At 36.7% G+C, this 144,179-nt stretch overlaps 2 protein-coding genes and 1 non-coding gene across 4 annotated transcripts in view; all 3 read right to left on the bottom strand.

Moving 5' to 3' along the window:
• The window catches only part of LOC149084173 (nose resistant to fluoxetine protein 6-like), a 62,733-nt gene extending 3,754 nt beyond the window's left edge, over positions 1-58,979 (bottom strand). The window contains exons 1-14 of the mRNA XM_089234519.1: positions 58,447-58,979; positions 47,525-47,742; positions 44,538-44,652; positions 41,172-41,259; positions 35,596-35,681; positions 35,184-35,384; positions 31,164-31,257; positions 30,984-31,076; positions 25,912-26,077; positions 25,727-25,806; positions 21,564-21,686; positions 9,190-9,310; positions 6,073-6,259; positions 4,778-4,920 (exon numbers count right to left, since the gene is read on the bottom strand). Coding sequence (XP_089090645.1) covers positions 4,778-4,920; positions 6,073-6,259; positions 9,190-9,310; positions 21,564-21,686; positions 25,727-25,806; positions 25,912-26,077; positions 30,984-31,076; positions 31,164-31,257; positions 35,184-35,384; positions 35,596-35,681; positions 41,172-41,259; positions 44,538-44,652; positions 47,525-47,742; positions 58,447-58,744 — 2,013 coding nt within the window. The 5' untranslated portion in view covers positions 58,745-58,979. The remainder of the gene's footprint in view (positions 1-4,777; positions 4,921-6,072; positions 6,260-9,189; positions 9,311-21,563; positions 21,687-25,726; positions 25,807-25,911; positions 26,078-30,983; positions 31,077-31,163; positions 31,258-35,183; positions 35,385-35,595; positions 35,682-41,171; positions 41,260-44,537; positions 44,653-47,524; positions 47,743-58,446) is intronic.
• Positions 58,980-68,617: 9,638 nt separating this feature from the next.
• Positions 68,618-133,911, bottom strand: LOC149084171 (nose resistant to fluoxetine protein 6-like). Of its 2 annotated transcripts, none has more exons than XM_089234517.1 (15): positions 128,474-129,212; positions 92,744-93,012; positions 92,421-92,535; positions 89,257-89,344; positions 82,837-82,931; positions 82,545-82,730; positions 80,617-80,710; positions 80,182-80,265; positions 79,886-80,051; positions 78,649-78,728; positions 77,126-77,248; positions 76,872-76,995; positions 75,924-76,113; positions 74,704-74,846; positions 68,618-69,622 (listed from the first exon to the last, which is right to left on the bottom strand). In XM_089234517.1, the coding sequence occupies exons 1-15, from the start codon at positions 128,808-128,810 to the stop codon at positions 69,353-69,355; spliced, it is 2,364 nt and encodes a 787-aa protein (XP_089090643.1). In that variant the 5' UTR covers positions 128,811-129,212; the 3' UTR covers positions 68,618-69,352. The 2 variants fall into 2 exon arrangements, with proteins under 2 accessions (XP_089090643.1, XP_089090644.1); XM_089234518.1 differs by lacking the exon at positions 128,474-129,212 and adding an exon at positions 133,827-133,911 and having other exon boundaries at positions 69,218-69,622.
• TRNAA-GGC (transfer RNA alanine (anticodon GGC)) lies at positions 102,338-102,409 on the bottom strand. The gene has a single exon. It is a non-coding gene; the product is annotated as a tRNA-Ala (tRNA).
• Positions 133,912-144,179: the final 10,268 nt, after the last annotated feature.

Genomic DNA, 144,179 nt, shown 5'->3' with positions numbered 1-144,179 from the left:
TCCCCTAAGATGAAGGGTATTTAATATGTGTATTTACTGTACAGGGTGCCCCAAAATGCACCGCTGGCATTTGAAATGGAAGCGAACGGTGGTAATTGTTTTAGTTATTCTGGCAGCAAATTAGTATGTGAGATCAGGATTATTTTTTTTAGTACAATTTAATCGATAATTGCAATGTGACTTGGACAGGGAGCGCGGCAGCACCGTAGTTGATTGAGAAAGTCCTCCCCATTGTTCCAGCAACTCTATCTTTGTTCGTCTTCGTTTATTCGTCTCTGTTATAATCTTGCACAGACGTATACTATATACTGTATATGTCACTGCCAAAGAGCGAAATTGGCTAATTCACGACGGGGCCAGCCAGTTCACGAAGTGGCCGGTGATAGCTGGCCAATATCGATAACAAAAGTCATGATTCGGAATCATCGTCAAGTTTTTTTCGTAGAACCCGGACATATACTTTACGGAACCGATATACTTTACAGGCCCCTAATTAATTTTAAAACAGTCTAAACTATATGAATTTATGCAGGTGAATATTAAAAGACAATATGGAGACATCAATTTTCATGCTTGAGAGGTTAAATAAAAAGTTGAAATCAAAATGTTATTGCATGGATATCAAACTCAAAAGTAGGACAAGCTAAGTATTATTTTATATTTAATTTTCTGGGCTTCGTATCTCTAAGCGAACTCAATGTTTCAGAAATCGAGTATTTAATACAATTTTTTAAATTATTTATGTGGCAGGAAAACCCCACTAAATTTCCGCATTTATACAGTAATCGGCAATTTTAACACTGATTTCTATGGGGATCATCTTTTGCCTGACCCTCAAAGTGATGCTGATGATGATTCTGAAGACTATTGCAAAAGTGGCAAACCATTATAATGGCCTAAACTATTATACATACACTGGCAGTGTAAAAGAAGTGATAAACCATTGTCAAGGCATATACATATCTGAAACGCATAGCTAGGGAACCACGGTAACCAAAGTAAACGTTCTGAAAGTGATTGTTGAGGCAAAGAAACCATTGGTGCCGACAGTTTTTTGCCATTTTCGGGCACTTGCCAATGTCTGACAAACTTTTAAAGTAGCCTATCGTTCAATTCGGGTCCCATTTGATATATGTATGCAAAGTTTGGCGACGATCGATCTAAAATTGTAGATTTATGTAGAGAACATACACGCACAGAAAATTAATTTTATATACATAGACTAGCTATAATACCCGGCGCTGCCCGGGTTTTCTCCAATGAGGCTTTTTGGATATCACGTGATATCTCTTTCTTTCAGGGACATACAAACCGTACCTAAGTTAACCAATATGGCGACTTCCTGCGTGACTCATGAAATAAACAAATCTAGATTTAAAGAAACGTAGAAATGAATATATTTTTTTCCTTTTTTAAGGGGCGCTGGGTATTTCGATTCCCCCCCCCCTTGAACTTCAGGTTATCCATCTGCCTCAGTGATGCTGATGATGATTACGGCGCCTATTCAAAAAGCTCTCATTACTGGGAAGATAAAAAAAGAATGGCAAACCCTTATAAAGGCATAAACTATTATAAATATACTGGCAGCTTTAAAGAAGTGACAAACCATTGTAAAGGCATATACACGTCTAAAACGCATTGCTAAGGGAACCACGGTAACCAAAGTAAACGTTCCGAAAGTGATTGTTGAGGCCCAAAAACCATTGTTGCCCGACAGTTTTTTGTCCATTTGGGGCATTTGTCTTGCTCTGACGAAATTTTAAAGTAACATATCGTTCAAGTCAGGTCCCATTTTGTATATATGCAAAATTTGGTGACGATCGATCTAAAATTGTGGATTTGTATAGAGAACATACACACAGACAAAGAGAGACAGAAAATCAATTTTTATATATAGATTTCTGCACGAGTTACCATCGTGGGAAAAGGCCGTTGTAGCGATGAAGCACCGTTATCCCTGATGTCGATGCCACTTCGACACGTGACGGCAAAGGGTTAATTCGAATCTTTGGTCACGTATTAACCGAGAACAATCGTATCACATTATCGAGTATATATCACATTAACATGTTGCATCTCATTTTCCAATTGAGTTCCCAGTTTTCACGTAGCAAAGATTGCTCCATAAAAATTATAAATATTTATCCTAATGACATTTCAATGCAAATAAGCATCATTATGATACACAAAATTATTTTATATGTTCTTATCTTCATTCGATATCATAGTTATTGTTTCCCGTGGACCAAAATTTGTATTTCATAACATTATTGAATTTTTTTTTACAATCGAATCGTATGTAGTTATTTAAAACAAGATGAGCAGAAACCAATATATAAGAACGAAAAAAAAACTCTTAGCTGGGTTAAAAAACGAGTAAAATATACACTGAAGAGCCAAAAAAACTGGACACCTGCCTAATATCGTGTAGGGTCCCCGCGAGCACGCAGAAGTGCTGCAACACGACGTGGCCTCGACTAATGTCTGAAGTAGTGCTGGAGGTAATTGACACCATGAATCCTGCAGGGCTGTCCATAAATTCATAAGAGTAAGAGGGGGTGGAGATCTCTTCTGAATGGACAGCACGTTGCAAGGCGTCCCAGATATCTATATATATAAAATTGATTTTCTGTGTGTGTGTGTGTGTGTATGTTCTCTATACAAATCTACAATTTTAGATCGATCGTCGCCAAATTATGCATATATACCAAATGGGACCCGACTTGAACGATAGGCTACTTTAAAATTTCGTCAGACCAGGGCAAATGCCCCAAATGGGCAAAAAACTGTCCGGCAACAATGGTTTTTGGGCCTCAACAATCACTTTCCGAACGTTTACTTTGGTTACCGTGGTTCCCTAGCGATTAGTTTCAGACGTGTATATGTCTTTACAACGGTTTGTCACTTCTTTAATCCTGTTAGTATATGTATAATAGTTTATGCCTTTATAATGGTTTGCCACATTTTCAATACTCTCAGTAATGAGGCTTTTTGAATAGGCGTCATAATCATCACCATCATCGCTTTGGGGGTCAGGGAAAGGGTGATCCTCATAAAAATCAGTATTAAAATTGCCGATTTAACTGCATAAATACGGAAATTTAGTGGGGGGGGGGGTTTCCTGCCACATCAATAATTTTAAAAATTAAATTGAATTCTAGAAGATACGAAACCCAGAAAATTAAAAATATGAATAATTTGCCGGATCTACTTTTGAGTTTGATATCCATGTAATAACATTGATTTTAACTTTTTATTTATGTCTTCTCAAGCATGAAAATTAATGTCTCCGTATTGTCTTTTGATATTTATTTGCATAAATTCATATAGTTTAGGATGTTTTTAAAATTAGTTTTGGGCCCCGTAAAGTGCATCGAAAAAATTCCACAGCTTTAATTAAGCATTTTTGGAAGCTGAAACAGGCAGAGAGGGATAACTTGTAGTTCAGGGGGAGGGAATCGAAATACCTAGCACCCATCAAAAAAAAAATGGGGAGGGGACTATTCATTTCTATGTTTCTTTAAATTTAGATTTGTTTATTTCATGAGTCGCGCAGGACGTCGCCATATTGGTTATCTTTAGACACGGTTTGCATGTCCCTCAAAGAAAGAGGGAGATATCACGTGGTTCATAAAGCCTCATTGAAGAAAACCCGGGCAACGCCGGGTATTATAGCTAGTGTTCAATAATGTTCATGTCTGGGGATTTTGGTGGCCAGCGGAAGTGTCTAAAGTCAGAAGAGTGTTCCTGGAGCCACTTTGTAGCAATTCTGGACGTGTGGGGTGTCGCATTGTCCTGCTGAAATTGTCCAAGTCCGTCGGAATGAACAAATGGACATGAATGGGTGCAGGTGATCAGACGGGATGCTTACGTACCTGTCACCTGTCAGAGTCGTATCTAGACGTATCAGGGATCCCATATCACGCCAACTGCACACGCCCCATACCATCACAGAGCCTCCACCAGCTTGAACAGTCCCCTGTTGACATGTAGGGTCCATGGATTCATGAGGTTGTCTCCATACCCGTACACGTCCATCAGCTCGAAGCAATTGGAACCGAGACTCGTCTGACCAGGCAACGTGTTTCCAGTCCTCAACAGTCCAATGTCAGTGTTCTCGGGCCCAGGCGTAAAGCTTTGTGTCGGGCAGTCATCAAGGGTAGTGGGTGGTACACGAGTGGGCCTTCGGTTCCGAAAGCCCATATCGATGATGTTTCGTTGAATGGTTCGCACGCTGACACTTGTTGATGGCCCAGCATTGAAATCTGCAGCAATTTGCGGAAGGGTTGCACGTCTGTCACGTTTAATGATTCTCGTCAGTCCCGTTCTTGCATGATCTTTTTCCGGCCGCAGCGATGTCGTAGATTTTACCGGATTCCCGATATTCACGGTACACTCGTGAAATGGTCGTACGTGAAAATCCAAATTTCATCGCTACCTCGGAGATGCTATGTCCCATATCTCGTGCGCCGACTATAACACCACGTTCAAACTCACTTAAATCTCGATAGCCTGCCATTGTAGCAGCAGTAACCGATCTAACAACTATGCCAGACACTTCTCGTGTTATATAGGCGTTGCCGACCGCAGCGCCGTACTCTGATTGGTTCCATATCTCTTTATTTGCATACGCATGCCTGCACCAGTGTTTTTGGCTCTTCAGTTTAGTACGATTTGAATTTGAGTATATAATATAAACATGTGAATCAGACATCACGTGCATTAGAATTAGAAAATTAGAATCATAATTTTTTAAATGTAGTAAATGAAAATTAACCTGTTCGAAATGTCCCATGAACATCATTTCACGTTGTGTTCCAGCTTGGTAATACATCAGCGGCAAATGAATCAGGTAGGCCAAGTAAGACAAGCGCTCTAATGACATGACGGTTTCGCATGACAGAATTTGTGAGACGATACCTGTGTGCCAAAATAATGAAATAATCATTACACAGACTGAAAATGTCTTCAATGTCCATTTTCGTTTGTGTTGATTTACGTGTATTCAGTAAAAAAATCGGAAAAATTATCGATAGGCTGTTGCTGTTTCTATAGTTTTTGTAATTGCTTTTTTTGTTAATTAGGGTTGTTGTAATTTTGAAATATTTGGCATCCATATTTGTTATGGGCAACGTTTTCTCTGCCACCTCGTTGGGCATTTTGCCTGTTGTGGTGTTGTATTTGTATCTGTATTTTTAGTATAGATGCTGCATTTTCAAATTAAGATTGAGTCTAATGTTGGAATTGATTAGTTAATCTTTACCGGGGTTACGGGAAAACATTGTTTGGGTGTGGGAGATAAGGGTGCAAATTATAGCATGTTAATTGATTTGTACAAACGTTTCTTTTTCGATTACTGATTGTACTTGTTTTCCATTTCGAATGAGGAAAAAATCATTGGCACCCGAAATACTTCGCGGTTTGTTACACTTAGTTCTCGCCGAAATGCAAGAAAATAAAGATGAGTGAACCACATGGCGAGAATACACGGAGTTTTTTTTTTCGCTTTTGGCGAGAACTTCGATGGGAGCAAAGCAGGAACATTGCTGTGAAAACCCTCTTGTTTTCCATTCCCTTATGTCGCGACTTTATCGGGCGTTTTATGCAGATCCTTCAAGTAAGAACTGCAACGATTTCAACGCTCTTGCTGATTTTTCATAGTTAGTTGTACTGATTCCGCGATAAAATATTTGTGCTGCCACCGCATTTTTTTTTTTTTTTTTAACTTTTGTAACCATAATCGTAAATGCTGCGAATTTTAGTGTCGGAATGCCAATTATCTTTACCATATGTTGATGGACATGTATATTCAAACCATCAAATAAACTTTCTGACCACCATCTATATAGAACAGACTCTTATACAGTGGATCCCGATTATAACGTTTTCCAACAAACCATCATGAAAAATCGTTGCAAGCTGGAAAACGCTTTAAAGGGGGAATCATAATGAGAAGTATAGTAGAGTTGGTTAAGCGTACGTTCTAAATAGGAGCGTTATAAGTGGGATCGACTGTAATTACAATTTTAGCATCGTATACACAACACCAAATCAATTTTTATCCGAACTTACCTCCATATCCATTAATGCAAGCGTAAGCGACCCAACCGAGCGCTGCAGCGAAGGCTGGCCTGTGTGTTGCAGCATAAAAAACAGCTAGGCTTCTGTTCATGGGATGCCCATCTCTATATTCGTACAGTCCATAGACGATGGCAAGCACTGTTGCAATCGAAACGCACCAGCACATCACAACCACAGGCTACGGCAGCGGAGAAAAGAAAGTGAAAATATTTTTTGTATATATGACTGATTATACAAAGTACGAACTGGCGAAAGCATTAGAAAAATGTCTTCTGAACAGGGTACATTATCACAATACCTTCAAAATAACTGCGTAGTACCTAGGAGGTATTCATTACTAACGGATATAATTGTATTCAGCTGCATTTACTTTGGTAAATTAACTTGAAACTCACGGCATACATTCTTGGTGCTTCATAAGTCTAGCTGGTGAGGGAGATTCAGAATTTCTTTCATATTAAATAACTATTTAAAATCTGTTTAGCATTCTTTGTTTCATTGATTCAGTACTAAAGGAAATTGTATTAATGCATATTATTGAGAATTGTGTATTTCAGTGCTTAATTCCTCAATATTCATCTAAATCATTTCGGCTACGAGATATTCTTCTGAATCGTTTCAGCTATCCCATACTCCTCTGAATCTTTCTTATCCTCTTTATTCTTCCGAATCCTTTTCCCTCCTCTATACTCATTTTACTCTTTTCCCTCTAATTTCTATTCATCTCAATCTTTTCCTCTCCTCTATACTCATCTCAATCATTCTCTATTCTCTATACTCATCTCAATCATTCTCTATTCTCTATACTCATCTCAATCATTCTATATTCCCTATACTCATCTCAATCATTCTCTATTCTCTATACTCATCTCAATCATTTTCTATTCTTTTTACTCATCTCAATTTTTCCCTTTCTTCTATACTCATCTCAATCTTTTCCTCTCTTCTATACGTATCTCAATCTCTTCTCTTCCTCTATACGTATCTCAATCTCTTCTCTTCCTCTATACTCATTCCAACCTTTTTTTTTCTTCTATACTCGTCTGAATCATTTCAGCTTTTCCGATACTCCTCTGAATCTTTTTCTCTATACTCATCTCAATCTTTTTCTCTATACTCATCTCAATCTTTTCCTCTCCCCTATACTCATCTCAATCTTTTCCTCTCCTCTATACTCATCTCAATCTTTTCCTCTCCTCTATACTCATCTCAATCTTTTCCTCTCCTCTATACTCATCTCAATCTCTTCTGATTTTTTTCTCTCTTCCATATTCATCTCAATTTTTTCCTCTTCTTTATACTCATCTCAATTTTTTCCTCTTCTTTATACTCATCTCAATATTTTCCTCTCCTCTGTACTGATCTCAATCTTTTCCTCTCCTCTATACTCATCTCGATCTCTTCTCTTCCTCTCCTCTGAATCTTTTCCTCTACTCTATATTCATTTCAATCTTTGCCGGCCCTCTATACTTGTCTCAATCTTTTCCTCTTCCCTGTACGAAATATTTTCTTCCCCTCTATACTCATCTCGATCCTCTCCTTTATAATTATTTCTAAATTTCGGTCTTTTATTGCATAAAGAATTGAAATAATTCAAAGGACACACAGATATTCTCTTCCGGCAAACATGTTTTCATAAAAGTGATCGCCATTCAGAACGGCTTCAATAATTCGATTGAAATACTGCATTTATATAGAACGGTAACTGTAATAAATCGGTTATTACACATAATATCCGGTTATTATGCATACTTACTAATCGTCTTGGTAATTTTGATAAATTTATCTCTTTCACCGGAGATTATGCATAATACCCAAGCGTCGTCGGTAAATTTTATAAATGCTTGAAATTTATCCCCCTTATCTGTGATTATGCATAATTCCCTAGTGTAATTCGAGAATTTGATAAATATTAAAAAAATTCCAAATGAGCCAAGTATACGTGATGTATGTAATCGAAAGTTCGTTCGTAAAGGAATTTAGCGATCGAACCCAGATATAACGATACAATACATGTATGAATTATCCTGTATAGTATATGATATAGTACGATTTATCATGTTCACCAACGACGCGACGTTTGGGTATCATGCATAATTAAAGGTAAAATTGATAAATTAAGAGAAATTTATCAAACTTACCAAAACGCTTGCTGAGTATGCATAATAGCCGCATTTATTACATTTATAGTAACATATACAGTTCCTACAGTATTTCAACTTCATTTGATCAAAGTAATCTGATGTTCAACGGAATCGTTCAAATGTCTATTTGAATTGTCCGACCATGCTATTAATTCTGTTCTTTTCATCATTCACATACACTTTAAATCAGTGCGTATGATCAAACAGCGTTTGTTAATTAAACGCTATTTCTGTGCCTATTTCCGATGATTAATTATGACAATTTCGGTGATATCCCTCTCTCGTGTGTATGATTTTGTCATCTGTGACGCAAAACCAACTCATTAATCTTTTTTTTCCATGTTGGTTCGGATAATTGGCCAACAGTCTAAAAATCGGTACGTCTCAGAATTCGCTTGAATTATACCATCCATAATTCTCAGAGATATAATCTGAGTTTATACTCGTAGACAACCAGTATGGTGTTCGTTTCATTTGTATAGTGTTGAGAATAGATATTATTTTCTCTTCTGACGAACAGAATGCTGGGAACCACAATCTTATTACTAGAAGGAACTAATTATAGAATTAGTAATAGTGTACCTGTTGCTCTTGATGGCAGTAGATTTTCAAAATTGGACATATTTATGGAGTAAAAAAAACGAATTTTCTTGAATTTTATACTGGCTTTTTTTCCCGGATAAATTTCAGATTTTTCCTGCCATAAATGTCTTGCAAAGTTTTTTTTGAATAACATTCCTCCATTGCTGGACTTTCCTCAATTTATATCCCGAGTGTAATTCTGAAACAATGAAGACTAAATTTGAAAGAAAAAATCAATAAAATTGGGGAAAACAAGGCAACAATTTTAATTGCCATGACTAATGGGGAATTATTCGATGTTTTTGCGTATTCTTTTGTGCATTTTAGTTCCGTATTTTACTTAATAATAAGAGTACATTTTGTGTTTCTAAAATGTACGTACAGTTTTGATTTTGATTTTATGCCGAGTTGCCGAAAAGATGGCTGCCAATGCCCCGATGCAGTACGATCCGATGTGATTGTACCCTTGGACGTAGAAGAACTTCCACATTATCAAGGATGTCCTGAAATATAGAAAACAACTTACTCACATGGACACGCACATAAAAAAAAAACAATTTCAAATATAGAAGTTCTGATAGCACGTTTCTCTACATTGACTAATCATATACAGCATCAAGGTACTGATTTGGTAGTATATATGGACATCTGAACACTTAGATAATTGCTACTGTGATCGTATTATGTCAACGGCATAAGCTCAGCATTCACTCTTTACTACATTATTCTGGCGATGAGGATGCCAAGACAGATTTCCCATTTCAGAATTTTATCTCACCTTTGAAGATGCACCCAGAGAGGGTGTTAAGACCGAGACCTACAGCTCCTGGAGGTTTCGTTGGGATTTTAAAGAATAGGACATTAAGGGTGAGTAATTATATACAGTGATATCTCCATGTCTTACATTCCCCGTTATCAGATTATCGGTCATCTGTCGCTAACGGACACTTCTGAAGACTGTGGGAACAGGGCCTCAATGTATTTCCTCCATACAGAGTGTTTATATTATAAAAGTTCTCTTACTCTGAGTAGTTTTTACTCATCCGAAATACAGCCAAATTTTTCGGATACCTTAATGAGATCATGAGAGAAATTTATTCAATAAAAAATAATTCAATTTTCATCCATGAGGTTAAAAAATGACACTTTTTTATTGCATTTTCCTCTTTTTCATGATCCATATATTGCATATACCAAGTTTCAATGGAATAAGTCCAGTAGAACAGGAGCTACATAGGACTGATCAGTGTCATTATACTAAATGAGCCCTCGAGTGATACAGTGGTAAGATGCTTGTTTTCCACTATAGATATCACCGTCGGAGTCCACGGGTTCGAATCCGAGGAAAAACATTGAAAACAAGTTCTTTTTTACCTACAGAGCCAGAATGAACGCCGATAGATGGCGCTTTCATTTCCCGTCCAACTGTAATGGTTGGAAATTGCCATATCTGATGTGACCTGGGTGCGATAAAAAGTATATTGACAAACGCTACATATAGGTCTGAACAGCTGGTGGACGTATTTCATTGAGAAACTCGGTATATGGAACATGGGAAATGCAATGAAAAAACGACTTTTTCATCAGATGGTCGAAAGTTGTGAACTTTTTTATTGCACAAATCTCTCCCGTGGTCTCATTAAGATATCCTGTAAATCTGACTGTATTCGGATGAAGTCGGATGATTCTATGGGAAAAACTACTCATAGAGTACGAAATCTTTAATTACAACCACCCTGTTTATTAACGGGCATTCAAATGTAACGGACTGCTACTACTTAACCGAACATGCAGTTCATACACATTCCTGTACGGAATATCTAACGAATCGGCTCATGCCGTAATATGTGCTCTGAGTGTATGCTTGGCTCTAACGTATTTGCGTTGTAGATTTGCGCTTGTTTCGTATTCATGCTGCCATCTGGATTCCATTTTCTGGAGTAAAGATGGAAAATGCTCGAATTTTCATGCTTTGTCAGTATCGTGTTGTAGCCCTGCCTGCTCTCTGCGGAGAGACTTTAAATGTAACGGACTGCAAAAAAATGAGCAGTTAGCGTATTGTGATCTATTTACTGTACTAATATTTAGCAGCCCGATGCGATCACGGGATTTCAAATACTGCAACTGGGCTCAAAATCGAGTAATATGCAGTGAATCCCGCTTAGTACGACTTATTGTCGTGATCGCAACTCTTACTAATAGTCATTGAGATTTCTCGTTTAAAGCGTTTTCTTGCTTACAACGCATCTTCTTGGCGGTTTTTTTTTTTGAAAAACAAAACAAACTCTAAGCGGGATCCACTCTACTGCAACTGAGTTCTTCTGGGAAACGAAAAATTTCACTTCTGGTGAACAGGTATATCCTAATTGATAGAAAAAGAGAAAATACTTCTTGATTTTTATAAAAACGTAAAAAAAATTATATTATTAAATGGCTACATTGTTATATAGTACATAGAGTGTACCAAAGGGATAAAAATTCGGTGATTGATTCTAAAAATTGTATAAATATTGTATAAAAAATTGTATAAAAAATCTGTATAAAATATTTATGCCGCATTTCACTTTTACACAGAAATATTGCAAAAGATATACTTAAAAAAATATGGGCATCTGCTGCCGCCTATCAAATAAAAACTAAACTATCTGTTGCAAGTTTTCAGGTAAAGTTAGTTGTTGATTTCAAACCTGGATACTCATCATGGAAAAGAACAAAATTTAAATACATTTTTTTTCTACGCTGCATACAGGTGTAAATTTTGTGCGCAAAGATAACGATTAATACAATTTTTCTTATGTTTGCTACTGATTTATACTTTTAATTTCTAAAATTATATACTAATCAATAGTTCAATGTTAGACTGTAAAAGTAAGGAACTTAATATAGTTTCATACCACATTTTCATTCTGCACATTAGTTCAAACCAATAAAAATTTTATTTTATGAATTATATTACTCACAGTTTCGATTTTATTCAATGGCTGACAGCATTGGTCCTTCCCCAGCACGACCCAACCCACACGGGTAAAAGGCTTACATACCGGAAGGGACAAAGTCTGGGTCGTGTCTGGTCTGACAGCATTGGTCCTAGCTTAAAGTGGTTTCTCCTATTTAAAATTACAAAGAATAAGTCAGGAAATTAAGAAATTTTCCTCCAGTTTTTTTCTTTCTTCAACGGTTCGAGAAATATTTCACTCAATTTCAACTACGGAAGAGTAGATGACTTTGCCTAATAATACTCAAAAAATCGTCAACGGATAAAGCAAAAATACCAGGAATTACTAAAAAGTTCCTAATGCATTTCGACACGCTATGGGGGTGGTCTTCAGAGGATAATAATATCACGCCGATCAAATTTCCCACTTGGATTGATAACCAAATCTTTAATCTCGGTTGCTCAGCGGAACGAAAAAAGTATATGTCTGTTCAAGTCAAACATCGGAGTAAGAATGTTTGAACATACCTACAGTTTTTTTGGTTCCGCTGAGCAACCGATATTGAAGATTTGGTAATCAATCCAAGTGGGAAACTCGGTCAGCGTGATACTCTTACCCTCTAAAGACGACACCCATAGCGTGTCAAAGTGCATAAGGAATTTTTTCGTATTTTCTGGTATTTGCCTTGTGGTGTCTCACGCAGACGACCCCCCAAGAGTCCTGTCAACGACCTCGAGTGTGTCACGTGATCCCGGGTACTGGAGACCAAGGTTTCTAGAATATATAAGGTTAAGTATTAGCAAGCGCGCGCTTCAGAATGAAACTGGTTTTGACGTCACCCGATTCCTCACATGACCCCCTCAAACGGGAGCATAATGTAAAATTGTTGGTTTTTCATGAATTTTTTTGCATAGTTTTCACGCTCAGAACTTCATCATTTTTTTTTAGCGGATGCCACAAAAACCGCTCATTGTCAAGATAATTTTTTTTTATTTTTAAAAAATTTATTTGATTTTTAATGAATTTTTTTCCCAACTCATGTATGCAATGTTAAGTCAATGGAAGCAGCTTCTCTCATCCACGAGAGGGAAATTCTAGAAACCATGAGAGGGAAATTATCAGGAACGCGTTTTTACGGAGAAAAAAACATACACGGAAAGAAAAATATCAGATACATTTGAAAGTGTTTAATAATTTTGGTTGAATTAAAAAAATTTCTTGATAATAAGTTATTATTAATTATTACTATTTATAACTATTTATTATTAATTATTATTTATTACTAGTTATTATTAATTATTATTTATTACTAGTTATTATTAATTATTATTTATTACTAGTTATTATTAATTATTATTTATTACTAGTTATTATTTATTATTATTTATTACTAGTTATTATTTTGAACTCGCCCACACCTGAACTTGTTTAAACAGTTATAATGTAGTGAAATTGATTCCCAAACAAGATGCCACGGAACCGTGGGTAAGGGGCAATAACAAGAGGAAGGGTTTTCGTTTGTTTTTTAACTGCATTAAAAAAAGTAATCGCGCTCTTTCCTAGTGTAGTCTTAACGCATGGGCCCACCCGGACACGGCCCGGGGGGTCTCACGCATGATTATGAGATATCGTTCGAGATTAAGCATGCAAATTGGTAAGCAATCACGGGGCCGCAAGGAGTGGGGAGCAGTCATGTCTGGTGCCCTGGGCGCTGAACCAGAAGGGGTACAAATTTCAACCTTTAACCTCTCCTTCAATATTAAAAGGAGACACTAAAATTCGTGCTTGCCCCGACTGACCAATCATCTAGTTGTGGCACTGTGTAACCATTTCTAGTTAGGTAGGGAGGTCTTAAAAAAATCAATGTCGTCCAAGATGCTCTTAGGACGACTCTGCTCTTCCCTCCGAGTACGGCAGTGCCGCGAGAATGTTAGGGATTATATTAAAGACAGTGACGGGGCTGTGATTCCCGAATGGTGAGCCACATCATCTTGAGATGCCATTGCTATTTGTACCGCAAATATTCTGATATTCTGCTGATACTTTTATTGAAAATTGTCTTATTACTACATATAGGCGTACGCAAGATTTTCTCAAGGGCTGAGGTCGGGGTTTCATTTTTTTTCTGATGGGGGTGGGAGGCCCGTCGTTTCAATATTTCCTGGGGGGGGGGGAGGAGGGGGGGAACAAAGAACTTATACTCAATATATGTATACACATATATCGCTTCTAGTGCATTTTTTAAAGCCGGGGAAGGGAGCAAGATTCCCCCGGACCCTCCAAATGACGGGCCTGGAGGGGGGGGGGATGAGATGGGTGATCTCCGCCTAGTCAGTTAAAAAATTGTATTATTGGTATATGTGGGAGGGTCCGAGTGCCCTATATCCTCTAATGATGAAAGTATCATCATGAGATCAATATTGAGTGCCGTGACGTACTTTTAAATTGAATTCTAAACAAATTTATTAGAATAGCTCATGGTATTCATAGCCAATCTAATGGCAAACCATTTTGTAATTGGAAGTTCACTACTTTCATAGCCATAGGCAGAGATAGATTTCAAAGGTTGGGTGGGTGGCACGATGATGATGCTGGGGAGGGCAGGATGATGTCAGTTCATATACATGCACATGCATTATAGATCCGTCGGTTCAGTCATTGACGTAGGGAATGCATTGCTCCCCCCCCCCCCCGTATCTCCATCCATGTTTGCGGCAAAACGCGACATGCCGTTTGAGAATCTGAGAATCACATCTTTATAACAGTTGCACCCTGGGGTTTAGGAATCACAGCCCAACTATACTGTAAATATGGCTCATATAATTTTATGCCAAAAATATCTACCCCTCTTCTGTCACTATAGTTATTCAGGATGGTTCACTATGGTTTCGGGTGATCAAAGATAATCTCTTTCGAACATTTCAGTCTTTTACGTACTTGAAACACGTTATACCGTCGGAGTAGGTGCCCGAAAATGTAACACCACTCGTCTAGGCTCCTCGGAAATGTAACACCACCCGTCTAGGCGCCGCAACAATATAACATACATGTGTTAAATGTTTTTTCCGTTCTGGGAATCTATAAGCGAATATTTTTTGTATAGTTTGCCATTTCCAAACGCATACTCTTCTCATTCAAAACGGTTCTTTCTTCCGTCCAGAGAAGTCGATTTCTCTCGAAATAACGTGTGTACGATAGTCATAAGAAATTATTTCGCTATTGATATTTGTCTGTTGTGAATTTACTACAGCAAAATAACCATGCCAAGTTGTGCTGTTGCGTCTTGCACAAACACTTATGCAAATACTAGTGGAAAAGAAATTAAGTTTCACAGGTTTCCCAAGGATGAAACTGTAATCAGGGTCGCAACTAGGGAAGAGCAGGTGGGTCTCGTGCCCCGGGCGCTGGCCCAGAGGGGCGCAAATTTTATTCCCAAACCTCTCCTTCAACATTACAAGGGGGGTGCCAAAATGCGCACTTGCTCTGGGTCAAGGGCGTAGCCAGGGCGGGGGGACTTGGGGGTCTGGTCCCCCCCCCCCCGAAATGTGAGAAAATGACCGAAAAAAGGGAAAAAGATGGCCAAATCCATTGTTCTGCGACTTTGGTCCCCCCCCCCCGAAATGAAAGTGGTTCCCCCCCCCCCGAACGAAATTTCTGGCTACCCCCTGCTCTGGGTGACCAAGCATCTAGTTACGGCCCTGCTTGTAATGTTGATTGAAGGAGAGGTGAAAGGGTGAAATTCGCCCTTCCCCCGGACCAAACCCGCCTGCTCTCCTCTAGTTGCGGCTCTGAATGTAAGGCCGAGTTATAAGAAAAAGATGAAAACTTAACTTATTCCAATTTATACATTCCCACTGAACGTTGAATATCTAAAGGCCATCTTTTATGGGGAAAATGTTTTTCCCCATTCTGATAATTCCCTTTCCGTTTCCCCTTTTGATTTCACAAACGTGAATACTTCCCATTGATTTAACATTGCATACAAGGGTCGAAAAAAAAATCTGTCAAAAATAAAAAAACTTTCAAAAAAATAAAAAATATATATTTTGATAATTAGCGGTATTTGTGGCATCTACTCAGAAAAAATGATAGAGTTTTGTGAATTAGAACTATGCAAAAAAAATTATCAAAAAACAGTAATTTTACTCAGTGTTCCAACGGGAGACGGTCGCGTGAGGAATCGGGTGACGTCACTTGATTTTTCGAAAAGAGTAGCTAGAAAACCGGTTTTACAGCACCCCCTGCTGGAGACGACCGTCTGGAAAACAGCAGAGCAGAGAGTCACTGCACACGAAAGCGTGAGGTTCAAAAATTTCTATGTCTGCCTTCCTTTTTCATTAACCCTGATTATCATGTTTGTGTCGTCGTAATAAATGTTTATTAAGAAGCTGTGGCTCTGTGTGGTGACTCCGCAGTGGTGACCAGCGACGTTTAGGAACATTAACCATCAAAAAAAGTCCATCTTCATTGAAGATTTCATCTCATGCATTTTCGGAAATTTTCTTCTTTCCGAGCCTCCATTATGTCTGTGGTTACGACGACTCGATTCTTCCCTCAAACAGGCCCCTGAAGAACAGACCCCTCTCGCCCACGCATCATCGTCTGCTCTTCTTCTCTTCTGGTGTGACCTCCTCCTCTCTCGTCTTCTCTTCTTTATTTTCTCTCTCCCGTTAGAGCTGAGCGATGGCGGAAGAAAATGCTCAAGTTTCGAGGATTGGACTTCGATTACCTCCGTTTTGGAAATCCAATGTCCAACTATGGATTCAACAGTGCAACAGTGCTTTTCAACTCTGTGGAATCACTAACGATGACACGAAGTATGCAGCCTTGGTCTCTTTCTTGGACGGAGAATGCTTGTCTTTCGTCTCGGATCTGATATTAAATCCTCCGGCAATCAACCGCTATCAAGCCTTGTCGGATCGCCTCATAAAGGAGTTCGCTGCGACGGAACATCAAAAAGTCAAGGAACTTTTGAACGAGCTACAGCTGGGTGATCAAAAGCCAAGTCAACTGCTGCGAAAGATGAAACAACTCTCCGGCAACAAAGTCACTGACGAGTTCTTACGCACCTTGTGGATGCAACGCTTACCGCAAAATATTCAAGCAGTGTTATCGGTTTCCAGTGAGCCATTAGATCAACTTGCTGTCCTAGCCGACAAAGTGGCTGAAATCACTACCCAAAATTATGTGTGCCGAATCCAGCCATCATCATCATCATCATCGCAAATGCAGTCGACTCAAGATCGAACCGATTCGTCATCAGCCATCGAAACGCTCACCAAACAAGTGGCAGAGCTAACGGCTACGGTGAATCGACTCTCCAGAGGGAGATATCGTAATAGCTCCCAACAGCAACTAGCTAGGCGTTCAACATCTCGTTCAAGTCGAGCACGGGATATCTGCTTCTATCACAACAAGTTCGGTGAGAAAGCCCGCTACTGCCGTCAGCCATGTAAATTCCAGAAAAAAAACGACGACCTTCCATCATCGCTGGTATGATGGAATCGGGCAGCAAATCCAGCAGGCTCTTCGTGATTGACAGAGTTACGGGTGATCGTTTCCTTGTTGACTCTGGCAGTGAAGTTTCTGTTATCCCACCTAAAAAAAATTCGTCAGCACTACATCCAAGTTTCCATTTGTTCGCCGCTAACAACAGCAAGATTCTTGCTTATGGTTCCACGATCAAGAAACTGGATTTAGGTCTCCGGAAACCTTTTCCCTGGACATTTCTCGTAGCTGACGTCACTTCACCAATACTTGGAGCTGATTTTCTCAGCAACTTCAACCTAATTGTTGATGTGCGAAACCGACGACTCATCGATTCGCAAACATCATTACGGGTACTCGGATCGATCAAGCCCACAACACAACCTTCCGTCACTACCATTGGAGATTCTGAATACAGTGCTATATTTCAAGAATTCCCAGATATCTTCAACCCTTCACAGATCGGTAAAACAGTGAAACATGTGACGCGACACCATATCATCACTCGAGGACCACCGGTGGCTTCCAAACCTCGCCGTCTAAATCCAAAAATTCAACAACAGGTGAAAACCGAGTTTGAATTCCTTTTGGAACAAGGGATTATCCGGCCCTCCAAAAGCCCTTGGAGCTCACCGTTACATATTGTGCCCAAGGCAGATGGTACTGTACGTCCTGTCGGTGATTATCGTCGTCTAAATAGTGTTACGGAATTTGATTCTTACCCGATACCCCATATTCAAGACTTTTCACAAGAATTGCACGGTAAGTCTATTTTTTCTAGACTAGACATCTTCAAGGCATATCATCAAATTATCATTGCCGAAGAAGATATACCAAAAACCGCAATCACAACCCCTTGGGGTTTATTCGAGTATACAAGATTGAGCTTCGGTCTCGTAAATGACGCTCAAACTTTTATGCGGTTCATGCATGAAGTATTACGAGGTTTACCATTCTGCTATGTATATCTTGATGACATTCTATGCTTTTCTGAAAATGCCGAAGAACACAAAATTCATTTAAAACAAATATTCCAACGTCTTCAACAGTATGGCTTAGTTTTAAATGTGTCAAAATGCATATTTGGTGTTTCTGAGCTTGAATTTCTAGGACATGTGATCAAACCATCGGGTATCACACCTCGTCCAGACAAAGTACAAGCTGTACTCGATTTCAAGCAACCGGAAACCATTGAGCAATTGCGTAAATTTTTAGGTCTCATAAATTTTTATCGCCGTTTCCTACCGCATGCAGCTGAGACACAAGTGCCACTGCATGATCTATTGAAAGGTTCCACGAAAAAAAGAAAAGACAAAACAAAAGTTGTGTGGTCTACATCAACTTTGAAAGCATTTGAAGATTGCAAAAAGCTACTAGCTAATGCCGCATTGCTGGCACATCCATCCCCGTCTGCCCAATTAGCTCTACACGTAGATGCTTCCGACTATGCTATAGGCGGTGCACTGCACCAGGTGACGGACAATGGTCTTCAACCGCTAGGTTTTTTCTCACGTAAACTTTCACCCACCGAAACACGGTATAGCGCATACGATCGAGAACTTCTTGCCGCATATTCGTCCATAAAATTTTTCAGATATATGCTTGAAGCTCGTGAGTTTATACTTTTCAGTGACCATAAACCACTGTGCTATGCGTTTCGACAAAAAAGTGAAAAATGCTCACCTAGACAGCTAAGGCATTTAGATTATATATCGCAGTTCACAACGAACATTTGCCATATTCCTGGATCGCAAAATATTTCCGCTGATATCTTATCACGCGTAACAGCAATTTCAGTTCCTGGACCTCTTGATTTTACTGCCATCGCTGAGCAACAAGAGGGGGATAAAGAACTAGAGGAACTTCTAAAGAGCAAATCAGCTTTGCAACTGAAGAAAGTATTTCTTCCAGACTCAGCTAAAGCGCTCTACTGTGATTTATCAACAGGTGCTGTTCGACCTTATATTCCAGAAAAATTTCGATATGATGTGTTTTGGAATATGCACAAACTCTCACACCCAGGAATTAGACGTACTATTGATTTGGTCAGAAAGCGATTCATTTGGCCATGTCTAGCTAAAGACTGTGCTAAATGGACAAAAGTGTGCATACCATGCCAAAGATCAAAAGTGCACAAGCACACGAGATCCACACTACAATCGTTTGTGGAACCTTCCCAACGATTTCAACATATTCATTTGGATATCATTGGCCCACTGCCCATTTCCGATGGATATTCTTATTGCCTAACAATGATAGACCGGTTTTCACGATGGCCAGAAGCGGTACCTATCCGCGACATCACAGCAACTACGGTAGCTACAGCTTTTCTTTCCACCTGGATTTCTCGAAACGGCACACCTTTGACAGTAACAACTGATCAAGGTCGCCAATTCGAATCGCAGCTATTCCGAGAGCTGTCCAAATTCATCGGAGCAAAACGGGTTAGAACAACTGGATACCATCCACAAGCAAACGGTATGTTGGAAGAGTGGCATCGCCCTCTCAAAGCCGCGTTGAAATGCAATCAAACCCATAAATGGACTGAAGCATTACCTACAGTTCTACTCGGTCTTCGGTGCTCTCTGAAACAAGATTTGGGGTGCACACCTGCAGAACTACTGTACGGAGAAACTTTACGATTACCTGGTGAATTTTTCCAAGCACGAGTTAATTCCAACTCAACTGACGCTTCCGAGTTTCTACAAATGCTGAGAACTCACGTCCAAACTTTCCAACCACGACCAATCAAACGGCATGGAGGACATCCTACATTTGTTCACCATGAGTTGAAAACTACTTCTCACGTTTTCGTAAGAACTGATAGGGTGAAACGTCCTCTGGAACAGCCATTTGAAGGACCATACAGAGTGATCAGCCGGACCGACAAAGTGTTCAACGTGGACATAAGAGGAAAAACTGTGTCAGTGTCAGTCGACCGGCTTAAACCGGCATTTCTTGTGAATCCGACGGTGGAACCGGTACCTGTATCTCCAAACGTACCAACTGCAGTTACGTCTGACAGACTCGCAGCTGATTCTGCTGTGAAACCAGTCAGAACCACTCGTTCTGGGCGTACTGTCCACTTTCCAGATCGTCTACAGTGCTCGTGATCACTGATGCTACTCCATAGTACGCGATCACCTCTTATTACTCGTGATCACTGGGGAGGGAGTGTGTGGTGTCTCACGCAGACGACCCCCCAAGAGTCGGGTCAACGACCTCGAGTGTGTCACGTGATCCCGGGTACTGGAGACGACCGTCTGGAAAACAGCAGAGCAGAGAGTCACTGCACACGAAAGCGTGAGGTTCAAAAATTTCTATGTCTGCCTTCCTTTTTCATTAACCCTGATTATCATGTTTGTGTCGTCGTAATAAATGTTTATTAAGAAGCTGTGGCTCTGTGTGGTGACTCCGCAGCCTTATTCGTTGACGGTTTCTTGAGTCAATTTCAACTGTCTATAGTGAGAAAAGGTTGAAGAAAACTAAACCACTCACACACATACGGTTTTTATCAGCGAACTTGCGTTATGTCCGGGTTTTTATCAAGATTTGTCATGGTTTCTTAGTCGCATGATCTGGCCACCCTATCTCAGGCCCGTGCCTGCTCCCCGGTTCCGTTTTGTAAATCGATTATGATTCCGGTAATCCGGTATGATTCCGGTTCTATAAGTGAGGTGAATAGTATCTTGGTGATTTTTCTGTTCCGACTCCAACAGTGCAGAAAACTATAATTAGCGATTTGATCGATCTGAGATTTTTAATTGGTGACCATTTCATTTGTGTTTTCGTATTTCTTTCAAAATTTCGATTAAAAAAAGATAATTTTTTCACTTTTTTTCGATATTTTTATTCAAATAAATCGATTTGTTTTTACTTTTTTTTAAGCTCCAGTAATAATATTTTTTTCGGCATGTTAAATATTGTATGATTCCTTCATCTATTATTTCAAGTTGCATGCCCGACCGGACACATACTTTTGGAGATTTGCCCAGCCCTGGTGGCCATGCATTTACCCTCTCGCTGAGAGAATTTCGGTATTGAACTTCTCTACCCGCGATTCATTTCCCCGTGCCTTCAGAAATCTCAATATTAAATTCAGTCTTATCAAGTTCAGTTTCAGCCAGCGATGTCTGTAAATAGGAAAAGTTGTCCATGTGAATGACCAATATTATACACATATCACAGCGTTCCTACTCAGATGTCAATCACGAAAAAGGCAAATTATACCATGTATTTGTCTTTTTCGTTGGTGTCTTCTTAGTGTTATTGGACAAAGGTTTATTTACTGTGATATCCGCAATACTCTCCTGCATACAATTTAGTTCCGTACCTGTAATCGTAGAAGTACATCGCGAAAGTCGGCGGGAACTCAGCAACTGCCGTAACGACGGCGACGATAACTGCTGCTGCCACAGCCATCAAAACGTACAGGCAAGTCCCAAAGAAAGGCCACCTTAAAACAAGTCAGGGCATTTATTCAGTAGCAAAGAAATAAAACAAAAAAAACAAGAAAAACACATTAATTTAACATTAAACATTAAAACATTATTATTATCTATCAAACAATGATATAATCGTAAAAATAAAATCAATAGAATAATATAGACATATTATCTGAGATTCATTTTGGTGCCTATAACGTGATTACCGTGACCTTGATGCATTTCACACGAGGAAAAAAATGATGATAATCCCCATCAGAGAAAAATAGTTTCCCAACGCCATTATTATTGTTATTATTACTGTTTTCCCTAGAAATAGAATTTATAGTTGTTCTCCTCAACATTCAAAATACAGATCTGATTGTTAGATAAATAGCCATTGGGTAACAAACTTAGATACAAGTGCTATGATGACACACGCGTAAATCAAAGGAGTGGTAAATTGAAACCTTATTGGTCCTCTGGTCAAGCTCATGCCGTGAAACCATTGTCTGAAGTTAATAAGTCATTTCTTGTTGTCTTCCTATGGTTAACACTATCTATAATTTGAATAGAGATATATATTTTAAAAAGTTTTTATGGTGTAATACTTTTGTGTTAGGTTGTCATTTATAGCCCGATGATACTCCTCTGCGGACTGACCAAAACTGTTTCTGGTATCTAGTGATTATGCAGTAGCTGTGTATTGGCGAGTTCCAACGCACGCATCAATATAGGGATAAAAAAATCATATTTTCACTATCCATGATGGTTGAATGATTACTAATATACATGTTGAATGCCGTGATTGTCAGTAATATAGTTATTGACACATCATTTTTTTATAGGTATTTTCCTCATTTATTTGAGGGATTTCCCCGTAAGGATCTTTATTATTTCACCCTTTCCTTTAAAGTAATGCGCCGTTCTTGTCATCTAAAATTCATCGTACCTTGTGTTTTATTATTTTTACATTATTCTCTATGGCATTTCTTCCTGTACGTCGAACGTGCCGTTGAAGTAATGCTGCATCATTTTTTTGAAAATTTCCTCGATTCGTTTCTAGCTTCCGTGATATGGGTCCTTCATGAATACCGAAGCATCTCCCGGAGGGGGGGGGGGGAATCATGATGTGCCGTGGGCAATCTTGAACGTTCCTTCATTGGAAGTATTTGCCCATGGCCTCCTCAACGGTTTAGCTGACAGGACTCCAGCTCGGGAACCTGAGTCTTAAAATTTTTTTACGCTATAATTTCGCTCGAGAAGGCCCGTGAAAAATCACCACCATAGTTTTCAGCATTAAGTAGTGGTTCTCAACCTTTGGAAGCCCGTGACCTTGTTGATTTATATTTACCGACTCGAAGGCCCGGTCATATACACGACTAAAGAGCAACAAGTGTAGAAAAAAAGTGGAACAGCGAAGCAACTCACGGCCCACCTCAAGCGCTTAAGAAACACAGGTTTAGGGGTTTAGCCACCGTGAGTAATTGTCACGGACTCACATCACTAAGACCCAGGTTCGTACCCCACCAGCGGCACAGTTGGTGGTCGGCCAAGTCTCCAAGTTAAAAAGCTTACCACAGAGAGCTTCAGGCCTACAGCAGTGCAAATATTCAATCATTACACTTCACTCATAGTTTTAGAAATAGATGGCAGCACTCAAAATTTACGCACAACACTAAGTGCACACTAAAACTGTTAGGTAGTATATAAGCAGCACTTCTGGTTCAACTCATACGGTCCAATGGTGATAGACCGGAGCTGTGCTCGGTTTAAAAGAAAGAAACCTCGGGGCCCGGTATCAGGATTTTGATGTCATGCATTCACTTCCATGTATCTTTTGCGCATCCATTTGGGCTTCCAGCCGTTTCCATTTGCTCCGAGTACTTAGAGCATTTCTGAGCAGTCGGACTTCCTGAATGGTTGGAACTTTAATGGTTGTCCGATCATTCAGTTTTCGATCAAGTAATCAGCCCAAATTATATTTGGGCTGATTTCAAACCTGATGCCTGCTCTTACGATAAGAGTTTGCACATCTACCAATATACAAACACGTCCAGACTAATCGTATAGTAATCAGAATTAATAATGGAATTACGTTATCAGTCTGTGTGTGTGATGGAATAAACTGTCAAATATACAGTCGGCCTCGCGTCATCGGCTAACGAATCCTCGCTTAAACGCATGGAATCCTCTAGAACCAAACTTCCTCCCACAGAGACAATGTTTACAAGTTCTCCGCTTAATCGAATAAGTTCAGCAACTTTTCACCCCTCTATATATATAAATAGAATACAGCAGGGCCTTCCAAATCCGGACACGCATATCCGCTCGAATCCATATGAGTAACTTAGCCCGGCCCGGGGAATGCGATTCGCCATACGGGGAATCCCCGGAGGGAGCATTTATTTCTCAATGGGAGAAAAAAATTGAATCCTACCCCAAGGAAGCACCATTAACATCTCGCGAGCATCAGGCCGAATCCATAATCCAGACACTTCGGAAAAAAAAATCGTTTTCTTCAAACCGGACACTTTTATGATGTTTTTTTCTTTACACACAAATTCCGTGTTTCGGCCTTTTCCAATACATTTTCAATTTTTATTCCATTTTCTTCCCACTTATCGTTGGTGTCCACTGTGACCACAGGCTTCTGTCTTCAGGAAAACACTGATGGCAAATTGTGTCTCAATGGATGTCATAGTCGGAAAATCAGCTTTGATCACAGGAACTTTAGTTTATTTGTTTCATTTCTCCGTGCCGTACAGTTAACCTTAGTGTCTTAGAACATGTCCAGCGCTCTATTATTTTCCGTGATTGCCTAAGTGAATTTCCGAACATGCTGAAAACGTCAAGTGATGTGGCAGGTGCAATGTGCAAACGGAAACATGGTGCTTTATTGTATTCGTGGGAAACGTTCCTGAAAAAAAAAGCTAGGAAGCGGAAAATCAGAGTACGAATATTGTGTGGTGAACATGGCAGAGGAATATCTACGGTGCCCAATCTTCAGAAACAAGGTCTTTTTTATTTCGGATCCGAAGATTGACAACAAAAAAATGTTTAAAGAATAAATATTTATTTTTCTATGGATATCTATAGCAACGGTGTGAAAAATTAGAAATCATGGTCTTAATTAAATTATCTGTTTGTATGAGCATATGTTTGGTTTATTAATTTATATTACTGCTTTAAATATGGAAACTTGAAAAATAAACAAAAGTGTATGCATATTCCGGAAGATTCCTTAAACCAAAATCACCTGGATCCCAAGGAGTCCGGATTTGAAAGGTCCTTACGATTCGCACGGAAACTGTTAATACACATCAACTATTATAATATTTTGATTGTATTAAACATTTGGAAGTATATGGTGACATACTTGACATGTCGCCAAGGAAAGACGAAATAACCTATACTGAGAATGGGTATTGTACACCCACGCTGAGTTGGCCTCTGTCTACGTCATGAAACGTCACGATGGCGATTCCATTCATCTTCTTTCGGTCAAAAGATCGCAGGCAAAAGGAGCAGGTTCGTATTTTCCGTTGACGTGTTTTGCGTTATTTTAGCGAGTTTTACCCCCTTTTTTTCACCGTTTCCCCTCCTTGGAAAATTAACCCTCCCTTCACATGCGTCAAGGTCAGAGGCCAACTTAGTATGGGTATACAATAATGGCCTCGAAGAATCTGAGGTGTCTTCAGTACGTACATTTAATTATTTTATTTCTGTTCTCTGTCAAGCACATAGAGGGCGCTTACTCTCGCAATGAAAAGTAAAAATCGTATGTGTGTGTACTATAATCTTTGTAATTCAATACAATTTTCATTTCATTTTTATCTCTGATTTATTCAAGAAACTTAGTATATAAACTTCAAAAATGTGAAAATTGTGATCCTTCCCATCAGTTTTCAAATTATATTAACAGTGCAACACAGCAATCGAAATATTCCCGTATAACCGAATACTCCACTTAAACGGATATTGTATGCTGGAACCGTTTACCTCCGTTTAAGCGGGGCTGACTGGAGCATCAGTTGTTTCAATGAAATTAACAAAAAATTCATGCAATTACCTATCCAGAATCCACATAGCGATAAGAGTGAAGATGATAATCTGCATTATGGTAGCCAGTATCCAGGAATTGGTGATGCACTGCAAACAGAAATATTTTTAAAAACCGTAAGTTACTCATATATTCGCAAGTATACGTATATTTTGTGATTAACTATAATTCTATAATTTTTCTTTTGTACTAACGCTATGAAATGGTCCCTGGAAATTTTGAATGAACAGCAAGTTCCTCCACCATCCAGTTTTGCAATTTTCCAGCGGTTCTTCTACGAATTCTTGCCATAAAGGTCCTGATCCGACCAGCGGAAGAAGAGCAAACAAGCAAACCACCAGAGCTTGTGCAAGAACCATCCTAAAATTAACCTTCCAATAATTTTTACACTCGATAATATGAAAGGGTTTTAAAGTAATACAAGTTTACATATACACGGTGTTTCAAAAAGAATCATCCGATTTAAAAAAAATCATAACTATTGAGCTTTCAATTCGTTTTGATCGAATAATGTATAGGTAGAAAGAGGGAAATTCCTCTCTATATTGATACGGCCAATATGTCGCCCTGCTTTATTGGTGGGTCGAATATAAAGATTGGCGGGCTTTTTTTGCCAGTTAGCAAAAATGACTTGGCGGGCTTTCAAATATCTACTCGAAGCGTTGAAAACACCGGGGCATATAGTCCGGTTATGCAGGTTGCTAATGTGGCTTTCAACCGTTCGACGTAGATGTAAGATTCCAATTTAAAAAATGCTTGAAAGAGGCGTTCAAAAATTACCCTGTTTTGAAAGGGAAAATACAGTGTGTGACGAAATAAGAAATATAAATTTTTGAACGGTCATCCCCCCCCCTCCCCGTCCTCTAACTTCCAGTTGAGAAGTTGTTTCCCTACATCTCCTGAGGCCAAGAAAAAAAATTTCATGTTCCCAAGTGGTGATGTCCCGATTCGTCCTTTCCCGTTTCATCCTTAGGTCAAAATAGTGCCGTTTCATCCGAGGCGATAACGTGTTTTTACCCGCTATTATCCCTTCTTTGTTAACAAATTACACCTTCATGGGGGGGGGGGGGATGTATAACATGTCGAGTACCCGATGTAAAAAAATAGTACCAGAGTGATTGTATTACATTATTACATACAAGTACACAGTGGCTTCATAAGCGAGATACATAGGTGAATCTTGCATAACTCGGAAATAAGGTATTTAATTTCGAAAGTATGAATAACTTAGACTTTATCATAACCAAGACGGGACATTCCTGTATAATATACTATGTGTTTTACTCCTGAATTTAAATATCCTGTAAAAGGTTGAGAAACGGGGTTTTCTAAACGAGGTATTACCAGGAGCTCTATCTATGAGTACGGGGTGTTTATCTAGATTGACAGTAATTCCCTATCGACATGGGGAAGGGGAAGCAAGAGATCAGATGAAACGAGACTATTTTGACGTAAGGATGAATCGGGAAAGGACGAAACGGTAGCCTTCCCAAGTGCAATATGGGTTTAAACATTCGAATTCAAAAATTAGAGAAAAGTTATGAAAGAACAGAAAAAAACCACTAACGGACAATGCTTCTTTCCCTCATTTATGCTGTCCTTTCCTAACTTTTTCTATTTTTAAATTCGAATATCTCAGCGGATTTGCACTTAATCTTGGATTTTTTTCCTTCAGGAGTCACAGCGCAACTTTCTCATTTGAAGAGGGCAGGGGGACTGCACAGAAACTTCCGGTTTTTTTTTATTTGTGACACACTGTATTTTCTCTCTCAGAACCGCACAAGGTAAGTTTTGAACGCCTTTTGAACACTTTTCAAATTGAAACAATACCTCTACGACGGACGGTTAGTTGGTAGGATAAGAGCCGCAGATAAGCACTTTCAGGACATCCTGTATACCTGACAGAGAAGTTCATGACAGACCAGATTCCCGCGATTTCAAGATAAATTTAAACAAACAAATCGGAAATTAATTAACAGGATGTAGCAGCACAGAGTAGATGAATGAACTACAAAATAACTGAATAATTTTACTTAAATTTCATTGACAACAAATAAGCTGAAGTGATCACTCTCTGTCTGAGTCGCTAGTTTTTGTTACGAGATTAGTCATTATTTGATTTAACTGAATTAATTATCATAAAACAATTTAAGTTTTAAACTTTTCAACTGATAACCAGCATTTTCGATTAAATGGAAAAGTGGTTCATGCGTTGAAAATTAAGTTTTTAAAATTTCTTTTTATATCGTAATTTAATATACGTATTTAACGCTGAAAGTGAAGCGTCTATACGATGGAAATTGAATTTGTCGAAATTATATCCACCATTCATTTTGTTTCGTCACAAAATGAATGGTGAATATAATTTCGATATATTCCGAGAGTCCGTTAGATACAGGGTGTCCCATAAATTCGTAAATGCAGTAGTTCTAAAATGCTTAAAAATTGGAGACATCGTATTATTTGAATGCGGTTTGCAAAAAAGTTACTCTCACGCGAAGGGAATAATATATATACATATATATATATATATATATATATATATATTTTTTTTTTACTTTTAACTTTTTTTTTTCATGAAAATAATTACTTCGAATTTTATTCAATAGAGAGCGCTGTGGAAAAGCAAATCACTGAAATTATGCAAATATATATAAATATCTATCTATATATATAAAATTGATTTTCTGTGTGTGTGTATGTTCTCTATACAAATCTACAATTTTAGATCGATCGTCCCCAAATTTTGCATATATACCAAACGGGACCCGACTTGAACGATAGGCTACTTTAAAATTTCTTCAGACCATGGCAAATGCCCCAAATGGGCAAAAAACTGTCCGGCAACAATGGTTTTTGGGCCTCAACAATCACTTTCCGAACGTTTACTTTGGTTACCGTGGTTCCCTAGCAATGCGTTTCAGACGTGTATATGCCTTTACAACGGTTTGTCACTTCTTTAATCTTGTTGGTATATGTATAATAGTTTATGCCTTTATAATGGTTTGCCACTTTTTCAATCCTCCCAGTAATGAGGCTTTTCGAATAGACGTCATAATCATCATCAGCATCAGTTTGAGGGTCAGGCAAAGGATGATTCCCATAGAAATCAGTGTTAAAATTCCGATTTTACTGTAGAAATGCGGAAATTTGGTGGGGTTTCCCGCCCCATCAATAATTTTAAAAGTTGTATTTAATTCTCGATATTTGAAATATTGAGTTCGCTTAGAGATATATGAAGCCCAGGAGTTTAAATATGGAGTAATTAGCCGGACCTATACTTTTTAGTTGGACATTCATGCAATAACACTGATTTCAACATTTTATTTATATCTTGTCAAGCATGAAAATTAATGTCTCGGTATTGTCTTTTGGTATTTAGTTTCATGAATTCATGTAAAATTCATTTTAAAATTAATTATGAGCCCGTAAAAAGTAGATCGAAAAAACTCCACAGCTTTAATTAAGCATTTTTTGGAAGCTGAAATAGGCAGATGGGTAACTTGAAGTTCAGGGGGGGGGGGGTTATCGAAATACCTAGCGCCCCTTAAAAAAGGAAAAATATATATTCATTTCTACGTTTCTGTAAATCTAGATTTAATTATTCCATGAATCGCGAAGTCGCTATATTGGTTGAATTGCACACGGTTTGTATGTCCCCCCAAGAAAAAGAGAGGGAGATATCACGTGATCCAAAAAAGGTTCATTGAAGAAAACCCGGGCAGCGCCGGGTATTATAGCTAGTGACACATATTTGTGATAATGTTGTTAAATTTTAGAACTAAATGATATTAATGAAAGTAAAAAGCATAAGAGTTACGGTGATTTTAATATGCGCAATAATTTTCTGGTTTTTCCATTCCGTGAAATTCTGGAGAAATAATGCGTAAATAGAGGATTTTTAACGAACAGAACTAGTATATCTATAAAAAACAAGGTGTATACGACTGACAGCTCTTTTATGAATTTTCTGGCACTTATATAAGGCATTCCAGCCTTATATATATTGAACCAGGAAAGAGCTGTTATAGTCTTACACACTGCATTTTATACGTTTGTATTATATATGTATACATTCTGTATGCTTGATTTGCATAATTCCAGGAATTTGCTTTTGCGCAGCGTCCTCTACCGACACATATTGGAAGTATTTTTTTCCTGTACCAAAAATGTCCCCCTTCGTGAGAGTAATTTTTTTGCATTCAAATGCAAAAAATTCAATGATTTTTGCTTTGAATTTTAATTAAACTATTTACGAATTCATGGGTTCAATTGTATAATAGTACAGTTTTTAATGGAACTGATTTTGAAATGTGGGGATATAGACTCATTTTGAATTCGTACCTGCGAAGTGTTCGGCCTTGTTGGGATTTCGACTGTCAGGATTATGACCCAGCCGGAAAGTAGAATTGATAATAGGGTATTTTTCCTCAACCTAAGTGACTGAACTAATCTGCCTCTAGCATTATTATGTTTGATTCCGAGCAAAAATGACGCTTAAACATCTTAGACCCGATCATTCATTCTTTGAAATTTTCAAAATGTTTCTTTTTTTGCTTTTTTGATACTCAGAAAACGCATTTAAAATATTATAAATGACAGCAAATTTTTATTTTTTCAATTTTTTTATTCAATTGTTCTTTTTTTGTGTGAAAAAGAATAAATTAATTTCGTTAAAAATTTTGAGCCAAGATAATTCAATGTATATTCATCTTCACACGCAAATTTTTTCCTGAATTTTACTGCCAAATTTTATTTAATAAATCTCACTTTTACCGGAGGCACTTTCTTCTGGAAGCCATCTTAAAAACCCATTGAAAGTTCAACTTTAAACGCTGGGCTCAGAAGAAAGCACCCCCCCCCCTCTCCAAATTGAAATTCACCTTACTTCTAACTCAACTCAAAACCTACGTAATCCTTTAAGTCAGGGCTTAAAACTTAAAAATAATCTATAATAAGAAAAAGTGATCCACACATTTGTGGCACTAGGGCCCGAGTGGCGTCGTAGTAAGATGCTGTCACGGTCTCGGTTTCAAACCCAAGGGAGGATATAGATAAGATATTTTCCCTAACGAACTTGAGGCGACCACCGATAGACAGCGCCTTCATTTCCAACCCATCACATTAATGGCAGTAAATTGCAATATAGCGATACGGCCAGAGTTGGTGTTTGGTGAGGTAGGGTCTGAAAGAGATTATGTAAAGTGAAAGTATATTTCGAAACGCAATCTTCGACACTTGGGGAATAAAAAAAAAAAAGCTTTACCTGAGAAATGCCTGCAAAACAAATCTCAACAAAAAGACTCCAGTGGTTTCTTTATCGCCGCCAATCGACCGCCTGTACAAGCTCATGAAGCCCCTATAATTAAAAGTTTTGCATCATTAGATTGAAATAATTCATGGAAACATGTGATTCACACTGATGCGAATTTATTCACATACTCACGCCAGAAAGAAGAAGATCTCGACACCGACGGATGGATTGGCGATTTGTCCAAACGAGATATCCTCCGAGAACTTCAGCAGGTTGAATGCGCTACCTTAAATGAGGAAACACATGTGAATACAGTCCAACTCTCTCATAATGAACAAACACAGTTGTTATGAATTTTTACATATATATAACGAAGTTTTTTCGAGTACCATGAATTTCGTATTGCTTATGAATGTTATCTTGATTGCTTATAATGAACACAGATTTCAGCAAGGCACGCCTATAATGAATTTTTAAGTGATTTTAAAACATTGAATTGCCAAAATTTCTTCGCAATCTTATCTATATCTGCTTATCTGTAAATTTACCATTCTGTAACTGATAACGACTCCTGTCTTTCCTTGGAAGATATTCGAGTAAGGCTGTTTTAAGTACTATAAAATCTTATTGTGCTACTTTTGTTTCTACTTTTTTTGTTAAATCCTATTTTCTTTGCAGAAAACCTCATCACGTAGAGCCCAGATGTTTTGGTCTTTTTCAGCATTAATGCATATAAATGCATAAAATCAAAGAATTTTTAGAATATAAGTGCATATTTGTGAAGTTTTATTGAAGCTCAATCACTTGTACATAGTTTTTCAAATGGGTAATTCTCAAAATATTTTCATAACATCGGTTTTTTTTTCTAGAAATAGCGTCAAAAGTGTTCAATTCTTCTAGAAATGGCCTCGAAATTCTTTTTTACTGGTATTTCGTTACTGAACACAGCCACGACTAACTAGAAATTAAAAATGCTTAAATAATAAATATTATAAATTATTTGCATATGCAGTATATGCATATGTGGGGATATTTTTTGTACATGAATAACAAACAATGGCACTAACAAATAGAAAATATGCATTATTTAAAAAACATATTTGTATTTTTTTTTTCCTAGGGATTTTTTTCGCGCATATTTTCTCATTTTTGGTCCATATTTTGGAATTTTCAATGTTTTTTCAGGATTTTTCAAATACAAACACAAAAGCCATAACAGGCGAAAATGCCTAACAAAGTGGCTGAAAAAATATACCCATAAAAAATATGAATGTGTGTAAAGATAGTATATATTTTGACATTTTTAAGTGCTTATTTTGACATTTTTAAGTGCATATTTTAGCATTTTTAAGTGCATATTTTAGCATTTTTAAGTGCATATTTTACCATTTTTGAGAACATATTTGCATATTTTCAGATTACACTTTGCCACTTTTCAAGTGCATATAATCTGGGTTCTACTCATTAGGAAGAAAGGATTGAGGTCATTTTCCCACTGGAATCTAACCTCTAAACCACCTTCAGTGCACATTTACCATTCTCAAGCTAAATTCGGATGTTCATTGTGATGGTTTCATCGTTTGTGAAATAATTTTTTATGTCCAAGTGAAAGACACTACTGATCACACTCTAATTGTTGCTGTACAATTTGGATGAAAGCCAATAATCGAAAAAAAACAGGGAGTTATCATAAAAAATTATGAATTTTTACTTGAAGCTTGTAATTCTCTCTCTTTGGATGGTTCAACAAAACGAGACGAAGAAATTTTTCTGTGCCCATGCTCTTACCATGAGTGAAGGCATGAGGCCGGAATTACACTTTAAAAATTTGAGAAAAGTTCATTTATAAAACTAAGAATTCAACCAATAAATGCATTGGTTACATTCACTCAAATATAACCTATACACTTATCGGTTACATTTTTCAAGTTTGATAAATGAACTTTCGTAAAACGTGAAAAATTCAACCAATAAGATTACCGGTGCTCGAATGCAACCGATGCGCCTCTTGGTTGAATTTTTTAATTTTATAAAAGATCTTTTGTAAAACTTTTATAGTGTAATCCAGCCTTATACACATTTTGCATACTTATTTGGCAAAAATTATCTAATGATAGTTGATACTTTTTAACATGGTGAAGAACTAGGCTCTAAAATAGAAATATTATTAAAAATAGTAATTAATTATTGATTTATTTCAAATTTTTCACACATGTTCTTGATTGCATATGCTATCTTGTGCTGGTTTAAAGCCTTACATATCTTGAATACTTGATATTTCACAAATTTTCAAAAAAATGCATTAAAACAACTTGCTCGCATGATTAACTACCATGACATCAATGTAATTGAATAAAAAAATGATTCAAAATAAATGAAACTGTTTAGTTCACGAAATGGAGCAAACGGTTGATATTTCATTGACTCATTCTTATTTAAAATCAAAATTTAAATTTAAAAATTTAATTTTAAATAACATTGAGTGTGAGAAATCTCAACCTTCTGCTTCATTTCCTGAACTGAACAGTTTCCTTTATTTTTGAATCATTTTTAATTCAATTAAATTTATGTCAGTATTTTACCATTCATGCAAGCTGTTTTTAATGTATTTTTATTTAAAAATTTATTAATGGTTAAATAGTATTTTTTTAATAATATTTCTATTAGAACATAGTCCTTCACCATGTTAAAGGTAGAAACACCCCTTGAAACGCAAACCGTTCAAAGCCCACAAAAACATCAAGAAAAAAAACAATGATTTTGGCAAATATTTTTGTTGAGCGATTCGTAAGATTTTAATTAAATTTTTAATTTGTATTAAAATAACTGCATTTTAATCTCTTCATTTTAATAATGTCAGATAAGTGAAAAATGAGTCTCGCGCACGTAAAATGTTCCATTTTGATTAAACGCTTTGTTTTTCAAGCCGGCATGGATATACCGAAGTTCCGTATACAACGAATAGTGTTTTTTCCGACTTCATTATAAGCGGGTGCGACTGAAGCAGAATATAGAGAAACCAGTGGTGTATTTACGGGGATGAGCTTAGAAGGTTATAGGGGGAGGGGGTGGGGGTGGTGGCAAATTTAAGGAATGAGTGGCCGAAAAAAGAGTAGAATGGGATAGATAGATAAATAGAACCGCTCACACTCCCGGACTAATGCAAAGCACCTTACTTCCGTTACCTCAAAAGAGGCAGAGTTGTGTCGGAAAAGTTAGCAAAGATTTATAGTGGTGGCTCCCCTTGCCCCGTGCTCGCAAGTTTCGAATGGAATTGGAGAAAGGCGACAAAATTGGTATATAACCCAAAATGAATTCGCCTCTGCCAAGCAGTGCCGTCCTAACATATGGGTCCCGAGCACGGCCCGAGGGGCTCAAGAGTGGAGGGGGCTCATAAAATAAATGAGATCCGTTTAAAATTATGCAAATTTGTACTTGGTACAGACAAGCATTTCTAGCCAGGTAGTTGTTTTAGAGAAATATCCTCTAAAACATCACTTTGCTCGGGGGTGGGGGGCGTCCGATGCTCTTATGAAAGCCCTGCTGCCGAGACCGTAAGGGGAATAGGTCATTGAGTGCCCAAAAGTGTGACCTAGAGAAATTGCAAGCACAGGAGTAAGCAAATCAGTGACTTGTAGCGTGAGCAAGCATGTAAATAAACAAAAGAGCTAGGGACAAGGTCACTGGGTGACCAAAAGCGTGTGCAAACATGCAAATGACCAAAAGAGTGAGGTAAAGAGTGTGAATGACCAAAAGAGTGAGGTAAAGAGTGTAAATGACCAAAAGAGTGAGCAAGAGAGTGTGAAAGCATATGAATGACCAAAAAAGTGATTTAAGGAATGTGTGAACGTATAAATGATCAAAGAGTGATCTATAAAGCAAAGAACCTTGCCATTGAGCGATTTAGAGTGACCTTGAGAGTGTATGTGAAGTTCAAGTGTATGAGTGAGCAAAGCAATGTGCAAGCATGTGAGTGACCAAAAGAGTGATCAACACAGTATTAGTGTCCCACAAATGTACTTGCAGGGCGGGGGGGGGGGTGCAACGAGTTATAGCACAGGGTGACGAATTCGGGAAAACAGTACAAGGAAATTAGACTGGAATGCAAGAAGGGCGGAAAAATTCATGTAGCCCACGGAAAAAATACCATAAATACGCCTTTGAGAGAAACACGTAAACATGAATTATACATATAAATATGGTTGTACTCACGGTATCTACTCGGATGAGCAGGATGAGGCAACGTGTAAGTGTGAGTGTAGATGGTCATCACCACTGCTAGGAACATGATACCACGGCAGCATCGAGGGAGGCTGGCAGAGTATGGCTCGTCGTTCACCAGATCGGCCGTGTTTTGGCAAATTGAGAAACTCCTCATGAAGTTTATGCAATGTTCAGTGATGTCACCTTTTCCTGTAATGAATCAACTCATGAAGAATCTTTATATACAGCGTGATTCAGAAAAGATGGGGAAAACTTCAAGATGTGAGAACGTGAATACAAACAATTGTTATCAAAGAATGCATCGTCTAACATGAAACGCAAACATTTTCCCCATCTTTTCTGAATCACCCTGTAGATTGTAGTTTCATTATCGGGTGGTTCGAATAAAGAAATGTGTTACCCAGGATCGCTTCCGTATCGGCTGAGAAGAACATGTCGCTCAAACTTCCTATCACAACCATTGCTACGAACATCGCACATAATGTCCTGAAATGAACATTGAAAACACATTAGCTGTACTCAGTATTATCTGACAATTTCATCATGGTGGGATGCCCTGGGCTTTCCATTTCCAAGCTAGAAGTATCAGTGTCCGCTTTTTCTACTTCCCATATTTATACTCTTCTTGGAAATCGGTTTTCGGAAACTTGGCCGATGACGTTTCGCCTCACATTTTTCCCCTGACATTTGCCCTCGAATATTTCTCCCAGGACATTTCACCCTTGAAATTTCACCCCTGACGTTTCGTCCCTGAAATTTCTCTCCCTGACGTTTCGCCTTTGTAATTTCGTGCGGACATTTCACGCCTGACGTGTAACCTCAGACATTACACCCCCGAATATTTCCTCCTCCTGCATTTGGCCCTTGACATTTCACTCCGGAAATTTAACCCCGGATATTTCGCCCCTGATATTTCTGGTCAGTGAACAAGTGACTAAGTGAGTAGGTGAGTGATCGTATGAGCGACCAAATGAAGGGATCAGTGACTTTTATATAAGAATAAATATACACCCCTATACACCCAATAGTATTCGGTAAATGATTGAGCGTGTGTGCGATTGAGTGAGTGGGAGAATTATCGTAGAAATCATAGAGTGCGTACGTATGCTGTGGAGTGACCAAATTATTAAATGAGTTACCAACTGAGTGAGCGATTGAATGAGTGCATGTATGAAAACTACTCTTACACCAGTTCACTAACTTGATAACTCATGTGGTCCCATGATCACCCATCCATTAATTTGGTCACTCATGTAGTCACATACCTACTTACTTGGCCCTCCCCTCCGGGGTGAAACGTCGGGGGTGTAAAATGGGGAGGATAATTTCGGGAGCGACACCAAACAGAAAACTGACGGGGTTCTAGCCAGACCAACGATCCAACCGATAATCGATAACATTCCGGACTCATATTACTACTATTAAGCCAAACACACATGTACCTCGTCCATATTCCTCTGTGGAACTTCTAACGAATTGGTACATGTTGGAATGTGCGTGTCCGTGTTGTGAACCTAACGTGAAGCTTGTTTCTGTGTAATACTTGCTATACAGTACTGCTATCTACCACACATTTTTCGAACTTTGAGTGAAGTGTAATGTGTGCAAATTTTACCGTTGTAGACCTGTTGCTCTCTGCGACGAGACTTTTTAATGGGGAGATCGGCTTGCATTCGCTTCTCGAAGGTGGGAACCACGGAAAACCAACTTCAGCCGACCACCACTGCGGCGACGGTGGGGGTTCGAACCCGGGACCTCGAGATGCGAGTCCGTCGCTATGACCACTCGACCACCGCAGCGGCTCCGGACTCATATTAACAAACCTTACACAGTTACGGGAGAAGTTAATCGTCCTTTGATTGGTCGCAACGTATGACAAAAGAATGCATTACGTTACTTTTGACGAAGTTCAAGGTAGAGTTAGAACTGTTGATAAATTATAATGAATGTATAGTTTGTCAGTATGCTGTCCAGACTGGTCAGTGAGGGAAGATGAAAATTATCTTTAAAATCAGAAATTTTACTACAAGTAGTATTAATTTTACCGCGTACCCACTAAAACATTTCTGAATGGTAAGAATAGATACATGCCGAAAATGGCTCCCACATCCTGCAAAAACATCCTTAAGCAAGGCCGCAACTATGGAGGAGCAGGCGAACCTGGTGCCCCGGACGCTGGCGTCCGGGGCACCAGGACCAGAAGGCACAAAGTTTACTCTCTCTCATTCAACATTACATACAAGGGGGTGCCAAAATGCGTACTTGCCCCGGCTGACCAAAGATCAAGTCACAGCCCTGCCCTTAAGCTAGCAGTTTCCTTGTGGGTACCTGTGGACCAATAGCGCAAGCTAGATGCGTATTTGCAGGGGATGGGGGGTGGAGGCTTAGCTGGCCATAGCCCGAAGCGGCAAGTTCGGAGAGAGAGAGCGGAAAACTTAAGGAATGAGTAGTCAAGAAAATTATTAGGATGTGAGAAGCGTGGCAAAATTTTTTATAGCGCACATGCATGGAACGATAAGTCTACCTATGTCTAGAGAGCGAAGAACTACATCAGTGAGTGACCAAACGCATGACCTACAGGGTTTGCAAGCACGTGAGAAACGAAAGAATATGAAAGCACGTGAGGGATCGAAAGATTGACCAAGAGAGCAAAGAACCTGTCAGTAGTGACCTAGAGAGAGAGAGGGATGAGATCAGTGGCCAACCAAAAGAGTGAGAGTTCACACTAGACAGTGTCTGAGCGTGAGAGTGACCTGAAGATCAAGGATCCGGGTCAGTGAGTGACAGAAACAGTGTATAAGCTAGTGACGTAGAGAGCGAAGGGCCAGTTCAGTAAAAAGTGACTTAGAGAGATCTGAGTGTGGAAGTGACCTAGAGATCAAGGAATCAGGTTAATGAGCGACCAAAACATTGTGTAAGCATATGAATGACTAACAGAGTGATCTAGAGAGCGATCAAGGTAGTGAGTGACAAAAAACAGAGAGTAACCTAAGACGTGTGCAAGGGTGTAAGTGACCAAAACAGTGTGTGAGCATGTGAATGACCATAAAAGTGACCTATAGACAGAGGTGTTTCTACAGCGCAGGGCTGCGAATTCGAGTCAATAAAATTAGGCTTGAATGGGAGAAGAGCTGCAAAATTGGTATTGCCCGCAGGCGGCGAAACCATAAATACGCCTATGGCGTAGGCCACATATTGTTTTGAAAAATAAAAATATCAAACGCAGGAAGTGCTCTTTGAAATACCCTGTATGTTCTGCAGTGTGTATTTGTTACCCCCCCCCCACCCCCGAACTGGAAAAAACATTCTGTATACCCTAAAAATAGAGACAAAAGTGAAAATTTAAAACATATACAGATGATTAATAAAACTTCAAGAATGAGGACATGTCCTAATAAATGCTGACGAATGGTAATCGTATCTGCTGACTACTTGTTGGCAACGTAATTCTAAAAAGTTAGTAAATTTTTCCATTTGATTTAAATTTACCTGTCTTAGGCCGGTATTACACTATAAAAGTTTTCTAAAAGTCCTTTTATAAAACTTGAAAAATTCAGCCAATAAGATTACCGGCAGCATTTGCTCGAATGTAACCTATGAGCTTTATTGGTTGAGTTTTATAAAAGGGATTTTATCAAACTTTTACAGTGTAATACCGGCCTTAAAAAAAATTAAAACTGAATGTGATGCTGCCATCTATGAAAGAAATCATAAGTCAGTGAAAAATAAGTTGTCTATAAGTTTTCCTAGATGGCAGTAAAAACACGTGTAATTTTTCATTTATTGAAGTGTCTAGTAGTGATTAGTCGTCACTGAGGACGACCAGCTAGCCATATTTCCTCGTGAAAAAAATTGAAAAAATTGGGATGTTGCATGGAAAATTGTCAATCAGCTCAAAAATGCCAAAAATAAGCAAAGCTGCCATTCGTTGCTATTGAAACAAATAATCTCCGACGGCAAGACGTGAAAAAAGCAGCACTGCGTGAATATTTTTTTCAAAAAAACGTAAAAATAATGTGAAATGAGGTAGTTTCTCATCATTATCATAATATAACTTATAATGTGGAAAATAATTTTAATCCTTGATTCTAGAAATTAATAATGACATAGCTTCGAGGACAATACGGGGGGAAAAAACTGGACCTTTTTGGAATAAAAGAGGTGCGGCCAAATTGCGTGGAAGTAAAATGTCCTGGGTATTACTGGGCCACGTGCAGTTATGCGAGGGGCTTAGCGGGCTATAGCCCAAAACGGCATGTTGAGAGGGGCGGCAAATTTTGGGAAATTGAGTGGTGAAAATAATTAGTAGAATGGGAGAAGGACGGCAAAAATTTAATGTCAGGCAGCAAGAGGTAAAATTATGAATTTGCCTCTGCCTAGACAGTGAGTGACAAGGTCAGTGAATGACAAAAAGAGTGACCTAGACCCAGTGCCTTCTTAACGCATGGGCCGGCCCAAGGGGCGAAGGGGGCCGCGTGAAAATGAGATATGGTTAACATTTTCGAAAGTAAATATATTTGTCTAGGTGGGGGGCCTTAGAAAAATCACTTTGCCCGGCATCCCAGGATGCTCTTTAGCCAGCCCTGCCTAGACCGTGCGCACGTATGGGAATGACCAAAAGAATTCCAGAGAGAGTGACGGACAACGATAGTGAGTGACCTAGATCATGGGTATCCAACGAAAATCTTCTCGCGGAACCTTTGACGATAATAAGAGGCGGTTCTACGGATCTTAAACTATTTTTTGAATATTTTTCCAAAAAAGTGCCTCCCTCCCTCCGCATCTGTAAACAAAATGGATCCCTCTCGTATACCATAGCATAGTAATTTTCTTTTTCATTTATATTATGCCATCGAAGTATATTTTTTATTCAGCTCAGACGGGTTTTTAAGCAGACTGATGGTTAGTATTTTTTTTATATATTTTGTAGATGGCAGCAGGGAATCAATGTAGCGATATTATTTATTATTTACGTACTGGATATGCGAGTGAAAGCATTGAAGTAAAGTTACGAGATATATTCCTAAACTTTTGGACGTGAGGACACGTGAGCTATCATCTTTTTTTATGTTCCTTGTACATATTTACAACAGAAGGCACCACTGCATCAACAATGAACGACAATAGTTTTTTAACCAAAACAGAACCGCTTTTATTATGCATACATTTTTAAAAAGGTGCTTTCTTACGAAGGCTATTTGTTAATTATCAGACACTGAGTGTTGTTTGTCCCATTTTGTCTGTTTCTGAATTGAAGAAGGGAAAGATTGCAATTGTCTTGACTCGTGGGATGACAAAAGTGCCCTTAAAGAGAGAGAGAGAGCGTGTGTGTGAGCCAAGAAGTGACAAAAAGAGTGACTGGGAGAGCGAAAGACCAGGTCAGTGAGCGAACAAAATAGTGACGTAGAGAGTGTGTGTGTGTGAGCATATGCTTGACCAGGAGAGTGGGTGAGCATGGAGCGACCAAAAGAGGGGCCCCAGTGCGTGTGTGTGAACAAGTGTAGAGTCAGGTCAGTGATCGGCCAAAAGTGTGACCTAGACCGTGTTGGAACATGGACGACATAGAGAGCGAGGTACTAGGTCAGTGAGTGACCAAAAGAGTGACCTAGATTTTGTGCAAGCATGTGTGTTCCTAAAATAGTTAGCAAGCACGTGAATGAGCAAAAGAGTGACTTAGAGAGTTCGCAAGGATAAGAGTGACCAAAACAGTGAATTAGAGACACAGAGGTAGTTATAGGGGGTGAGGAGAATCAAGAGGGTTTTAAGACGCACATTGAGGTGAATTCGAAGAATGAGCGGTCAAAAAAATGAGACTAGAATGAGACAAGGACGACAAAACCACGAATCCTATTCTGGTCATTTAGTTCCCCCAAAACTGAGTAACTGGTACACTAATTATTATCATTTCAGTACGTAATAAATAGTTGTGATTGCTAGCTCTGACGTATGACGACGATAATGTTGATAATGACTTACAGGATGACTATCTGATGAGTTTCAATCTTTGTCTTCTTGCGTCCTTCGCATCTCTTGACCGTCGCTGGTATGTCATAACCGGACAGACCTCCAAAGACAAAAAAAGGATTAAATACATTTGCATAACCTTCATAGAATTTACTGAAACCCTCATAAAATAAGTTATCATTTACTGATGATAAGACACAGGTACGGTCGTCTTTATTGGGGGTTAACATACGTCCTCATTTATGAGGACACTTCCATCGGGGGTGGGGGGGGGGGGAATTTCAATGTGAGTCAAAAATCTGTTCTTCAGTTTGTACTTTTCCCCTTACATATATGCGCACTATTGAAGTAATTTGTTCACAACTGATACATACCCCTAATGAGCATTGCCATCTTAAAGCATGAGCTCACCCGGGCACGGCTCTGGGGTCCCCGTGCTGTCTCAATGGAGAGATAAAAGCAGAGTCGAAAAAAATCTCGAGCATGCCGGGAAATGAGCGTGTATGTGTTGTGAACCTGATGTCAAGTTTGTTTCTGTGAAAATGCTTGTTGCAGTGCTGCCATCCACAAATAATTTCTCATACTATGAGCGAAGTGCAATGATTGAATAATTGTACCGTTGTAGGTCTGTTGATCTCTTTGCTGAGAGTTTTGAACGGGTGAGATCGGCTCGCATTCACGCCCGAAGTTGAGAACCGCAGAAAACCAACTTCCGCCAACCATCACTGTGGTGACGGTTGGGGTTCGAAACCGGTTCCACGTGATGCGAGTCTGCCATTATGACCATTGCATCCACTAGTCAAACTCATTTAAGTCGATTCGGTCTAAAATAGCTTATGGGGGAATGTGATATTTTCACCGAAAAATGGTGATCATAATCAGGACCGTCTTAGTTACGAGCCTCCTGCTCCGAACATTTTGAGACCCCTTCAGTAAAGAACTCTTTTTTTCGTTGGAAAAACACAGAAAATAACTAATTTTCCAATGTCAAAAATAAAATTTGAACGAAGATACACACAGAACGAAAAATGTAATTTAAAGAAATCAGATATAAGACCTAAATTACAGACATGGGTGGAGGGGGTAGTGGGACTGATTCTGATGGCTAGCTCGTTATGACGCCACTGATCCCTGTTATAATTTGAAATATTCATTGTCGATCATTGGTAATCGGCCTCATTCAATTTCATTGATGCCCATGTGTGAATGGTTTACAAAATAATTACCGTATATACTCGTGTATAAGCCGAGTTTTTTTGTGGAAAAATTCGTTCCTAAAGGGGGGGAGTCGGCTTATACTCGGGTCAGTTTTTGATGATAAAATATCGACTCCCGTAAACAGTTGTCATTTTTGTAGCAGTTTTCTAGAAACCGGCATTGTTGGTATGGGATATGTTCAAACATCACAAAACTAACAATGTGAAAGCCGAGGCAAATAAATTGAAAACATCATTGGTTGGTGGTGGCTAACGTCGATTGTACAGCCTTTAGCTGTAAGCATCAACAAGCCTCTCAAAGACTATTTGAGGAATTTGTGGATCGAATGGATGAGTTCCTATGATAAAGAAACTACAAAAAAGTGGTGCCTTGAAGAAACCTGATATTGGCTTAGTGTATCAATGGATACACGAGGCGTGGAATTCTCTTTCCCCCGAAATTATCATCCGATAATTAAAAAAAGTGTTTCATCAGCAATGCGATGGACAGAACTGACGAATATGATATCCTCTTTGAAAGTGACAATGGCGATGACAGCCCAGATGAAGATAAAAACGAAGATGCCGCACCCCCTATGATGATCTGATGTTACTACTATGAGCTTGGAGACTTAAAAGAAACGGATTAAAAAGTCTATTGTAAATTTCCGTAAGCTATTCATTTTGCATGAAAATATAATTTTGTTCCCTTTAATGCACCGATTTTTTTTTTGGGGTCGGCTTATACACGAGATTTCAATTTATTGCGGCTTTGGTGGTCAGCTTATACACGGTACTCTCAAGTGGTGTCCCCCTTTAATCAGTTTCTTTCAGTAAAGGACTACATGCCTCCGGAATGATAAAACGTTACCATTGATTTTTGACTATCAAGCGGCAATTTTCAAGTCCGAGTACTAGACTACTTTGTATCCTGCACACTGCACGGCCAGCTCACGAACCAGCTATGATACTTTACCAAGACCAACAAATGTATGAAATTATTGCTTGTTTTTGATTACATTATTCATTACTTTAAATTTTTATTCATTTCTAGTCAACTGCGTACTTAACTCTTTACAGCTTTCAACTGATAATTTTTTTTACATTTATCACTGTGAAAAATCACATAATGAGGAACATACTCGAAACAATCCCAGTACTTTCGTGAAACAGTAGTATCATATCAAACAGATAGACGGCAGCGCATCACAAAAAAAAAATAACACATGACATCAGTCAATCGAACATTTCTCCGAATTTGATATGGTAATTTCTAAGAATCCCACCAACGTTCGGCGAAGGGGATTTATGTCACGGTAATGAAGGATTTAATTCAAATAATTGTGTTTCGAAATTGAGAAGTATTATACAATAAATTGAGAAGTATTACAACTAATAAAATGTGCAGAATTTTTCAGAAAGGACTCGCCAACTTTGAAATGACAACTTGGAAATACAGTGGAATCCCATCATAACGTACTCCAAGAGACCAGAAAAATCACTTCGTTATAGCGAAATTTCGTTGGAAAGGAATTCCAATTACATCATTCCTATGCAATCACTTATCTCGGAGATTAAAAAAGTGTTCGATAAAAAACAAGATTTTCGCTATAATGGTATTCGTTAAAACGGTAATGATAGACAAAGATGAAAAAGTAGTTCGCTCAATAGGCAGTCCTGGAATTTTAAAAGCGCCTATTTGTGAAATTAGTCACAACTTTGACTTACAGAGGGCACCGCAGTTATTTAAACAGTAGATGACATTGTCTTTGGCACACATTGGTGAAATCACAAAACGGTGAATTCGAAATGGTCACCTTGCTTAACAATGGCGTGACAAAAGTGCAGAGTGGAGTTTGAAGCCACATTTCTGCAATATTTCTGCTGCAATCAATGCGTATGTTGCATAGATGAACTGTGTAATCAAGTACAGCGTTTGAGAACTCTTACTGTAAACATTGAACTTCAAATATTCCCAAAGAAACGAGACTTGAAATGAAATGACTGTGGTGCCATCTATTATTTAAAACTGTAATTAATTCCGCAAAACTGGTTTACTTAAAATTCCCCGTCTGCTTATCGAAATGCTTGCTCTTTCGTTCTGTCTTTAACTATTGCTAAGTTACATGCCACTTCACGTTTTAGAAAGTTCTTTCTGAAACACCCCCGTCTTTTTACTCACCGTTATTGAGTATCTCTTGCACGTCTTCCACAGAACATTTGGAAGGAACGCAGAGCCCGATCCGAGATACGACTTTTTCAGGATCGACCTTGATGTGCCGTAGGAACCCCAGGAACTGAAAATAACAAAGTTCGCATCCTAAAGTTAAAACATCTAAATTTCTTCTTTTAACACTAGAACCGCGGAGTGGGTCAATTTGACCCAAATCAAACTTCGTTTTCATTTATCTCGAAAACTTACCGGCAGATGTTGAAAAAATTTCGTTACTTTTCATGATATCATATGGATATTAATTCACGAAAATTTTATTATCTTCACATTTCATGTTTCAGAGTTATAAGCACTTATATCTAGAACCGCGGTTTGGGTCATTTTGATCCAACGTACTATTCTATAGAAAAAAAGGGGTGTAGAATTTTCTTGGAAGTGGTTACCTTTTCTAAAATCATTTGTAAATGAAGATAGTGAAGAATAAAGGTCTTTCAAGGTCAAGGCCAATCCATTATCAGGGCAGATTATCTTTTTTTTCAATGGAGGAATGACAAATAGAACTAAATCTTTTTTTTCCTTTGTAAACTTGAATACCTGGAATTCTGACGGGACTCAATAAAGATTTTGCGAGAGTAAAAGCTTAACTGTAAAAAAAAAGCGTGTAGTTGAAATTTCTGTAAGCAAACGATGTCACAGAAAAAGAATAAAATGCTGGCCTGCACACCAAATACGTTTTGCACGTATTTTCAAACCTTGGGGAGTATCAGCGTCCAATGAATCTCTGTTTCAGATCACATAGTGATGCAACTGATCGAGCCATTTGAGAACAAGGGCAGAAATGCCTCAACCGACACCTTTTTTTCACTACACTGAAGCTGGCTCAAATGCTAAAAGCCAAAAAATACGAGCTTAGTAGAGACGGTAAGAGGAAATCGAAGAGCAATATTATCTGACGCAATGAAGATAGTGAAACTACAATTCTATTTAAGAATGATGCCACAATTACAATTTATCAAGGAAAGAACGATATAAGTTTTTCATTACTCAGCATGCTTCATTTGGCAGTCGATATTGGTAGTAGAGCCCGCAAAAAGCTTCCACACACACACACACACACAGAAACTGTTTCACACTACAATTCAACAAAGTGTAACGATCGTGGTTGTAGCGATTAAATGCCCAGAAAATATTCGGTGAAGGTGGCATCATAGACGTTTTCTACAATAACCTGGATCTCACTATAAAGATATTCCAGTATTTTGTATAGAGCAGTACAGAACTATTTTTTGAAAGCAGTTTCTCTAAAATCGTATTGAAGAGCTGCGTTCATCATACGCGTTGCCCTTGCGCAAAAGGAATGTGTGCTCTTGATCATGTAATTGTTGGTGAGCGATCAAAAAAAAAATAATAATCGTAATAAATAAAAATAAATGAGTCTGATGCAGGTAACATAAAAATGTGGAAACAAAACTGTTAATTTTTGCATGGGATGTGCAACTTCAACATGCGATGAATGTGCAAGAATAATATAAAAAAAATTGCTCAATGCTCATCATAAATTCCACTTATCAGGAAGAAATTAATACTTATTTGACAGAATCATATTATAGACTTTCTCATACCTAATTTGACGTGCTTATTTTACATCTTTGTCATATTACGAGATTACTAAAAAATGTTTTTGGACTGAATATAGTAAATAATGCATACTAAATCTTTTCTTTTACTGAAGTACATCATTTTTTAGCTAATTTTGAAGCCCATTTACATATTCATAAACAAATATAATATTCCATTATGAATACACAATTAAACAACATTGAATAAGAGTAGGGGAAAACCCAGAAACCTAAAATAGATTACTGTTTTCGCTATAAAACACCGTTCTTTCACAGTCTTGGTCAATTTGACCCAGTCCGCGGTTCTAGGTATACCGAAAGTACCGCGGTTCTAGTGTTAAAGTCAAGTCAGCATGAATGTCGTTAACGCAATGGGTTCTTGACCTTTTTCATCCGCAACCGAAAGTTAACACGATCAGCTTCGTGTGTGGCCCGCGGAACAGTTTCTTTTTCGAAATTAATGAAACTAATGACACAGTAAGTGTATTTATAACCGGACTGTAAGCGAATTTGTACGATCTATCTCGGAAGGCCCCCTGCGAATCAAATTTTGGTCGGGATACATAAACTCTAACTGTAAGGGGTCATTCAAGTATTACGTCAGCATCGAGGGGGGGGAGGGGGGGGGGTTTCGGATTTGCTGACTTTTGATGACAAAGGGGGGAGGGGGTGTTTGAAGGTTACTTACGTCATTTACCATCCCTTTTTGAAGATATGAAATATTCTAAGCTGCTGACGGGGGGGAGGGGGGTCCAGTGTTTTGTTGACTTTTGCTGGCAAGGAGGGGGTCAAAAATGGCTGAAAATCTGCTTATGTAATACTTGAATGGCCCCTAAGTGGATTTGTATGACTGATATCAGAAGCTCCAGTTACCCAAGTTTGCGTAACGACCCTTTTTCTTTCTTTCAAACCGAGCACAACTTCGGTCTATCGTCAAGAGCAATTTACTACAGAGTAAGTTATGCCGGAAGCATGAGTGCGTGAACCTAACAGTGCACAGTCTGAGTGAGTATATAGCGTTGTGTCTGATTTTCACTGCTGTCATCTATATTTCAGAACTGAAGTGTCTGAAGTGTAATGATTGAATATCTGTACCAAGGCCTGTTGCTTTCTGTAGCGAGAATTTTCTTAACTGGGAGATTGGCTCGCATTCACGCCACGAAGTTGGGAAAACCAACTTCAGTCAACCACAACTGTGGTGACGGTGAGATCGAACGCTGGTCCTCGCGTTGCGAGTCCGTCATCATGACCACTCGACTATCAGAGCAGCAAAGGTGTCGTTTTCTCCCCACCGGAAATCGAACCCAAGTTAACGATCCCCTCCGTTAACGTAATGTCAAAACTTTCTGTCTAAAGGAAGCATAAGGAGTTACTCACGGTATCGGTGTTGGCCAAGTCCGAATACGACTTGTTTCCGAACTGGTAATCTCTTAGGGCGTCTTTGAGGACCCTGCTCAGTTTCATTTCGACCATACAGTAGTGGGCCGATCTGATTTTGTAGTTGGCTTCAATGTTGATGCACTCGTCGTAGTCTCCCAATGACGATGTTGTACCTTCCAGTATACCGCTACTCAACTTCCCTGATGCGTCCAGCACTGAAACGATAACAACCCCATTAATGTGTACCGACTACCTTTATTTATTTATTTATTTACTTATTCAGTATACAAACCTATGAAAGGCCAACGGGCTCTGACTTCACTAGATGCGCAATACAAACACTCAATGATAACGGAAAGAAAAAATGGAGGGATATCAGTAAAAACACTAAATTAATCAGACAGACGAATATGTAGAGGGGGAAAATGCATAAAAAAACTACGCTAATAAATGTGTTAAAAGAATCCCCGAATGCATAACAGCCAATAAAATACCCATGTACATACAAATTATATTCGATATATATGATAAAATTATAAATTTAACAAAAAGCTGCATGTTTTTCAAATCAAAATCAATCATTCGTGGGAAAAAGCGGCAATATCAGTAAAACAATAAAACTATTACACTCAAGAAACGCACCAAAAGGGGAAAATACATAAGGAGATGGCACCTATAAATAGGTTAAAAATATAAATAAATAAAAATCCGAACACACACACACACACAATCTAAAATAAAATAAGCATATACACACCGATAAAACTCAATATAATGAACTAAAATGCATGGCACACGTTATAAGCTTTCTTGGCACTTTTCTATAAAGTGGTACTGGAGTGAACTTTAATAATATTTTCTGATAGAAAATGTTTCAAAATGGTGTGAACAATAATGAATTTTGGATCGCCAAAATCATTTTCTATCAAAAAGTCATTTTTATGTCAAATTTCAAGCACAATTTATGTAATATTCGAAACAAGATTACAAAATATTCTATGAATGGAATGTTTTGTTATTTTTACAGCACATTTAGCTAGTAGTAGTGCAGGTTCTGAAGCAAAAGTTAAAGGATTGCATGGTATACTCATACTCTTTCACTCGTACACTCAAATCTGTAAATGTACGTGTGGACTTTTTTAAAATTTCATCGACTATGTCGTGTACAAAAACACTGAAACAGCTGCTACTCAACCGTAAATGATCCTGGTGAAATGAAATTCTACGGAATTTTTAACGAAATGGCACATGCTGGAATGTGCGTGTAGGTTTTGTGAATATGACGTGAAGTTTGTTCCTGTGTTATGCTTGTTATATATATAGTGCTGCCATCTGCAATCAGTTTGTCTAATTATGAGTGAAGTGTAATGATTGAATAATTGTGGCGTTGCATTAGCTTAATTACACTGTAGTGTAATTAGGCTAATTAGGCAAATATATGTGATAAACCTTAGATTTGAGTTCATAACTTTACTAATATACATCGGAATATCATATATGAAATTGAAATTTGTAATGATGCAATCAATCGATTTTTGGAAATCATGTTCCCAAGTAGAACGTCAAAAACTAGCATTCTTCGAGAAACGTGTTTAAGGTTCTTATTCCCAGATTACTTGTATGCAAAAACACAACACTAAAGTGGACGCAGCTTCTGTTTTAAGCGTCATGTAAACAAAACTAGGCATCACGCTGTAGAGCGTAACTGAGCAAAAAATGGCCATGTATATTTATCAATCAACGATATTTGTTTTCACGCCTGCATTTATGCATTAGCTGCACATGCTGCCCGGAAAGGCGAGTTTCTGGCAACGATAAAAATCAGACTGATGTAACCTGAACGTCCTTCTAAATTATTGTTGGACACGAGGATGGCTTGTATATCTGACTACTGAACCGTATATGCACCTCGTAAAGATTCCTCTGAGGAACTTCATGTGTTCATCTGCTCATCTGCTATGTATGCGTTTACTCAGGGAGGAATGCAAAGCGGAAATTGACCCGTCGGCAATATTTATGGATGGCAAATTCCAGGTGAGAACAAAAAAAAAGCCGTTATAATATCATTGAATTTCGCTGTGGTGGGGGGGTAGGCTGCAGAATCACGTATGCCCCCCCTCCCTCTACCACAAACATCATGCACAAAAGCATGCATAGTCGTACTAGACAAACACGTGAAGTGCATGTTCAAAAGTGGTTGCACATGCACAGCCCTAAACAAGCACGTGAATATGCACAAGACAAACGCGTGAACATGCGCAGCACTAGACAAACACTTGAAGTGCATGTTCAGCAAGATGATACACATGCACAGCAGTAGACAAACACGTGAAGTGCATGTTCATCAAGGTGGTACACATGCACAGCGTTAGACAAACTCGTGAAGTGCATTTGCAGCAAAGTGGTGCTATTTAACTTTCCAATTAACAATGGTAAATTGGACATGTATGTGAATGTGCCACGGTTCTGCATCGCGCGTTTCTGAGGTATTCTATTTGGAAAAGGCATCTCAAACTCTTGAGCCTGAAAGTTTAACCCAGGAGTCACCTGAATACTGTGAGCATTAAAGATAAATAAGGAAAACAAAGGATTGTTACTATCCCTAATTTGTATTAACCACTATTATGACCCGAGGTACAATTATGACTGCGGAAAGATTTTGGATAATTTCAATTGCAAGCATATGAGAAACATTAGACTACGGAAAAATCGCACCACGACAACACGACTCACATTGTCGGCAAGAAATGCATTTTTCGCACGGCAGGAAACGTGGAAAATCGATGAATGCACAACATGTTTCGTGATTTCGCCTCCTAAAAAAATGGAAATGTAAAATTTTGCTGCCTTATTTCATAACATTGGCGGATTTTCCTTATATGGTATTTGCTCAATGGAATTTTCGATAGACAACGGTGTGGGGGAAATATGTTGAAAAAACCACGTGAATCATTTCCGTGATTCGGACAATTATGTATGTATTTGTTTTGGCTGCCTTTGAATTTTCATGCATGCATTAAAAATGCAATGCAGTCGAATCCCGATTTAACGAATACCGTTTTAGCGAAAATCTCGTTTTAACGAAAACTTTCCTAATCCCTCCAGGTAAGTGTACGTAAGAACAATGAAAAATCTGGAATTCCTTTATAACGAAATTTCGTTATAATGAAGTTATTTCTCTGGTTTTTCTTGGAGTTCGTTATAACGGGATTCGACTGTATAATGCACTACTCCAAACTACGCCAGATTCACCCAGTGTGACAAATGCGACTTTACAGGACCCTGCTCTGATGTAATCCATACACAAATTTGGAAATTAGCATTGAAATTAAAGAACATTCAGGATTCATTTAAATTTGAAATTAATGAAAGAAATAATGCAAGAACGAAAAAAATCCAGGAATGACAAAATTGCAAACTTGGTGAAAAAAATATTTACAGAACTGTGAAAATATTCAGAATTTACTGATATCCACATTTAATGAAAGAAAAAAGTAGTGAAACAAAAAATTCCCCGAAATGAAGGAAATGCAAATTTAAGGAAAGAAATGATTCTATACCTAAGAAAATTCAGAAATGGTAGAAATTAGAATTTTAGGAAAGAAATGATTCCAAAACCATAAGGAAAATCAGAAATGATGGAAATCCAAATTCAAGTGAAAGAAGAAATGCCAGCATTAAGAAAATTCAGAATTGACGGATAACCACATTCATTGAAAGTGAAAAGTTAAGAAATTGAAAATTCAGGAATGAAGTAATTGTAAGTTTGAGGAAAGAAATAAATCCATGTCTAAGAAAATTTTAAAATGATAGAAATCCAAATTTAATGGGAGATAAGATTTCAATAAAAAAATTAATGAAAGAAATGTTTCCAGAACTAAACAAAATTCAGAAATCACCGAAACTATAAAACTATAAATCTACTTCTGCCTAGAGACCAAGGGACTAATTCAGTCATGGATCAAACGAATGACTTAGAGAGTTTGCAAGCATGTGAATGACCAGAAGAGTGACCTAGAGAGTTTTCAAGTGTTAGAGTGACCCAGAGAGGTGGAATACCAAATGAGTGACAGTGAAAGTGCGCAAGCATGGGAGTGGCAAAAACAGTGTCTAAGAGACAAGAATATTTGTTGTGGTGGGGGTTAAAGTTGACTACACATTCCGGGGTCACAAATTTGTGGAATGAGTGGTCAAGAAAATTACACTAGAATCGGAGAAGGGCGGCAAAATTTGTATAACCCCACGGGTGGCAAAACAATGCATCCGCATCAAGGCAAAGGGTAGCCCTGTCCATATCCGCTAATGTTCAGCAATATCCGACACAATTTAATTTAATAATTTAGCAATGTAAAACCTACTATTGTCCGTACTCATCAGGGGGCTGGTGTTACAACGCATGTATCTGCAATGTCTGATTGATGAAGTGTTATTTAGTCGAGGTCCTTTGTATATATACAGGACCTCATCAGACGGACGAGACAAACAGTAGAGTCTCTGTAAATGTGTTTTTCCTCTGGTTTCAAGGGGATGTCGCAGCTGGTTGCCCGTCACATCAACTGACAAGCGCAATTAGTCCCATGCACAATCGTTCTCGATTGTATCCCACCTACCGGTTCTACTATTAAGGTCATGACCAAACTGGAAAAAGAGATGTGCATTGAAAATGGGCTCACTCATTCATTGAGCAATTCAATGTCATCTTTTTACATACGAAACGCACTTGTGCTTGCATTAGCGCATATTAAAAAAATTTCATTGATGTCATATGGAAGATTGAACATAAATCAATATACTCGATGAAACCGTCAAGAATTTATTTATTCAAAGCCATTTATACGATATCTTTCTTCGTACGTTAAGGGTACGTTCGAATCATTAAAATGACAAAATGTTTTTATTACACAAAAAAAATATTGAAATTTGCGCATTTTCCAACAAACCGCAGTAAAATCTGTTCGTCAGTTATTTTTCTATTGCGATTTTTATAATTTAAAAACCATGGTTGTCTATGGGAAATATTTATAGTTTTCTCCACGTTTGTTTTCCGTCACATTGTTATTAAAAATGTCCCTGGGAATCATATTTCATTAAATTAACACCAAAATTTTACACTTATTTTTTATGACCTATTTGAGATAACTAAGTGCATCCATCTTTAAAACCATCAATATTTACTACTGAAAATATGAATTAATTGTTAAAAAGGCCAAAAAAAAGTTGTCGTTTGGTACGATTATTTTGGTATTTACTTTCTTTTCTCACATCCTTTCGACATATTCTAAAATGCATGCTTATAAATATTTATGTATGACTTTGAAAGTACGATAACAAAAGTAGAAAGGCTTTCATCAAAATAGGGAACGCGGGGGAGGATAAACAGAGTTCAATAAATATAGTTCATAAAACACTTTTACGGTTGTTTTTCAATAAATCATTCATTAAACATAAAAATTTCCCAAATAATTTGATTCGATTCCCCAAAATGCATTTATTGTGCGTGTTTACGCTATTTAAAAACATATTAGCTGAAAACATTAAAGAAATATTATCTTCATTTTCAACGTTCCTTGTCCCCTTAATGAAACCTTAAATTAATGTCTCTTTGGATCAGATCCAATTAATTGGTTTGCCACTTACTCAATAACATGGTATGAAAAAGTTTAAGAGGACCCAACCGAGAAAGATCACAAAAATTTAAAAAACCGGTCGATGTAAATATATAAAAACTTTAGAATGAAAATTACAAATAGAAATAAACAATTTTCAATGAAAAAAAAATTGTTAGAAATGTTATACTGAGAAAAAAAATTGTTTAATTTATTGTAAAAATAAAAACTTGGGGGAGAAAAAGTGTGATACACACTGGAAAATTATGCACAAAATCATTTTAATTACCAAGAATAAAAATAATTTTTTTCTCTATAATCTTTATCGTTCTGTATATCATCGATCGAGATAAGTCATAAATAACTTGCTATGAAATCTTCTTTCAAGCTTGTTTGATTGCTGTCATAAGGTTATGTTTATTTTAGTACTTCGTACCATATCTATACACTTCTCGTGTCAAAATGCCCCACAAGAATTTACGGGATTCAGATTCTGGCTGGCTAGTCAACTTGTTTCACTGAATCGGCTTCAGACCAAGACTTTGTAGACGTTAAAACATGTACAGAAGCATTATCCTGTTGGAACAAATACTGTCCAAAAGTGATGAGATGCCTCAGGAAAGTAAATTTTCTGCCAGAATGGCTCGAAATGCTTTTTGGGTTGATTTTGCAGCTTATGAACGCGACTGGGGTTCTTCTTTGGGATGCCAAACCTCTCCAAACAATCAGCGATCCACCTCCAAATTGGCATTTCGAAAATATGGCTCTGTCACGGCGTAGATCATGCCAATAATATTTAAAAGCATCAGGTTCATCTAAATCGAACACCTCATCAGTGAAAACATCATTCAACTCGGCATCAAAAGATATTCCTTGGGGAATCGAAGAAGATTCCTTGTGGAATCAAACTCTCTGTTGGCTGTATTGTTTCATTATAACGGGAGGTTTCAACATCATTTTTACATACTGGACACATTCGGATTATTTTTTAACACATTACACGCAGTTCGACGTTTGCAAAGTAGATAGCTGTACTTCTTCTGAATTACACCAGAGCATTTTTTTCACGCAAGTATTGTGGATAACCGACTTTTTTTAAGGAATACTGAGAGATTGGGGCCTACCTGTGTGAGCTTTCAGTCTAAAATTCCTGGAATCATTTTGTGAAATTGTAAACAACACAGTTTTCAATCTTTTAGTTCTTGAAATTTCGTGACCAGACATCCCATTTCCTCCGAGAGCAAAGATTTTTTTTTCAATTTCTGCTAAATTTGTTGCCTTCGGCATCTTCCCATTTTGGAGACAAACTTGATTTCACAACGCAAGACCGATCGAAACAGTCTTAGCTGCTAAATCAACATGCCGAATATGCAAATTTCTTTCCCTGGCACATAACATGTTCGTCCTTGTAATTTTTTTTTTCAGGTTTCCACCTTTCCTATGAATTCAACGTTTTTTCGTCAGACACAGTGCAGTACTCATTAAAATTTCACTAGTGAATGTTTATAGTCCTACTTTTTATTGCCACCACTCTCATATTTTCTTATGTTTACATCCACAGGTTTTATAGATATGACGGTTTTTCGGTTGTCCTTGAACTTTTTTCTCACCACCTCATTTAGGAGAAAGATAGTTTTACCTTTAAAAAACTGCATCAATCCTCCTCTACGTGGACTCTATGGGAGAGGTTTCGACGTGTGTTTTCGCCGAATCCATTAGGATGACGATACTGTTTTTTACGGAACCTAAATAAACAATACCTCGCTAATAAAATCAAACTCGGCTATGACGTTCACAACTACTGCTACTACTTTACCGGCATTTACTTTACCTACATACTAACTCCGGTCGTATCGCTATACAGGGATTACGGAAACCTTTCTCTCCAAAGAAAATCATGTTACATCATGGGAAAAAGACCTTTTCCGGATATTATGCCGAGGAGTGAACTCGGAAGAAAAAAAGTCATCTCATCTCCGGAGGGAATCGAGCCCAGGTGCTCTTGCAAACCAGGAAGATGTGTGTGCTACCGTATACACAACTGACGGCACGACCAGATTTCCTTATTTCACACACGGTTTTCAAGAGGACCTGGGTTCGATTCCCAAAGGAGACCAGGTGACTTTTTTTTTATTGGTGTATGGTCCGATGTATCAGTTCAAAAATATGGTTCAAATGGGGTGGGGTGGGGGAACATGGGCTAAAAAATGTTAAAATCGGGAATTGCCCCCCCCCCCCCCAGCATCAAAGGTTGAGCTGAATGTTCTAATGTATATACGTATATATGAATTGACATCATCATCATCATCATTACTCCCACCATTCATTATCATGCCCTCCCCCCCCCCCAGACTTTCAAGTCTATTTCCGCCTATTCTTGAGCCGATGATCATTTCACACTTTAAACGTTCATTCACGTTCAAAATCAGTTGAAAACCGATTTTTTTTTGCCTTACGGAATGGAAAATGGCATGAGAGATTATATCTATAATAGTTTTCTCTAATTTTTTGTCACACCTGCGGATAGGTGGAAATAGTTTAAAAACTTCGCGGACCAGGCAGAAATGAGAAAAAATAATTTACGCCGCACAAAAAGTAAATGATCAGGAAAAATAGTTTGCTAACCAGCAAAAAATGAATCGATAGGAAGAATAATTTGCGGACCTACTGAAAATAAATAAATGGAAGAAAATTTTTAAGTGAAAATAGGAAAAAAAATTCTGACAAGCAAGAAATAAATGAATATGTAAAATATTCTTCGGACTGACTAGAAATAAATAGATAAAAGAAATAATATTTGTGTGTGTGCGGACCGACAAAATATAAAGAAATTACGAAAATAATTTGCAGACCGGCTGATGCTCAAAACAGAAATAATAAATTTAGATGTTTTGAATCTGAAATTATGTAGTGGCTACATAGATTGTTTTTTTTTTTGGGTAAACATTTTCACCATTTGTTGAAAAACACTGATCTAAAAGAATCTAGCAACCTCTCGTATATCACCATGTCATTTCTGATTAACATCAAATTGCGATGCGGTCATTATAAAGTGCCCACTAACTGTTGCAAACTTGTAATCATCATCTCGATTCCGAAATGTCATTGCACTCGTCGAAACGTACCTACAGTTTATAAGCTTGCGTAAATTTGAAATAGGAGATCAATGACCCAAGATCATATGGCCCCATCATATGATTACTCTGCTTTCCGTAATAATTGTGAAACTGGGCTGGGATCTTGTTCGTTGGAGATTAATTGGTTGTTGTCTTTTTGAGGGGGGCCTTGAAAAATATAAACTGGATTTCCACAAGCAACGTAAAGTGTTCTTTTTTTCAGATAAGAATTAGATCCATTGCCTCACCTTTCAGGCTATTTCAAAGTAACTTGCAACTAACGGTAGTTATGTAGATAGCCATAGTGCGTTATAATGGGGGTGCACCACCTCCGCCCCCCCCCCGGGCCAAATGCAGCCATCCAGCCCTCGAAAGGTACTCCGGTAGAATAGCAACAATATATGATCAACAATACCTAGGCTGACCATACCTCCGGAATAAGAACAATTATTCTCGGTGTGCACGTGAGAGATTTTACAGTATTATCAAAATATCTACGTTTTTTCGACTTGCATTAGCCCTTCATTTCCCGCCATTGGTGATTTTTCAGCAATTTTAGCGGTAGTTGGCAAGTTTACTTGCCTTTAATAATTTTTTTAAGTGTCATCAGCAACTTTCCTTGTCTTTAAAAATTTGTTTCAGGCGACTTTTCATGTCTTTGATAAATTTTTAGCTGCTATTCAGAACTTTATTTTGCCTTTCGCAATTTTTTTAAATTTTTTTGCCGATATTTAAATGAATTTAAATGAAGAGAATATGTCACGCCAGGTATGTATCGTGTTGTGTGTATTTTGACAGCTTTTTCCACTGGAACATATTTTGCATATTATGCATCCTGCTATGATTGTATCCATATCACTTAAGTGTATTGCTTTATTTTGCAATAAAGCATCAATTTTACAAATAATTTACACTGCCATACACAAGACATTAAACTAATACAATTTTATCAAATCAAAATAAATTAAAAAATATTGTGACTAGTTAATATTATTCTCACTATTATAGTATTATTTTATAAATAGAGTGATATATAATCAAATAAAAATCAATAATAATCAATTATCGAATGAAATCCGTCCAATACAAATCAATAATCTCTTGGTTCTTGTTTCACTAAGGGGTCCAGATTAGTCCGTACATTAAGATGTCAATGATTCTTGAAAAACTATGCACTACATATTCATTTAAAGCAGGGGTACACAACATTTTCAGTCCGCGGGCCAGATACGCGATATTTCTACCGCTCGCGAGCCAGAAACTTGTATAGAGGGTGATCATATTATGATCTGTATTTTTTGGGACATTCCTGTAATTTTGGTGAAAACGATGACGGGACGAGTTAAGTAGGGGCCCGACTGGGAGCTCTTAAGGACGGAACCAAAGACCCTTTGGTCGCCGTGTAAGAAGCGCAGATGCTGGCTGAAAAAAATGAAGGAACGGCCTAATGAGCTCCCGCCGCTGTATTACTGACGGAAGGCAAAAAGTCTAAAAGAATAGAATGAGGAGGCTTCTATAAAATATAATTAGCTTTTAACTATATATACTACATACTTTATTAATAAGCCTCGCAATTAAACTTGAAAGAAAACTAAATCTTTGGTTTTGTTCGTTTTTACGAATAAATGCGAAATTTTCGATTCAAGTTTTTCTTCTTTTTTTTTTTTTTGTTAATGAATGCGAAATTTCCGATTTAAAATTTTCTGTGAATAGATGAGAAATTTCTGATAAGGATTTTTCTTCCACATAAGTAGCGAAATTTTTGACTTGGAAAATATTTTCATGAATAAATAGGAAATTTGAGATTTGGAAATTTTTTCTGCGAGTAAATTCCAAATTTCCGATTTGGAAATTCTTTTTCGAGAATAAATGTGATATTTCTGATTTTTTTTGCGAATAAATTGAGAAATTTCAAATTTTTAGTAAATATGTGCAAAATTTCTGGGTTTTTTTGTGAGTATATAAGAAATTTCTGATTCGAAATTTTTATTCTACACAAAATTTGATCATCTCTAATGATTATAATCTAGTTTATCAGCTTATTATATATTGACTCAAATAATTTCATCGACGAGACTCGAATGATTCAAATTTCTGTGAAAAAGGATTAAACATTACTTCATGTTTTGAATTCATACATAGGCAATTTTCATATTTTATCATAAAAATATATCTCGCAGGAAAAAATAGTACTCACACGTTACGGCCCATTCCTTGAGATTCGTCAATCCAATGACCACTAGCATGATCGAACCATAGCACTCCGACGAAATATTCATCGACGACGTTCCACCTCTCGCGTACGACAACGACTTCGAGAACAGTCTCATCGCCGCATTCTGCAGATTCCTCTCGAACATCCGGAACGTCGTGGTCGGTTCCTCTTCCGGATCGTAGTCCCCATCATCATTCGAGCTCGTCTGTTGGAAAGTCACATCCACCGAAACGAGCACGAACAACACGACGACGATGACTTTCGTGCTAGTCATCGACATGTCACTTCAATCAAAATATTAAATCCAATGTATACAAAGATCGGCAAGAAAACACTTTACATGATCGTGCTTTCAGTTTCGATTTCCGACAGCTAATCTGAAGTTCAACTGGAGATTCTAGAGATGGGGGAAATCATCAAACTGGACACTGGCGAGTCCGCGGTCTCAGTGACTAGAATAAAACGTCTCCAATTAACGTTCGTGTGTAACAGGGCGAGAGTTTCGTTTTTTAGTTCACGATTCCACCATAGATATTAGCGTTATACTCTTTTTTTCGCTGGTGATGTTGAAATATCGTGACCAACAGGTCGCCTGACAGGTGAATGCGCGTGCGTGTTTCACACACACACTCTCTCCTCTATAAAAAAAAAAACTCTCCCTCTCACTTATTGCACCCATTCAACACAGTATGCATTTTCGATATCGTGAACACTAATGTTGATAATATTTTGAATCGCCCTAAAACGATGCTTTCTACCTAATTTTTGGCTCTTCTCGTATCGATTTTGATTCTCATTCACGTGTGTGTGTGTGTCTTTTTCCGTGTCTGTGACTATCAACGACTGTAAAAATTGATTCATGTTTATCTAGTGTCCATTGAGGTCACGGACATTTGATTGGTTTGTATTGTGACTTTTTTAAAAAAAACAACACGCGACTGCAAATAGAACATTCCTTGATCCTTGAAGAATAAGGATGTTTATCTGTATTTTTTTTAGAAAACTTTTGTTTTCTTAATATAATTATTGTTATTATATGCCTAGTATGTTACTAGAGGATACCGGGCTTATTTGGGTGTTTTACATCCTCGTGAAATCGAATTTTTTGTTAATAATAAATGATGCAAACTGTATTTTGGTTGATCCACCGCGGTTGGTTTTTTGTTCATCCTCTATGATCATTTTCAATTTTTAATAAACTGTAATAAATTGTAATTAAATTGGAATCTTTTTTACAAATTAAAATACATACTAAGGTTTTAATTTGTCTATAAAGTAGGAGAATTAATTTATAGATAACTTTTTGATTTAAATTTTAATTGAATTTAAATTTTAATACTTTATCTGTATAATCTTTTCAAATTTTTCTACAATCTGAGTATATTTTACATTTTTTGATAATCTGCCTAAATTTTTAATTTTTCTATAACCTGTGTAAATTTTCAATTTTTTCTGCAGTCTGTGTGAAGTTTTAATTTTTTTTATGATATGCCTAAATTTTTAAAATTTCTGTAACCTGTCTAAATTTTAACTTTTGTATAATTTTTTTTTACAATTAATTACTTAATTTTTTTACAATCTGCGTACGTTTTTTTATTTGCCTATAACTATGTAAATTTCAAATTTTTCTAAAATCTGTCACAATTTTTAATTTTTCTACTGCAATTTTATATTTTTCTAGTTTTTTAAATATACGATTTTAGAAGATTGTGGCGCTTATATTGGTTCGGGGAATACGTTTGATTTGGTTTTCAAAAACGCAATATTAAAGAAACTGACCATAAAAAATATCATCTTGCACGTATCAATTGATTTGAATTCATCCATTTAAAAAAGCAATTCAGCAAGCATTCATTTTCCAATATTTTTATTTTTATTTTTTGCAAATTTCAAGAATGAGTGATTACACGCTAAAGTAAATTTTATCTTGGAGAGGTATGACGGGAAACGCTGATGCAGCCCTTATGTTGAGCTGAAAGATATGTTTAAATGTTGTTCATACACACTGCGATCCACACGTCTATGTGGAACTTTGTCCAATAAATACGATGTTTAGTCGGTAATCACCAAAAAAAAATATTAAATCTCCAAATTACGCTGCTTTTTACAGTTGCACATGCTCAAAATACGCCCCTGTTACTGAATATGTCAATATACATTAATGTATAAATGAATTCCGAGAAGAAAAATCATATCAGATTAGCTTTTTTTCATATAATTTAGAGAATACGGTTCCCTCCAATAAATAATATCAATAATAAATAAATCTCAAATATAGATTTTGATCTAGACCATTCTTTAAAACGCGATAATACACACCAATACAGACAATTGTCATCAAAGAATGCATGGTCTACCATGAAGCGTGTTTCGAAACGGCCGCTCCGCAAACGTTAAAATGGCATTCCTGTTGAAATTCCTCGGGAGAAAAAGAACACCACACACACACACATGCATGCATATGTAACCTGGGGAAGAAGAAGAAACTATGAAAATCTTCTTCACAGTGAATAAAAAGTGTGGACGCCAGGCTTGTGAAGTTATTCCAGCGTGCAACCGTTCTAACAGTTGTAACGTACGGGATAATGGCGCACTTCAGTAATATAGTCCGCGCCTGCATGTGTGTGTGTGTGGAGTTCTTTTTCTCCCTATAAATTTCAATAGAAATGCCGTTTTAACGTTTGCGGAGCGTCCGTTTCGAAACGCGCTTGCGCGTTTGCGTTTCATATTAGACCATGCATTCTTTGATGACAATTGTTTGTATTGGTGAATACTACCATCTCTTAAAGCCTTTCCCATCTTTTGTGAATCACCCTGTACATTACTATAAACTATTTTCTCAATTATCACTTATATCTGGCTGATCATTGGTCGTATACAGAGATAACCAAAGTGATTTTTTTCCACCACTTTGTAAGTCATTCGAAAAAGTAATTTATTTACAATATGGATTATATGGATTTCCGTATGTTTAATTGTATTTTCTGCTATGTTCGGAGACACCAATTGATTCATGGACCTCCTTTTAAAATCAACATCGTAGACATTCATAATAGTATAATGAGTCTACTCTACGTCTACACCAATGGTTCTTAATACTTAAATGCGTAGCTTTGCAGAAGTGCAAAATTTCTTTAAACGTTTATTACTGCAAGATAAAAAATCAGAATTTCCTTTGCCATATAAATTGGGGCCATATTCTTTTCATTTTATAATTTGAATTTGCTGAGGGATGTCCCAATCATGGTCTACAGGGTCTATCTTTGGGACTAATAGAGATGTCTCTGTTGCAGAGCATGTGTAGCTGTGCTTTCGATAATTTGTTGAAATGCTTTTTTTGCATTTCTTTTCTTTTTTTTTACCTTGAAGTTTGCACAATCCGATTTTTTTTCTTACTATAGTTTGAATCACAAGGAAAGGAGTTATATATTTAAAGAACAATATTACTATAATACATTTATTTTACGTGCAATTTTTGAGTATTTGCACGTTTTCAATAAGGCCATCTATCAGCAGTACAATTCGAAATAGATTTTTTGCAGCTTTCACTTCCTGAGCCGTGACTATGAAAAAAATTATCAGCCCGAAAAAAAATTGAGCATTTAGGGGGTAACCCTTAATTGCATCGCTTTGCAATTGGTTCTTTAAACGTTCATTAATGCAGCCAGTGTAAAGATAGAAATTCGGAACCGCCTTTGCACATAAGGTGAGGTCATAAACTTCCTATTTTATATTTTGAATTTGCAACTAGATGTCCCAATAAACGACAACAACTCTTTTTTTCGTTGCAGAAAATTTGTGGCTGTGATTTCACTAATTCATAGAATGGTTTGTTTGCATATATTCTTTTTTTTCACCTTGAAGTTTGCAACCCGAATTTTTTTTTACAAATAAGGTAGTTATGTGCTTGGAATGTGATATTACTCGAATATATTTATTATGTGGGCGATTTTTAAGGGCCCCATACGGTCTCTTTAAGGGTCTCCTACTTTTTAACATTGTAAAAAACTTTCTTATATAGAAATATTACTAAAAATATTATTTATACATTGACTTATTTCAAATTTTTACCACAGTATGTTTGATTGTGTATTCTATTCTGTAGTACACAATTTTACGCATCTCCAATACTTAATTTTTTTTTACAAATTTTCAAAAAAATACATTAACACCGTTTTACATGTCTGATAAAATTGCGTGAAATCAATGTAATTGAATAAAAAATTATTCAAAATAATAAAAACTATTCAGTTCATAAAATGGTTAAAAAGATTGAGATTTTATCGACTCAATCTTATTCAAAAATAAATTTCAACAATTTTAAAGAAAATTAAAAATTAAAAAAGAAATTATAACCCAAGTGTTTAAGAAGGAATCTAAAAATATTTTTCATCATTCCATAAACTGAACAGTTTCCTTTATTTTTGATCAATTTTTATTCAATTTCATTAATGTCATTTATTTTTTTACGCTATTTTATCATGAGCACAAGCTGTTCCTAATGCGTTTTTTTGTTGTTGAAAATTTGTAAAAACTGGGGATTAGAGAGAAGTGAAATTTTTTTCTGTATTTTTGCATAGGATAGCATCCTCAATCTGTGGTGAAAATTTGAAATAAACCAATGCATAAATAGTATTTTTGATGGCATTTCTAAATAAGAACGTTTTTTACCATGTTAAAAGGTAAGAGACTCCTTAAAGCCCAGTATAAGCAGTACAATTGGAGATAGATTTTTTAATGTTTTTTTTAGGCTTTCTTTGCGTGTCAGTAACGATGAAAAAAATTAATAGCTCGGAAAAAAAAATATTTTATTTAAGGGTTAAGCTTTCATGATCCACGGACCCGTCGTGCCAATCAAAAGGCCACTGATCACTTCACTGACTTATATTCAGCAGCATATAATGATACAAAGACAATTTTTTAATTGTTTTGTCATCGAAGCTCACGATCCCCCCCTCCCCACTCCCACTGAAATATCTCCAAGGAACTCTTAGCCTACATCATGAACATTTTCATGCTAATGATGCCTCATTCCCATCTTGAATTTTAGTGACACCGTAAAATTGCATATCATATTTTCTGTCCTATTGATTAATCTCTATATATTTTCATCAAAAAAAATTTCAATTCATTGGCTGATCTTACTGTCAACTCAAAATGGTGCGTTTGGAAATCACTGATTTATCTATAACCTGATAATTCATTCAAGAAGACGGTATCATTCCAAGCATTTCGGCTAAAAATTCTCATCTTGCTTTGAGAACAATTACAATTCTTCTGATGACTTTTGGCCCAAAAGTTTCATTATTATCATGATTCCATACTGCATTAATGACTTTTTACTTCATGCAGTACTTCGACTCCATCCTGAAATGCCTCGACTCACAGTTTGGAAAAATCACAGTTCTACTTAATATTTTTTAATGTACTTTTGCAGATCTTACAAATTTATCAAAGAAAGGGCTTTATTTAGAAATGACACGTCTGTACAGTCGAATTTAAAGGGATATCTTTTGAAATATTCGAGCACACTATTCTCATTCTTGGCCCACAATGTTCATTCTTCTCGTGTTTTCTTACACCGGCGTTTTCATTTTTCCTTGTGCCCACTTTCCACTAAAAAAATTTAAGAAACACTGGTCAGAAATCACTTTCACATTCACTAATGCCAGACCATTTCTCTCTCCAAAATAACCCAGGACAACTCAAACAAAGCATTTGGAAATATTTGCTCTATTTATGTATTAGAAAACTATTCAAGCGAGATATTGATCTATTTGTTAGAGAAAACACACAGCATTAAAAAAATCTCTTTCAAAAAAAACCTATTTCGATAGTTTCGTTTTCCTATTTAGCTCACAAACAGCAAGAAATTGATATTCTAGTATTGAAGCGTACATACAACACATAAATACAATCGGAACTCACGTGATCAAAAGCAAGAGGAAAATGGGTCAAAGTTTTGTAAGAACACGCGACTCCAAATGAAACTTGAACTTGGCCCGATGGCCTCGTATACCCTGACCTGCCTCAAGAAAGGGAAAGTGACCAACGCGTGGACACAAATAAAGGAAAAAGAAAACACAGAACATAGAAAAATGGTAAAACATTCATAAGACGTATAGAACGATAAACAAAGAAACAAATACACAATGTGCGCGCCATGCATTCAAAATATTCCCCTCCTTCCTTTTTCATAGTCGCCCATGACTTAGTTGAAAACCTGCTATAGCCTTGTTAAATCACAAAGGTATTTTCTGCCTTTACGGGTTAATATTAGTAGAGGCCGTCCGTAAATAACTGGGAGTCGGTTCTGTTTTAGTAATAACGAAGACTATCGTATTTTCCTACGTATAATCCGCTCATTATGCATTGAATATAATGTAATCGCAATTCTTCTTATTGCGAACTACACAGGGTGGGTACTACTACTAAACCATGCATGTACCTCGTTCATATTCCTCTGTGGAACCTCTAACGAATTGGTACATGTTGGCATATGCGTGTACATGTAGTGAAACCTGACGTGGAGTTTGTTTCTGTATAATGCTTGTTATGTGTAGTGCTGCCATCTGCCACCAGTTTTTTCTGGTCATGAGTGAAGTGTAATGATTGAATAATTGTATCGTTGTAGGACTGTTGCTCTCTCTGTGGCGAATTTTCAATGGGAAGATCGACTCGCATTTGCGACAGGAAGTTGGGAACCATAGGAAAACAGGGTGGGTACTATAGACCACTCAATAATTACACACGTGATTCCTTGTGAAAAAATAACTTTGAAAAGTGTTTCCAGTTTTTTGATTTGACCAATATTTATGGAGTTATAACATTAAAAAATGATGACGTCCCTTTCCAATCTGCCGAGTTCACCAAACGTGCACCAAGCATATAACTTGGCGTTCTTAAGCTGATAGCAATACTATAATCATGAGAGTAATCAAGAAAGCTAAAATTGTGCAAACTTCCCTCCCCTCCCCCCGCTTTCCCTCTCCCTAAACAATTGACTTAACAGTGAAGGAAATGAAGTTACGACGTTTTGGGGGAAAAAAGTGTTAATTTTTGGCAATTTTTCCAGATCTCGTTTGGCTAACACTTTACAAATCTGGTGATAAATTTTCCAATTTAGTATGGCGAAGATAGCAAACACTTAATCACAAAGTTAAAATCACTCTTCGCGAAGAGGAGGAAGCACCAATCGTGAAAGAAAATAACTAATCTTCGCTTCTAATGGAGGTCGAATATTTCAGTTCATTTCAGCGGTTTCATCTACTATATGCGGCAACCCGCTGCATGTGGAAATTGTTTTTTGTTGGGTGTTTGGCGCGTAACTAACCTTTTAGAAAACTGACACGTTACAAAATTTCGAAACATCATTACTCTCTTATAATACTTATCCGATCCTACAACGGAAAACATTTTTTTTATATCAGTTTTTCACAAGAAATCACGTGTAATTATTGGGAAGGGGGTCAATAGCATCCACCCTGTATACCGCTTCGTCTCATCTACCAACTTTTGTCTAAGGGGTAAGAGTAGAAATACATATTTGCAAAAAATAATTATAAAAAATATTTGTTGATGATATAATGCGTAGACAAATATTTTCAGAATTAATGAGGAAAAATTGAACATTAATAAGAAAAATTTGAGAATTCATTAGAAATGATATCAGAATTGATGATAAATTATTTCAGAAAATAATAAGGAATTATTTCAGAAATGATAAGAAATTATTTCAGAATGAATAAGAAATTATTTCAGAAATTATAAAAAATGATTTCAGAATTGATAAAAAATGATTTCAGAATTGATAAGAAATTATTTCAGAAATGATAAGAAAACATTTATAATTGGTAAAAAACAATTTCATAATTATTCAAAAAAACCATTTCAGAATTGGCGGAAATTTTTTTTTATTTTTGGCAGTTAATGAAAATTCATAATTCGAAATGTAAAACATTTTTGAAGTTACTCAAACGAATATTTTCAGAACAGATGCATTTTTTTTAATTTATTGAAAAAAATAATTTCAGAACTCAAGAAACTTGTATTCAATGAAAGAAAATTGCAGAAGTTTTTAATAAAGATTCATATTTAATGAAAACATAATCCCAGAATAAATATTATTTTTTTCGATCTTCACGTATTCCGTATTATATCTGATTCGTATATCTTCACGTATCTTCTTAATATCTTCACGTATTATATCTGATAATAAAACTGCCCCTTTTATTAATTCAGATCCCTGGGTCCCGTTGGACTCTCTGTTAAGACTCCACTGGCACATCTGGACACCACATTACAATTAACTAGCCCTGGGTTTTTTTTTTTTAGCTCTCGGTGTCTGAAAGGTTGAGTTGCCCTAAAATGCATTGCAAATAAATTATAGTATATGAACGCTCTTTGAATTGGCCAGCTTCTTCACACATTCGGACAGATTTCAGACACTAACCTCTTCGAGAAGTATCTGTGCTTGACGGTTACTAGCCACTTGATGAAAAGACAAGGCTTTGAACACTAGCCGTACTAAATAGAATGGTGCAAAGGTGATGACAGAAAATAAACGTCAATAAAATGAATATTGCATGCAAAGAGATTTTTTTTTTGGTCCCGAGAGAAAATTTGCAAAATCAAGGAAGAAAAAAAAACTAAAATTGGATCAAATAAATTTTTGGAAGAAAATAACTAACATTTTTTTGGTTAGAAATAGTTTTCTCTTTCAGCACTTGACGATCACACTCATTTTATTTATATGTATTTTATGAACATTATATACATTAAGAACACAATACGTAACAGAATTTCAATTTATAAAGCCAGACATTGGCTAATGGCTTCGCACCGCGAAAAGTCACCTTTTAGCCTCCCTTTCCTCCACGGCACCGTTGAACGTTATACAGAGCACCAAGCTCAAAAGAGCCATATTCTCATTGTTGGTCTGATTTTGTCCAATCCGAAAAATTCCTTGGAAAAAACCCACCAAACCCCTTAAAACTACACTCACTCGCAGACATTTTGTTTTCTAATGGTCATAAATTATTGAATTGTCATAATCTATCCCAAGTGAAATGCATGAGTAAATCTATGTATATATTCATATGTACGCAAGTGCGCCTACATATTTTTCTAAAGTTCCAACATATGGGGGAGCCTTCACGTTTGGATAGTAGAAAATTTAAAAAAAAAAAAGTTGTCGGAAAATGTGAATTGAATGTGAAAACTGAAATTTTCTGTGGTTTTCGAACTCCAATTCAAAAATTTTGTTGACTTTTGCTTCGAAATTGCCCCTTTACAGATCGGATACTGACCGAGAACCCAAAAGTATATTCATCTTTTGCCGTTTTTTCACCTCTCATTCAGATGATTGATGGCAGCACCTACTGAATCTTTCTTCCAGCTTCCAAAACAGAAAATATATGAAAGTATTTAACGAAAATTATCTATTCACCTATAATAATTCTTTTAATATTGTCTGAAATTCTCCACAAGCACCATTTAACACTAGAACTACTGAGCGGTCATACTGACTGATTTCTGAACTTTGATCACCCAATACATCTTTATTTTTCAAAATTTTGCAATTTCGCTCCGTTACTTTTCCTAATTTGGCGAAAGGAATCTTTTGGCGCAAAAAAGAAATTTCTAAGTCGTTGACCTTGTAGAAAAACTTCTACCTAGAACTACCGAGCGGTCATTTTAAAATCTAAAATACCTGTTGCGTTTTTGCGATTTCACACCACAAAATGTCTCATTCATACAATGGTGGTAAATAAAAATGATCCCTTGTACCCCTTACAAAGTACTCATGGACCCCCGGGGTCCACGTGTAATAGATTGGGAAATACCATATTATATCGTCATTGTTTTTTTTTATTTGACTTTTTATTTTGAGATTCAAACCATCCAACTGCTCAAGGTCCCCTTGGCGGACACAGAGGGGAACATGTTCTGGTCTGGTGGTGGTGGTGGTTGCTTGTGTATGTAGTGTGTGTGCGTAACGTGAAGATAATTGTTTAGGAATGCATGCTATATGTCTGTGAAGTACTGCCGTCTTTCTGTCGAATTCTTAAGCGACAAGTCGGCAGGTTATTTCATTTCATAAGCGCTACACGTCTTTTAAATAAACATTCGAATATGAACACTCAAATTTTTTAACTATCAACAAAAAAACTTATTTTATTTGAATATGATAATATTACGTTTCATACAAATATCCCTTTCTTGATGGATGTAGAAAAAATACTGATGAATTTCCACAATAACGAACCAAATAACATTATTCGCTCTCATAAAAAATTGTTGTCTCATCACCCCCTATTATTTTATACCTACCAATGCTTCGATGCCTTACTGCGTTTTATTGGCAGAGAGATGATGAAGGGGTATGAGCTGTTAGCTTCATCTACGACACATCGATAAACGAATGAAGGTTCAAGGCATTCATTTGTTCAGCTAATCATTAAAATGTAAGCATGGGGTTTCAGTTTATCGTGATAATCCTTATCGAATTATCCATTATTTTGGAAAACGATGCAATAAACGACGTAACGATCTTACCATATCCATTTGATTCAAGGAGATATGTCTGATTCACCATATTAGTTCGAAGCAATTACGCAGAAAAAATTTCATCAGGAAAAGTACAGACTTATTTTTGAACCTACGGGATTCGCTGCATGTACACAAAAAATCAGTCTTCCGTTTTCTCTTCTCTTTTCATCATCACAGTATATTACAGTGAGCAAATTACAACTGCCACACTAGCTGGATCGAGATGATTTGTACCTTTAGCGAGTAGTTGAGCATTTTTTGTCGGTATATTAATGAACATCACAAATGTATATCAGAACGCAACACAAAACACACATATCGAGCACCAACACAAGTTTCACGGTTCTATAATTGCCGCACCTTGCGTCAGAGCCGAAATAGATATTCCGTGACATGTTGAAGGTTTCTTGTCTTCGTAGTCGTCGCTTGTCGACGTTCGGTCGGACGATTTCGAGATTGAACCCATCCTTCCAGTCCATTCTGGAATTTTCTTATTCAGATATTCTGATAAGATCCTTTCTACATACATATAAGGCACTTGGAAGAAGATGTAACACACATAGGAAAAGAAATATGTGATTATGAGGTAGCCGAAGTAATTGATTATCTACATGAGAGAAAAGAAAAAGGACGCGTTAATTTAAAATGGCATCAGACACAGTCAGAAAAATCTCTTATATATTGACATCAAAAACTTCGATGTTACGTCTTAATGTCCAAAGCCGAAATTGAACTTGATGCTAAATTTTCAGTTAGACAATCAAATTACAAAATAGTTAAAATAAAATTAAAAAACATTCAATTTCACATTGATGATAAATGCTATGTGAATACACCGCCTGGCAGCGTAATTGTAAACCGCCTATCCTTAATAAAATTCGCACACTTCAGCTCAGGCATCTTCAGCATTTTGTCCGCGAGCACCGTGGTGCTCATTGACGCATCAAAATTGCGCTATGCTTGTCCGAGATTCGTTGTTCACGAGTACGAAATAGCACAAATAACACTGGTCTATGAAATTTCAAAAATTTTCTGCTTCCGAGATGAAAATAGCTATTTCTTAATTAATTCAATGTGCTGAATAGGAATATGACAAAGAAAAGAAGCTGAATTGGCTATTTTTTATTTTGTGTAATGTGTACGCATTATTGAATGTGTATATGTAAATATTACACTGCTGGACAAAAAAAAAAATCTTTTTTTCTCCATGTTCTTAAAGAACTTTTAATGGTTTTAGTATATTGGGCCTGTGCTAATTCTGAATCCAGCATTGGTTTTGTCGGAAAGGCTCTAGTTTTTGAGATAAGGGGGAAATTAAATTTGAATAGTAATACATAAGCAGCAAATAAACACATTCTTTAGAGTATACATTATCTCAAAAACTAGACCCAATTCGGCCAAACCAATGCTAGATTCGGAATTAGCGCCCTAATATCACCCTAAAATGACTGAATTATTTTTAGTAATCATTTACTATATTTGTTTATAGTGCACAGTTTTAATTTGATTCGTATGCTGCTAATGGTATTACCATTGAAATTTGATTTTCACGTTGTCTCAAAAACTAGAGCCAATCTGGCAAACCCAATGCCAGATTCAAAATCAACGCTCCAGAAGCATCTTAAAATCACTAAAATATCTTTGGCAATGATTTATTATTTTTGTTTATAACTCACAGTTTCAATGTGATGTACATGCTGCATATGCTATTACCATTGAAATTTAATTTTCACTCTATATCAAAAACTAGAGCCAATCTATGATTTTTATTGTCAGGTTCTTGTTCGGCATCCTCAAATTCGTAATATTCGGCTACTTTGGTTTCTGAAGCTTTTTGGCTGTTGGCCAGTGTAATTAGCCTCTTAAGCTGAACCCAAAATATCATTAAATGTTTCAGTTCACACTTACTTTTTTTTTCTCAATTGAAGAGCTTATTTTCAAATAAGAAATATTTCCACTTTTGCTAAATTTGCAATAGGAGTAAAAACGTTTTCTAAAGGTAAAAAATTCCCTTCAGGTTGCATGTGGGAGTGGTAGAAAAATATTTAAATTCTATGCTTCTTTCGATCAATATTCAACGGAGTTATCTGCATTTAAATTTCGGAAATGTTCCGTTTAGTTAAAAAAAATTAGTGGAAATGTTATGTTTCGATTAAAATTGGAGCTGGTCAAAACAAAATCAGGAAATTTCTACACCACCTGTTGGTTGCAGAAGGTTTCACCTACCCAAGGAAGGTACCCTTACTGTCCTCTCGTGACTAACATAAGAAACACGATCATTCAGTGTGGAGCTTCCCCATCACGATCATTCCCGTTAGCGGACAAAATTTTCGGTCACATAGGTGTCAGTTATCGAAAAAAGTTCTACTTCTTCCCTAACCGTACATACACCTCGTACACATTCCACATTCCTCTGAGGAACTTCCAATGAATCGGTACATGCAGGAGCGTGTTGTGTGAGTGCATGCATGAATGGCTCTAACGTATTTACAATGCTAGAGTACGTTGTAAAAGTTGCGCTTGTTTCGAGTTCTTGCTGGTGCTGCTATCTGTGTCCGATATTTTGAATTAAAGATGGTAAATGCTTGAGTATTTCACGTTATGTAAGTATTATGATGAAAGGCTGCCTGCTCTCTGCGGAGAGACCTTTTCTAATGGAAGAACGGGGCTCGCATTCGCACCTCGAAATTGAAAAATCGCGAGGTTCGCATTTTACAGCATTTTGTTCGCAGGGTTCGTATTTAGAATGTACTTCTGAAAAATGTGTCATTTTTTGAAAATAATCTCTTAACACCAGTAGGACAAGCGCTTCGTTATGTTCCCGTTCGAATGCAAAATACCAACGTCAATGGAAAAAAGTAGATACGTTTCCCTTTTGGTAGAAATGACTAACTATACATTGTTATTTGTACCAAAAATATTCCTGTTTCAATAAACTCTGTCACATAAACCGGTAGAGCTCATCCCAAAGATTCAAAAACGCTTGGAAAGTGAATTTAAAAAAAAAATGTTCCCTTTAAAAAATAAGTTGGTCAATTTAGCAGTGCATATAGTATAGAACACATCTAAATTTGAATAGAAATTTTTCTTTGAAGTGTGTTTCAGACCTGAAAATGGTCGGATTGAGTTTTATGTATGAAATTTTGATTTCTGAATTGGCTATCGGTGTGTTCAGATCTGAAAAAAAAAATACTCGTACTTAGTCAAAAAGTACAATTTAGAAATCTGCTTCTCAATTGAGAAAAATAAGGAAAATTTATGTTAGCACATTTGCTTTCTGTACCGTGTTGTTCGACAGCATAATCAATTTCGTATAATTGCATTGTCTGGAATAAAATAACATATTTCACTGAACTAAAAAATTGTTGTCTCGACTGACAATTTTTCAACTGTGAAAAATTTCGAAAGAGTATGAATTATGTTTAAAACATTTCGATTGCCGTCCACCGAATAAATTCGATAGAGACAACATTCAAACTTGCTAAATACAACATAGAACGTGCTTCAACACGTTGTTGTTTATAATTTCTGTTAAAGACGACCGTCTTAAACAAAAATTATAGACACAAATTTGTCTTCGCAATTATTTTATGAGGTCGGGCAATATCTCAGTTCTTATTTTCAGCCACATGTGTTTGTATCAATGTTATACCAAGATCCTGGACGAAACAACAACGAATGGCTCCCCAGTCTTCAATTCAACAAGTGTTATAGCCCCTCGATTCGATTTAGGTGGGGACTTGTAAGGTAAAAATTCAAGTGTCCGAATTCATGATCTTACAAATGATTATTTTTAAAATTGCAACAAATATATTTGATATCTTCATTCTGGAACATGTCTTAAAAGAAAATCTTTAGGTAACTATCTACGTATGTATGGCAAAATACACAGAAGAATGAACCTTTCTTCAAGAGTGACTACACAATAGCATAACAGAGTGGAAGATTCTATGGCTCAAGACTCGGTTATAATTTAATCACTAATCAATACCGCCCTCGTCAGCCTATCTTTTCTCTACTCATCAAAATACATTATTTTTGGTTTTTATAAATTTCTCAATTTCCTCACCATCCTCAGTTCATTCACGGTTAAAGTAATTCAGCTCAGCGTTTTCAAGTTAATTTTATTAATAGCATTTATCGTACAAACTACTATTTATTATTTTCATTGGTTTTATTTATTGTTCAAAAAGTTAGTGGAAGCTAAACTTGAAGGATGATATCAGCAGTTTAATTATCAACTTGAACTAAAGGTGTTGTGTGTGGACAATATGACAATATCTCCTCCTTTCTGTGCAGAAAAATTTCTCGGGAAGAAGTTGAAAAAGAAGTCTCAAATTTGAACTTGTCTAAGCAAGTACAAATTCGATTTAATTTGGAAAAAAGAATTATTTAAACAACTAAAGATTTCTCGGGCATTTATCAGGCATTAGATTTCCTGATAAACCCAGAGGAAAGTTATGATCACTTCCGTGAAGCAAAGAATTATTGGTGTGTTTGAAGAAGAGTAAAAGCACCGACTATAGATATGCTATACAAGGTATAATAACCCTTTAAGCCGTATTTAAAATTTTCATGATCCGCATTATAACTGCCAGAGTAGAAATCACTGAACTTTCTAGAAATTGCAACCTATTTTCAGGAAGAATATTTTTTTTTTCCGATTCCGAGCTGATAAATCAATGCTTTGCTCCCAGCCCAAAATAATGATAATAATAAGGCAGGGAAAAGAGGAAAAAAAACGATGGTTTTCTGTTATTTATGTTATACTCAATAGTACTCGAAGGGGAAGAGAAAAACATCGTCTCCCTCCCTTCTTCTGTTATCACGCTCCATACAGATCATAGACTAAAGATATAAATAATATTATTCTCACTCTGTGATACATATGCTGACTCCACCCACTGACAATTGATTGGCCGGACAGGGGGAAAAGAAAACATACTTTCTGGAGAAGAAAAATTACATCGGTGTATGGGGTCGGGATTACAGTTTTGAGAGAGCTCTGAGAAACAAGATATCTCGGAATTGCCGCTGGAAGGATTAAATGCGAGTATATACAATGAAAAAATATGTAACTAAAAAAATACTGTAAATTCTCAACTATCCGGCCTAATGTGGCAGAAGGGCAGGTCGGACATCAAAAGAGCCAGATTATCCAGAATTCTATAAATGCTTACTTCCTACCCCAGCCATACAATTAAAAAAAATCACCCTTCTTATACCAATATAACCGCCTTATAAGTAATGCCTTGTAAATGCTTATTATGCACTGTACTCTGTAGGTTTTTAAATTTATAAAACAAGTCCGAGAATGAAAATATTGTACAAATTTTTGGATAAATTTTATAGTTCCAAACTTTATTGCAGGAAACAAAATCATATATACACTATACATTACCAGTTTTTCTCAACCGAGCCTTGGCATCATTTATACTAGGCCCCGAATAATTCAACTTTCGTTTTTTTCCCCATTATTCGTGTGTATGACCGGCCCTTCCACTTTCAAAGGTTAAGAATCAATGCACTGTGTAGTATGAATAACATACAGTTTTAAAATAAACAAAACATCAACGTAAAACGTAAGCTTAGCTCTTATAAAAATCATTTTAACTTATTTTTTTACAAGGCCGTAAAGTCCAGGGTCTACTGTATATATGTTACAAAAATAACCAAGGGTTTACTTACATTTTCCTCGTGGCTGAGGTAGACTCTCTCCCTCGTTATACCCACGTGATAGTATATGACCACTAAATGAATAAGATAAGCTAGAAAACTCAGTCTGTATAAAGGCACAATTGCCTTCCAGGACAATATGTGTGGTATCCACCCTACAAAAATGCAAAGATTCATTAGTAAGACAAAACTTTGAGTGATATAATATAACAGCTAATAATAAATGAGACAGGGAACAACAGATAAATAAAGTGTAAAAAAATATTTTTTTTGTTGTAGACATGTGTTGTTTAATACCAGTGTTCTTCAAGTTTTTAACAATTCGGGACCAGTGAAAGCAGTTGTATAATTTCACGGATGATAAAAATTGGGAGAAATAGTTAGCAGATCGGTGAAAAATAAATAATGAGAGAGAAAATTTTTGAGGACTGACAAAAACTAAATAGGAAAAATAATTTGCAAACCAGAAAAGAAAATTAAAAACAAAGAAATAATTTGGAGACTGGCCAAAAAATGAATTAATGGTAGAAGCCATTTATTTATTCGCCACCTGTCGGTCGAGTGGTTAGGGACTAGCTTCTCACTGTGCTGGGTTCGGGAAACGATGTCTACTAACCTAATACTAACAAATTTCCTAGACTGGATTAGGATTATGCTGATCCATTGGGAACACGTAATGATCACGTTACTATTATTATTAGTAATAGTAGTAATTTGCGGACCGACAGTAGCAAATAAAGTAGAGAAGTAGTTTGTTCACCAGCAAAATAAATAAATAAATAAACGATAATAATAATAATAATTTGAGGGTAAATAAATAAATGGAAAAAATAATAATAAATGGTAGAATTAATTAGGAAAAATGATAATAATTATTTGCGGGCTGACAAAAACTTGTACAGATAAGTGAAACAGTTAACGGTCCTGTGACGGCTAAGACAGAAATAAAAAACACTACAGAGACTGAATATTCAAGTAAATCTAAAACTAGTGTACTTAACAGTTTTATGAATTGCACGAAATGTTCTGCTGACCGTTCCACGGGCTAGCATTTGATAAATGCCGGTTTGCACTGAAAAATCTACCACAATGTGTTTCACAATGAATGTTTGAAAAGAATCTGTGAATTTATCAATAGTTCAAGTTCACAAACGAAACGACTGTGCATATTGAATATACGAATGTGTTTTTTGAAAATATGAATATGTTGTTGTTGTCTCTCGTATACTCACATGCATTGCCTGTAGCAGAAGCAATGAATAACCAAGCCAGAAACAGTGAGTAAACGTTTCTGTTTAGCATTGCGTACAGAATCGCTACGCTCGGGTTCATGAAGTCGTTGAGGCTCCTGTACTGGTAGAGTCCGAATATCACAGCCATGAGAGAAGCCGAAGAAATGATCCAGCCACCTAGAACCATCACCTACCAAAAAAAAAATTATATAATTAAGGATTTTTTTCTATTTAAAAAAAAAATAGTTTTTTACAAATACAGCAACGAAATTTCTCCCACGGACACAATGTTAAAGTTCTCCGCTTAAATCATTATCATTTTAACTTCTCCCCGCTTAACTGAATATTAAGCTTCACACGTCAGCTGTAAATATGCATTAACCACTATGTACGTAATGTTTTCTTTAAATGGAACATATGTTAATAGGTTAAGATAAATGTATTTTTTGGAGTAGGTACTGTGTGGCTTCCAAGTATTCAAGTTGTCTTCAATACGTACATTTAATTTTTTTTAATTTTTGTTCTCTGTTGAGACAGTAGAGAGCGCTAACTTTCCTAATGAAAAGTAAAAATCTCAGATATTGTGTGTAATCATTGTAATTAAATATAATTTTCATTTCATTTCTGATGTCTGATTTGTTCGAGAAGCTTTATTAATATTGATCTTTCATCAGTTTTTAATATGCAAATTATACTATCGTTATAAAATAGCAATTGAATTGTTCCCCGCATAATTGGATATAACATTTAATCGGATATTTTGTGTGTAGCAATCGTTGATATCCGATAAAGCCAACTGTGTATTTACATTCACACAAACAAATAGACCATTGATTTTTTTATGAAAAGGTGCTGCCATCTGTTGTCGAAGTTGTACAAAACATTTACCCAATCATTACGTAGAATATGAGGGAGAAGAAAAGCAGGTCTGACTGCAAATATACGTACTGGCTTAAGCTTGAGGACTTTCTGGTGTTTCCCGATCAAGTACCCCGTCAAAATACCAATTGAAAAAGCTCCGACGTGATCGAACGTTTGGATGTAAAGCAGGTTCCACATCTTTCCTCCTGATCTGGAAGTGAGAGAGACATGTTTTAGGTCCGCGTGTGAAACTAAATTACAGAATCGGAAAAGGGTATCAAGATAAGGTGATCAAGATATTACAATTTTTACTGCGCATTTTAACAAACATCATAACTTACTCCAAGTTAACGAGATACAAGCTCAAAGCTCCGGGAAGCTCCCTGACGAAAACCGTCGCTCCAACGACTGCCATACTCAAGACAATCGCTATCAAGCTCGCTCCAACGCCGAACATCGGTTTCCTGAAATTATAAAATAAAACAAAGAGTCTTTATAAGATGTCTTCTTTGAAGGAGAAAGGGTCACATATATCCTTGTGCTGGGACGGGCTTAAGTATTTTGCGGCCCAATGCAAAAAAAACAGCTTTGTGCCCCCCCCCCCTTCCCCGTAACACGGAGTTTCCCATTCTCAGTGTTCGTGAGCAATCCCATTCACGCCATGTTTACATCGGCATCCCATAATGAATATCGAACCACTATTTCATGGTCATGAAAAAATAAATAAATAAAAAACTACTCGGCAGTTAAGTGTGGACGATAGTCCGCTGCCCAACGAAAAAATTGGCAGTGTAGACACTTGAAACTTGGGGGATGTTGGGGCTCGAGACATGATTATCTGACCAGGGCCCCAACTAGATACTCATTCAACCGAAGGAGCGAGCATTACGCCTCGCATAATTTTGAATAATTTTTAAAGACGAATTTAGGGTCCCCCATTGATTCAACGTCCGAGGCACCAGATCCGCCTGCATCCTTTTCTTGGCTTAAAAGGATGTTGTTCTGTGAAAACTCTAGGCCGGGAGGGGGGGGGGTTCGATGTATGGATTTTAGAGGTCTGGGGCAAATATTTAAGCTATTTGCTTTGTGAATGTTAAGTCAAAACCATAACCCCCCCCTCCCCCCACCACAAAGTTGGGACTGACAGGGCTCCAGGCCGGGAGCCCGGAGAACGACACTCTTATCATTTTCTTTTTTTCATGCAATAAATTCACGACATTGGGGCCTGTCACTCATCTGACATGGGGAGCCCCCCCCCCCCCACCAAAGATCCCATCTTAGGGGCCCTGCTGTAGGATGTGAGGCCATGGTCAAAACGTTGAGAACGTTAAAGTCAAAATGTAATCAAAATATTTTTATCTCGTTCTGCAGCCCCTTAAATTTATCAACCCGTGGCGGCCGCACCTTTCGCACCTGATTAAGTGCGGCCCTTCTCCTTGTGATACCATCTGTCTTCCATGTTAGAAGTGAAAATGGCAGATACCTGGATTTTCATGTTATGTAAGTATCGTTAGAGGTCTGTCTGCTGTTTACGGAGAGACTTTCCGCACAAGAGACCGGCTCGCATATTCATAACGTCTGCTGGATAACCCAAGTTTTTCAAGAGTTGTTGGATAGAGAAATTGGATAATGCAATTGGAGCCATGCATGTCTCTTAAACGTGAATGTATTTTTGCATGCTGTGTTGGTAAATCCTTTTTTTTACAGTGAATCACAAGAAATAATTTTAGACCATTCCATATTTCTTATTATTATTATGAACCTATTACTTACTAATCTGCAATGATAAAAATTTCTACTTAAATATGACGTCTTGCATCAACAATTATACAAATTCAAAAATATTTCAAGTAAATCTACTTGCCTTATCAATAACCAAACTATAAAAATGGCGATAACGTACAACTGCATTAGTACGGCAAGAACCCAAGTATGGTAGAGACACTGAAGAAGGAAAAATTAATAATAAATGAGAGAGAGAGAGAGAGAGATATTTTCATACGGTTAAAGTGCGCATAATTTCACTCTTATTTGTTATCAGATTGAGGTATAGAAAATAATTTCGAACTGCCTAAACTCTGTCATTCAATAATACCGTGATAAAAAATTTAAATTTCATGTCAAATATATGTATTAGGCCCATAAATGTTAATTGTTTTAATATAATATGATCTCATCTTTACTAAATTCATCTTTCTGCATCTTTTTTAACATATTGTCCTCTCTCTGTCCAATTGTGGCAAGTATACTTAATTATAGTGTTGTTTCAATGTATGAAATTATTCTAATACCGTAAAACCTGTCTTTAACTAATTGCAAGGGATTGAGATTTACTTTGAACAGAGGTTTCAGCTTAATAAAGGTATAAATAAATATATAATGTATAAAATAATGTAACGATCCATTTAATTGAAATAAAATAAGCGTACATTAACTGAAAATAAATTAAATAATTTGAAAATAAAGTGTAATATGGCCGTGCTAGGCGTCAGTGATTTTTGCTGAAGCCTGTGTTATATAAGTTCTGAAAAACAGACAATGTTGAAAAAATACTTTAAAAGAAAAAAATCATGACTCACGGTGGGTATATCTCAAGTGAAAATACGAAAAAAATCGGGTTTTTCCCTTTTTTTTCATCGAGTCAACTTCTTGGCCATATTCTCAACAGGTGAAGATAATATGACCAGCGAAGTCCTCGACGTACATATCTCAACAGTTAAACAGGGGCATTTTCACTAGAGCTTACTTATTAAAAAAACGTACGCAACTAAGCAAACTTTTAATTGAAAATTATGTACAAAAAGAAATATACATCATACAGAAAATAAGTTTCGTAGGCTTTAACTAAATTAAATTAATGAATGTGAAAAAAATTAATGTGTTGAAAATTTTTTCAAATTAATTAATAGACATGTTTCGGATATAGATGAATTCATTTTCTTTCTTCTTACAGTGGATAGAAATTGAGGAATGAGTGCTCAAGAAACAACGGGTGCATGTATTTGTGGGAAAATAAAAATCACATTATCAAGATAACTAGTTAACATTATCAAAAGAATTCATCATTGTACACTATAGAATTATTGTTGTGAAACCCTCACCGATTCTTCAGCCGACCAATAATTTTGAATGTAGAAAATATTTAACCACCATCTTTGGCGACAATTATCGAGATAACGATCGACGAAATCTCTCCAGAAAGGTCCGTATCCGAAGAGTGGGAGGCAGAAGAACGAACACACTGCCAAAAGCTGCAGCAACGTCATCCTTTTGGCAAAAAGAAAGAAAAAATATAGTGATAGACCCCGAAATTTTATCAAAGCTGCGAGTCATATAATGTGATCGAATTCATAACGATAAGAAAATACACGGATCCGCTGCATACCAGTCTACGTACCTCACGTAAGGTTTTAATAGAAGGCTCCTCAGGTCCAATCGGACTGTTTTCATTCGCCAGCGATTGAACGCTATCATGAAACCACTGAATGAACAAGGAGAGAAAGCAATGCATTACATTTAGAAAATCCATTTACGTGAACTCTTTAAGAACCCAAAAATTAAATATAACCAATTATGCTTCAAAGATAAGGCACCAGAACTGAACCCTGTACCATACCAACACGCAAACGTATCAATACGGAACGGAAATCCCTTCAAGTACCGTCACTTTTCCCACCATAAATAGAGCCATGAAACCAATTCATCCCTTATTCTACATCACTGTAACGAATAAGTAGTTTTCCATGAAAACAAAAATAGATATGAAATTGAGAGAATGGTTCTTTCATTGTCCAACAGGAATTTTTCTAATACGAGCGGCCGAATCACTTACGCTAAAAAGAAATAGTTTTCGATCCCATTTGATCCGTTCGCTAGGAAAGTGAACGTGAATTGTTTCATGTAGTCTAGCAGATTTAGAACGCTACCTGAAACCATAAAAGAAAAACAATTTTCAACCATTAGAAAGTATTGATATGTTTATTGGAAAAAATTGAATGAATGCAATGTTAAACAGGTTGCGCCAGAAGTCTACCACCAAAATAATAGTTTTGATATAGTTCGCATCAAAACAAACAATTTTTTCAATAGAACCTGGTGTCGCAAATGACTTTGTTGTTTAGCACATGGTGACATGGAATTTAAATTATTAGTTACAAAAAAAGGGGTGGAATATAGTTACTAATGTAACTTTGGGAGTAACAAGGGACAAAAATATTTTTCCCACACCATTAACATAAGTTGACCACATTTCCTCGGGTAATATACAAAACGAGAATTTTCAATCGAAAATACGGGAAATCACCAGTGATCCCCGGAAATGATGACAAAAGTAGGAAAAACTGCCGATCATGACGAAAAATAGCAAAATGGAGGAAAATGAAGCGCCTACAGCAAATCGCTGAAAACTGCAATGTAGTTAGTTCATGGAAGAAAAACGTTAGGCATGATAAATATGTGATTATATGAATCTACAGTGATAATCATCTTAATATAGTTTTTGTAAGCTAGAAAAGTAATTTTAATTCTTTTGACTGCTATTATACATAAGAATTCGAATTTACGAAATCTATGTTGAAAGTACAGTAGACTCAATAATCCGGCCGTGCGGTAGTCCGGCACCACTTCAGTAATACAGCGTTTTTAGGCACATTTTCTTCGTGCATAGAAAAGTAAAGACATGCCACTTCATCTATGTGCACGGAAGTATTTATTATTTAAATCATACATGCTCAACCCATAACCTGCGGGCCAAATTTGGCCATCGGTATCATCTGATGTGGCCCGTGATTTCAAAGCTATTTTGCGAAAGTGAACTAAATGACATATTTACAAATAATTCAAGTGACACGTGGTACATTTCCTACATGACTTAAGTGGACCCCGGAACATTTCCAGATCACTTAAGGGACCCCTCGGCACATTCACAGATCATTTAAACTGCCCGCGGTACATTTACAGATGACTTTATTGCCCGCAATACATTTACAGATGACTTTATTGCTCGCAGCACCTTCCAAGATTGCTTAAGCGACCCCCGGCACATTAGCAGATCACTTAATTAAACTCCCTTATATTCACAAATCACTTGAGATCTGCGGTACAGTTCCAGATCACTAAAGTGGTCTGCGGCCCATTTACAGATCACCCAATTGGCCCATGGTGCATTTACAAATCATCCAAGCGATCCGCGGCACGACTACAAATCACTTAAGTTTCCCGCGACGCGTTTGCAAACCAATAAAGTGGCCAGCACTCTTCTAAAGGTTGAGCCCCCTTGATTCAAACCGGCTTTTCCCATTAACTTCCAGCTATCCAGCGATTTCAGTAATCCGACCAGGGATACCAGGGTGTGCCGGATTACGAGAGCCGCATTAGTGAGAGTCTACTGTACCGAGAAAAGAAAATGAAGCATTCTTATGTAATATAGTCAGAATGGATGAAATCATGGAAAATGTGGGAATCTCCTTCGAAATAGGGGCTATACGGTCACCCTAATTATATATCATTGGGGATAATGAAAAAAGGGATGATATTTTCCTCTTGACTGAAGAAGAACTTTCCCTATATCTTCTATTAATATGGGAGAGGTTGCCATATTTTGGCGACTTCTGACATGGGGAAATGCACGTATCCTCAAAAAGGGGAATGGGTTGGAATGGAACGCTGGGTTCTATCAGAAAAATTGCCTTGACTTGGACTATCACTCCTCTCATTTCAGTCGTAGAGTCCCGGAGCATCCTGTACACCAACAACACTCACTGTACTTGTAGAAATATTCCTTGTTGTACATAAAGTAAGTATGCGCTAATATGTTCAGTGCAACCGTGATGAAAAAGAATCCCTGCACCATAGGCATAGTATGAGAGCATGATGTCTCTCCGACTGCAAAAAGCTTCTTCGTGCTGCTCGCTACTGATAAGTTCTCTACAATCTCTCTCCATTTACCTACGAAAAATAGTAATTTAAATTAAATAAATTTATCACTTCTCTCATCGATATCTACTGTGATAATGCATTGGAATAATTACCATTAATTTTTATTGGCTCTTACCCTTTTTTTCTCTAGTGTCAACTGCAAATTGTGAATAGTAGATCTCTAGTGCGGTTGCTACTAGAACTGCACAAATTATTACTGCGAAAATAGGGCTGTAAAATATTAAACGGAAAACATACATCACATTATTATAAGAGGTGGAAAATACTATGGAAACAATGTAGTAATATTGTATAATAACAATGTAGTATACACAAGTATATACAATGGAAACTTCAATACTGTAAACATCCTTTGTCTTACAATCGTTTCTAAATTAGAGCCATAAAAACAGAGCACAATGATGAAATGTAAATTTTTGGTTAAGAGGAAAAAAAATCTGTGAATATATATATATATATAATTAAATAAATGACACTAAATTTTTCCCATTCCAAGGTTTTTCTTTGATAATGATGACGAAAATGATGATGGGCCTTTGTCTCTGTAACAAAGTCTATATGATGAAGATTTTTGGACCCATCATCAAAATGTTCAGGTACTTAACGGGAAAGGAAATATTGGTAATCGACTTGAAGGATTGCTTTTATAACGTCTATGGCTTATTTTCCCATCATTATGACAATTCGTTAATACCACTGAATTGCTTTTTTTTCCAATCTTTGATCTCATAATTAGTAATGTTAGCGATCAAAGAATCCTCCGAAGGTTTTCAAAGTTATATTATTCGTTAAAACTTCTCTTTTGCGGACACCGGCGGGGACAAAAAAGTTCACCCGAGAGATGTCCTTTGGGGGAAGGGGGGTTCGCTGTTATAAAGAATTCAAACTTACATATTAAGAAAGGATTCCTTTAATGCAAATGTTTAGCATATAAAGTACTTTTGTATAGTATAGTATAGTATAGAACCGAGCATGCCCAGGCTCTGTCGCTTTTGCGATATAAGCTCATTGATCGTGAGATCGTGGGCGTGCCGGAAAAAAACTCATGCCGGCCGGGACCAACATCCACACCCCCACACCCAAAACCCCAATCCCAGGGCACATCACCGCTCGACAAGCCAGGATAGCACCGCGGGCGCAATCCCCCCTCAGCCCCGCCGACGCGGCCCACAACGCCCCAACACGCCTCGCGAAGGGAGACTCCCGACCATCCTGACGAACCTCCACCGCGGACACGAGAGAGAACCCTCCACAGGACGGGGACACCACCCCCACCAAGAAAAACACGGACGCCTCGCAACAAGGGCTCCAACCGACGCGCCACTCCCGACCACGCACGAAGCCACTCGACCGCCGACACCCATTCCCGCCCTCCCTGCAACCTCCCGCACCCCCGAACGGTCCCCCCCCCACCCGAGGAGCCACATGCGGGCGCGACAGTCAAAGCCGCAGTTTGCCAAAAGACATGTGCCACATCATCAAAAAAAAAAAAATACTATAGATATATTAAATTGGTCCTCTGCAGCCATTGCCGAGAGAGGTATTCCGTGAAGTGCTGTGAACTTTGACTCTTACGGGTTCTCCGCATCATCATCTTCGTCGGCGAGATCTTCTGCATAATCGACTCGTCTGTTGACCAGTTTGACAGATCGTCTTACTTGGCCCCTGTTTGCTGATGTTGTCTCCTCATCTGGGTTGTTATCTTCATCCAGTTTGGCTTTTTCTGGGTGATTTTTCAGGAATCTGACCATTTCCACCAGCTTCCTTGTAGATTCAGGTCTGTCAAGGATTGCTTTGACCCAGGCAGTCTCGTATTGTTCATCTGGAGCCTGGAAGTGAAAAATCCTCGTGTGTTCACAGGTTGTAGCGTAATGCCATTTAGAGCCCGTCGACCCACAATTGTCATTCGGGATCAGTTTGAACCTCCTCAATTATGCCGAAAATGGCCGTGCCCTGTGATAAACATTGTCACTTCCCTTTTCCAATTGCTACTTTTCAGACCCACAGTTTTCAGCACCTCGTGGGTGGAGCGACCGTTGGCCTCCGGGTTGTCCCATCTAGTTTGCCACTTCCTGAGGAGGTCCACCCTTAGCATCGCTTTGGCCGCTGAGTGTGGTAGCTTGACTGTGTTCCATTCAGTTCCGTTTATGGTGGCATCTTTTGCCATTTGGTCAGCTACCTCGTTGCCCCAGGTGCCCTCGTGGGCTTTGACCCATGAAAGTTGGATCTTTGGATGTCTAATCAGTACGTTTCTGGCCCGCCTGACCATTTCTTGTTCTGATATAGGGCTCCTGAGGGCCAGTAGGCTGGAAAGGCTGTCCGTCCTGATGTGTGCAGGGACTCCTCTTATTGCTGCTTCCTTGACTGCTTCCAGTATGGCCAGAAGCTCCGCCTGGAAAACTGTGTTCCTTGACTTCAGCTTGGCCTTATAGGTAGCGATGATCTCCTTGCCTGTCGTGATGACGTAGGCGGCCCCCGTCGCCCCCTTTAATCTAGACCCGTCCGTGTAGTAAATTCTGTTTTGAGTTATGTGAACGAGTTGTTCCGCGGAGATCTGGCCGTCCGGCAGATCTTTGCTCGGGTGTGTAGTCCAACCCTTCATCTTGGCGCTGAAGTCACCTGGAGACAGCGTCTCTCCGTCTATTTCTATGGACTTGTGCAGACGTAAAAGCCTTGTCGCTTTGACTTCGTATTCGAAGCGAAACCTAAGTGGGGGGATGTCCAGGATCACTTGGAGGGCGTTCGTGGGTGTCGTATTATAGGCCCCCGAGATGTGTAAGAGGTGCGGCCTCTGAAGTGAGTCTAACCTGTCCCCTAGCTGTACTTTGGGCTTAGCGAACCAGATGGCCGCACCGTACGCTCCAATTCTTTCCGTCACGGTCAGGTACAGAGTCCTCCTCAGGTGTTGAGGAATGCCCCATTGCGGGCCGGCAATACTTCGCATCCGTTGGAGAACCTTAAGTGTTTTCTTCTTCTGAGATATGATGTGGTTCTCCCACGATAAGTTCTCATCGATTTGGGGCCCCAGATAACTGAGGAGCTTGGTCCTTTTGATAGGGATTCCGTTCATTCGAATGGTCGGGGGCCTCTTGTTCGAAAACCAGATGAATGTAGTCTTTTGGTTCGAGAGGCTGAGGTGGCGTTTCTGGATCCATCCATTCAAGATGTCAAGGGCCTTTTCCGCCAGCTTACCTGTTCCTTCCACTGTGGCAGCTGATGCCACAACTACCACGTCGTCGGCGTAAGCTTGCGGTTTGATCCCCGTTGGCCATTCCACTTTGAGCAAATTGTCGAGGACCACGTTCCAAAAGAAGGGCCCGGAGCAGGATCCCTCTGGAGCTCCCTTCGTAACTCTGTGCTCTGCCGTTCCTTCATCTGTTTCCATTGTGAACAGTCTTTCTGTGAGGATGTCCGCCGTCATTGTTTTTAAGTCGTCCGGCAGGGGAAGACCATTCAGTCCCCCCCCCCCCAGACGTCTCCATGTCGTAAATTATCGAAGGCCGACTGGACGTCCACCGAGACCAAAGTACTTTTGTATTATACGTAGAACGTCGAGAAAATTAGAGAATTTCGTTGGACCAATGAACATATATTAGATAATTTAGCTCTATCGTGACGTTATCGGATTCAATTAATTTTCCTATTTCATCGAGGAAAATACAAGAAATGAATATCCAAAATATTGAGAAGATGCATCTCCAATTCTCACTAAAAATTTGCCAAACGAAAAAAAAAAGTGTCATTTATGGCTGAAATTTCTAAAAATTGCTAATGGGTGTGGAATAAAGAGATACAACTACTTAAACGAACACGCACCTCGTACACATTCCTCTATGGAATTTCTAACGAATCGGCACATGCGAGAATGTGTGTTCTGAGTGTATGCTTGGCCCCAACGTATTTATGTTGTCGAGTTGCTCTTGTTTCATGTTCATGCCGCCATCCGGCTTCCATTTTATGAAGTAAAGATGGAAATGCTTGAATTTTTCCAAGTTTTATCAGTATCGTGTTGTAGGCCTGCCTGCTTCCTGCGAAGAGACTTTTTCAAATGGAAGACCGGCTGACATTCGTGCATCGAAGCTGGAAAATCGCAAAAAACCAACTTCAGCCAGCCGTCACTGTGCCTTCAACTGGATCGTCAGAGGACCTCCTCCAACTGGACGAGAGCCCAGCACGATGCCCACACGATCGCTCAGCGGCGGTAAAGAGTTACTGCTAATCAGCAGTGAATCAAAATGGTCGGGGGGGGGGACAGTCCAAAAAAAGGCAAAATTTATATTTTTGAGGTTTTTTTATAGCTCAAAACCGTCTCTTTCGACCACGTAAAACACCAGAAGCAAAAATGTTTTCAGTCCACCGTAATAAAGGAAGAAAGATACTGCATATAGGGGGGGGGGGGGGAGAGGAACAATGATTTCCTCCACATGCGCAGTAGAAAAGGAATTTTTGGCATGCTCAGAAAGCGATACCAGATTTCTAAAGAAAAACTTTCTTTTCCGTCTCCTTAAAAATTCGGTTTTATGGATTGAAACCCCCCGACTCTTCGATTGCATTTCACGGAGTAAAGGTTGAACATGGCCAGACATGTGTGTGACATGTAAATTTTTAATTGTTAAAATAATTCTATTTGTTCATTTAATTATACAAGTATAAAACTTTTTTCATCAAAATAGAGGAATGTAATTAATAAATACAGTCGAGACACCAGGAAATGTGGAAATTTTACGTTAATATGGAAAAAAACAGGATATTCTAAAAAAAACGATAGACACCAATATCACGAGAAAATGTGGAAATTTGAATTTAAGATGGAAAAAACGGGACATTCTTATAAAAAAAAAGACTAATGCCAACGAGAGAGGAAATGTGGAAATTTTAGTTTGACTATAAATCCACACTATAGTTCCTTATAAGACCGGCTTGACATTTATGTGAATGCGCATGGTCCATTCATGTCATGTTTCGAAACATTCGTTTGTCGATAAATTAAAACAAAAGACGACTTCCCAGAATGAAGTATTTATGTTCTACTTAAAGCATTCATCCTTTTCATATAGTGAAAATTTCCGATTCTCTCATCACGTTCTGTGTTCAAGTTATTGTATTTCAACCTTGAACCCTCAGTCTCTTTGTCAAGTGAAAAAACAAATTGAGGAAGTGTTTGATTCCTAAAATGACTGGAAACGAAGCGTCTTTAAATATTTGAACGAAGATGATGTATTTTTTTATTTTGTTTCGCTCAAGGACGAAAAATAAAAAGTAATAATAACGCAGGAAGTTATGCATCGTTCATTAATTAAAAGTCTGATGTAAAATATCAGCCACGTGCACCTTGAGGCATCCGATATAGACATAAGATATGAGTCTGAATTCCTCAGAATTTTCATCATTTTGTTATCTTAATACAGAAGAACATTTGTTGGTCTCTATAAGGTTGCATTTCTTCTGTCCTGAAAAATGAATGAAAATTCGAAAGAATTCGCATAAACACATAACTCAGTTGAAATTTAGACGAATTGAGATAAGTTTATATTTCTCAATAGATGCTTCGGAGAGTTAAAAATTTTACTGGAATTCAAAAAAAATTCAGTGAAGAGTTCTGAATTTTCGGAAAATGTTCGTAAGTTTCAAGAAGCAATTGATTCATCAGAATTTCAACCAAAACTCTTCAATTATAAGGAAAATGTAGAGTTCGGTGAAAATTCTGATGAATCAGTTACTTTATCGAGATTCTGATGAACTAATAATTTTTATCGGGATTCTGATGAATTTAGGATCGCAATTGGCTTTGGATAACTTCAGAATTTTATTGGAATTCAGATGAGAATGCAGAATTGAAGCATGATCCAGATGGATAAATTCAGAGAATTATATTTTAGTATATATATTTATTTATTTAGGAAATTTCAGAATTCTTCTGAAATCCAGAAAAATACAGCATTCACTCAAAAATGCGATTAATTAATTATTTTTCCTCAAAATTCTGGAAAGCAGGTTACTTTACCGAAATTCTGATAACTACAGGACTATTTTTGAATTTCGATGAAATCAGGATTGTATCTCAATTTTGATGAATTCATTATTGAGTTTTGGTGGATTCAGGGCTGTATATAAATGTAGACAAATACAGAACTTGACCATAATTTCGATAAGCATAGATAATTCAACCATATGTCACTACAATTCAATCAAAATTTGTATGATTCCAGAATAAAACTAAATTTAGATAATACTGAATCCATTGCAATCTTTAATCTGTAATTTCGAAACGCTAATTTCATCGTAATCTAGACTTCAGCTGAGCCTAAACTCGCCGGCATTCGGAAATCAATCAAATGTTCAAATGAATCCAAATTCACTTTAATTAGATTTCGATGAGAATTCGGATGAATCGCAGAACTCGTACAGAAACCCAGTGTTGAACGGAAATTTGAATGAATTCTGAATTGAATCAAAATTCAGTATTGACTACTAACACTTATTCAAAATAAATCGAAAAATCAACGAGAAATTAGTTGAAAATAAAAACACTCACATGATAATGATTTGTTCTTTGCTTAAAGTCAGCTTATGCTTTTCTTCACAATGAAGTACTTTCAAAGGAATCCCGACAGTTCTGACGGCTGGAAGATATGAAAGAAAAAAAATCCATCCAATATTAGAAATTTTAAATTACATTCAACACGATTTTAAAAAAGAAAAATCACTATATTTCGTTAGAGTTAGCTTATGATGTCGTAAATTGGATAAAATATTCATATAAAATAAGTTTCTACACTATTTAAAGATTTTTTAAGCTTTTGACACCAAATTTTTATGATCTCTATTTGAATAGAGATCGTCGATACACGAATCGTCGATAAATCTGGTAAGCTTGTCCAAACCTAACCGCACGTAAAGAAGGGGAAGGAAAAAAGTACAAGAAAACGAAGAAAGATAAATACAAAAGGACAAAAAAACCAGTATAACAGATAAGTAGATAAGAGATTATACAGTAGATTTCTTTTTTCATCCTCACCCCCGTGTGTTTTTTCTTTCACACTTACATGTATATATTAAAGAGAAAAAATTTTCGTGGGGGGGGGGGATCATTAACAGGAATATAGAAAAAAACGGGGGGGGGGAGACAACTTTTCGGTTCATAGGGCTACAATAAAGCTTCGGGATGGTGAGGAGAGATGAAAGAAAACACAGAGAGTTGGATTGAATTTATTCCACTGACGTTTGGACGATCGTGATCGTAAACGAGTTAGACCATAGTTTCCCAACCTTTTTTGTCCCATCGCCCCCTTCTTCAGAAATTTTTTTATCTCAGCGCCCCCCAACGCAATGTAACACATAGAATCCTATCCTATACCCGTAGCTTCTACCACCCCCATGGAACATTCCATCGCCCCCCAGGAGGCGTTAACGCCCACGTTGGGAATCACTGAGTTAGACTCTTATTTTGTAGCCTTCCTCCTTCTAACCAGATCACGGCTCGCCGTGATGACTCAATGAAGAGATAGTGCAGCGCATATATATTCATCACCGTATTTTTTAGCGTTTATTAGCAGCAACCCTGCCAATTTTTAGCTTAGCAACCCTGAGCAATTTCGTCGCTAAAAGTTTCTTTTTTCAGGTGTTTTTTATGCGAATCAGGTCGAAATGTGGAGGGGGTGTCAGAGAGAGAGAGATGTGTGCGCTTGATATTTTAATGAGAATAGTATTTATATAGCTTTCTCTGGTGACAGTGTTTGAAAGATGTTTCTCCACCTTTCAATTGTTAGATTAAAATTTCTTCGTGATGATTGAATGTTTCCTGAGTTGAAGATTACAGTGAAACCCGGTTATAACGACATCGAAGATTCCTCGAAATTTCGTCGTTTTAACCGAGTTAGATAAGCTTTAGTTAAGATTAGCCGAGTTAAATAGCTTTTTTTTAAGCATATATAATTATATAATTAGTTGCAATAAAATATTTTTCGTGAAATTATTTCTTTATGATTGGGGTGAACCAGTTTGATCGAGAAAAATACGGGAAATTCTGAGGTAATATTAATACGGGGCATCGCCGGATATCGCCAAACATGCCAAATGCCGATGAAACAATGAAAAATTGTTTATAAAGAATCCTTGGCGAGAAGAAAAATGGTACAGCAAGTCTGCTAAAAAAATATCTTTCACGGAAAAAATTTTAACTTGGTAAATATGTGAGATGGGTATTTATGGTCATATGTATTATAACGCAATTTATAAATTACGCAAATTACCTTCATTCTAGTAAAGATTGGGAATTAAAGCATGTTTCGTTGAAAAAAAAAACCGGAAGATTTAAAAAAAAAGAAGAGTCGCAGACGACAAAATACGGAAATGTTTCGTATAGTGGTCATGCAGCAACTTCTAGAGATAGAAGGCCTCCACACACTGCCCGTTACGTCTTGCATGTAGTCCACCCTCACTTGAATATTCTGCCACGCACATACACCTCGTCCATATTCCTCTGCGGAACTTCTAACGAATTGGTATATGTTGGAATGTATGTGTATGTTCAGTGAACCTGAAGTTTGTTTCTGTGTAATGCTTTTGTGTATAGTGATTCCATCTGACATCAATTTTTCTATAAATGAGTGAAGTGTAATTGTTGTGGGCCTGTTGCTCTCTCTGGCGAGACATTTTAACGAGGAGATCGGTTTACATTCGCTCCTCGAAGTTGGGAATCACAGCAAACAAACTTCCGCCGACCACCACTATGGCGAAGATGGGGTTTGAACCCAATTCCACGCGATGCGAGTCAGTCACTATGACCACTCGACCACCGTAGCTGCATTGACCGCCAAGTGGTATACTTGCATAGGTAGTTTTATCGGACTACTCTCATGACGTCACAGATGAACTTGGCTCTCCTGACCTGAATCCAACGTCTTGGACGACGCATTGCTGCGTGACCAAGGCCGCCTGTTACTGTCCGAGACTTGCAGATTGCACTTCTTGAGGAGTGGAACAGTATTCCCCAAAGTCTGATCGATAACCTCATCGCATCCATGGCAAACAGGTGTGCAGCAGTCTTAGCTGTTCGAGGAGACCACACGCCCTATTAAAACTCATGCATCATGTCTAAACAGCACTTTTTTTTATCATTTACATGTAACCAAATTGTTGCCCTAAATCATCTTTTCATGTTTTTTCCATATTTTTAAAGAATTAAAGCTTAATTCCAAATTTTTTTACGTCTTTTTTCTGCAATCCGCATTGATACGCGTGTACTATCCATTGAATGCCAATACGTGGCTGTCTCGCACGGTTTTCTTCACTTTTTTGCTTGCTCCCCTACTTGTTTTGAGCAGTGCAGTACAGCAGACAAACATTCCTTTAATGTGATTAGTTTCAATTTAAGGAATTTCGAGGGAAAACGTCATTAAAATGGAAACAAAAGAGATGAACAAGCTTGCCGTTATATCCGAATTTGTTGCTTTTAAGTAAGTTTGATTAACATTATTTTCAATGGGAATCGGTCAGGACCGTCACTTATTGACGTTACAGTCGAGATGTCGTTATAACCGAGTTTGGCTGGTTATAAATATCTATACGAAATATCTATCAATCTAATAAGAAAAGTTTTTTTTTTTTTTTCTGAAGCTCTTTTGAATTTTCAATCGCTGTACACATAGTTTTGAATAAGTAACTCATATAAATAGCAATATTTCTAATGAAAAGTACCTGCGTTGGTGATGCTGCTCAAGTCACTTTCGTCACAGGTCGAAGGAACGCAAATTCCGAATCTGAAGCCTACATCTGGGACGTATGCGCTGAATTTACCCAGCAGACGAAATATCTATCAAAATTATATTCAGAAACAACTGTAATAATACATTTTATGAGTTACGTACATCTTTACGTGCAAACCATATAACTCATATAAGTACTCATACAACTAAATTATTCAAATTAGAGAGATTTGCAGGTTAACAGCTCAACTAGAGAAGTGATCATTGAATGCTGTTAAAAGGTTCTTTTCTCCCGCGAAAGGTTTCGACACATACCGTTTTACTTCTCCCGATGGATGTGTTGGCCTTCAACCACGTCGGAGCTGCGTTGTACTCGTTTAATGCATTGATAATCCCTGGTGGAAGTTTGCATTCGACTGTACAGTACTTCCCGTGAAATATCTCTTCATCTCCTCCTTCTATTGGCTTTTGCTTGCGGTCGGAACCTCGTGTCACTCGGACGTTGACGCACTCGTCGAAGTCCCCGAGAGACATGCTGGTGCCTTGTATAACACCACTTGGTGGCTTGCCCGTCGCATCAACCACTGAAATATAAGAATAAGGTGATAACTGATTACGTATGATCTCTACGTACAGGTTTCTTCTACATGAAAATCATAGTGAGATACAAGGTGATTATCAAACAAATATGCGGAAAAAGATGTCATCCCCATTTTTTATACAAGATGTGCAGGAAACTGATTTTTATGCAGAGATGATGACTATATAGGAAAGTGAAATTCACATTTTCCTCCCCTGATACTCGAGCCACAGCCCTCTCGCAGTCCAGGCGAGTGGAGTGTGCTGCAACTGCTCTATAGAACAAATGAGAATTTCTTTCTTGGAACTTATATGCTGAACGGTACTGTGCGATGGATGATGACAAATTTCTCTTCAGATATGTCGCCCTCCTGATGGCCTTGGTGTTTTACGAGCTATTAGTCGATTCAAGTCTCGGAACAGCACATCAACCTAATTTGATCCAGTAGTGATTTCTAGCTTTCAGAATGCTCCTCAGACAATGTTCTTCGAGTTCATGTAATCCCCTGAATACGTGTTCTAGGCATTCGTACCCTCTTAGAAATCTATAAGAAACGGCGTTCTGTGTATCCTTATAAATGTTTAAGGGGTGTATGTAATATCCTATAAATGCATAGGAGGCTTGTGTACCCATTACACAAATGCGTATAACGCATATGTACTCCTAAAAAATGTGAACTAAGCTTGTGTACCTCCGAGAATTGTGAATATGAATGTAATAGAAAAACGAGGTTTCTCTGTACCCCTGGAAAAGCATATAAAACAGGACTTGACAAATTCAAAAATAATTTACTCACCAACTCCAAATTTCTTGGGAGCCGAGCATTTTTTGATGAAAAGAATAATTCTAATTAATTTTTCTCCCACTTTTCCGGTACCAGATGATCCCTTTTCGTATTAGTATAGATGTGCTAAAAAAGTTCTCAGAATTTTGTATGGTTCTCAAACGTCAATTTTGCTACACGCGGAAAACTGGTTGTATTATACCAATGCATTAGTCTCTATAACGACATGGGAATTGCCAAGCCTTGATATATAAGAATTACTTATAACTCTAGAAATGCGAAGATGTGCGTATCCCTATACATGAATAGGAGGCTCGTAACTACACATGCACACCTGACTTACTTGTGAATTCCAGTCAATACGTAGAAGACGTCTATACGCATTCGGTGGATTCACATCTACACACACACTCATCGTGTCAGACGCGGCAAGCATTCTTCAACATAAAAATGTCTGTCTGTGCTTCGCAGCTACGATACGATAGATATGAATACCTTCATTATGTTAAAGAATGTTTGCCGTATCTGACAGGACACGGTGAGTGTCTGTAAATGTGAATCTCCACCTTAAAGGAGCGTATACACTAGCGCGCCGATCTTGCAACGCACGACCCCCTGCAGCGGTTCTAATCCGCTCGTGGGTACACAAACTTCCTTTGTGCTCCTTTCTTTCGTGTTCGTTGAAAAACCCGATTCCAGGTGGGTCCAGTGAAAACAGCTCAAGAATCGTTCACAACACCGTACAAATTACTGAACAACTAATTGCGAATGCGTTTATAGCATCACCCGCGCTCTAGTGTATACGCGCCTTAAGACCTGCAATCTTCAAAAATGCACAGTGGACGCGTACCGCTAGAAATGCGTGGGAGGTTTACGTATGGATATTTTATAGTCCGAATAGCTCAAATACTCAATTTTAGAAGAAAAAAAAAACAATCAATAGCAACGCTGTCCAAAGGCCTCCAACTAAGAAGGAATCTTATTTTGTAGATACACACTGTACCAACGATATTATGGATGACGATATTATCGAACTATTACCCATAAAAAGAGATCCTGAAAAGAATTTGCATATTTATTCATAATATTTCTTCCTCATCAGTTTTTGATTACAAGTCACGTTCAGAATGTGACATTGATATGAATTTAAGAAAGAAATCCATGCAACTCTGCTTCTTGTTGATGACGTATTAAATTTTCGCCAGGAGAACGAAATAGCTATTACAGCACTAAAGGTAATCAATTATCTCATCGATCATTTCAATCCTCTACACGCTAATTATTCTGTTTTCTAGGAGATAAACACTCGAGCATGGTTTCCCTATCGCATGTATATCTCTTTTTTCCCCCCTCTTCCATTCAAATATGTACTATGAATTATTTATACCGACACAGCTACATTAAGTAATAAAATATACATCGTGTGTGTACAATCTGAAGCAAACTATGGAATTGGACCGAAATTACTTTGTAAAGATAATATCAGTCCTTAAAACTACCCAAAATTCAAAACGAACACGGCTATACGCGTTTCGGAACTATATGAAGTTCCTTCATCAGTAGCAAGAACAAAAAAGAAACAAAATATTGAAAAATTCCTTATAGCGGGAGTTACTCGCTGTTGTAGACAAGTTATATCTAAGAAATAAGACATATACGGGGTGATTATAAAAAAACTATCCCGACATATGGGCCCCTAACTATCATACCATTCACAGAAACTGAATGAAATTTTGGCATAAGGTATTTTGAGGTATGCGCTCATATGAATGATATGGAAAACAACAGTGTCACTCTAACAGTTACGGTTACAGTGAGAAAATTTCGAAAATATCAAATGGCAACACCAAGTTTTTTGTACTGGAATGCGATCTCCATACTGAAAAACACTGAATAGCGTTGGAATGGCACCTGTAGTACGAAAATCCCCGTAGCTAGGCAAGGAAAAAGTAAAAAGGACTTTGCCGTGCACCAGAGCATTAATGTTCGTCACACCGTTTCTTCGGCTGAGATCCCAGCCTGATTAGTCCTCCACAAGGTCATGTGGAAAATTTGTGAAACACAATAAAATGCTTTATTTTATGCTGCTTCTCTGTCCTTATTGGTTGTCCTCACTTTTAGCCTATCTACCGCCGGTGATTTTCATGCTACAGTTGCCGTTCGAACGCTATTTAGGGTTTTTCACAATGGAGATCACATTCCAATACAAAAAACTTGGTGTTGCCATTTGATATTTTCGAAATTTTCTCACTGTAACAGTAACTGTTAGAGTGACACTTGTTTTCCATATCATTCTTGAGCGCATACATCAAAATACCTTATGCCAAAATTTCATTCAGTTTCTGTGAATGGTATGATAGTTAGGGGCCCATATGTCGGGATAGTTTTTTTATAATCACCCTGTATATCATTTAACGTCGATTATTCAATTGTATTATCAAACCCAAAAAGTAATTCATTTTTATAATATCAGGCGTCGAGAAAATACTGTGTTAAAAAATACTTTATCGTCATTTTTCAATATTACAATACTACAATCAAATGAGGCAAAATAAATCGCTAATTCTCGCCAAATATTTGGTAGCTCACCTTAGGGTACACGGAATTGCTGAAATACGATGGCGATTCTATGAGCTTGCGGAAGTCTCCACTAAGATCTGAATCCTTCGGGAACGCTTCGATATCTCTCTGAGATGGGAAGCGGGGTGTGCCCGGTCTCAAAGGTCAAAGTATAAGATCTGAGCATCTAGCCAATTCTAAACCTAAAAATTCTCTCTAAATATCGCCAATTCTCTCCTAATAATTAGTTGCTTATCCCAAGGACAAGCAGAATTGTTGAAATACGATGGGGGGACTCCACAAGACAAGCTTGTAGAAGAGTGTTTAGTATGAAAAATATCCGATCAGATACAAATACGAAACAGGAACGTTGATCCAATTCTCACCAAACACAATATATAGAACCTGGTTAATTCGAACTTAAACAAACTCCCCTTGAGTTTTGCATCTAATTTATTGTTAAAATTTCTTGATTAATTCGAATTTTTTTCGAATGTTTCGGATAATTCGAAGTTGGAGGGAAAAAATCATGATTTTTATGTATAAATTTAGTTCGGAAAAATTCTTCAGGTTAGAGACTTAGAGACTGCTTTTCTCGACCAAGTTGTCACAAAACAAATTTTTAAAGGCAAAATATTTTTTTCTATTCTTTCTTTGATAATTTAATGTCCATTTTAACATTGTTTAGCTGGAGTGCATCGAGAATGTGCACCACTTAATTCCGATCATGCTTTTTAAACTATAAAGCAAGGTGAAACATTCAAAATCTGTATATTTTTATCGTCATTAAGAGTATAGAAAGCATCGGAAAGTAAAACTTTCAATACGTTGATGAAGGTATATTTTCTTGATATCATAAGATGAATAAGCAAAATTTGGGAAAACAATTTCGTAACGAATGATTATGAACTGCTTCCATAAATCAGCCTTTGAGCATGGTCAGGAAATTCTGTACTGATGTTGATTCCAGAACAGTGGAATGATGTAGCAGCTAAGATCAATTATATATTATAGTTATAAATTATTAAAATTTAGGAAACAATTTTTAACTGATGGTAAAGTTTTAATGGAATTGAAAATTAGTGTTATCTTATGTGAATGTTGAGAATTAAGTTGCCATTTGTAGTCATTTTACGGATAAAGGATAGAATTAACTGGATAATTCGAACTTTTTTCCAGTGATTTTGGACTTCTAATTAACCAAGTTCGACTGTAACACCAATTCCAGCCTAATAGTTGGTAGCTCACCCAAAAAGCATGCAGAACTGCTGAAGTACGGTGGAAATTTCACAACCTTGCGGAAGTCTTCTGTATGATCTACACAGTATATCTATATGCCGGAGGTAAGAGTCACTATGTATATTAAAAGATTCGTTGAAAGACTGGTTATTTATGGAGATGAAGATTACATGGAAGAAAATTAATCTCTTTCCCGTGGGGCAGAGATGAATTTTCTTCCTTGCGTGTAATCTTCATCTCCATAAATAACCAGTCTTTCAATGAATCTTGTATTAAAAAGTGCAGAGGGCATTTCTATATACTACGTCTATTTTCGTCAATATTGTGATAATGCTATCAATTTGTTGTACTTTCGCTACACTATACATAGGTTAAGTCTATTTCAATAAATAACAGAAATATTGACTTTATAAAAAAAAATGCGAGCTTCACACACTGTACATAAAAAAACATACTAAAAAAGACACATACGAGGCATACTAAAAAAGTCTTTATACGGCTCGGACATAAGATCAGAACATCTAACCAATTCTCTCCAAATATTCCTAATTCTCATTTAATATCTTGTGGCTCACCCAAGGGTTACGCGGAATTGCATGGCGGTATACCACCTTCTGATTCTTAGTAACCAATCATCTATACGTATGAATCGATTCTTAAGAAGAGCTTTAGGAGTCGAGCTCCGAATGCAGCCACGATGAGATTGTTAAAGGTGACGATATGGACAGGAGAGGAAAAGAATTTTGAGAATGATGGTAGCCTGAAAAAATGGTGGAGTTTATTTAAGGAAATGTGAATATGATTGCTAAGAAATGATAAAAAATACGTAATGCTTTTTGTGAGCCATGCTGCAGTGAAAAACCGAAACATAAACACACTTAATTATCCTATATCAGCGTTTCTCAACCTATCGTCCGCAGGCAGGCTTAGACTTGATAATTTGATTCTAACTGAATGAAAAATTATTCAGTTGTTGTAATTGAATTTAGTTATATCCATCTGGGTTGGAATAAAATCATACCTCCATACTAAGGTTCACTTACCTCCTTGAGAAAAATGCAGCAAATTGTTATCTTAGATACGGGATATTTAAATACGCAGTCTGCGATGAATTTGCTTAATACTGCTAAAATTACTGGAAGGGGAAATAAAGAGCTGCTGCAAATCGTAAATCGTAATTAATTTCACGGGAAAAACATTCAAACGCGCGGTGGCCATATTTCATTGCGGAAAATACATGGAACGGGGATCTTAAATGCGATAAAATACAGGACATCGCCCCAAAAGCGTTGCTATATGTCGGATACATATACATTATTCTTTCCTCTGTCAATGGAAGGGGGAAATGGAGGACTACTGGAATTGTAGTGCATTGAAATACTGTGTACGGAAAAAACGCTGAACCTGACAAATATGCAGATGAATATTTATATTCATAGCTATGATTATCACAATACAATTTATAAGTTAGAAAAACACACAAGATTTTAAAAAATATTACATTGAAATGACATCGTTGAAAAAACGAGGTAAGTGTATGAAAAAAAAAATCCGAGCTAAAATATACAGTCCCGTCCCGTAATACGGGACATAAGTGGTCCGTCGAATTGTTTCAGATATTTACTCGTCCTTGGGCTCAGAAAGCTTGAGAAACGCTGCATAAATGTAGCAAAATTTATCAAACTTTATCGCCACAATCCGATATTTTATCACTGTTACCACCCCATATATGTGCTAGACTCCAACACTGTTTTCAACTTTCCCGCGCAACCTTCAGATATCTTTCCGATAACTTAAAAAGGTGAACGAATTCCTTATTGGGCGATGAAAATGCATCTGTTAAATACCTTTTTTCATTTTTTTTAAAATGTGATCGTAAATATGAATCATAAAAAAAAACTTCTATTAAAGAAAGAATTATTCTTTCTTTAATAGAAGTAAACTATTTACGTCGTCTCGTATGGAAGAAAAAAATTGTCTACTACGAATCGAGCAAGGAGTGGGGGTCACCCATTTCTTAACTACGGAGGGATAAACGATTGTGTTAGTTAATAATGTGGTAGCAAAATTGTCTCTCGATTCTTAACTAAACATCAAATTCGTATTTAAGAAGCAAATTCTTATTGAGAAGCAGAAGTTGGTACACCAACTGAAATCATATTGAAACTTCACAATCTCGCGGAAGTCTTCAATTAGAACTTATAGCTTTGAGAATAGAATAGATTTTCTGGTTTCGTCTTGATAGCAACTGTTCAGTATCACTGTTTCCAAGTAATGTCACTTTAATTTCCGGAGTTCTTTTCAGAAACACCCTGTACGTGTTGTTTCGAGGTGTTATGCTTTTCTTCGATTTTGGAAAAAAAAAATTGAATTAAATTACTTATATCATCTGTGGCACTACTCTCTTGGTGTATCCAGAGGTTTTTCGAACATCTCTCTCTCGTTGGTACAGTTCCTACTTTATAACGCCTCCCGTAATGAGAAAGGCCCCTGGATGTTTGTCCTTTTACAGTTTTTGTGCAGCCTATGAGTATTGCTAAGAAGCCAAATGTACAGAGCTTTTCTTCTATTATCGTCTAGCTCAGTGATTCCCAACGGGGGTTTTAACGCCCCCTGGAGGCGATGGAATGTTCCAGGGGGGCGGTAGAAGCTACGGGCATAACACAGTGTCCTATGGGTTGGATTGCGATGAGGGGTGTTGGGAGAAAAAAATTTCTGAAGAAGGGGGCGATGGGACAAAAAAGGTTGGGGAACTATGGTCTTGCTCGACATAGTACCACAAAAAGTTAATTGTCTCCTGTTGGCATTCTCAGAAATTACCATATCACATTCAGGGAAATTTTTTAACGTTCAATGTGTTTTGTGATGGGCTGCCATCTATTTTATTGATATAAAACTACTATTTCATGCAAATACAGGGTTGTTGTCGGGTATGGTGTTTGCTATGATGCATCTTGTTGCAGTGTGATAGAATATTGACACCAAATTAGTTTAGAGTTAGAAAGAATCAAGTAGTAAGTTGATTGAGTGAAAAATATTTAACGTAATAATTTATACTATAAATATCCAGTAATTAAATATTTATGTGAACACAATAGACTTATCAGAGTGTAACAACGTTTGGCTGGTCCTCTAATTGGCCGGCTGAAATGCTAAGTGTTCTAGTACACTTCAGTATTGGTTATTCTGCGAAATGGCCGGACTTTCGATTAACAAATACAAATACTTCGTTCAATGGGCAGTTTTGAAATTTAAAATACGCCTGTTTGTGAAATTAGTTACCTACGAATAGATGATACAACAATCCGTTAAACAGTAGGTGATAGTGTCCGCACGCTTGGATCCAATCAAAAAACGATGAATTCAAAATGGTCGCCTTGCTTAGCAGTGACGTAACAGAAGTGCAGACGAGTTTGAAGCCACATTCCTGCAGTATCTCTGCTGCAATAAATGCGTACTTCTTACGAAGTACGCCATTCATCTGTAACCCGTACAGATGAACTGTTCAAGCTGGTACGGGATTTGAGAAATTTTACTGTAAACCACGAACTAGCACAACTGGACTCTACAAATGCATGGCCATGGCATGTAAAAAATTTTGATCTGGCATGTACTTTTTTTTCCGACCACATGCCCGCAGCAAAATATGAACAAAAACGAACATTTTTTTCGTTTGCTTTATAATTTTTCATCGACGATGATGCAAGTGTTCCTGCACACATGCGTGTGATTTTACAAAAATGCTTTCTTTGGCAGCCATGAAAAATTTTGTAGTCAACGTATTTTAAACTATTTTCACGGTCCTAATATTTATCAGCCAAGCGCGATCGTGGGCTCTCATATACTGCAACTGGGCTGTCCTGGAAAACCAAAAGCCTAGCTTCCAGCGAAATAGTACTTATATCCTAATGGTACTTCGCGGAAGAATAGAATACACATGGTTCACGTACGACATGATCTCGCGTGGCCTTGTAGAGCTCAAAAGTGTAACTAATCAGAAATGCAGAATGAAAAACAGTGGGTCCGAACTCGATCCCGTCTTCTAGTGATACAGTGCTATACCCGTTATTAAGTCTCGCCACAGAGAGCAACAGGCCTACAACAGTAAAATCTTCAATCATTATACTTCACTCATAGTTCGAACAATAGAAGGCAGATGGCAGCACTATAACAAGCATTACACAGAAACAAGTTTCACATTAGGTTCACAACACGGACACGCACATTCCAACATGTACCAATTCGTTAGAAGTTCCGCAGAGGAATATGAACGAGGTGCATGTATGGTTTGGTAGTAGTAATAGTTGTACTGGCAGTACTATACGAGAATCCCCTCATTTCTTACCACACGAACTCACACCTGGACTTCTCGATAAAAATTATAAACCTTTTCTGTTTTCGAATATCTGTGGACTTTGCTCAAAACTAACTAATATGAAATTTGTCAACCTTCTTACCATGCACGATTTTTTTTTGCATTATGTGAAACATGGGTGTATAGGGAATCCCTCCCTTTCAGATTATGGGCTAAATACAATTTAATTACTGTTAAAGCTAAAAAGTCGAAACACGGCGGCCCTTATGGAGGTCTACTGATGGCGCTTAATGAGAGTCTGGGGACCCCAGAAATTTTATTTAAAAGTGATTTTTCAATTTTTCTTAATACAAGATATACAGAAGACTGGATGTTGTGAAGATATTTATTATTTGAGATGTTAATTTTTTAAGGAAGGAAAAAACTCATCTCTGCCTCTACCGGGAGTCGAACCCGGGTCCCTCGTTTGCCGGACGAGTGCTCTGACCACTAAGCTACAGAGGAGATAGAGATTTTCCTTCGCTAGAGCGTATATATGCCGAACGGCATAATTTTTCTTAAGCCGGGTTTTCCTAGGAATAGGTTTTTTGCCCGCGTGAACCGAATTAGACAATTTGCGCCGGCAGAAACGTGTTACATACGCTAGCGTTTGTTTTTCCCTAGCGTGGCGCATCAGATCCGGACGACTATATTATAGTATATGGCCTTGGCCCCAGGGCCGTCATTTCAACTTTTTCCGGGGGAGGGGCAAACATTTTTCAGGGGAAGGGAAAAGCACATGTACTCAATGTATGTATATATATATTTGTACAATATATACATATATATACACACACACACCATTTTTAGTGTGTTTTCAAAAGCCAGGTAAATGACGGGCCTGGCCTTGGCATCAGCTACTGTGTCGTCTGCGTGCTCCGGTTTGAAGGGAAGGGAAAGAAAACACAAGAGTGAAGAGAACATCGGCAAAACGCGCTGCGCACGACGCATTTGACTCCTCCAGAAGCAGTCCGCCAATCATGCCCGACGTAAAGCGCCGAGCCGCGTTGCGGTCTGTAGGAAAACAGTCACACTGATTTTCTTATTGCTGAGTGGACGGTGTGTCGCGGTAGGTGATTCATGTAGCACGCGGCACAGAAAACCTGCTCCCAGGAAAACCCGGCTTTAAGTAATAATAACCTTCCACGTAACCCTCTAATAATCGACTCAGTATACATTCCAACATGTAGTAGTAATGACAGTCACTTTTCAGATACAATGGTTTTCTTTTTTTTGAAGATGTATCTTTATCAGGTGCAGATCTTCTAGTGGGGGGGAGACTTGAATGCAAGGTGCGAATCTCCGATATCTTGGTCTACTACCGTGAGACAATCAGGTATCAGGAGGTGACCAGATGAAAAAATTAATAACTGAGGTAGAATGTTAATTAATAGTTGCTTACAAAATAACTGAATACTCTAATGGAAATTTTCATGGAAATAGAGAAGTTAGGGTGACATATTCGGCTGTTAATGGACATAGCGTTGTCGACTTCGTATTCGCACATGAAGAATTTGCCCTTAACGAAATTCTCGACTTCGAAATATATTGAACTGGATCGAGTCGGATCACTTTCCTCTACAGCCCAGGATGCTAAAAGTCGATAATATAAAGACATGTAACACAAATGAAGTTAAAAAATTCCGTGGGATACCGACGAAGAACCTACACTTCAAATCGAAACTGAATAATGACAAAACGATTCGGTTGACGTTTTAAACGAAAGCGTAACACAAACATTTGGCAGTTGCGCCGCGGAATCGACCTGACAGCTGGGAAAAAATCTCGTCCGTATCTACGGGCTAAATGGTTCGATATCGATTGCATTCTGGCTAGACGAGCACTGCATAATCAAATCCGCAATTTTAGGAAAAAAATTAATTATGCAGCGCTACAAGAGACAAAAAATCAATTTAAAAATTTCTGTAGCTCCAAAAAAATATCCTTCTATCGACATATACGAGAAAAATAATCCTTTACCAAAGGCAAAGAATTCTGGAAATCGATCAATAGTTTCCGAACAAAGTCGTACCGCAAATCGGCTGTGGTTGTAAAAGCGAGGTTTATTGTAACTTTGTGACTTATTTTTTGATGCCACCAGCGTGGGGAATTATAATTAGCGGTTTGACTAATTTTAGATTTTTAATTGCTGATTGCATTGCTTTTAAATTTTCGTATTTAAAGAAAATGCAGTTTTTCTATTTTTTCAAGTGTATAAAACATTGATTCGCGCATTTGCAATTTCAAGTTAAATGCCCAGTCGGGCATGTAAACTTTTGGATTTTTTTCCCCCTGGTACTGGTGCACAAATTTTTTTGGTCCGCGGGCCAGATATGCGGTATTTCTGCCTCTCTCGGGCGAGAAACGTATATATATTTAAGGTAGCCATATTACCTGTATTTTACGGGTCATTACTGTAATTTTTGGCCCATGCCAACCTTTACTTATAAAATATCACGTTCTTCTCCATATTTTCAACAAGAAAACTCTTGAATTTTTGAAATAAAGAATTATGACCATTTTTATGACGCTATCATAATTAATTAGAGTCCATTAAATACATTCTTCTCGCATATTTGTCAAACATATACTTTTTTAATGAATTAGATTTTTACCCATTCGAACCTTGCAGCCCTCTATTTCCCGCTATTTGTGAAGTTTAGAAAAATTTACCCTTTCAGAAACTTCGCCTTCGACAAATTTTTATTGGCTGTAATTTACAACTTTACTTTCCTTTGGCAACTTTTACGCTATAATTATCGTGTTGTGTGCGCAGTAACACTTTTCTACCCGAACACCTTTCGCGGGGTACTTCACCACACCAACTTCGGTCATAACGCTGTGCTGCAATTTACTGCCATTAACAAGTTGGGATGGAAATGAAGGTGACATCTATCGGTGGTTGCCTCAAGCACGTTAGGTAAAAAATTTCTTGTTATCTATATTCTTCTATTTTACCTGTAAACCCTTGGTTCAAAACCTGATCTGATGGCATTTCTGATATGGAACTCGATTTGATGGCAACTTTCACGGCAGTAGACGAGAATCTTACCACCAAGTCACGTGAGCGAAAGTGATGATAACAGCACGCGTTGTTCTCAGGTGATCATCCTCCAAAGTACTAACCGAGCCCGATGCTGGTTAATTTTGGTGATTGGACGACAACCGGTTTTCACCATGGTATGGCGTTGGCAGCTTTCGCGGACTGGAAGGAGCCTATTGGCGGGATGCATTTCGCCCGTTAGCCGGTTATGCACCCCGGCTGTATAAATACTGATCTTCATATAGCCCTACAGGAATAATTCAAGCGATGAGATGTGGTGCCACCTATAACTTTAGATTATAGTTAATTTCATAAACTGGTTTATTAAAATTTTCAGGCAAGCCCATCAAACGTACGTGGTTGTTTCATATTTCTATCAATCATAGCTTCCAATTAAAGTCATTTCAAAGTCAGGGAGTCCTTTTTGAAATACCCTGCACATCAACATTAAATTGCCGATATTTGTCTATAAAAAAACATATTTTCTCATATATAAAATATTTTTGAGTTGCCGATGGCAATAGGGGGGATCTTGTTTTGACCTTTACAACAGACTGGTTGACCCCGAACAACGGGAAAGTTATGATAATGGCCACGATAATAGTTGTAGATCTTTCTAGAGAGCAGGTCTTACCACTTTTTCTGTGACCACTTGTTTACCTTTAGAGGACCATCACTATCTGTTTTATTTTCGTCACTTATTTTCTTACTTTTTTTTTTTAGATTATTTTTTTCTTACGTGACCGTTACATTGGTTGTATTAGAAGAAGAAGAAGAAAACTTTGAGGGGAAAGAAAGCGATTTCAAGTAGGCTCTTCCGAATAGTAATTAGTTTGTAAAAGAAATTAATAACAAAAAAGGAAAGAGCCTTCACGTGGTTTCTAAAGGGAAGACTTTCTTGTTGAACGAAATATGACATGGAGACATATGTCAAGGATTTCATCGAAATTTCAGTCTTTTTCACTTTTTTTTGTGTGTGTTTGTGTGGTTATTGAAGGAAATTGATTAATGGTCAATATCTACTTCCTTTGTAACAGGATGCTTTATAAATAATGTAATTAAATATATAAATTCTATGATTGATTCTAAAACGACAGTTACTGTAACTCAATCTTACAATTCTAATTTGAAATTAATTTTTAATAAATTTTGAATTAGTTTTTTAATAAAATTTTGAATTAGTTTTTAAGTTAGTTTTTAATAAAATTTTGAATTAGTTTTTAAGTTAATTTTTAATAAAATTTTGAATTAGTTTTTTAACAAAATTTTGAATTAGTTTTTTAACAAAATTTTGAATTAGTTTTTTAACAAAATTTTGAATTAGTTTTTTAACAAAATTTTGAATTAGTTTTTTAACAAAATTTTGAATTAGTTTTTTAACAAAATTTTGAATTAGTTTTTTAACAAAATTTTGAATTAGTTTTTTAACAAAATTTTGAATTAGTTTTTTAATGAAATTTTGAATTAGTTTTTAAGTTAATTTTTAATAAAATTTTGAATTAGTTTTTTAACAAAATTTTGAATTAGTTTTTTAATGAAATTTTGAATTAGTTTTTTAATGAAATTTTGAATTAGTTTTTTAATAAAATTTTGAATTAGTTTTTAAGTTAATTTTTAATAAAATTTTGAATTAGTTTTTTAATAAAATTTTGAATTAGTTTTTTAATAAAATTTTGAATTAGTTTTTTAATAAAATTTTGAATTAGTTTTTTAATAAAATTTTGAATTAGTTTTTTAATAAAATTTTTAAGTTAATTTTTAATAAAATTTTGAATTAGTTTTTTAATAAAATTTTGAATTAGTTTTTTAATAAAATTTTGAATTAGTTTTTTAATAAAATTTTGAATTAGTTTTTTAATAAAATTTTTAAGTTAATTTTTAATAAAATTTTGAATTAGTTTTTTAATAAAATTTTGAATTAGTTTTTTAATAAAATTTTGAATTAGTTTTTTAATAAAATTTTGAATTAGTTTTTTAATAAAATTTTGAATTAGTTTTTTAATAAAATTTTGAATTAGTTTTTTAATAAAATTTACATCAAATTTTTTAATAAGGTTTTTGCAACTTAAGTTTTTGAGATGGATTGATGATAAGAATTAATCGTGGATCTTTTCGTCATTTTATTAACTAAACTGTTTCCTTTATTTTAAATCTATTTTTATTCAATTTCGTCGATGTTGTGCTATTTTATCATGCGCACCAGCCATTTTTTGAAAATTTTCGAAAATTTGGGTATTGAAGATGTGTAAAACTCCGCACCGCCACATAAGATAGCATGTAAAATTCAAATATATGTGTAAAAAAATTGAAATAAATCAATGGATAAATAATATTTTTAGTGATATATTTTATTTCTACTAGAGCATAGTTTTTCGCCATATTAAAAGGTAGGAGTCCCCTGGAGTTTGAATCTCGTAAAACAGTGGTTCTCGAAGTGCGCGTCGCTAATCTTTCTCAAGACAGTCATGACGTGCTGTAGATTGATGGGTTCCTGTTCTTAGTGCTTTTTGAAGTGATTATTTTATGAATTCTGAATTCTTCCGGACTATTCTGGGGAACCGTAGATGATTTTTTTTTTTACTGAACTCAAAAAATCTATTGTCGCACCCATATACAAAACGGGTAACAAAGAGGATTTGAACAACTACAGGCCTATCAATATTACCTGTTATTTCGAAATTAATAGAAAAATGTATTAAACAACTTAATTCTTATTTAAAAGCTATTAATTATAACTCGCATGGTCAATTTGGTTTTAAATAAAAAATCAACAGTGAAATGGCTACGACTAAATTTATGGATTACATAACAAATCATATAAATAATCATAAAAGGTAGCAGCTGTGTTTATTGATATTAGCAAGGCATTTGACCCGGTAAATTGGGAAATTTTATTAGAAAAACTTACAAATATTGGAATAAGAGAGGCCTTCCCCTTGACTAGTTTAGATCTTTTATTACAAATAAGGAACAGTCGGTAAGAGTTAATAACAGTGTAAGTGATTTTAAAATAATAAATACACGTGTACCCCACAGAGATCGGTTTTGGGACCAATACTTTTTTCTTAATTTATATAAATGAAATACATAATGTTAATATTTCTCGTGATTTGGTATCATTCGCATATGATAATTTGCAGTCTTAATTTGTACTGCTGACACAACTGAAGATTTGAAAAAAAAAAAAATTTAGAAAATGGCATTTACACCATAAATAAAAGAATTAAGAGCCTTCGACTACAGCTTAACGCAAGTAAAACCAAATGGATACATTTTAATTTAGTGAATCTAAATACACAGACAATTGAAATTAAATTTCATGAATGTGATGATTTTCATCCTGAAACTATTTGTAGTTGTGCTTATATATAGAAAGAGTAATAAATTATAAATATCTTGGATTAGTTATCTCATCCAACTTGAAATGGAAACATCGTACTTCTTTAATTGTCAATAAACTAAGAGCAATTATGAGTTTGATGTTTAAACACAAAATCTATTATTTCATACAACAGTTTGAGAGAAGTGTTCTATGCAGGGGTATTCCCACATATATTATATGGATTAACTGTCTGGGGAGGATCATACAAAATTTCTATTCTATCTTTAAGCCGTTTATATAATATTTTTGGACGAGATATTCTACACATCAACAATAATTTCTCGCAATGCGATGCGATGTATCACTAATTCATTTTAACGTACGTCAACTTTATTTATTCAAAGTGTTGCTGTTCATGTATAAAAATCCTGACTGGTATCCCAACAAAGCAATTACACAAAGAATTACTATGCGAACAGAAAATCTATATCATATATCAAGAAAAACAATTTATAAAAAATCATTATGCTTTCTTGCTACAAGTTTATGCAATGAGTTTAATGGTATTAATAGACAACAGCTTTCACTTAATATGTTTAAAAGAGCTATAATAAATTTCATATTTGAAATAACGAAAATTGAACAGTTCATTTTATTTGATAATCAACTAATCACCGTAATTTGAGAAAGAGGGTAACATTCAAGTAAAATTCTAAAAAAAAAGTTAATTTTGATATTGAATATTATTGTGTAATATTATTGAGTATTTTTGTTTTTGTACACTTTCTCAAGGTTGCCGAGGAGATTGTCCCATTCGTGTTACTGTTTATGACCCATGGAAGGATTATATCCCTTTGCGTCAAATAGTGTTTTTGTAATTTTCTTTTTTTTGTCTTTCTGTCTTGTATGTTCTTGATTTTGTCTTGTCTATATATAAATAAAAAAATCGATGACTAGGGCAATGGTGAGTCGTGGGTCACAAAACTTCGATAAGCACTGCCGCAAAATAAAAATTGAAAGAAATAAAAGTATTAAAATGTTTTATGGTTCCTAACCAAAAAAAATAACAATAATGTCACGACATTTATCCGAAAGAAATTTACTCCATAGCATTTGGAAAAATAAATTTACCGAGATTTCTCTAGTGTAAATTTTTGTTTTTACCACGGTTTCAAAGCTAACTCTAAATGTGATAGCCTCGAGTCTCGTGAAATCTCATACTTCCTTTTCAGCACTCTAGGACTGCGTTCTTCGGCCGCTGGGCCTCGGACCTGTAGGAAAGTCCTGCAGGTCCACCAAAAATTTCACAAAATTCGTGAAGCGAGTACATGATTGAGGAGATGTATTGTTGAAGGTTGAGAAAAATGCTTTTCTTTGAAATTTTTATTTATGTGGGAAAAAATTATAGCAATTACCAAACAAAATTAACGTTCTCTACCTCAGAAATAACGTTGAAGCCGCACATAAATTTTTTCAACAAAGTAGCGAATCCCTAACTACTTGAGAATTGTAAATTCAGATGCATTAAATAAAATATTTATATATATATATTTTTCTCAAGCATTATTCGACTCACCCTAACAGGGCATGAGGAAATAGCACTGATGTATACGTAATATATACGGACTGTCCCGAATTGTTTGCTCAGCAGTTATTTCTGCAATGAGATTGACTTTAAAAATATACTTACAATTGCAAAATGTTTTTGAACTCATGTGTAGTTTCTTAAAATGACTCACGTCTTCACTTGGTCACTCATATAGTCACTCACAACTCACTTGATCATTTACACAGTTACTCACCCACTTACTTGGTCGCTCACTCTATTATAGAATAATAATTATTATCATGACGCTAGAGTCATAGCCAATTCGCTATTGCAGAGTTTTCTGACCATTTTGATTACATAGAACCGGCTGCATTAACATCTTGAAGCAGACTACAAGGCACGTTTGAGCTAGCAGCCAGCATATGGCAACGACACGGGCAACACACGGAAAAGTGTGGTCTCGAGCGGGACTAGCCGAGTTACGGCCAACTAACGACCGAGCTACGGTCCTGACTAGGTGCCGAAATGCGTGTGCAGACCTTAATGATCATGTCAATGAGCAAGTCAGAGCGTTAAACACATGCGATAAATATTTTTTTTTTTCAACATTAGGTATAAATGGAACAAACAGGCGATCATTCCCTGGACGTGAACAGCTATAATGTCAATAATTTCTCTGGCGAACGTCATTGGAACGGAAACAAGTGACGAAAAATCTGTCGTTGTATCCGAGTTGGTTGAGTTTTCATCGTCGGTAAAAGCGAGGTTCAGTAATATTATTCTCGATGGGAATGAGTTCGTTTCGACAATTATTGACGCTATAGCTAAGGTGTATTTTTAGTTAGGCAATATTGTCTTCCAAAGCTATACTCAATTTTTTTTTATATATAAATATTTACTTTGTATTTGATGTATTTAGTGTCCCTTATGCGACATGGAAGTGTAGCAAGGTGTATGTTCCTTGATTTTCGTATACAGGGTGATTAAAAAGGAATGATTTTTCAAAATGATTCTGCACTTGAAATCAACCCATTAACAAAAATTGTTCATAAAACGTAGACACATTTCTCTCCGTATAGTTACATATTACCCATCATTCTATCTGTGTTTCCATCATTCTCTCTGAAGTCAGCATGTAAAAATACTAACTTGATATTGTCCAGAGCATGATAGAAACCACGAATGTACAAATTTCCCCTTTCTTTTTAATCAGCTGTTTGGATACCTTATTTTACTATCTATACTATCTAAGTCAGGGGTGGCCAACAGCTCGCCTGCGAGCTAAATGCGGCCAGTGAAGTGATTTTGTGCGGCCCGCGACAAGGTAGAAGTACTGTGAAAAAATTAAATTTGTGAACATTATTTGAACTATCGGTTCCAACAGCAGATTTCTTGATTAACAAACTGCTTACAATTTTTTTTTTTGTTTTTAGTGACGAATTAATTCAATTAATAATGGAGCGGCTTATACACAGAAGCTGCACCACTGATGCGGCCCGCGACGCTACAGCTGCCCATTATGTTGGCCCGCGAACAGAAAGAAGTTGGCCACCCCTGGTCTAAGTTGTGCCTAAAAGGCGGATGTGTATGCGTTTTGAAACACACGTTACAAAACATTTTAGGAAAATAACTTCCATAGAGTAACATGGGTAGAGTAACCATTCAAATGTCATTTCCCACGTTCTTTTTTTTTTGCAAGGACATTGCACATTGGTGAGTTTGGCATAACGGGGCCGATATATTGGTTATTATACAAGTAGAATTTGAAAAAAAAATTGTATTGTATGATACATGGTAATCAGCTCAACTGAATTAAGGCATTCTTTAGTTTTTACACATTTTTAAATAAAAATGAATTTCTCATTTGGAAGTTTTTATTTTTGAGAATATCTCGCGACCCCCGACCCCCAGTTCATTAATGCGACCCTCGTTTTGCGCACCACTGTGCTGGCCGATTCGCTCTTACCATAGTTGAATAACAATGTGTTTCACAACAGAGATGAATTACTTTCTCGCTCATTATTGAGCAACGGAATCTCTTAAAAATACATTTTGCAGGTGTTGAAACGTCTGTTGAAAATCATTATTCGTGTTGGAGATTCCAATCTGGTAAGACGCGTTTGGGTCTAGCCTCGAAGGAAGGCCTCTGTATGAGGCCTAATCTAGAATTAGGTAAGAATCACAGTTTTTAGGACTTCGGTCGTGGGCATTGACAAGGTTAGGTAGCTTTGGGAAGGGTTCCCAATGTCCTCGTTTGACGTTTTTTGTGGTTCATTGTTCTTTTCTCCCCTGTTAGTTTGGTTTAGCTCTGTGGACCGGAGAGGTACCGAGCATCGTGGCCCCCGGCAGTTTGAGTGAGCGAACCCTTTGCGTTCGCCCTCTCTGCATTTGGAGGTCAGTTGCTCAGCCACTTACACTCAACATCGTCGTGGCAATGGTATCACTAGCTCGTTGTTTCGAGCTACTGTGCCAATGGTGCCGGGTTTTGAGGAGGTGGGCTAAGGGTTCGCAGAGCTGAGCAGGAACCGTTTCATTCAAGGCTACTACAGTCAAACTTAAGTATGTACACTAAACCGCTGTGGTGGTCGAATGCGAGAACCCGGTTTCTAACTCTACCGTCACCACAGTGGTGGTCATCTGAAGTTGGCTTTCTGGGGTTCCCGTAAAATTTTCATCGGGATGGATAGGATTGACCCCACATGTGTTATCAATACACCGTCAATTGACTGCTTCGAAAAGAGAACACTAGTATCGTTTGAACTGTCTGAGTGGAATGGGGTGCTCCACCCCCCTGTCATGCAATCCTTGATCGATCAAACTTTTGATTGCACCCGTGATACGATTTCACACAACTTTCTATAATTTATTATTGGTGCCAGTTGCACTTTGACTTTCCCTTGATTTATTTGATTCTTCGATTTACATAATTTTCATTACGATACACTGCATGTAATCTTTGACATATCAATAAATTTTTATCTGAGATACCTCGGCTGCAATAATTGACGATTCTTAGATGACGAAAAATGCCTAAACTTCGAAGTCAAAAATTTCTGTTAATATTGCATTTGAAAAGACGCAATATTTTGTAAATGACTTCTCTCAGAGCCGCATTTACATTAGTTATAGCACACATGGCCTACATAACAGTTGATTTTTCTATTTTTTACGTATACGACTTCTTGAGAAATTTAAAGCATTTTGTGTAATTGCACGTCATTCGAAAACTTTTTGTAATTGGAAGCATGTTTCTAAATTTAACAGTTTCAGAGGCATTCGCTGTGCAAACAATTTAGGACGCCTGTACAGTGTAATAAAACATTATGTTTGCTGTAAATTGTGTTCATAAAGCCAAGTGAGTAAGATTTGCACATATAGAACACATTTATAATTTACTCCAAATACTATTACTCCTTAACCGTAGTAGAACTACATGTACCTCGTACGAATTCCTCTGCGGAATTTCTAATGAATTGGTGCATGCCGGAATGTTTGTTTCGAGCGTAGGTGCCCCCTTACGTATTTATGCTGTCAGAATTGTACTTGTTCTGCTGGTGCTACTTTACCGCACACCAAAACTCCGCTCATATATCGCAATACGGCAATTACCAACCAGTGGAGTTGGATGGGAAATGAAGGCTCCATCCATCGGTGGTCGCCCTCGGCTCGGTAGGTGAAGAACTTGCTTCTGATGTTCTTTGAACGGATTCGAACCCATGGACCTTGATGGTAACCTTCATAGTGGAAGACGAGCATCTTTACCACCGCGCCACTCGGGCAATTCGGCTGGTGCTGTCACCTGACTTCTATATTTTGAAGTAAAGATGGTAAAGGATTTTCACGTTATGTGGGTATCGTGTTGAAGATTTGCCTGCTCTCTGCGGAGAGATTTTTTTCAAATGAAAGATTGCCTTGAAGTTGCAAAACCTTCTCCAAATACTTAAGGATATTTAATTCTGTATTTTTTGCATATTTGTAATAGTTACACATACTTTCCGAGGAAATTTTCAGCGTCCATGTTTTTGTACTACTCTGTGTATGTGTATACGATGTAATATGTAAACCTGAACAATTTTTTAATCAATAAGTACTTTCGTTTCAAGTTATCGTTCTTGGCCTTTCATGAGAGTATCAATTTTGTATGCATTCTCATGTGTACCACGTGTGTGTGATAATGTCATACTACCAAAAAGCTTCAGATAATTTAACTTATATAAATCCGGAAGCAGAATAATTTTCAAGGTTGTGAAATACCCCATATCTTCGAGAGCAGAATACGTAAAGCGTAAAAACATTTTTTTTTAGTTATGGATGATGCGAATTTAGAGAGAAGAGATGCAAATGGATAAAATGTATTGTTCATTGCCAAATGATTATAGTACTCATTCTGTAAAATCACGTGGCACGTGAATGGATGTGCTGTTACCTTGAGACTGCTATTTAAGCTTTCAAACCCAGGAGGAGCCACAAAACACGTTCCCAAGTTCCCACGAAGGGTGACGTCAAAGCGACGTCACATGAAGATCGCCACTCCTCCAACGTGTGTAACGCAACGTGACGGAATCGAAATTTCCTCTCAATAAATGTAAGAAAAACCAAATGTAATTTTTAAGGGGATTTCCACGTGAGGCAAATTCTTTGCTGGAAGAAGCATAATACTGATGTGTTAAGATAAAACTCCTGACAGAAAAACAACATATTCTGAATTTGGAGTCTAATCGTCCTTGATGATACAACTATGTGATCAAAAGCATCCGAACACGCACAGCTTTCATGCAAATTAAGGAATCCTGTCGCTATGGTTAAGGCCGGTGAAAAACAATGCAAGCACACGTGTGGTCCTATTTAAAATGCGTTAAAAAAAAGAAGGAAAATTTTAGAAAAATAACTTTGAACGAAACGAAGTTATTGATGTGAATTTAACAAATGTGGAAAATATGTTGTTGGAAATTTAATATTTTTTGCACGTACCCCGTTAGACCATCAATGATTTCATAGTGAAATGGATGCGTATGGATTGCTCAACCAAGACCAGAGGTCATCAACGCGTGGCCCGCGGGCCACATTCGACATTTGGAGCTATTTTTCATATTGGTTGAAAGATTGGAAACGATTAATTCTGAAATTAATGGAAGAAGTAATTTCGAAATAAAGGAAATACATAATTTCGGAATAAATGAAATACATAATTTCGGAATAAATGAAATACATAATTTCGGAATAAATGAAATACATAATTTCGGAATAAATGAAATACATAATTTCGGAATAAATGAAATACATAATTTCGGAATAAATAAAAGAAATAACTTCGGACTCAATTACAGAAATAATTCAAGAATTAATGTAAAAACTAATTCGTTCACCCCAGTTTCGAGATTAACATTTTTTGTCTAAAAAATAGTTCTCGGTGTGTCGCTAGAAAGTACGTCAGCAGTGAATACAACTTTCGTAAGGCGGACTTCTTCTTATTAAATAATCTTCGTGATCAAACAGACTGGTCCTGCCTTCGAGCTCACTATGAAGAAGACGATGCTTTTACTTGCTTTTATAGTTTAATCTTCGCTGCATTTGGCTCAGCTGTCCCTCGAAAAAAAGTGACTACAAAAAATCTTTTCCTCGTTGGTTCGACACTAATGTAATCAAGGCAATACGCAAGAACAATTCAATTAGAAATAAACTTCTATCTAGTAATGGTCAATTGAATCTTAACAATTTTCGTGATTAACGTAGACTCGTTAAATCCCTGATCCGAAGTGCACGGGACTCGTATTATCGCCGCATTGAAGATGATATTCATACGGACCCTTCTACATTTTTGAACTTTATGAAACCTAAACGACGATAACTTACACCGAGTAACTTCAATTATGAAGGAATGAGTTTTTTGGAGGATGAGGAAATTGCAAACAAATTCGCCGAGTACTTCCAGTCTGTATTCTCTTCTCAGGTTCAGAGTGGATCTTGGGAAGACTACAGTAGTGAATATCAGATAGCTAATAGGCTTGATATTTTTGACATTGGTGAAATAACTGAAAGCGATGTTATCGGCGCTATACGGCATATGAAATCTGTCAAATCCATAGGCCTAGATGGTATTCCAGCCTACATAATCAAAGCATGTGGAAATATTTTTTCAGAACCTCTCGTAATTCTCTTTAATCTCTCCTTGCGTAAAAATGCTTTCCCATCTTCTTGGAAGCTCGCAAATGTCATTCCGATTTTAAAAAGCGGTCTAGTATCTGAAGTCACCAACTATAGACCCATTTCTATTTTATCCGCCGTCTCTAAACTCTTCGAGCACATCGTATATTGCAAATTGTACAACCATATCCGTCTAGAATTATCTCCATCTCAACATGGGTTTTTGCCTAATCGCTCTACTGAAACAAATCTTGCTCATCTCACTCACGATCTTGCTAAGTCAATCGACGCCAACAAGCGGACAGATGTCATTTACACGGATTTCACTAAGGCTTTCGAAAAATAAATCACCAGACACTATTTTACAAACTCCGTTCTTTCAATGTGTCTGAGAACTCTATCATGTGGTTCACCAGTTACTTAAATTTGAGAACATCCCAAGTTGCATTTCATAACGCAATTTCAACAAAGTATCTCAGTGGATCAAGTGTTCCCCCAGGGTTCGAATCTTGGACCATTGCTTTTCTTAATATTCGTGCATGGCCTTCCTCGGTGCTTCAGTGCATCAAAGTGCGGAGTTGGGAGTCTGGAAGATTGCATGACTCTACAAAGAGACCTACAGTCTCTCCATGATTGGTTTGGGACTAATTTCTTCCAGCTCAATGTTCGTAAATACCACGTCATCAGCTATACAAGAATATTGTCATCGACCGAATTCGACTACACCATTGATGCTGTCTCGATCAGTCGTGTTTCCGTAATCAAAGACCTTGGTGTTTTCTTTGACTCCAAACTTGTATTTACCGATCATATATATGATCTCACCAATAAATGCTTAAAACTGCTAGGATTTGTTGCGAGGAGCAGCAATAATTTCAAATCAATCGCGACACTTTTCAGGACTTATGTGCTCCCGAAACTGGAGCACTGCACTATTATATGGAGTCCTCACAGCAATCTAGACTCACTGATTCTAGAAAGAGTCCAGAGCAAATTTCTACGTTACATGTTTTACAGGCAATTTCACGTCTACATCAATGACGTAAGTACAACTGAACTACGACGTTTTTTACCATTTCCAATCATTGGAATGCCGAAGATGAAGTTACCTTCGCTTTTTGTATAAAATTGTCATAATATAATTGATGAGTGCTACCTTCTTCAACTTGTTGATTTTTCTGTGCAAATTGGAAATAGGCAAGTTCGGCGGACTTCTCGCCTCCCTAAACCCCGAACAAATATTTTACGACGGTCCCCTATTTTTGAGATGTGTAATATATATAATCAGTGCGATGTGAAACCCGATATATTGAATTCAACTATAAGAGAATTTCTTAAAAGTTATGTGTGAGTATTGAATATTCATGTTATTATGCTTTTCCTTATGTATTTCTATTGTTCCACTCGTTTTTGTTTTTTGTAGTTTGTTGTATTTGTGTTTTTGTATTTTTCTTCCCTTGTCCATCTCTGTAATTGGGCAATCCTTGCCTGTTGAGACGTGAATAAATAAATACATAAATAAATAAATAAATTTTGAAATATATGGGAGAAATAGTTTTAGAATTGATGAAAGAAATAATTCTAGAGTAACTGAAAAATATAATGCTGGAATTAATGAAAAGGTAATGCTACAAAATTAATGGGAAAAAATTATTCTAGAAATGATCAAAAGTTTCAGAATTTTTTAAATAAATAACTTCAGAATTAGTGAGAAAAATAACTTCAGAATTAGTGAGAAAAATAACTTCAGAAATAGTGAGAAAAATAACTTCAGAATTAGTGAGAAAAATAACTTCAGAATTAGTGAGAAAAATAACTTCAGAATTAGTGAGAAAAATAACATATAAATCAATGAGAGAAATAATTTCGTAATTAATGAAAGAATAACTGCATAATTTCTTATTTTAAATGATTTCAGATAGATATCAATCAGAATTACTTAAATTAATCAGTAATCAATCAGAAACTTTTCCAGAATTGGTGAAAATAATTCGTTCAGAACTAATCAAAAGTACATTCAAGTAGAAATCGATGCTTCCCATCATTCCAGAAATATCCGCACAATATTGAAAATATGCAGAAGATGGAAAATTTATGTATCGAACGAAACGAGCATATAGCCATATAAAACATGTATGCCTGGTCAAAATTTTTACATGCCCTGGGCATGTCGGGAAATTTGTTCAGCTCTGTTTCCTTCATTCAAAACACAACAGATACACTCAAGAGATACATTACAATGGATTGGAATGGTTCAGGCTCATGGAAGTAGAAGAAACATCGTTAAACTTGTATAAATAATCAATATAATTATTGGAATAATATATAGTATTATATATTATCTATATACTAGTAACAAAAGTGAGGTGCTGTGCATCAGTCCAGGGTTGTATTCCTATAATATTCATTAATTCAGAAATTATTCCTTTAAGTAAGCAGCATAGGGCGCTAGTAAAAACTAAAAACTTTTTTTCTGGCAGGTTAATCAATACATTCATGTGATCGCAATTTCTTAACCAAACTGCTCACAATTTTTGTACAGGGTGTGTGTAGGTCCTAATGCAGCCACATCTCATCAACCGTTCGTCGTAGACGGATGGTTCCAGTTTAAAAAATGCTCAAAATATGTTCATGAATCACGGTGTACTAGTTTTGAGAGCGAAAATACAGTGTCACAGAATTAAACAGTTGAAGATTTATATGGACACCCTGGACTGAAACATCCAATTAGAAAGTTGTTGTCTGGTCTCTCATGCATCCAACAGAGAAAGTTCCACGTTCCCAAGTTTTTGTTGTTGTTTTTTTTAATTCAAATATCTCAGCGAATATTTTACTTGGAAACGTCTAACTTTTTTTGTTTACCTCACGAGAGACAGGTCAACATTTTTTTAATTTTAAGTTAGAGAATATGGGAGACCGTATAAAAATGTATATTTTTTTATTTTCTGACATATATTTTTTTTATTTTCTTCACTCAACTGGTACAGAATCATATTTCAGTATTTATAAAACTATCCATAATTCTTAATTTATATGAAAACAACAGCATTCTTTCACCTTTTCCACCTGCTCGTATACAGGGTGTCCCGTAAGTCCTGATTCGACCTTTATCTCATCAACCGTTCGTCGTAGAGGAATGGTTTCAACTTGAAAAATTATCAAAGTATGTTCCGAAATCACTTTGTACGGTTTCGAGAGGGTGAAATACAGTGTGTCATAAAATAAAAAAAACTAAATCTTTATACACGGTCCCTGTCCTCTAACTTCCAATTATAACGTTGCTGCTCCATATCTACTGAGGCCAGCAAAAAAATTCCACTTTTAAAAGTGGAAATCTCGTTAAGATACAGAATTTAAAAAAATCTAAGACAAGTTGGGAAATAACAGCATAAATAAGGGAAAGAAGCGTAGTTCGTTATTTTATGTGCTGATGCTTCCCAGCGAACATTTCTCCAATTTTTAAATTCAAATATCTCGGCGCATATTGTGCTCAGAAACGTGTTTTTTCCCTGAGGAGAGGGAACTTCCACACGGGTTAAGGGCTTATATTCCATAAGGGACAGAGCCTAGGTCGTCGTGCCTGGTTTGACGGAGGGCAACAACTTTGTAATTGTAAATTAAAGGACGGGAGGAGATACTCGTATAAAAATTTAGGTTTTTTTATTTTATACCAAATTTTTACTATTGGAACTGGTACAGAGTGATTCCTGAACGTATATATTGAGCATTTTTTTTAAATTTGAACCATAACTCTACGATGAAAGGTTCATGAGTAAAAGGTCGAATTAGGATTTACAGGACAATTTGCATATTATCAGTTTTAAAAAAATCTGAAAAAATGTTCTTATTTTCCTTTAAACATAAATTAAGAGCTAAGGAAAGTTTTGAAGTCAGACATGCCAGGAAGAAAACAAATTATGTTCTTTTTTTTTGCATTTAACAATCGAATTTTAGACGGAAAAGAAGTTGACATACAACTTGACAGGTGGGAAGTTTTTATAACAAAAGGTCATTCTCTAAAATATGCAAAAAATTGCCAATACAATGGTTTAAATTGTGATGTTATAACGGAGATGAAGAGATATTGCCTTCTCATCTCCGGAATCAGTGTTTATTCAACCAGATAAAAACAATTATCTTTTTTTTTTTCCTCAAAACATGTAATTCTTCGTGTCGTTTTTCTTTCTTTTTTCCAATTAATGGGTTTGGTATATTCAAGCTGATTTATACAAATACAATACAATTCTGGTCTACCATCGCGAAGTATTTTGAAGCAGGCAAAAAAACAAAATAAATAAATGAAAACAATTAAAGAAACAGCGAAAAATAAATAAATGACGAAATAATTTTAGAACAGGAAAAAAATGGATGAATGGGGGAAATAATGTTTGAGGATCAGCAAAAAATATTTAAAATTAAAGAAATAATTTCAGGACAGGCGAAAAATATATAAATTGAGAAATAATTTACGTACCACAAAAAATACGTAAATCGAGGAGCAATTTGCGGACCGGCAAAGCAAGAAAAAAATAATTAGCATACTTTCTGACAGGCTGAATGAACGAATGAACGCCAGAACTTTGCCACTGGACTTATCCCGTTGCCGAGATCTCTTCCAGCCCAGCTTCGTGGCAGAGTCTGGAACAAGACAGGCTAAACATATTTCTGACAGGCTAAAACATATAAAAATACTTATGTTTAATTGAATATAAAATTACATAGGCTTTATGAATTGGGTGAAATGTTTCGCAGACCTGCAGGAAATTCCCAAGGAGCGGCACCGGTTCATGAACCACTGGCTGAAGAACGCTGTTTTACACTATTGTAATTTCATCTTTTTTCTCTCTTAGTAATGTATATCATTCTATTCTTCTAGTGAAATATATTGCGAAATCGGGTAGAAACGAGACCAAATAAAGCACGAGCCAAAAATAAAATCACGCGAGGATGAAAGAAGTGCAAGTATCGTTCTTCGTGGTCATATATTCTGGAGTTCAGTTGAGTCACACTTTGTCAGAAATTATGAATCTTTTGTCATTGACCTGTAACGAACGACATTAAACCGAAGGTAATCGAGAGAAACGGCCCACGTGAGCTCGTTAGGAAAGCAATCCAGTCTTCTTGGCCCATAGAACGGACATTAAACGCTCAACTTCAACTTACGCCATTATAAAAACCGACACACAATTAGAATTTCGAAATACTTAATTGATAAAAACCAAATCAATAAAAATATTTTGCCAAAAATCCACTTTTTCCACAAATCGACTTAAATCAGCATACAGTATATCATTATATTGTTCTACCTGAGTCATATTCACTGTAATGAGAAGTCTGGGAAGAAATAATTATGGAAAAATGGTCTCTAAATTTTTTAACTACAGATTTTCAAAGTTTCGGGGTTCACTTCATGACATTGAATTTTTTAATAGTATAACAAGAAAGAAGAAAAATGTCTCATATAATATGTTTCCGTGAGTCAATGTAATAAGGAAATTAAAGATATCAAGAACACGTGTTTTTCGATGCGGTTTTGTTTCCTTTCCGTTTCCAATTACTATCAGCGGTGGATGCTATTCGAGACTGTAATTATGATGCAGACGGTTGATGGTTTCATGAAGCAGTAAGGAAAATCCACTTCCCCATTAACAACTTTTTTTTTCGAGTACATACTCTCGAATCATCTAAAAATTCTTTGAAGTTATATGCTATACGAACGTTTTCAACAGCTAACGGATGAATTTCCTCCCTTTCCTAAATTCATCTTCGCATCAGCTAGCTCTTGAGAACCTTCGTATGGATAGCGAAGAGTGGCATCTCCATTTGATAAGTCGCCATCTTGTTGACTTGAGTTAGATCCGACCGTCTATGAACGGTCCCTTTCAACGCACACAAGATTTAAGGAAAGTTGGAGAATCGTTGCCTTTGCAGTCTAGTGCGCTCGCCTGACGAGTGAAAAAACGTGGGTTAGATTCTTGCAAGGGTAGTTGAATTCTCTCTCTCCTAAACTCCTCTTCCCAACATGTAGCTCATTGTTTCCCAAACTTTTTTTTCCATCGCCCCCCCTTCTTTGGAAATTGTTTTCTCTCTTCGCCTCCAACTTAAGTGAACCAAATCATCCTATGTTAAATCTGCAGGTTCTATCGCCCCCAACCCCCCCGGACCATTCCATCGCCGAGCAGAAGGGCGATATTGAACACACTTTGGAAAACACTGATCCTGCTGTTGAAACCCTTGGCATTGATAACGAAGAGTGATATTATCATTGGAGAGTAATACACTGAAGTGCCAAAAGTCATGGGATACCTCTTAATATTGCTGCACTTAGCCGGGTAAAAGGAGGTACCGCACGATATTAAGAGGTATCCCATGACTTTTGCCACTTCAGTGTATTACTTTCCAATGGTAATATCACTCTTCGTTATCAATGCCAAGGGTTTCAACAGCAGGATCAGTGTTTCCCCAAGTGTGTTCAATATCGCCCTTCTGGTCGGCGATGGAATGGTCCAGGCAGGTGATAGAACCTACAGATTCTACAGTGTATGACATTCTACATCGTAAAAACTGCATACATAGTATACATTCTACAGTGTATGACATCCTCGGATGTCACATTATATATTTTTATTATGAAATATATAAATACTATAATTTTCCATTTACAAACGACTGAGATTCACAAAATGTGTAGAAAAATCCGTACAAAAATGAAAAAAAATTAGTAAAAAAGGGAAACAATTTTTTGCGTTATTTTTTTATGGGAAAAATGTTTTTATCCTGAGAGAAAAAAAAATAGTGATATAAATCACCGAAAGGTATCACAAATATTAGAAATGCGCAACGCAAATAAGGTAATTAACTTTTTTTGATTGTCCGATAAATTCTGCTTTTTTTTTCTTTCTTTTTTTTTTTGTGTACGTGAATAACGCAATTTCCCTAAAAGTTTTTATGAAAAAGCTCTATTTGGTACGAGCGCTTGGTAATTTAACATGACTAATCAAGAACTACAGAAATACCTCCGAAATCCGAACAAATCCATAATCCGGACAATTCTGCATAAATCGTGGTTTTTTTTTTCCAACCGGGGACATTTGGTGTTCTTTCTATATCCAAATTCTGTGTTTCGGTCTTTCCTAATAGATCTTGCATTTTATTTCTTTTTCTCATCACTTATTGTTAGTGTCCACTGCGACTTTCGGACTTTTGGAAAGCAATGATGGCACCTGCGTGTCTAAATGATTCTAATTAGTCAGAAAGTCAGCTTTAATGAAAAGAGAAACACCCCTTCCCTTTCTTCATTTCATTTCTCCGTGCTATACAGTTATACTTAGTATTTTAGAACTTGTCCAGTGCTCTATTTTTTCGGTGGATTGCCAAACTGAGTTTCCGAACATATACCGAAAACGTTAAGAGATGTGGCAGGAACAAGCTGCAAACGGAAACATGATGCTTTATGTATACATGATAAAGTTGAACTATTGAGAAAGCTGAGAACACAGAACACCAGTACGAATATTGTGTGAAGAATATGGAATCAAAAAAATCTACCTTTTACGATCTTCAGAAATTAAAAATAAACATTTTTCAATGTTGTTTTATTTATTTTCTTTTTGGGTGGGGAGGGGGGGGAGGTGAGCAATGATAATAAAAAAAATGTTTAAATAATCAGAATGTTCTTCTACGGATAAGTTAATACGTAAATTAGAAATTATGGTTTCATTTAAATTATTTGTTACTATACGCATACATAGTGCTTTACTAATTATTTTTCAAAGGGAAGTATGAATCAAATTGCTCAATGGTAAATTTCTGCTTTCAATATGAAACCTTGGGAAATATACAAAAGTTTATCTTCAAGTCTTGAAGATTCTCTAATCCGTAACCACCTAGATTAGAGGAATCCAGATTTGAGCGGTCCCACTGCATAATAATGATGTCAATAATTCATGGTTCCCATCAACAACTTATTTTCCGAGAACATACTCTCGAATCAACTAAAATTTTATCATCAGTTATTAGTACTAGTGCAGCAAATTATATTTAACTTATAAAAATACTATAATTTTCAGTTAACAAGCCACTGAGTTCAACAGAATTGGCAAAAAACCGTACATATTTATAAACTCAGTAGAAAAATGGAAAAATAATCGGTTGGCTCTGCATGTCTATTTTTTTATCAAACAAATGTTTTCATTCTGACAAAAAAAAAATGGTTGTTTCTTCGCAAATGCAAAAAAACGCGCCAGGGCAGAAGTTCTCAAACTGTGCACCGCGGCACTCTGATGAGCCTGCAACCGTTTTTAGGAGCGCCGCGGAGCGGTGGCTCTGACAGAGGTTTTTCGAGGAGGTTCTTTGTTAAGCAGCTCTGGGAAGCCGGAGGAGCTCGCGGATAAGCATTGATAGGGAAAAGGGGTACCACGGGTGGAAAAAATTTGAGAAACCCTACCTAGGGAACACCAATAAGATGTTTAAGTTTTTAAGCATCCCCCATGCATTATGTATTTTTGCCAGTTGTGTGCGAATAAAAGACGTTTTCCGAAAGTTAAAGAAAAATCTCTGTTGGGCACGAACGCTTGGTGATTTATCATTACTATAATTATGACGCCAATGATTGATGGTTTCACATAACAGTAAGGAAAGCCGAACTAGTCCCCGTAAACTTAATTTCGAGGACATTAACTTCAACCGCTTAAAATTTATTGCTACTAACGACTGAGAATTAGCAGAATGTATATTTCATATAAAATTAAATTATGGTTAGTACAAAACTGTAATTAGTAGGAAAATAGAGGAAATAATTGTGTGATCGGCTGCGTGAGTAATTTGATCGAACGTTTTTATTCTGAAAACTAAAAAATTGGTTACGAAAATCACCTATAATGTTCGCAAATAAGATGGTTAACTTTTCGAGTGTCCGATAAATTCTACATTTTTCAGAGTAGTGTGTGAATAACGCACGTTTTCCGAAAGTTATCATGAATAAGCTCTGATGGGCAACGGTTGGTTATTTGATATGAGTTACATTTTACTCGACGTCGCTTTCTTTGTCAACCAGTGTTATCCGGAAAATAAATTTTGAAGAGTGGGATTTCGCTCTTCTCCGAAATTTTAAGTGACAAATGTGGAAAAAGAGGGGTATTCTTCTATGTGGAAAAACAGAGAAATATCTTTATTTAAAAAATACTTAAAATTGGAAGGAATAATTTCACTCCTCAACGAAATTTGTAAGAGTAAAATTGAATTTTTATGCGTTAATGAAGCAGAAAACGGATTGGTGAACACTGTTGACAATTCATCTATTGTCTTCTCCTATCGGTGATTTTTACAAACTTTTATTTCTGTCATAAAACAAACCTCTATGGACAATACGTACTATGCAACGACATTCTCACTCACTTTAGACATTTTCCTTCATTTTTTAAAATAATTTAGCTTCATATATGGTAATTTAAATTTTTACGAACTACAGAATCAAATATTTATTGAACCAAACATTTTCTCAGAATAAGCACAAGCAATTTTATTGAAGAAGAAGTGAATATGTCGTAAAATACCCTGAGACTCCCCACTCCATAATGTTTGCATTATATTTATAACTGATTGTTCATCTTATGTGCTAAAACGTGTTACGCATTTGAACTCATATGCTTTGATCAATCTTTAAATCTGGGAACAAGACCTGGCGTCTTCTAGACGTAGGTGATATTTTGTTATTCTAGCAACTGCGTGTATGTTAATGATAGTGTGAAAAAAACAACGGCTGGGAACACCAGAAACCTGCGAGAGAGGTTTCTGGTGAGAGGTTCCTTCATTGAGAATGAAGAAACCTGCTACCGCAACATTCCTGTGGAGAATTTTTTACGACTTGTTACTGGTTGGAATATGTGTTCTGAATGCATGTTAGATCTTAACATATTTATGCAATACGAGTTATGCGCATTTCGTGTTGCTCTACTGGTGCTGCCATTTACTTTCCATATTTTGAAGTGAAAATGACAGATTCCTGAATTTCTACGTTGCATACATCGTATATAGCATCATGTCGATGGTCAGCCCGCTCTCTGCAGAGAAGCATTTTTAAATGGGAGCCACCGACTCGCATTCGATTCTAGAAATTCGGAAAACCGACCACCACTGTGCTGCCAACGGGGCTCGAACCTGGATTCTCGCGATGCGGTCCATCGCGATTCTCACACGATAGTGCAGCAGCCTGAAAACGGCAATAAACCGGTCTTTAATATCTTCTTTATTATTAAATTTATCAAAAGACAAATGAAATCTCTCTCTAGCTAAAAGAAAAACTTCTCATCATCACCAGAGTCGAACCTGCCAGCTCATACTAAGTTTGCGGTGACAAATTCACATATTTCCATCCAGCTGTTCGAATCGCTTGAATTCACACTCATTAATGAGTAATATCACGGATGTGCAGGCGAAAAACGTCGGCGTTTCTATCCCGAACTCATTTTCAAGTAGAGCGTTCTATAAGTTAAGACATATAGTGTTTAATTTCCACGTTTATCGTCAACGTCCTCGCGACTAATTAAATTCTGTTGCCCTTGGTGGTTCACTTGTTGTTCCTGTTATTTGCTGTGGGGAAATTTTTTGTATAACGCATACATGAAAAATAACCTGAACGGAATTCTTTTTTTTTTTTTTTTTTTTTTGCTTTTTCGTTCTTAATTGATGCACATTCCCCTACAAGTGTAAATATTTTTTCTGTGTCGAAAGCTGAGATACTGCCAGCTTAGCCAGCTGCTGATCCACACACACCTTAAAAGTATAAAATTAACACGAACACTCACGAGGCACGCGATACCGTTGTCAGCTTTGAAATGCGTTTTCCCCCAAATAAAAGTGACATTTCATCTCGGCCATACATGATTAACACTACTGTCTCCGATCATCCGGTGCTAGTTCACAACCAGCGACAGAATGCGGGATTTTGTTACCTGCTGTGGCTCTGATGCTTTGGTGAAGATATCGCCTAATTAACGTGTTAATGCCAAATTTGAGCACTTCCTTTTCTAGAAGACTGATTTGCGTTCGTGCAAGTCTCCAACTGGCAGTTGGTCGCTTCACCGGGCTATTTGATGTCGTTTTCATGGAACGATCTTCCTCGATTGAAAAAAGTCTTTCCATGTTGATAATTGTGCCGACATTGTGTAACACCTACATTAACCACAATTCGTACTTTGCTGATAAATATCCTTTTAACCCTCTAACCGGCATATCAGAAATCACCGAATTCCGTGTAGTAAGCCATATCTTTTCGGTGCAAGGATAGCAAAATGCGTTCTATTAAGAATAAGATTTACCAAACATCTGTGCTGATCATTGCTAAAATGAAAGGTATTCAAGACGGGGAGATATCTCATAGATGCCGCTAAGAGCATTCAGAAATTCTTAATTTATACGATTGAGGAAATCTGGCATCTTTTCCAGACTGGTATTTTTCCCATACGCCAGTTCCGGGATTCGTTTCCACCCACAGTTACCGGATGAAAGCAATCAAGACCTTGAGATATTCCACAACTAGCCCAGGAAAAGAAAAAGTATCAAATGGTATATCAATAATTCACAGACATATTTTAATTATTCAGCTGTCATCAGTCGAACTGTGGTTCCCGCTCTGTCTCCTTAGAAGATATAAATCAGTCATACAGACATCCTTTTAGTTCAGCTGCCATCATTCTGGCTGTGGCCCTCACCCTGTCTTCTCAGGAGAAAGATATAAATCAGTCTTGTAGACGTTCTTTCAACTCAGCTGCCATCAGTCCGACTTTTAGATCAGCTGCCATCAGTCCAGTTGCCACCCTTTCTTAGAAGATAGATATAAATCAGTCTTACAGACATTCCATTTAAACTTCCATTCTGACTGTGACATTCCACCAGTCTGACTATATCTCCCACCAGTCTGACTGCGTCTCCCACCCCCAAATCCTTAGGAGATACATGCAGTAAATCCTACATAGATGCATACATCCTACTTCACCAAACACCAACTTTGGCCATATCGCTATATTGCAATTTACTGTCATTAATGAGATGGGTTTGGAAATGAAGGCTCATCTATATCCTCCCTCGGGTTCGAACCCAGGACCGTGACAGTAAAGATTAGACGAGCATCTTACCACCACGCCACTCGGGCGCATGTAGTATGTCCTGAAGGACGTGCGCCAGAGGAGGCTGACGAAGGATGCCCGAACTGGATTGCCTCCCAAACTCTGTCAACCGCAGATTCCACCACCGGTGAATTCCCACACACTAGCGGGACACGGAGACGCCACCCAGCACCCAAAATAGGTAATCATCACCTAATTGTTATTAAAAATATTTACAATTGCATCGGCTGACATCCCGTAGAAATAAATTTAGCTCAGCTGTCAAGTGTCTTTACATTATACTGATATAGGAGATCAGAGAAAGATATTATCTAAATTATATAAATGTTTTACAAAACGAACTTACTTCTAACGGCCCATTCCTGTAGCTTCTGCATACCAATGACCAGCTTGAAAACGCTGGCCATGCACTTGCCCGACATGTGTATGTCGGAACTGGCCCTGATGAAATACGGAAGCAGTTGGCGTATGACGGCATCGATGAAACTCCTGATCCTCTTCTCGACCTGATGCAGAGTCTGAAATTGCGGTGGGGTCTCCTTCTTGCCCTCGTCGTAATCATAGTTACTCAATGGATACGACGGGAAAAACGCCGACGATGCATTAGCCTTGGACGACGAGGTACCACCGTAACATTTGGCTACCGCAAACAAACTCAAGATGATCAAAAGAATCAATTTCATGGTGGATGATGACTGACTTCTTACCGTTGACCCGATTATTTCCGAGCAGAAGAACCAGTCACGGAAGCAAAAAGATCCACCAGATACATACAAACACTCATAGAGATCGGACGTAAACACTGAGATAGAGATAGAGAGAGAGAGAAAGAGAAAGAGAGAGAGAGTTTTGAGTGTGTCAGTTTCAGACCTGAGATATCTCTAAACAGAAAAGATGAAGGGAAAAATGTAGAGAGGTAGAGAGAATGTCTTGGGCATCCCTTCGGGCAGCAACGCCATTTCAAGGACTTTTTCTTAGGACGGAATGGCCTTTCTCCAATTTTGTTTTCTCTTTTTCCGTCTGTAAATGGCACTTGGTCAGCCTTGTGAGGATCTGGTTCTCAGGTTAAATCATACTTCTTAACTAATAAGCTTTCTTTTCTCTTTTTTACAAGTTTTTTTTTTCAATCCTCGTAGGTATTAATTTTGCATTACGAGTGATTATCACAATCACCGACCGATCGTTCTTAGAAAGAAAAGATTGCTCGTTCGGAAATAGATATATGATGTATGTAAAGCAACGGACCAGGAAAAAATATTGAGAAAAACCTCTCTTTCTCTTCCATCGATACATTTTTTTTCTCATACGGTATTTTTTGAAACGGAAATAATGACTGAAATTATTGCTTTGTGGTCATTAAAGATACATTATTTGATGTTACGTAGACTGACTATTTTTTATTTTGTCGTCGATTGCGTTTAGGTTCTTTCATTAGAAAATCGAATTGAACATGTACGAAATTTCGATGCGAATCGATCGATGAGGAAAGATATCACTCTATTTGTAATTATGAATTCTAATACCTACATGCATATGCTTCCAATAAAGCAGTATTTTTTTGGATTGGTGATAAACACGTCTCGTTAAATTTCAATCAATTACAGTGATCTCTCGCAATGGAAATCGTAAAAATTTTTCCCAGAGAGTTTCTTAGTCCTCATTGCGAGAGAATACATCCTTTACAAAACTTAAATGGTTCTCATATTTCAACATGGTCAAAAAGCCTTAAAAATTATGATCTAGTTAAAATGTGATTAAAAATATCTTTTTGCATCGATGTATTTCAAATTTATATCGTGTTACCATGAAAATAAGACCTAACTAAAAAATAAGTCCTAGCATGACTTTTAGGATGCTCTTAACATTAGTCATACCCTAAAAAACATAAACCCTAGCATTATTTTTAAAAGATGCTCAATATAAGCCATAACCCCCCCCCCCCGAAAAAAAAATAAGCCCTAGCTATAATCGTTAGCCAGACGGACGCATTTTCTACGTTTTTTGCTGCACACGACCAATGCATTCAATGATAAAATAATATAAATTAGCACTTATTTGGATTTTATTATTTGAATAAAACCTGTTTTTTAAACGTTCATTAACTGTCTTTTATCTCATCGAGGGCAGTTACATGTGTCAATAGTATGATTGAAACTTATATTGAAAATAAATATTAATATATCTTTTTTTTCTTAATTATTTGTAAATACCCAGGTGGTTGCCTTTAGATAAGATGTAAAAGCCTCCGGAGTAAGGATGGATACATTTTTTGTACTGTATTTTTTTAAATCACTGAAATTTTTGCCATAGTTGATAAATCATATTGAATTATCTTAACTGACTGAAATTTTATCGTCGATTTTCGTTTAGGCTTTTTCATTAGAAAATTGAATTGAACATGTACAAAATTTTAATGCGAATCGATTGATGATGAGAGATGTATGTAATTGTAAATTCTAATGTGCTTCCGATACGCAATATTTTTATACTGCGTTATCAACGCGTCGTTAAATTTCAATTTATTACGGTGATTTTTCGCAATGAACTCGATAGAAATAGAGAAATTTTAATACCAAATGAAACTGCTAAGCTGTAAATTCTTAAATTTAAATCTGGAATTATAGAAGTGAAATGAAAATTGAGACTCTCTTTAATGAGTCAAGAAATGAAAAGAAACTGCAAAAAATGGTTTTCTAATTAAGACACAATTATGAAATGGATATAAATTGGAAACTTCATAAAATTATTTTTATTTACAAAAACACTCTTGATATTCAGGTGTGTGTCAAATATAGCTAACGTACCCAATCAGCCTAAACAAAACAAACTTTGAATTTACGCCGCGGCTTTTATAACGGGGCTCTTATACCAGCTGATTTAGACCCTCACTAATCCCAAGTTGGCCGTATTCATCGACGTATAATCAAGTTAGGTTTAGCAGTCTGTCTTTAATCAAGTTAACTTAGCCCCGGAGAGTTTTATGTGTCCCCTAATAACTAAATTTAATTTTAATGGTTAGGGATTTTAAGTTACCTTTTCATTTTATTGTAACTTTATAGGCCGTTTATATTCAATGTAAGGCCAATAATAATAGAGTTCTCGGTACGCTTAAAAAACCTCCCAGTAAGATCGGCTGAAGGTTGTCCGAGTGTCATTCCTCTGGTTTTGGCCGGGATTGATGTTGTGGCGTTCGATGTACTACAGAGTTGAATGACCCATGGGCCGATATGGTGGTTGAGTCAAGTTGAGCTTATCAACTTAGCTCAAGTTGGAAGGGGAAAAAATCAGAATGAATGAAATCTTTAATTATTTGGGGGGGGGGGGGAGGAGGGTCCAAGGTTCCAAGGTCCCTTAGCTCCACCTACTAAGACAGCAACCCAACAACGATCTGATACAACCCAAACCTACGTTTTCCTCAGAAATACACGTTACACACAGCGTAGGACTGATGAGAGACAGTAAGTTAAAATTTAATTGCAATCAACACACATCAATTGTGGCAAGCTCGTCCACATGACCGTAGGTTGGATCCCTTTCCCTATATATATATAACAGAGGTCTCCAACCTTTTTCTAGTCGCGAGCAGCACTGCCAGTACGCACCATCAAAAGAAGAGCACCCTTACGGCAAGTTAAAAATGTGTGTGCCTGAAATCAATATGATTTTAATCTTCTAATGCAATTTGTACACCACCTGTACTGTTAATGCAATTTGTACAAGGTGCTTAATTGGAACGTTATTGAAGTGCTTGTGAGCACAAAATCGGACACAAGCATCAAGCTCTACGGGTGGATCAGGGAGCACCATGGTGCTTGTGAGCAACGGATTGAATACGACTGCCTATAGTTTTCATTCACATTTCATGAGTTGTTAGGACTACCTATTATACTAATGTGATCAACGTCGGTAGCCATCATATCTAACCCTTGATCGTGGTGTGTCCTAGACCAGTGTTTCTCAACCTTTTTGAAAAAACAAGGACCAGTAGAATGTCTGAAACACTGTTGGACCACTTACATCCCGTATTACGGGACATCCCTGTAATTGTCGTTTTCCTGTTTATTTTTATACATTTGACCCGTTTCTTTTTCAACGATATATATATATTTATTTTAATTTATAATATTTACTAATGCCGTGAATACACGCACGCATAGCATTATATAAATTATATTATGATAATTATGGAAAAAATTATAAATATTCATCAGACATGGTTGTCAGGTTTAATGCAGACTTAAATCAGGCTTAAATCAATTAGTTTTTTGTCTGCAATTTTTTTTTTTTAATTTTAATTACAATTTGTGCTTTTGCCTACTTTTCACATTGTTTTTATGACAATTGCCGATGTCCCGTATTTCACAGATTACTATTTAGAATCCCAGTTTACCGTATTTTTTTCAATGAAATATGGGCATTAAGGGGTCTTATGAATTTTTTTTACGTGAAATATATTTTTATTTACTGCGATTTGTAGCAGCCTTTTTCATTTCCACACCCTTCATCAATTTCAGCAGTAAATAGCAAAATTGCATTTAAAGCAATAAATAGCAACTTTTTGGCAGAATTTAATGATATCTCGTATTGACGATCGCAATTTTCTGCATTCTTCTCGATGATGCATGGTGAACTTAACCCAAGTATGAAGGTATAAGTTTATTTGAAACCATATGGATATTGCTAACGACTATGCCTCGGATTTATGTCTTTGCATATTATTTTTTTTTTCGCATATTTCGCTAGTTTTACGTGATAGAGCATATTTTCAAAATTTTAAGGCATATTTTGCATATTTCATGAGATTTTCGATAAAAAATAAATTTTTTCCTCGCTATTCCAATCTCGCTTCAGACTGGTTTTTGCAGTTCCTGCCTCTGACGAGAGCTCTTGAAACTACGATTTTTATGCACTAAAAGTGGAACGTTGTTGCTGATTGGTAAAAAATCTTTAAATTCAGGTTTTTCAACCAATATCAGCAATGATATTGAATTGTTAGAGCATAAAAATACTAGCCCTTCAAGGGCACTGGTGTGTGTGGCTGTAAATAGATTAATCACCTGAATAGTTGGGTGTTGGTGACGGTGGGGGAATTTTTTAGCGTTTCTAGAAAATTTTGAGTTTTATCAAATAAAGAAATAATAATTATATATTTTTTTTAATTTTGTGCTTTTCTAAAGCTAATACCACTACTTGGCTAGGTATTTTCACCTATAGATGGCAACACATTAATTCTGAATTTGATGGGAAAAACTTACTCAAAAGAGAAATTTTTGAGGGAAATTTTGGCTCGATGAGTTATAATAAACTGGAAGAATTTCTGTTCACATATAATAAGTAATGGTTCAAAACAGTTTAGACTGCATCAACACTTTTCACTATCATATTATTTTGATAAAACTAATGTTATTTGATACTGGAATAATAATTTTTTAGGATATAGGTCCTATTTATCGTTTTGTAGGGCATATTTACAGGTTTTTAAGAGTGTAAATTCATATTTTATAAAACATTTTGTAGAAATTTTTAGAGCATAATAACCCTAGCCCTACTAATAACAATTGCAACAGGTGAATAATTTCATCAAGTCTGCCCCTGCGGACCACCTATGCCATCGTCACGGACCCACATAGGTTTATAGAAACAGTCTTAGCCAAATTAAATCTATAAACATTAAATAAAATTTCTATAAATTCACTTACTAATTAATTCCCCCACTTATCATCTTCAACTGATCAGTCTTTCTCTTTTATAAGTTATACTATCAATATAAACATAGCAATTTAGTGTTATCAACCTGCCATACTAGTTAGACCACTAAAGATCTATTTCCAACCGTAATATTTATTGTACCGGTTGATATTATCATTACTGTTACATTCTCCGCACTCTGCCATCTCGAATGTTTCGAGCCTTATTTGAGACCCGGACCACGTTCTAGACGAGTTTCATAACCCCCTCCGAGCCAAAAACAACGTTTATATTACACCATTATCATAGGATGTCAGGTTTTCGGGGTTTATCCGTAACATGAGTGACATGCCAAGGTCACATTAAATTACGAAAAACAACAAATAATTTATTTTGCTTTTTTTTTCGAATTTATACATTTATTTTGTTTATCTTCGTTGACAAACTTTTTTATTTGTACAAAAAAATTGAGAAATTAATAAAATACAGTCATACTTGAATGTAATGACCTCGGTTTTAACGACACCTTGGATATAACGTCAATGGTGGCCTGTATCACATACAGCATGTGAAGGAACTTTGCTCATAGCGTTGATGAAAACGTAACGACCTCGGATATATATTTCGTCGCTTTTGCTTTCACTTTCATCGATATAATTAATCTCGGATATAACGGTATTGAAGATTTCGTGATATTTTGTCGGACTAGGAATTTTATGACCTAAAAACAGATATTACATGCTTCATAAAAATACATTCATGCTGTAAAGAACCTAAAATTTGCATTAAAAAAACCTCAAAATATTCCTTCATGGGCTAACTATATTTCTTCGAGAAAATTACGAGAGACGGCAAATCCTTGCCAAAAATAATGCCAAACGTACAAGTATAAAATTGCCTATTATTGCTAAAATCGCCGAAAACAGTCGCTAATTCCCCAAGGTGAAGAAAAATAGAATTTGGGGGGGGGGGGAACCCTTTTCATTTTTCTGCTGAAATAAGCAAAATAATGCTCTAAAATATGAAAATATGCTTTAAATCCTGAAAATCCTAAAAAAATACCTTAAATTCTGAAAATCCTAAAAAATACCTTAAATTCTGAAAATCCTAAAAAATACCTTAAATTCTGAAAATCCTAAAAAATACCTTAAATTCTGAAAATCCTAAAAAATACCTTAAATTCTGAAAATCACGGGGAAAAATACCTTGAATTCTGCAATTCATGAAGAAAAGTACCTCAAATTCTGAAAATCATGGGAAAAATATCTTGAATTCTGAAATTCATGAAAAAAAAACCCCTCAAATTCTGAAAATCATGGAAAAAATACCTTGAATTCTGCAATTCATGAAAAAAAATACCTCAAATTCTGAAAATCATGGAAAAAATACCTCAAATTCTTAAAATCTAAAAATCCTTAAAATTACAGAAAATCATGAAAAAAATGTCTTAAAAGTGCTGACTGCTTAGCGTAAAAATTGCGAAATAGACAAACTCATAAAAAACATGCAATCATAGAAATCCTAGTTCTAGTAATAGTTTTTTGTTGAGATATGACTCGAAATTGTAAACCTTGGTTATAACGACACATTTTCGTAGAATCTTCGATGTCGTTATGTAACCGAGTTTGGCTATATTTTTTATCCGTCATTATTTTGTCATCATTATTCATTTTGGGGGCGGAGGGAGGGGGTGGCATTTTCCTTTAATGTCATCGACTTGTCTCGGTTCACGAGTCACATATTTTAGAAATACATGTGTATTTTGTAAATGGATATTAAATGTTTGTAAATACACACTTGAATAGCTTTTCAGTATTTAAGATATTACCTGGTCTTGAATAAATTGCATTTGATGGTTTAAATAGGTATTTAATATCTAATATTTCTCCACATATATCTCATAGTCATTCATCCTGAAATCAGAGGTTTTTCTACCTGGGGTCTGTAGAGGACCCCAGGTTAACGGGATCATTTTTATTTTCAGTAAAACAATGCTTTTGCGGATACCGGCGGCAGAAAAAAAAAATTGTCCTTAAAATCGGGATGAGCGTAATAAAGGAGTTATAAAGTTATTCAAGGAGAGATTATAACTATGTTGATTCAAGTTTAAGTGTATGTTGCCGTAAAAATACACTTCTTCCTCTTGAGAAGCACAGACGGTGCTCGGTTTGGACCCATGCTGCGATTGGTTAGGACCATCGTGGTGCTCAGTGAAGCACTCAAGACACACACACACTCAGAAGCGATTGATGATAGTGTCATTCAAGTATTAGCATTATGTGCATTCGAGTTTAAGTGTATGTTGCAGTAAAAAATCACTTTTTAGGAGGACAGACGGTGCTCGGTTTGGACCCATGCGGTTATTGATTTAGACCCCTGTGGAGCTCAGTGAAACGCCAAAGCATTTGATAGCGATGCGATGCCATTCCAACATTAGCATTGTGTTGATACGAGTATAAGTATGTTGTCGTAAATGGTGCTATTTTTCAGGGTGTTTGGTTTTGGCTTATGCAATATACGATCAAGACCCATGCTCAGTTAATCACCCAAGTGTTACCAATGACAATGTCATTCAAGTATTAGCATTATGTTGATTCAAGTCTAAGAGTGTGTCAAGTTGCTACTTTTTTTTTTGCGGAGGACATACGGTGCTCGGTTTAGACCCCCCCCCCCCGTGGCGCTCAGTGAAGCACCACGTAAGTATTTGATGGCGATGCGATTGCATTCAAGCATTAGCGTTATGTTGATTCGACTGTAAGTATGTGTTGCCGCAATGGTGCTAGTTTTTTTTTTGTTTTTGTTGTTGAGGACAGACGGTGCTCGGTTTGGACCCATGCGGTGATTTGTTAGGAGACCCTTGTGGTACTCAGTGAAGAATTCAACAGTGATTGATAGTAACGTAATTTAAGTATTATCATTATGTTGATTCGACTTCAAGAGTATGTTGCCGTAATGGTGCTACTTTTCGGCTCGGAGGACAGACGGTGCTAGGTTGAGACTCCGTGGTGCTCAATGATGCACCAGAATGTTTGATGGCGATTCGATATCATTCAAACGTCAGCGTTGTGTTGATTGGAGTGTAAGTGCATGTTGCCTTAAAAGTGTTCTTTTTCTTGGAGGAGGACAGATGGCACTCGGTTTAGGCCCATACAGTGCACAGTGAATTCCCCCCTCCCAAGAGTGATCAATAGCCAAGAATGCCGACACAGAAGGCATACAAAGAAAGAATATCTCACTAAGGTGTTGGTGCGCTATCCGCTCGATGGTCGACTTCCGCAAATCTGCTGGAAATTTCCGACCGATAGAATCAAACCCTTAATGAGATCTTTATTCTTTACCTGCGTTTATGGTGATAGAAGTGCCATATCAATGTCATTGATTATTTTTTTTTACTGAGCCGATCATTTCGCAAATCATCGTTGCCATTTGAATCGTTTGAAATTCTGTTGCTTCAACAGTAACCACGAAGCTAGGTTCTCGTTTCTCATCGCATTCTCGAGCGCATACATTGGAACCACCTATGTCTCGCATTTCATTCGCATTCGTTGATTTTCGGGGTTCGTATGTTGTCAAAGTTGTTTTATGACCACCCTGTATATCCAACAGTGCCTTAGCAACCACAACCTCTCCTTAGTCGGCATTGTGTCATCCGATGTTGTGATTTAGAAAATTATCTAACATTTTTGTGATTTCACATGACCGATTTCCAAAAAAAAAAGTACTAATGCCACCATTATACATAAAAATTGGTCACATTAAATAGTTTATCACAGTCCTATATGACAAAGCAGCAACATTGAAACACCTACAACATGATTTCTGTGGCAAAGATTAAAAGGGGGGGGGGGAGAGTTTACCGTATCACAGAGCAAAAAATATAGAATTCGAGGAATTTCCCAAAAACTCAGACTAAAACAGCAAGCTTAAGATTATCTTTGTTCGCATGCTTAAGGGGTCTCATACTTTTTGACATGGTAAAAAAACTCTAATATTAATGTCATTAAAAATGCTATTTAAGCATTTATTTCAATTTTTTTTTCAAAATTTTTTACATACATTTTCGATTATATATGATATAATTTTTGCCAGTATAAAATTTCACATATCGCTAAAAATTAATTTTTTACAAATTAAAAAAAAAACAAATGCACCAAAAACAGCTAGCGTATATGATGAAACAGCATGACATCAATGTAATTGAATAAAAATTGATTATAAATAAAGTAAAATGTTCAGTTCATGAAATAAAGCAAAATATTGAAATTTTATAGAATCAATCTTATTTGAAATTAAATTTCAAATTTTAAATATCAAAATTTAAAAAATTTAAACACACAAGCGTCATCGGCAAATTTAATAAATGCCAAAAAAAACTATGCATAATGCCCAAGCGTCGTTGGTAAAAATGATAAATCGTACTCAATTTATCACTTTTTCCCGGTTATTATACATAATCACCCTTTTGTATTGGTAAATATGATAAGTAGGTCCCATTGCCATGATAAGATTTAGATGATCGTATTAATGAACCGAAGTCTGAACCAGATATAATGAACCCTGATTTAACGAATTATTCCTTAGTAATTCTTATTGACGATAATAGTGATCTCTCATTTGATAAATTTGCGATCTTAACACCAATATAATATACTGTCATTTGGCAAATTTTACGTTCATACTCCGATGTAACGAACTCGCATCTAACAAATTCTTTGATTTGACGAGTTTTTACAAGTTTATGTGGTATACAATGAGACACAAATATAACAAACTCCTATTTGACGAGTTCAACGATCAGATCTCGATATAACAGATAACGAAATCCCAATAACACTAGTGTAGCATGCATGAAAACCTGTAAAAGTGGATAAATTTCAAGTATTTATCAAATTAATGAGGTACGCTTGGGTAGTATATATAATCACCGGTGAGAGTGATAATTTTATCATTTACCAAATTTACCCAAAACACTTGGGTATAATGCACAATCTCCTGTGGAAGTGATAATTTTTTTAGTATTCGTCAAATTTACCTACGACACTTGGGTATTATACATATTTGCCGGTAAACTGATAAATTTATCAGCATTTGCATAATTACCTGGTAATCAGGTTATTAGGTATGATAACCCATTAAATAATAAACGATTTATCACATTTACCGTAACATATATAATGGTGAACACATCTAAAATATCATGGCAATTATCTTTGGGAGTTAGAACGTGAAGATGAAGGAATATGGAAAAATGGAAAAAGTGCCATTATTTTTTAGTTTTGAAATTTTATTTTAACTCAAATTTTATTCTCTGTTGAACGTCTAGATTCGTGACTTGTATTCTATAAGTTATTTATAGTTTTTAAAATCATTATCAAGTGGGAAAAGTTCTTTTTTTGTCATTTTCAATGTTTCAGTCACCCAGTCAGCGAATGGTAAATCCTCAATTCACAAATACGATCTTCTGACCACAAAAGTAAAAGTTTGAGGGGGAATAATTATCATTTTCCTAATTATTCAGGCTAAGCGAACACAGAAATTACTTTTGCCCAGGAACAAAGGATAAGGTGGAGTGGGGGGTTGTTACATAATGATATCATATTGTCTTCAAAAAAATAGGTTAAAGATCCCTATTTTCTACATCATGGGTCTTTAACTTTTCAGAAATTGCGGGTTTAACTTTCCACGAAGCCCGTGAGCCACCAATTTAAACCGTGGTTAATTACCGTGTTCTCTGTAATTAAACAGGGTTTCCCAAATTATTGAACAATTTTTTTTAAATCTGAATTTATTTATTTCATTAAATTTGAAAATTCTCATTTATTTTCAAATGTAACTTCCTTTCATTAATTAATTAATTAATTCCTTTTAATCAATAATTTCCTTTATTAAATCTGAAATTTGTCCCGATAAGTCTGAAATTGTTTGTTTCATTCATTTTAAATTTTCAAAAAAAAATGGAATCACACTGTTTTTTGAAAAATTCTTAGTTTTAGTTTTTCATGAATTACATTTAATTACTTCATATTACTTCTAACAATCATGAAATTACTATTGACCATCCTGAAATCACTCTTGACTATTTTTTGAAATTATTCTCAATAATTCTGAAATTATTCCTATCAGTAGTTCTGAAATTATTTCTTTCAGTAATATTCTGTAACTATTTTTTCATTAATTAAAAATTGTGAAACTTCTTTTCAATAATTCGTTAAGGTGTTTTTTAGTATTTCTGTAATTATGTATACATTTTGGCCCTCTTAATGTATCAAATGCTTACATTGCTATTGAATCTGAAAAGTATGTCACAGTTCTAAATACAACAATGTCAATTTCAGTGGTCAGAGCTCTTTAATGATTCCTTTTGGAATTTAAATCGTTTTTCCATGTAGAAAGTAGCTGTTTTCTAAAAATTGGTTGGCGGATCACAGCAAAGAGCTCGAATGGCCACATTTAGCCGCTTGCATTGAAAACCCATGTCCCAAGCTTGAAAATGAATACTACGGTAGACATAGATCCGATTGTTCAATTTTCGTGGCTTTCTGTAGACCGAAATATTTCGACGTCATAATTATGATTGCGCATTTGTTGAAAACTTTTGCCTGAAATCGTGCAGTGGAATGCCAAGTGAGATTGATTAGTTTTGAATATAGCTGATTTTATCCTCAATTTCAGTGCACTTTTCGTTCTTAATTTCCCACAGACGTCGTTTGTTTCGTAGCAGTCAGGAAATATGCCTATATATCAAATATATGATGGTGTTAAATTACCTCTCTCATCCTCATTTCAATGCATCTACTTCGTAAAAGAGGTGATAAATAACTGCTCAAGGTCGATGCTGTGTTAACATTTCTAAAGCTCCCCCTCTAAAAACTTCTACTTATTTTTTAATACGTAGTCCTCAAAAAAATGGTTCAAATCAATTTTTGTGCAGTCATATTTATTCACACGAAGGCCATCAGGAAAAATAGCTGCAATTCTTTGTCGATTCCGAAGAGCACTTTTTATATGGATGTCACCGGGAGGTTTGTACCTAACCCACGCAAATTTTCTAAAAAACACACATTCGAATTCTTTGATTTTCAAATACTGTAAAATGTTCTGCGTCTAACTACGTTCGAGTTTTTATTTTTACCCGCAATAAAAGTGTTTTTTTTTTTTTTTTTGCACATTTTAAATATAGACTGCTTTCGGGAACTATATATGCTAATATTTTCCATTTTCACTTTTCTCAAAAATGAGTCTTTTCATTAGATAAGGAACATTTTTCAAACACCACTTGTTCAAATCTTGAAACTTTGTGTTTCTCAACATTAAGGTGTTACATAGTTTCACAAGAGGATTTCGTAGTAAAGTGATATAAAGAAATTTTATGATACAAAGTAGGAGTAAATTTCGGTGATTTTTGAAAAAAAACTGCATGTTCTAGAAATTAAAATACGAGAAAGACCACAACCAACGATTAAAATCCTAAATGTTCTAATTAAATTGTATAAAAATATCCACAGTATTTGAGAGGGAAAAAATTGAGTGCCTATAAAGAGAATACAAAACTTTTAAATGGTCCGTTAAGAAAAGAGATTTTTCCCATGGGAATCCAATATTATGCACCAACCCCCGTAGGCACATGAGCCGATCTCTTCATTAAAAAAGTCTCGCGACTGAGCAACAAGCCTACAGTGATAAAGTATTCACTCATAGTTAGAAAAACTGGTGGCAGATGGTAGCACTACATATAACAAGCATTACACAGAAACAATCTTCACGTCAGGTTTCACTACACATACATTCCCGCATGTACCAATTCGTTAGAGGTTCCGCAAAGGATTATGGACGAGGTGCATGTGGGGTTAGTAGTAGTAGTAGCAGCCCAGGGATTGCAATTGCTCAAAGAATTGGGAAGAATTCAATCAGAAATATCGGTTCAGAGAGTGGAAATGGGTCTTTCTCCTAGATGATGGTGGAGAGTCCCAAATAAGACAAGGGGGCCACGAGAAGAAAATATGGTCCAAAGAGGCCTTGGGTGAAAAGAAGCTAAGAAGCACCACTCTAACCGGTCAGTAGAACATTTTGTCTCAGCCTTGTCAGTTCACAGTTGTATTGCCGCCATCTCTCTCTAATAAATAGAAGTAATGCATCTAGTCAGAAGAGTTCGAAGGGTCCAACAGGTTTTTGTTTCAATAGAGTGACTTCTCATGTCTAAAAATTTGACAATATCATGTACATTTTTGATGTGAGAAATCACTGGCTGTTTCTTGTTATTACTGATTTTATTTCAAAGTAATATTTTTTATTAATTTTTCTAAAGAGAATTTCGAGTAACATGTAGTTAACAAAAAGAAGAAATACATGCTCGTATCATAATTAAAGAGCTGGCGTTGGTTGGTCATGTAGGAAATACATGTCTGGACGAAATTATTACATGATATATTTATAATATGGAGAATTTTTCCACCCTTAATTTCAATAGGTATTGGTGCCGTTTCGAAAATCTGGACACAATACATACAACTCATATTCGTAATAATTTACTAGAGCTAGATTAAGCCGAAAAGGACATTGGGGGGGGGGGGAGAAATTTAAATAAAATGTCAGTGTAGAATATATATATAAAAATCGCGAAGGTCTATAGATCTCTCTCTGAGCAAAATGCATCAAAAATAAACAAAAAAAGGCAATCGAGCGGGTAGAAATTCCGAAAATATCAAAAAGTATAGGAAATCCGAAAAAGCAGCAAAAGCTCAGAAAAGATAGCGGAAATTTAAAAAAAAAATTCAAAGGTGCATAACTGAAAAACAGAGGCAATTTACAAAAAAAACAGCAAAAATATAATGGAGAATTTCGAGTCAAAGGGTGCAAAAATTCACAAAAGCTCATAATTACAGAAATTAGAATAAAGAAGCGATGGCAAAAATTCAGAAAAGGAGCAGAAAATCAAAAAAGAGGAGCAGAAATTCGTAAAATGCAAAAGTTAGTATAAATTCATAAAACATTAAAGGGAGTAATAGAAGTTTATAGAAGGTTAAAGAGAGTAGTAGAAGTTCATAGAAGGTTAAAGAGAGTAGTAGAAGTTCATAGAAGGTTAAAGAGTATAAATTCATAAAAAGTGAAAGAGTAGAAAGTTAAAGAATAGAAGTTCATGAAAAGTTGAAGAGTAGAAATCCTTAAATTTTAGAAATTTATAAAAATTTAAAAGTGTAGAAATTCATAGATAATGAAAGAGTGGAAATTCATAGATAATAAAAGAGTGCAAATTCACAGATAAGAAAATAGTGCAAATTCATAGATAATAAAAGAGTGCAAATTCAAGTGTGGTAAAAAAAAATTACATATTCATAAAATGATAAAGAATAGAAATTAATTAAAAGTTGAAGAGATTAGAGACTCATTAAAGATAACAGAAATTCAGGAAAGGTTGAATAAATTCAGAAAAAGTTGAAGTAAATCGCTGCCACTGAAATCAATTAATTTCCTCTCTATGCCTGTCAATTGTAGTATGAATTATTTAATTCTTTCCTTAAGAGTTTGAAACTTGTATCTCTACAAGAGCTTCTGGAAGCTATTGATGCTATTAAGACCCAGAACATACAAGTTGCGAGACGCATCCACAGCCAAATTGTTCATTGTCTTCGTCTTCAAACGAACGTATTTCTGGTGATTTTGCAATATAGTACACGCAATTAACAACGCGTTCCTCCTTCTCACGCTCACGTAATTGCCTCATAAGTACTTGCCATTTTGCAATAATAGAAATTGAAAACAACTAAATCGTGAGATACCAAGCATTTGTATTTTTATTAAAATGTCCAGAACCTAATTACAATATCCCTGTACATATCTTAACATGGTTTGCAACTCCTCATTGCAACTGAAATCTTGACATCACCACATTGTTTTCGATTCTGTTTTCGCCATAAGGGTCCATTGGTCCGTTCAAGTATTACGTCAGCAGATATTTAGCCATTTTTGATCCCCCCCCCCTCGTATCAGCAGAAGTTCGTCAGTTTTGCCCCTACCTCCTAAAGCACATTGGGATCAGAGGCGTCCGCAGGGAAGGGGAAGGTAGGAGCTCCCTTATGTCCCCCCCCCTAAATTTCAAAAAAGGCAAAGGGTCCCGGAATTCAGAAAAAATTGAAGGAACCTGAAATTCAGAAAAGCCAAAGGGTGCAGAAATTCATAGAAGGTTAAAGAGAGTAGAAATTCATAGAAGGTTAAAGAGAGTAGAAATTCATAGAAGGTTAAAGAGAGTAGAAATTCATAGAAGGTTAAAGAGAGTAGAAATTCATAGAAGGTCAAAAAGTAGAAGTAACGCCTAATTAACAACCTCTAAGATGATCTTTTCTTTTCATGCAAAGAATATATAAAAA

This window comes from Pholcus phalangioides, unplaced genomic scaffold, assembly GCF_987345545.1.
Source record: "Pholcus phalangioides strain wild (caught in Gottingen) unplaced genomic scaffold, Ppha-v1.0 ptg000008l_1, whole genome shotgun sequence".
Lineage (NCBI taxonomy): Eukaryota > Metazoa > Arthropoda > Arachnida > Araneae > Pholcidae > Pholcus > Pholcus phalangioides.
Note: the sequence above shows the minus strand (reverse complement) of the source record. Positions and strands in the feature narration are given on the sequence as shown.

Coding starts and splice junctions, on each gene's coding strand:
- LOC149084171 (XM_089234517.1), bottom strand. CDS start 128,810: ATGAAATTGATTCTTTTGATCATCTTGAGTTTGTTTGCGGTAGCCAAA. Junction 80,052..80,181: donor CTATTAAAACCTTACGTGAG/GTACGTAGACTG, acceptor TTTTGCCAAAAG/GATGACGTTGCTGCAGCTTT. Junction 76,114..76,871: donor AAGTCCTCAAGCTTAAGCCA/GTACGTATATTT, acceptor TTTTTTTGGTAG/GTGATGGTTCTAGGTGGCTG.